At 35.2% G+C, this 104,436-nt stretch overlaps 6 protein-coding genes and 3 long non-coding RNA genes across 9 annotated transcripts; 4 read left to right on the top strand and 5 right to left on the bottom strand.

The window, feature by feature from the left end:
• Positions 1 to 532: 532 nt before the first annotated feature.
• On the top strand, positions 533 to 21,009 carry LOC136799673 (uncharacterized). The gene is made up of 4 exons (XM_067056391.1): positions 533 to 763; positions 1,693 to 1,899; positions 17,173 to 17,360; positions 19,817 to 21,009. The coding sequence occupies exons 1-4, from the start codon at positions 555 to 557 to the stop codon at positions 20,059 to 20,061; spliced, it is 849 nt and encodes a 282-aa protein (XP_066912492.1). The 5' UTR covers positions 533 to 554; the 3' UTR covers positions 20,062 to 21,009.
• Positions 4,578 to 14,111, bottom strand: LOC136799655 (uncharacterized). Its single transcript, XR_010845553.1, has 3 exons — positions 13,889 to 14,111; positions 8,361 to 8,525; positions 4,578 to 4,920 (listed from the first exon to the last, which is right to left on the bottom strand). It is a non-coding gene; the product is annotated as an uncharacterized lncRNA (long non-coding RNA).
• Positions 7,055 to 10,664, top strand: LOC136799649 (uncharacterized). The gene is made up of 5 exons (XR_010845551.1): positions 7,055 to 7,119; positions 7,350 to 7,407; positions 7,705 to 7,773; positions 7,888 to 7,947; positions 9,999 to 10,664. It is a non-coding gene; the product is annotated as an uncharacterized lncRNA (long non-coding RNA).
• Positions 14,925 to 16,539, top strand: LOC136799643 (uncharacterized). Its single transcript, XR_010845550.1, has 2 exons — positions 14,925 to 15,035; positions 15,671 to 16,539. It is a non-coding gene; the product is annotated as an uncharacterized lncRNA (long non-coding RNA).
• Positions 21,010 to 29,237: 8,228 nt separating the features above from the next.
• Positions 29,238 to 64,472, bottom strand: LOC136799634 (tetratricopeptide repeat protein 39B-like). Its single transcript, XM_067056359.1, has 19 exons — positions 64,257 to 64,472; positions 63,918 to 63,993; positions 63,390 to 63,445; positions 62,696 to 62,772; positions 61,893 to 61,960; positions 55,891 to 55,955; positions 54,355 to 54,460; positions 52,812 to 52,877; positions 52,213 to 52,321; positions 51,576 to 51,643; positions 51,138 to 51,197; positions 34,931 to 35,022; positions 34,195 to 34,264; positions 33,542 to 33,660; positions 32,809 to 32,923; positions 32,107 to 32,218; positions 30,840 to 30,957; positions 30,185 to 30,310; positions 29,238 to 29,833 (listed from the first exon to the last, which is right to left on the bottom strand). Exons 1-19 carry the CDS (start codon positions 64,367 to 64,369, stop codon positions 29,308 to 29,310), a joined length of 2,142 nt encoding a protein of 713 aa, XP_066912460.1. The 5' UTR covers positions 64,370 to 64,472; the 3' UTR covers positions 29,238 to 29,307.
• Positions 44,463 to 49,149, top strand: LOC136799624 (metabotropic glutamate receptor 3-like). Its single transcript, XM_067056350.1, has 3 exons — positions 44,463 to 44,555; positions 45,351 to 45,943; positions 46,186 to 49,149. Exons 2-3 carry the CDS (start codon positions 45,448 to 45,450, stop codon positions 49,062 to 49,064), a joined length of 3,375 nt encoding a protein of 1,124 aa, XP_066912451.1. The 5' UTR covers positions 44,463 to 44,555; positions 45,351 to 45,447; the 3' UTR covers positions 49,065 to 49,149.
• Positions 64,473 to 77,630: 13,158 nt separating the features above from the next.
• LOC136799618 (ubiquitin-protein ligase E3C-like) lies at positions 77,631 to 100,096 on the bottom strand. Its single transcript, XM_067056342.1, has 24 exons — positions 99,986 to 100,096; positions 99,632 to 99,685; positions 99,170 to 99,244; positions 98,746 to 98,868; positions 97,727 to 97,845; positions 96,673 to 96,821; positions 95,876 to 96,032; positions 93,658 to 93,854; positions 93,008 to 93,088; positions 92,538 to 92,638; positions 92,052 to 92,146; positions 91,405 to 91,596; positions 90,870 to 91,015; positions 90,392 to 90,552; positions 89,046 to 89,315; positions 87,743 to 87,975; positions 87,037 to 87,193; positions 85,722 to 85,846; positions 85,452 to 85,542; positions 84,499 to 84,597; positions 82,880 to 82,969; positions 81,816 to 81,882; positions 80,701 to 80,831; positions 77,631 to 78,033 (listed from the first exon to the last, which is right to left on the bottom strand). The coding sequence occupies exons 1-24, from the start codon at positions 100,049 to 100,051 to the stop codon at positions 77,866 to 77,868; spliced, it is 3,147 nt and encodes a 1,048-aa protein (XP_066912443.1). The 5' UTR covers positions 100,052 to 100,096; the 3' UTR covers positions 77,631 to 77,865.
• A 615-nt stretch (positions 100,097 to 100,711) lies between these two features.
• LOC136799607 (SET domain-containing protein 9-like) lies at positions 100,712 to 102,973 on the bottom strand. Its single transcript, XM_067056333.1, has 4 exons — positions 102,776 to 102,973; positions 102,383 to 102,636; positions 101,674 to 101,797; positions 100,712 to 101,241 (listed from the first exon to the last, which is right to left on the bottom strand). Exons 1-4 carry the CDS (start codon positions 102,865 to 102,867, stop codon positions 100,875 to 100,877), a joined length of 837 nt encoding a protein of 278 aa, XP_066912434.1. The 5' UTR covers positions 102,868 to 102,973; the 3' UTR covers positions 100,712 to 100,874.
• Positions 102,974 to 103,204: 231 nt separating this feature from the next.
• Positions 103,205 to 104,425, bottom strand: LOC136799601 (RING finger protein 37-like). Its single transcript, XM_067056326.1, has one exon. It carries the CDS (start codon positions 104,403 to 104,405, stop codon positions 103,287 to 103,289), a length of 1,119 nt encoding a protein of 372 aa, XP_066912427.1. The 5' UTR covers positions 104,406 to 104,425; the 3' UTR covers positions 103,205 to 103,286.
• Between the last annotated feature and the right edge of the window lie 11 nt (positions 104,426 to 104,436).

Genomic DNA, 104,436 nt, shown 5'->3' with positions numbered 1-104,436 from the left:
GAGAGTGAGACTTTTCTTTAGTAAATAGATATCGGAGATTTTTATATGACCCTTCGAGGCTTCCCTGTGTATATAGTATTTATATATATCATCAATAATTTTTTGAAATACAGCCCACACTTTCTTTATATTATCAATTAAAAGATAAGGTTTGATAAGAAAAACGAAAGAAGAAGAAATTGAAAGGTAAATGTGGGAAGATTCTGTACTTGTAGTTCTAAGAAAGTTTAGGAAGAGAAAGTTGTAGTTTATTTGATGGTGTCGGGTAGCTTTAGGATTATATTTTTTCCATAAATTTTTCATAAAAGAGAGTAATAGTAGATTTTAGATGAGCCTTATTTGACTGTTCTTATGCTTTCGTTATTTTTCAGGGTTAATTGTTCTTAAGATATTTTTTGAAATACTTGTTTTACTGTATTCATTTGCTGACTTAAAATGGTCTTAAAATCTATATTTTCCTATCCGTTCTTAAAATTGTATGAAAAAATAATATTCTTAAAAAAACTTGTATTCTTTGATCCCTTTGATTATAGAAATAGTAATTCTTCAGAAAAATGATCAATATTGAACAGATTTTTAGCACGTTAGCACACGTTCGCCCCGATTCTTCGCAAGTTCCGATTTCAGTACAACGAGGAAATGATTTTGTACACGATATCAATATCGGGCTATCAAGGTCATTCAGATTTTCTGGCAACGGACAAAATGGTGAACAAACTATAGTCCATGATCCAAATCAATTTCATTTCTTCTCACAAGAAAGGTATGAGTTAATGTTGTTTTAACATTCATCTAACGTTCGATGAACGTTGTGGACATTATATGAATGTTGTTTTGATGTTGACATGTAAGCTTGGAAATAGCTTTTCCTCGTCGAGAGAAATAAGTAACCAGCTGGCACATAACGTTGGTTTAACGTTTATCTAAGGCGAGACCAATTTGATTAGATGTTTTACGGGCCCGACCGACCCTGAAATTCCAAAAAACTAAAATTAAATTTGATTTTGGTACTACTTTTTTATTTTCATTGCTTTATAGACTGCCAAACTTTCAAAATTTTGGTAGTTTTTCCAAGGTTTTGAGAATTTTATGTCCAATTTTTCATTTAATCCATGAATTCGAGTTTTTTGTGTCTTTTTATATTCAATTTAATATTTTTGTCAAGATTTAGGAGTTTTTGCTGCCTTTTAAGGAGATCCTAAGATTCTACTTTTATACGTAAGATTCTACTTTTATTCTTATTTTTCCGCCGACCGACTGACCCTTTTTTTGGGTACCTTGGCCCGTAAAATAACAAATTAAATTGGCCTCGCTTCTAATGCTAAAAAAAACGTCCTTATAACGTTCGATGAACGTTGACATAACTTTGTTTTCCAGCAGGGTAGTCTGTTACTAAAGAGTTGTGTCGACTAAATCTTAGAAATTGAAAAGTGAGTGTGAATGTTAATCAAGTTTTCAAAGGAAAAGAAAACAATGGTATGGACCAATCAAAATGGTTGGTAAATTTCAAGGCTGAAAGTTAAAGTAAGAAGGAATAAATTTACCGTGACTGCGTATTTTCAAAGCAAGACAAATGGATGTGGTGAATTCAAATTCTCTTTTCACTTTCCTAAGGATTGGTCGACATGAACAAAACATTCGATAGCTGTCTTTTTCCCATATAAGATATAACGTCTTGTTTTTTTCCACTAGACAACCAAGAGATCCTTACTCCTGCACAGAGATGTGTTTAGCAGACACTAGAGTTTTCGGTGAAACTCCTTTCGTGGAGAACAGCCAACCTCTTGATCTGAAAGTGGATTGCATTGATGAGCTTAGAAGATTGAAAGAAGAATTCTTAACACGCCCTTTCATGATGGAAGTCTTTTTTAAAGGACATCGAAAAAGTGGAAACACAAGGTAACTAACTATTCTGCTAATCTCATAACAGCACAGCCATAACCTTAAGAGTGAATACGTGTCATGCGCGGAGTAAACAGGATCGATATATGGACGTTATGCTATGGATGTAAGATGGACTTTGTTTCGACGTTTCGTGCAAATAGTTTGTTTTATGGTTTTCTTTGATTTTAGCAGGTAAACGTAGAAGCAAGGTTTTACAAGGAACCAATTTCCATTTTTAACTATTCCAAAAAGTTCCTAGAAGTTGTACATACAGTCGACGCTCTCTAATTCGACATTCTACTATTCGATACGCTCCATTATTCGATAACATCGAAAGTCACCGTCAACAAGAAACTCTCATAAACGACGTTCTACTATTCGATACGCTCCCTAATTTGATGAAAGTCCGATTCCCCTTGAAAGTCGAATTAGAGAGCGTAAACTGTATCTTCCTTTTCTTGGTTGATCAGCCAGCTGGGACACAACGTTGTTTCAACGTCCATATAATGTTCCCAACGTCCATATAACGTTAGATGAACGTTGAAACAACGTTGTGTGCCTGCTGGGCAGCCTGGTTTTTCAGGCAGTGAAATCGTTTTGTATTCTTTCCTCAAATAAAAATCGATTAAATATGATATAGACAGAGATTTGGGAAAAGAGGATAAGAATCGCCGCTGCCGCTCGCTGTTTTCTCATTGTTGACCATTGAATTCGGCGTCGTCTGAAGTCGCTAGGCTAGGGAACAACTTGGCCAAGAAGGTACTGCGAAAAAAATGGCGTTATGTGCAGTATTATAACAGTTCAAGAAAAACTGTCTGAATTTACTCCTTTGGAGGGGTTTCCTACTTATATAAACAACTGAAAAGCAAATAAACCAGCTGCGCTGGAAGGTCAGCCTAAATTGCTTAATATGATTAGAAAGATATGTTGTTAAAAATTGACGAAAATATGCCATGTTACAATCTGTATGACAGAATAATTATTCGTCTCTTAGTTAGGATAGATATTTAGATAATAAAGATTAGATATACAGATGAACAGCAACAAAAGGCTACATCAACAACAGATTCAAGAAAATAAAAATCGTTGCAAGGAAGTTAAATGCAAGGCATCAAAAATCACAAAAAAGTTATACACTTTTCATTTTTTATTAAGCTTAGACTTATAATTATATTCAAGCTCAAGCTGGATAAAAAATCAAAAAAGTTTCAAAAACAAAGAAGCTGTAAATCAGTAAAAGTTAAAATGGTGTCATTCTTATTCATCTTAACTCCAGAGAAATAGTTTAAAATTTCATGTTTTTTATAATAAGCAATGAAAAATTCAAAATAAGGTTTACACCGACACCCAAAATACTATTTAAAATTTATTCAAATTTAAAGTTTTATGTTTAGCATACCTACCTGATGTCGTCCCAGAAAGACTGTTTATTGTACAGTATTTTCCCTAATCTGAGCCTAAATATGCTTAAAAGTGCAATATTTATCTATTAAAAAATAGACCTTTTTTCAAAGAGGACGTCCTGTTGAATAATTATGTAGTCCAGCCATAAAAACAATGATAGAGCCATGCATAATTACTGTATCATGCATATTGTAATAATTATGCATGGTTTTATCATTGTTTTTTTCCTGGACTACATAATTATTCAACAGGGTGGTCTCTTTGAAAAAAGGTCTATTTTTTAATAGATAAATATTGCACTTTTAAGCATATTTAGGCTTATTTAACCCATTTCAGCCCATTTTTATATACATTTATCATTTATCATTATTAGTCCAGAATGTGTAAGTGTCTGCCATCAAATCACCGCCATTTACATAGGAGCTGCACTTTAAATATATATACTTGATTAATTTCCATTTAAGCTTGATCATAATTATCTCCAAGTCAAAAAGAACAAATGCAAGTGTCTGCTTTCAAATCGCAGTGAAAACTTAAGTCTAGAAAATATCATTTTTACGTCAATAATTTGATGAAGAACTTCGGTCTTTTTCAAATTGACATAGGAGCGGTACTTTAATATACTTGTTCAATTTCCATTTACGCTTTATCATCATTATCTCCAAGTCGGTCCAAAAAACAAATAAACTGCCAGTGAAAAACGCAAGTCTAGAAAAAAATCATTTTTTGCGTCAGTAGTTTCATGAAGAACTTCGGTCTTTTTCAAATTCACATAGGAGCAATACTTTAATATATATACTTGATCAATTTCCATTTACGCTTTATCATAATTATCTCCAAGTCGGTCCAAAAAAACAAACGTAACTGCCAGTGAAAAACGCAAGTCTAGAAAAAAATCATTTGTGCGTCAATAATTTGATAAAGAACTTTGTTCTTTCTCAAATTTACATAGGAGCTGTACTTTAATATACTTGATCAATTTCCATTTACGCTTTATCAAATTATCTCCTGTCGGTCCAAAAAAAAACGTAATTGCCAGTAGTGGCAGTGAAAAACGCACAAGTCTAGAAAAAAATCTTTTTTGTGTCAATAATTTGATGAAGAGCCTCGGTCTTTCTCAAATTCACATAGGAGCGGTACTTTAATATACTTGATCAAATTCTATTTACGCTTTGTTATCTCAAATCCAAATCAAAAGGAAAACACCAAGTTCAAGAAAACATTATTTTTGTGAATAATCAGATAATTAAGCTGTGAACTGTAATATATATACACTCCAGTAATTGTTGGTGGTTATTCTATATTCAAGTCCAAAATGAAAAAATATGTTTTCATGCTACAAAATAATGAGGTCTATCAGGTAAAAAAATAACTCACAATACAGGAAAAAACTTGAGCAAATAAGTTAAAATCTTCATACTTTAAAGAAAAGAACATCTTTATAATCTAACTCCAGTGTTGTATCTTCCTTAGTTATAAGTTTAAAAGCCATTTCAACAAAATATAATGATTGTATAAATAAAAGCTGGCAAGAGATAAACACAGAACGAACGAAAAAGCACCGCTTTGGCAGCCATATTGAATTGCTTTTGACACATATCGAGGGCGGTCATGGTAAAATCTCGTATCTATCTAAAAATAGAAAGCATTGCGTAATGGTAGTCAAATGCAGTGATGTGATTGGCCTATCGTACTTACACCACTATCGAGTATTTCTATAAAGGTAAAGAGGCGGGTGTAAGGCGTATCTAGAAGGTTAGAAGGCGTCGTTGAATTGGGTTGGTTGTCAGTTGTGTGCCCTTATAGCTGGTGTGGCTTGGGCATGGACTGATGGATTTATAAAAAGACAAAAAAGAAGTAGATTAGAGCTTAGGCAGAGGGGTTATCGACATAGTAACAGGCTCGCTCCAGACGAGAAATCATCTATTTCAAACAACTCTTTCTTATTGTTCTCTTTACTTTATATTATCCAATGTCAACTTTTTAATATATCATAATCTGAATAATCTGTTATGACTGGGCCAATGAGGTTGTAAAAGTAATTGAGCCACATATTGAACATTGCTCAGAAAAAGGCGTTGAATGTTGAGCCAACTTTCGGAAAGATAGCCCATTTGAAAGTTATTGTTGGATCATTTTATTTCCAAACTGGTCTGGTGTGATGCGGTTTGATTGGGTGTGGTTGGTTGTGTATCAGAGATTAGCTAGTAGAATTTGGGTTAATAACAGTTAGCGTCAGGGTTGGAGCTTGAAACAAGCATATTCCTTTGTGATTTTCTCTTAATATAGTCTGGTCTGTAGTTTGTACAAATATAAAATAGTTTTCAGACAAGGGGTTTCGATATTAGACCAACTTACGGTAACTCTCCCTGGCGTGAATCCGTGGAACAGTGGTTAGAGAGCGTGGGGTTTCATATAGTGGGTTTGAATCTCACTGCACACTTGTGGCGATCTTTCAGAAAATCATTCAAACAGTTGAAAAACATAGAAAATAACTCACAAAGTCCCAAAAGTCAGAAAAACTTTGAACTACATGGTTTAAGAAGGTCTAATAATACTGACATCCCTCATCTAACTCCAACACCCTTCTTTAGAGATAGGAATAATATGGAAGATGGAATTACTGATTGAAAAATAATTTTTCCTCTCTTACCAGAATGCAAAGATAAATAGTTTCGACCTTTCTGGTACTATTTTTAACTTTAAAAAAGGGTGTCTTAGACCAAGTTACGGTAGACGACTGAAAGTACAAGCGAGATAAGTCCAGATGTGTCTTTCACAATTGTGAGGAAGCCAGGACTATTAGGCTTGTAGCTATGGCACTGAGATGTGTTTAGTTGGACAATTGCGGAGGGAGATATTCAAGACATGGAACAGGCTTACTGGCTCTTAGCTAGTCAGAGCAGTATAAGCGCTACTTTCATAAGCAAGGGGTAACAATCAGTATTTCAGCCCTCAAATTTTATGGTTATTTATTCAAAAAGTATTATCTAAATTTAACAAGACCTTACTTTTCACAAAATTATTATAACAGTAATGATTGCTTACCGTAGCTTTGTGTAATGCCAACATATCTTGTTTTATTCCGTCATAGCAACTATCTGGTCTGCAAAGTAGTTAGAGTGATTTTTTATACATGTAATGTAAACTCAGAAGGTTTAATTATAAACAATTCAAAAATCAGATAGTTGCTATGATGGAATTAGACAAGGTATACCAGCATTAGACAAAGTTACTCTACTTTAATTGCTCTGTTAGCCTGCCATCTTCTGTCACCTAATAGCCTAAGATCTTGTAGCTTTTAACTCTTTCAATTCTTTCTCTTTTCACATATGTAATCAGTTTTCACTATGGTTCTTAAACTTATAGGCGGTCAGTCACAATTTTGTTGTACGCAGCACCGTAAGATCTGGAAGTGCACCAGAAATGCTTCCTGCTATTGTATTGATGATTAAGTTTTAAATTGATTTTTCTTAGAAAAGGCTCGTTTGAGCTATCTGGAAGCTATAAATTTATTTAGATCTGAAATATGTGTCCTGTCAGAAAAAGGAAAAATAAAGTTTTTATATATTTAAAAATAACTAGCTCTGCTGTGTAACTATTTTTGAAATATTATATTGTAAAACTCACAAAGTTTTTTCTTTTGTGATTCTCAATGTAGGAATTTGAAGATATTGCTAATTGATAAGGAAACGTTGCAAGGTTGAATTTAAAGCTGTTAAAAAATTAAGAAATAATTTATTTGCTTTTTTCCTCTTACAGATTGGAAAATATACTGAAATATATTATAGAAAACACAAAATCTAATCTAAATCAAAAAAGTTTCCTCAGGTATGTTTGTAAAAATCTTGATCTTTTTAGATCTTTTTAAACATTAAAATTTAAAGTCACAGTTTTTTTCGAAAGACATTTGTGTAATTTTAATTTAAGCAGGGAAATTCTCAAACAAGCTTCGAATGTTCCTAACATCAGATAGGTCATGATGAGACACATCTCTGCTTAAACAGATGTTTTTAAATTTAATGGAATTATTAATAGTTTGTTAAATTTTTAATTAATAGTTTGTTCAAAATCAATACAGCTCTGCAATGTTGGAACCAATCAAATCATTGACATCAGGTAATACTTAATACAACAGGATTCAATCCTGGAATGAAATTTGATTCTTAAGATTCAATCCTCATCCCTATCCTATCTTAGAAAAAGTTGTGCATTAATATCATACTTTGAAGATTTTGTAAATCGTAATCAGTTGCCTTGAATTTATCAGTTCATATAAAAACTTTTCACAACTTTTTGTGTGAATTTAGCATGCTTATATCTAATTATCAGAATTCAGTTGAGTATAATTGACCAGCTGTTGATAGATAAAATGAAAGACGATCCTCCTGCGATGTCAAGTTATATTTTTTTTAGATTCTTCACTATCTAATAATATTGACATGGACATTGCTGATGAAGAACCAATTGTGTCATCTTCGGAAGGTATTTTTCAAATTTTAGTGACAGAGCTGATCTCAGTTGATATAAATAAGGAATCATAATTAACTATTGATTTTTTCTGTTTTTGATCTGGAAATTTCCCATTCATTTATCTAGACCCCTCAACATATACGCCATCAACAACTACACGACACGCAGATGCCATGTTTCGGGAAGGTATTCTAACTGTTCATATTTTGTTCACACTTGTTTCGTTCGCAATTGTTTTTTTCATTATTTTTTTATTTCTCAATTTTAAGAGTTAAAGTTAAAAAGTCATTTTTGCCAGGTAGATACTAATAAGACACAAACTAATTTTAGCAATTTGTAAAGTGTATTTCATCCTTCAATTTTTTTCTTGAAAACATTAATTTCAAGACATTTTTGTGGCAAAGTCAAGGCCAGTAAAGAAGATTTAGAAGTAGCGAAAAAAACACTGATGAGATCAGAAATCCCGGTGGTGCGTTTAGTGACAGAAAAACTCTTTGAGTGTGATATCTCAACTCTCGAAAGAACATCATTGAGTAAATTAATAGTGATATTAACCAAAGATACAAGCTTAATTAATCTAATTCCAAAAAGATACCTACCTCAATTTGAAACTTTGAACACTTTATTGGCGTCGGTGAATGCAATCGAAGAGGACAGTGATCTGTGGCGAGTTGTAGAAAAATTACATCGGTCTTCAAAGTTCTTCTTTCCTGAGCTCGGTGATTGGCTGTTCATCGTAACATCGCTCTCCAAAGGATCTGCACCTAAAACATACGGAGTTGAATTTCTGAGATATCTTTTTCTTCTAAGAAAAGAGATAATGGATGATGACGTCCCCCCACACAGTTATTTTTTGACGTCCCCCCCACAGTTATTTTTATAGCTACATTCCTTGTAAAACAGTTATTTTTGAATCTACTTTAATGTCAAAAATTTTCGCGGCCAGAAAATCTTTGTTATTTCGCGAGAATTTTATTTCGCGCATTTGACTTAATGAAATATTTCGCGGTGTGTGTCATTTTCGAATCATGAAGAAAAAGTTTTTGCCTGGTTTTTCTTATAAAGTGGAAAGTGAAAGTATTTGTTTTTGCTGTTTTTTGTTTTGTTTTTCAAAATAGTATCAACACATGTTCTATACATGCAATCAAATAGTAATTTAGTACTTTAAGAGGGGTGTCAACTGAAAAAAAAAATAAGTTCGTCGCAAATACCTGTTAACAAAAGATAAATCCAGACAAATTCGCGACGATCTTATTTTTCCGGTAGACACCAAACTTTAGTGATCTAAAGACTTTCGCGAGTCAGCAATATTAATTTTTTTCGTGACCAGTTAGTTTCGCGAATCGAAGCAAATTCCTTAAAATCGCAGTAATTTTGACGTCAAAGTAAATCCCATGTAAGACAGTTCCTATTATATACAGTTATTTTTATAGTTACATTACGTTTAAAACAGAAACTATTATAATTCTTTTTAATCTTCAAGTTCTTTAAATGATTTGTACCCCCCCCCCCATCCCTGCTGGGAATGTTTGAATTATTATCTATTGCTTTTTTAAAATCAATTTCATCAGTAAGGTTTGCAATTTGATGGCAGTTTATTGACAGTCATAGTGGGCAGCATCCAACCCCACTTGAAAAAGATCAACCCCACCTACATAGGGTTACCCCCACCAGAAATCTCTTACCAGCCCAACCCCACCTCATTCAACAATCGACATGTATTATATTTTTTGCTATTTGTTTTTTTTTGTTAAAAAGTCTCTAGTGTGTCAAAAAATATATATATGCCAATATTGTAACGTAGAGGGAAAAAACGATGCAGAATTTGATTCTCCCTTGAATTGGTTGAAATTTACATTACAACAACTTTCTTTGGATGGATTTTAATTTGATCTCCTACATTCAAGGGTTCCCAGGATCAAAGGCTTTCTGAGAGTATCTGTGCTGACTTCATAACTTTATCATTGGCTATCAAGCGAATATACCTCCGTTGGATCATTTCGATAATTTACCTCATTTCATTGTCTAAATACTGGCCTACCCCACCTTTTCCCGTCATGAAAATGACTAATTAAACTCCTCGCAAAATGTTTTGTTGTTGCTCACTCCAATTTTGATTATTATAATCCAATCTATGTATCTGAAATCCGGAATCAATGGTTGCCATTTTGTTCAACTGCATCTTTCATAACAACCATTGTCAGTTGACAATAACATGGATATATTTTCTTATACAGATATTTATCAAGTCAAAGAGCCTTTAATGAGGGAATCGATTGGGAAGGCAGCCTTGTGACTTACAAATTAGAGAACTTGAACCAGCATTCCAACGAAACCGAGTCATTGTTTTAAACTAGTGATTATACATTTGAAAACAACATTGTTGCTTGTCTCCGCTTTTGTATAGTATTGTCAATACGATTGTATGCATCATCTAGCTGCATCATAAAATCGATCCACATAATGTTCTATCTCTATGAGGCCCTATGATTAAAGATCCACCATCAAAAAGCGGAAAATGCGTTTTCAGTAAAAAGAAGAGAGCTGTTGTTGATACTTCTTTCATCTGCTCTCATCTTGGGATTGATGTAGAACATTGTATTGAAGTTGGTGGAAAATATCTCGTCAACCGCTACTCATCAAAGTAAAGAAGAAAGATTTATTATCATCTTTTTGGATTCAAATGATCAGGGGGGTCAACATCCAGATACCAGACCCATAGCCGGGTGGTGGTGTCTTTTTTTCCTTTAAAAGTCTGAAAAGTCAAGTTGGTATTGATGGGGGTGGGTCCCCTTTTTTTTAGAAAAAAAGAGTTATCCTCAGTTGGTATTGATACCAAAATAGGGGGTGGGTACCCCTTTTTTTAAATAATATGATTCAGAAAATTGGTATCCATATCAAAATGACAGCAAAACTTTCTAATTTTTGCCCTTATAGCTAGAAAATGCCCCAGGGTACACATCAGTCTAAACAGGTTTCAATTGGATTTGTTTTAGCTTTTGAGTATAATGACTGTAAATGAGTAATAAGTATATAAATGACTTTGAAGTTTGTTTATTTTGGACTTTTTCGATATTTCCAAGTTTTATTTTTGATCAAGCCTGAAACAAAAACATTTTTTCTGTGATAGCATTTGGTAATGAGTGAATCTATTCTGTTCTAAAATTATGTACTAATAATCCTTTTGCTAGCTTCATTGGGTTTGTTTTTATTATATTGTCAGTTTTCAGTCATTTTCTATTTTAGCGTATGACATTTTTTGTGTTGTGTTGAAGAAAGAGTATTTCAAAAATGAGTTTATTTGAAGTTTCTCTTAGTACCCTGTTTGTGTGGGAGGGGTGGGTTCCCTTTAACCCTTTCCGTGCCGATGTCGTATATATCCGACATGCAAATTTCCACTCTACTTGCCAATGTCGGATATATCCGACATCAAATTTTTTTACCTAATTACTGAGGCCTTTAAAAAAGAGGGAGCTCTATTGCCGAGAAATCAGCTTTTAGGAAAATGGTTTTCTTATTTGCCGATGTCATATATATCCGACATAAAAAAATCCAAATAGTAATAGTGACAGTATATATTAAGTGCTCAAAAGATTTATTTCAGGTTTATTTTAGTATATCATAAAATATATATAAAACAAATGTCAAATACAAATGTCAAACATTGGCAAATAGGAATAAAATATCCTTGTCGTATATATCCGACATGCGGCAACACGAGTTAAAATTTGCATGTCGTATATATACGACATCGGCAAATCAGGTTACTAAAAAAAATTACCCCTCGGCAAATGGATTGGGGTACAAAAACAAGGTAACGCCACGCAAAGGGTTAAACAGCTTTAAACTCAAATTTGTCAGATTGATATTGGTACTAAATTAGGGGGTGGGTCCCAAGATATTTTGTCTAATTCAAAAAGTCATGTTGGTATCAATACCATATTAAGGGGGTGGGTCCCCCTTTTTTCTGAAAATTATGATTTTCAAGTTGGTATCGATACCAAAATAAAGGGGAGGGTCCCCCTTTTTCTGAAAATTATGATTTTCAAGTTGGTATCAATACCAATTTTGGGGTGGTGGTGTTAACTTAGCTCAAAAGGTCAAAAGTCAGGTTTTTGGGCTATGAGTTGGTATTATAAATGTTGACCCCCCCCTGAAATGATTATTATATGGAAATGAGACACTTGAAAGGGGGATGAAAAATAATGAAATTGTCTAGGGGCATTTCTATTTCTATTTGGTTGAGTTGCAGGAGGCTTTAGAGGCCTATTCTCGCAACTATAGACGCTTACTAATGAGCGTCCCGTCAGCACCTTGAACTGACAACCCAATTCCCCTCACATGGCATGGGTTGACCCGGGCGAAGGAACGTTCACTTGCCAAGTGAACTGCCGTGAGTGGGAATCAAACCCTGGCCCCAGCACAGAAGCCAAGGTCGACTACCACTATACCACGGCACCTGTGGCATGGGGGTAATTGTCCTGGGGCAATTGTCCTGTCACGTCTCAGATCTGCCGCTGCTCAGAATCCCTTTAATAAATGCTTTTGAAGACCTGTACTGTAACAAAGAAGCACATCCGAATGCGAAAGATAACTGTATAAGTATACCAATAAAGGATCGTTCAGAAGCTAAATTGACTGTCTATTTACATAGTATATATTGCTGATTGTACAGACTACTTGGCTAGTAAGAAGGACTGGAACACTGAAGCTATTATATCTAGGAAAAAACACACCCAGGAACATCATAGCATAATAAAATAACATGCAAGCCCCTAGGATCTGCCTAGTTTGATTGGTTAAAAATAGTACAATATATCTTGTGATCGAAGTCAATTGAAAAATTTGATTGTCGAGTCAATCGAACTCAATCGAACTGATTGATCAAATCAATCGAACCCAATGAGCTATTCCAAAAAAAAAATTGTACAGGGGTATTGACAAACTTTTTTCATTAACCCCCCTGGAAATTTTGGATAACAATTTATCCCCTGGAAATAGGGGTTGACACCCCCTGGAAAGTGAAATTTTGTGAAAAAGGGCCTGGAAAATAACTATTGATGTCAGAATAGGAGGAGAGAACCCCCCGGAAACCTTTAATATCCCCCTTGGAAAATCTGAAAAAAGAACAAAAACCCCTTGGAAAATCAAGGTTCAGACCCCCAGTTCGTCAATACCCCTGTATGGTTTAAAAATGGAATAGCCCAATCAACAAAATGAATCACAACCACATTTAACGAATTAGAGTTTATTTAACGAATATTTGATTGAGTTCAATTGTCCGATCGATCAGCTCGATTGGGTTCGATCGATTCGATCGATCAGTTGGATCGATCAGTTCGATTGAATTTGACTGAGTTCCATTGATTCGACAATCGAATTGTTCAATTGATTCGACAATCGAATTGTTCGATTGACATCCCCTGGCTTATTATTGTATATATATATTTGCTTGGTTCGTCAAAACCATTTCCCTTCCCTGCAGCGGGCTTTGAAGTTCATGCCCGGGGGGGGGGCACTGGGTTTGCGGACTGACGGTATGTGCGGGCAAAAAAATGGCTTTTAAAATTGCACCCTTACAGTGCAGCAAAAATCAGTGAAAATCATACCCTTAGAGTGCATTTTTCCCCAAATTTTCGATCCCTTTCGTGCAAAAAATGGTCAAAATTTTAGCATTTTTGGTCAAAATATCTAGATTTTTCAAGAATTTTCTGAAATTTCTACCCTTACAGTGCATCTCTAGTTGTTCCGACCCTTACAGTGCATTTTAAACATATTGGAAAAGGTACCCTTAGTAGGACCCGCACATACCCGTCGGTCCTTTTGCCCAGCTGCCCCCCCCCCGGGAGTTCATGTTGACCCCCATTTTATTTTGTGTTGTAATCTTGAAAGACCTTTAGTGAGGCATAAACAAATGATTTCATTGGTTAAAAATGTCAAAACATCATGCTGTGTGACGCGATTATTATAATCATGGTCGGAGTGAACGGAAGCTGTGGCCAAGTCAAGAAAGTCTTACAAACAAAAATAATTTTTCCTATTTATACTAATCATCAGACATGAGTCCATAGTTTATATTTAGTTATGAGTAATGACAATGTAAATGATTGTGGTTGTGTTATTTTACCTTCTTCTTATTGAATAATAATGGCCATGTTTGCTTGCATCATAATGTTCATTGTCATCAGTAGATGTAAACACATACAACTTGGCTGATAATATACAACATATTTAACTCTTGACAGCTATGTCCATGTTGTCTATATTCATGGGGGTAGAGCTCAGCGCTGCCTCTCTTGTCTCCCTGGTCTGGTCCGGAACGAGCTAGGTCCTCCTGAGAAATCATTACTTTAATTCCAACACACTACTCTCACTACCATTATAGAACAGCCTCCTATTGAACCAGTTTCAGTGATGTAATGCTATATCAGTTTGCCGGCTTCCGATAGATTCTGTAGATACGAGAATTTACCTTGAACTGACTCTATCGGGAAACCAAACTTAGCCCGATTGGATGAATTGAAAGCGTATCCCAACCGGAACGCTGCCCGAAAAAAGCTGGAGAGCAAATACACAGATCGGAAAGCCAAACTTAACCCGATCGGATGACAATCATCAACAATTCCGCCCACGCCCGACCAAAAAAGGCGAAACGCCTTCACTTTTTGTCGTCTTATGAAAATGAAAAAAGAGATTTAAAGGGTCATCACGGCTGACCAATAACGATCTTTTGGGGTTTCCACTGACAAAAAAATCTGCTGTTGCATGCTTTATTTTTTGAGAAAAAGATGGCGGAAGCAGGCATGCTAAAATTTGATGTGAAATGGGACCTTTTTATTTTTAGCTAGTTTGCCTTACTGGAAAGTCTTTCAGAGTCAAAATAAAGTGGTTTGGGTTGGCAAAAGGTTGTAGGTGACTAGCCGAGCTTTGGTTTTTATTGGCACCTTCTAGATCTTTTTGGCACATCCTTCAAAGATAGCTGAAAAATTGTATTAAAAAGTGTATTTTTTGTTTGTTAAGTTGCATAAAATTAATTTTTTTTTTGTGTTGCAAACATAATTTTTATGGGTAGCAAGTAAGGTTGATTAAATGACAACCTATAGCTTAGTTTTACATGGCAAATCTTCAAACTTTCTTAGCATTTTGATTGAAGATGGGCAGATATAGGCAAAATCGACTAAAAATGTTGTTTTTTTTTCCTAGTTTTGGATGAAAAAATAATGTTATCCTAGCAAAACTTGCTTGATGGCAATGGACAATGGATTTTAGATTTGGTAAGTATCCTGAATTATCCTTGATGCCTTTTTAGCTTCTACTGAGGAAAAAACATTTTTTTGGGGTTGAAATTTCAAGTTTTTGTATGTAACAGAAAATTGCAATCAAAGTTCTAATATTATTACTTATGTAATTTATAAAACTATGACTCTGACCGGTTTGGCTCCGACCGGTTAGTAGATTTGCTCCGACCGGTTAGTAGATTTGCTCTGACCGGTTAGTAGATTGGCTCTGACCGATTAATAGATTGGCTCTGACCGGTTAGTAGATTGGCTCTGACTGGTTAGTAGATTGGCTCTGACCGGTTAATAGATTGGCTCTGAACGGTTAATAGATTGGCTCTGACCGATTAATAGATTGGCTCTGACCGGTTATTAGATTGGCTCTGACCGGTTATTAGATTGGCTCTGACTGGTTTTTAGTAGATTGGCTCTGACCAGTTAGTAGATTGGCTCTGACCGGTTAATAGATTGGCTCTGACCTGTTTAATAGATTGTCCAGTTATATAAGGTTTATTTCACCGGTTTTTGTCAATGGTCGGTGGAATTAAGATTTGTTGTTTGTGTTCTGTATTTGTTCATGATAGCTTGCTGAAAAAATCCTAATTCCCATTTTCATTGTTATATACTTTCAGGTTAGTTACCATCATACTGCCCAGTAACCTAGATCCATGAATTATTTTGTATATCTTCACGTGGTTGGTATACGATGAGAATTGGCTTAAAATTTGTCTGAATTTGTCAAGTACAAGGTTCAATATCTTTGCAAACACCAACAAATTCTGCTAATAAGATGGATGGGTGAAAAGCATAATTTAACTCAAAGGAAACAACAATGGAATCTGATGTCATGGTTTGTTTGCAGTTGGATTGGGGTCTTTTTATCCCTGTTTCACCAGGATTTCTTGCTTGATTACGCAAATAGTCCCAAACAAGACACCAGAATGAGGCTGGACTACAATTACAAGATAGGAACCAACCATATATATATATCAAAAATGCTTTTAATAGAAATTCCAGTTTGGACACTGGACTATTTTCATGCATCACATTATATAATTATTCATCTTATGAAATACTCTTTTCTTGAGCATTGATGAGCAGTCTGGTTATATTCATACTTTTTTTCTCTAAAATTTTATTTGAAAGGGTAAATTGCTTTTTAACTTAGAATCACACCTCTATTAAAATTAGTGAGCCCCCCTAAATCCAAGAGTGACCGATTTTTCATACACTGTTTCACATTATATATGTTTATTTTCCAAGGTGCTTTTAGTGAGGAAGGATCAAGTCAAAGTTTTTTTATTGTAATTAATTTTCTTGCAATTATTTAAGTAACTTTTTGGAAGCAATAAGACAAATAAAACTGACATAACAAGAATCAAATTAGTCCAGAAATTTTTAACCAGTTTATTATTATTATTTTTGCTACTGTTTTGTATTATATTGCTATTATTTTTCGCTTTGTTGTGTAAACTTCAAAAAGTTCTTACAAAAAAATTCATGATATTTTTGATTTCTTGTCATTGATATCATGAATTGCCATTGTTTTAGTCCTGTTTTTTTCTTTCCCTTCTCCTTCATTGTTTTAATATTCAACCAAGATAGCTCTTTTTATATGGTTGTCAAAACACTTTAGCCCGAGAAGTAATGAAAACTTTATTAGTTTTACCAGCTTCGTTTTGTGTTTGAATGCAATAAATTTTAAATTCTTTATTAGTAGTTATTTCTATTTCTACAATATAATCTGTGACATTGGTTCGAGCATTCCTTGAGGAAAGTATTTTGGCTAAAACTGAAACTTTTTGGCTCGACTTATACTGTATCCGCCCTGTCCAAAATGAAAAGTGCTTATAAAAAATACCAAAATCCCCGATAGTAGAAATATTTTTATTTCACTTTCGATATCAACCACGGCTACCATTTTTTGTTTGTACTTCTAGTCTTGTGCACATAGAATAATCAAGCGCTCCGATTGGCTCAGAACTAAAACAATCGATCGGGCGCAGATATTTCAATAGAACAAAAGGTTCCCTAGCCTATATTTCTATAGCTGAATAGCGCAATTCTTATCCTCTTTTCCCAAATCTCTGGATATAGATAAACAAAAAAGAATAATTTTCCTCTATATTTTCAGGTACCTACTACCCCGGGAATGTTACATCGTTACAGTTAACCCAGGGAATCCTGAAGTCCATCAAGTTTTGGAGTCATCTTTTGACAAAGCGATTGAATGTATGGAACGAGGGAAAAATTTCGCCATTGAAATTAGTGTTTATGACGCTGTGAAAGGATGGCTTCAACAAGTCATGTATAAGAGCACAGGTAATACACGTTTTTTTGTTACTTTATACAATACACTTTATAAGAATGTCCATGATGAAAATGGACAAAAATTAAGAATATGCTAAGAATATCACCATCATAGGATTTTGCTACTAAAGCTAAGAATGCTACTCAGTTTCTTTAAGTGCGTGTTGTCACGCCTCAGTAACTTTTTACTTTGCAAGAAGACGTTTCTCGAAATTGTATATTGGAAGTTCTCTTTTTGTTTACTAGAGATGTTTACTACTAAATTTGTTAAACAAGTCTCTTGTATTAAATTCAATTAGTGCTGCATACTGTAAAGAGAAAATCACAAAACGTATTTTCAAACATGGAAAGGGAGATTATATGAAATGACCACTCAAAAAGGTGGTACATTGGCTCTCCGGCAGTCTAATTTTTAGAGTTTCCAAATTTTCTTTATAGATTATGATAGCTAAAAGATTGATCTTTTTGGAACCATCGAGCCATATAAAAAAAAAAAAATTCAAGGAACAATAAATTACATTTGAAGGGAGAAATATCGCACATTTGTGTCCTTTAACCCGTCATATCTTCCTGGAATATAATATTTCTTAATTTGGCTCGATGGATTTAAGATCGGGACCACTTAGAGGTGGTGTGCTCGAAATTTCAATACAACTTGACTATTTTTAGATAGCCGGAAGGAGCTATATAAAGAAAAAGCACCCATTTTCTTGGATTTTTGTCATTAATCATGCCAATTTAATGTGAACCAATGATTTTTTTTTTACATTATTAATAATTTTTATCTTTAATCTTTCTAACCAAAAAAATTTTTCATTGAAATTCTAACTAGAAGGAAATTTATACTCGTTTGAACTAAGATGATAAAACGCCATTCTGAAGAAGATGAAAAAGCACTTAAAGCAACTGAGTATTTTTAGACCACTTTAAATTATAAATTGTCACTTAGGATCCTAACCTAAGAATGCTATAAGAATATTTTAGGATGATTTTCCCAAAAAAGTAAAGAATATCCATGATGAAATGGATTTACACCATTCTTATAAAAAAAGCGTTTATACACAATATAATATACATACAAGAAATAACACCCCCTTCTCTCACAGACCTGATAGGATTTTTTCAGCCAGCGGGGATAAAAATAACGGACTGAGAGTCGTTGGGATATTATTTCTTAACCTTTCCAGCGCGCAACATTTTTATATCTTCAGCCCGTCTGCGCGCAACGTTTTTTGATGAAAATGCAATTTTCACGATAACCGTTATAACGTTTTGAAAAATTAACTTCAGAAAAAAACCCTTATATTTTTGGAAAGCCCTACCTTTCCCCTTTCTAAATATGTTCAACTGAGTACTCCAAACAATTTTGGACAGAAATTATTTTTGGTGCAAAACTTCAAAAAATTATAGAGAACTGAAAAATTGATAAAAACTCTTACTTTTTTCTTTAGAAGGTTTCTTTATAGTTAGGTAATACAATTCCATACTTTTGAAAAGCCAAATAAAACTCTAAAACACTTTTACAAACCCTTACTTTCATAGCTAATTTTCTGCCACCTCAGTTTCACAAAATCACGCAACATAGCTTGGTCTACCATTTCTATTTTTGAAAAATGTTGCATCATACCAAAACAAACCCCGATTGTTTCTTATCGGAAATTTCACGCTGATTCCGATTTTTTGATCGGTTTTACCGTACCTCTGACGGTTGGGGCGTAATCCGACCAAATATAAAGGTCACCTTAAAAACGTATCAGATACGTCTTTCGGAACGTATGGCGAACGTATCAGATACGTCTTTCGGGGCGGAAAGGTTAATACTGGGGATTTCAATTTTTTTATTTTCAAGTCAGAAAATTCAGTGGGAGTGAGAAAAATAGTATAGTATTTTGCAGCGAGGATTGGTTTATTAGGTTATTAGGAGACAAAAATTGGAGGACATTTTTCCATCGTGGACGATATTTTGGCCAATATTTCCAGTGGGAAGGTTCCCAGTGGGTCTGTGAGAGGGGGTTGTGTAATAACTAAAAGCTACCTTAAACTTGGGAACTTTTTTGAGGCATATATTTCGAAACTATCTGTATAAAAAAGACTAAATAAAAAATACAGAAATTGCGCCGATAGTTGGCGCAACGTTACTGTTCCGTTTCGTCCCGGTATGATTTTCGTTACGGATCGAGTGTATTCATATTGGTTTCGGAACGTTTCGGAGCGACAAAACGGAGCAGTTCCGTTCCGATGAAACAAAGTGGAGCGAAACAGTTTCTATCTGTTTTGCTTTGTAACGTCTTATTTTTTTACCTTTCGAATTTTGACGTTCACACTTGTTTCGGAACCGTTTCGGAACGGAACGGAACCGTAACGTCTGAACATGGTCTTAGGTCTTTCATACCTGTCATTTTTCCGGTCAATACTGGATTCTTGGATAAAGAAAATGTTATATCACGTTCTGTTTCCTTTTTTACCAGGTCATTATTGGTCCTTCAATAATTTCGGTATGGGCGAACGATGGCATATCTACAACAACTCTCCCCGTATTATCTGCTGTGGAAACGACAAAACTGGCCTTCGATTGTTTTGTGCGCTTTGTTTTTGTCTTTTGCCGTTTTGGTGTTGTTCATATACAGCATATCGAGCTCATCGCGGAGTCACGTGTAAAACAATGAACCCTAATCTTGACTTGGCTGTCTTTTATAAGGGAATTCTTATGTGAAAAAGAACTCTTTCTGTATGTATATAAAAACATTGCTGACTCATTATACCATCCCAGCTGGCAAACACAACGTTGTTTGAACGTTCAAATAACGTTATTTGGACGTTATGAATGTCACATAGACGTTGTTTTGATGTTGTGTGCCGTGTGGAATACTATCCATGTAAAAACAAAAAGGCTTAGGAATATTTGGACTAGAGCCAAAAAATGTAGATCCTGCCAAATTACACCGTGCCACTTTAACAGTCTATCAAAAAGCTATAAGTGGCCCCTGGGCTAAGGAATATTGTGTTTGTCGAACCAGCATATCAAGCTTGTGTAAAACAACCCAGCTTGCACACAACGTCGTTTCAACGTTTATCTAACGTTAAATGGACGTTGTGAACGTTAGAAAAGCGTTGAAAAAACGTTGTGTGCCAGCTTGGAATGGGCTTTTCCAGAAATAGCCCGTGTCCCCCCCCCTGTTGAGGATATCAGATATCCAGGGAGTTAACGATTTTTGTTCAAAAGGGGGTTATGTATCTACAAGGGAGCGGATATGTAAAGTGTCTTTTCAAGTAAAAAATACGATATCCAGGGGGTAAGCATCTTTATAAGAGTGGATATCTAAGGGGTCTTCACTAATAAAGTAGGATATCCAGGGGGTTCGATACTTAAAAATTAAAAACGAAAAATTAATATTCTCAACAGTGGGGGTAATTTTTTTTCTTTAAAGAAACCTGTCATTCTGTTTACATGAAAGTAATGAAGCTTTTTCAAGCATTGCTGCGATAATTTATCTGATGTAATGATAACGACAAGACTAGCCTTCGATTGTGTTGCTTTTTTTTGTTTTTTATATTTTTCTGTTTTGATGTTTGTCATACACACTTTTTTTATCAGAATGTACTTTATAAGAATATGCATCCAACAAAGTAAGAATATGCTAAGAATATCATCATCATGGAACTAAGCAACAAAACCTAAGAATAGCATTTACAGAGCAATTTTAACTGTAAATTGCCAGTTTTTCCCTAGTAAGGCTCGAAACTTTCACAAAAATGCCATTTTTTGCTCTTGCTTAGTGGCATTCTAGATGGACTGGGTACGGGGGAAAGGGAAATAGTAGAAGTGTCACTTGCCATTTTCTCGATGGTTAATACTTGAATATTTTGCAGACTATTATTTTTTAGCTTTTGTTTTTGCTTTTCATCTAATAGCCGTTTAAACCTCAATATTCTATTTTGACCAGATATTTTTGACAGGCAAAACTGAAAAAAACTATTTTCTTTGAACAAGAGGGAGTTCAATGTGTTGATTTCCTGGACAAAAATATTTTTCAGGGATGGGGGTTCCGTCTGTTAGGGGAGTGCAACAAACGTTACTTAGCTGAATGGGCTGGACGGTATTTTGGGAATTTTCTTTCGTGAACCTTTCTTCGAAATCTTAAGGTTCAGAAACTTTAAGAAAGGGTCTGTTTATGATAATTTTGTGATGGGACCGGGGCGAGGATGTACATATTGAATACAAACCCATTGGATGGAATTTTCACTGATGATTTGAACTTTTTCTGTGACCATTTACTTTATGCACAGGTTTATATTTCCTTCATCAAACTTCATTATTGTTTAAAAGAGCTCACTTAGAAGTTGGCTCTTTCCATTATCGCGAAAAAGCGTTCCCCTTATCCTAGCTGGCCCACAACGTTGTTTCAACATTCATCTTACGTTATATGGACGTTGTGGACATTCGATAGATGTTGAAACAACGTTAGCTAGAATCCCAACGGTTAGATTGGTTGTACAGAGCACTTTGCGTGGTCATTTAAGCGCCTAATGACAACATTTACCGTATGTCGTCTTTATGTGCCAGTAGATTGCTTTCCCTTCCTTGAAATTTTGTTCCCCGCTCATCCCACTCTACTTTTGGGAATCTTTCTAAAGTCAAATTAATGAACCTAAAGCTGCTTATCAAATTCTATTTCGCCAAGTCTTTCTGCATGACCTACATTTTTACCCATTGATTTGATATGACAACTCTTTTACCGTTGTTCAAGAAATTTCAAATTTGGTTTTGAATTTTCTAAAAAATTGATTATTGGACCTTTGGGAGGTCAACAAGATCTGTATGTTAACTATTTTTCATTGCTGTACAACGAACTCCTATTATTCGAATCTCTCTACAATTCGAACAAAGTCTCATTTCCAGTCCAAGGGAAACCGTCATAAAAAACTCTCTATATTTCGAATCTCATTGCAATTCAACTCATCAGTTATTTGTTATTTTTTTAACCTCCTAGTAAAAGCTCATTCCATCGGAATTATGTAGAAAAATATCACTATTTTCGGAGCCCTTTTTGATATATTATGACTTTCCTGTGATTAACGCTCGAAACAAATGCTCTGTGCAACTATAATGAACTCTTGCTAATTCGATAACTTCTATAATTCGAAATAATCCTCAGTTCCCATCATGGAGAAACTTGTTCGTGAAACGCATTCTATAATTCAAATTTCCCTGTAATTCGAACAAATTCGTTTCCTTCGAATTAGCGGAATTTTGGGAAAACAGAAATTCAACAGTATTCAAAAATATAATTCTTTTGAAACAAAAGTTGACTGCTTGAAAATAAAATGACAGCTTTCAAGAACACTTTTAAACGGCAGCAAGTTTTGTGACTGTATTTTGTAAATTGCATCCCACTTTTGTAATTTTTAACCGATTTGCAAGGATAGTCATTCTCATCCTTTTTGTCAAGAATTCGATTATTTCATATCAGCCAAAAACATTTCAAAGGTTTTGAATCCAATTGAAGCAAATCTGTTTATTTTATTTATACTGTTGAATTATTTTGCAAAAAAATGCTTTTGTGTGCCTAAACGTAATAAATTTTACTATCGAGGAATGAGGAAATTTTGAATGTTTATAAATTTTTTCAAACCTTCCCTGAATAAATGTGTCTTTGACAACCAACATGCCTAGTTTGGCAGTCAATAGCAAAAAACTGTTGAAATTTATCCCCCAATTTGGTCCCCGCTGTGGAATGTTATCCCTAAAAGAACGCTTTCTAAGATTTATCAAAATTGCGTAAACTCTCAATTAAGTCGCACCCTACATAATGCACGCAGAGGAAATAGCTTTTTAAACAATTTTGAAGTTGATGAAGGAAATAAATTTCTTTGAAGTTACAGTAAATGGTCACGTGATAGAACTACTGCTTTCTCTTCTGACCTTCCATTGAACTAAAAAAATTTCAAATCTTAGTGAAAATTCCACACAATGGGTTTGTAAGTCAAATAGTGCCGTGTGCCTGGCCCCGCTATCTCTGAGACAAAATCATCAAAAAACGATCCTTTTATCTAAAAGTCTTTGAATCGAGAGATTTCGGAGGTTGAAGATCGAATAATTTCTTGAAATACTTAACCATACTATTCGGCAATTTATGAGATTCATGACGTCATTTTGAAATCAGAAAGAATAATGTTGAAAACCCTCAGATTTTTGAGTCTTTTTTTAGCTGTCAAAATGACGTCATTGATCTCATGAAAAGTAACGTTTCTTGTGCTAATTTGGTCAAAAATGAAATATTGAAAATTAAATGTCTATGATGATGAAAAATAATGACTTGCAATTTTAACATATTCAAGTATTAGCTCATCGAGAAAATGGCGGTGGCATTTCTGCTTTCCCTTTCCTTTGTCTCAGTCTAAGAATGTTCACTAGAGATCGAAAGGCTTCGGTTTTCGGAGAGCTCGAGTAGCCTCTCAGGTGGATAGGATAGAGTGCTTTTATTATTTTTTTGTATATTTTTTTGTTTGTCATAATTCTTTCCGAAAATATAACAACATGCCTTCCAATTTGCTGTATCTTTCTTCTCTTTGTTGCATTCGGGTTTGCTGACTTATTGATGAGATTTCCAGTTAATTTCGATGTCTGCCTGAGAATGCACTTCTTACGTTACCTGGAAATTGATGCTGGAGCAACTACTTCAGTATATAGTTGCCAGCATTAGGTGTTCGTACGACTTATTGATGATGGATCAACTACTGGGGAGCAACTACTTCATTATATAGTTGCTAGCATTTGGTGTGCGTAACATAGGGTCGTACTACACCATTCACCTCGTATTGTTTTTTTATGACTTAGAATTTTCTTCTTGTCAGTTGAAATGATGATCTCGCTCGAGCTATATCTCTTCACACGGTCCATGCCCATCATTGATTGATACTTTTTGACGGAGTTGTTTGATTCCTTGTGTGGGTTCGTACCCACCACCTTAAGATTCGAAGTCTGACCTTCTAACCACTAAGCCACGCTCTCTGTCATATTTGTAAGTAAATATTTAATGTTTTATCACTAGAAAAGGCTCTTTCAAAACCAGTGATAGAAGTACGGTACGTGATTCTTTTACGATACTTTGAAAGATTGTTCACGGCTCACATCTCTTCTCTCTAATCTTTTATTTCATTAGTGTTTGATTCTACACATGGATTCGTACCTACAACCTTGAGATTAGAAGTCTGACCTTTTAACCACTAGGCCACACTCTCTATCGTCTACTTAAGTGCTACTAAAACTGGACTTTTCGAATTTTATCATAGAAGTCAGCACGTTGTTTGTCTCGAGTTGTGAAAAAAGTTTGAAAAGGAGGCTAATACAGCAGACTTATGTCAAAGGAGCGAGGTAACTTTGAAAGACATTTTCCCAAAAATCAATAGCGGGGAGGGGGGGGGAGTGTAATTAGAATGACCTGGGTGGAAAAATTTCGAAAAAATTAATTAGCGCCCCCTCTTATTAGTAACCCGAGATTAGGTAATAATTTTACCAAATCCAATACTTCGGCTACTAAAGGCTACTACAACTGAGACGCTCACAAGAAAAGACTCTTCGAATTTTGTGATAAAGTAAGGCATACTATTATCCCGAGGTACTTTAAGATTTTTTTGCCAAATTGTTCTGGACAGACCACCAAACTAGCTTTATTTCTTCACACGGTTTAGGATGGCTGATGTTTTGACGGTGGTGTTCGATTCCTCGTATGGTTCGAACCCACAACAAACTTGAGATTACCTTAAGTTAACTAATTTGTGCAGACTTAATTTTCGCGGTTGACACCCACTTTTGTCGTAATTCTTTCATTTACCTAGGAATTTTCGATAATTCACAGTAAAAATTGCATTTCGCGAAACTAATTTTCGGGCCAGTCACTAGTCTAGCAAGCTAGACGACTAATTCAGACATATTAGAAATAAAGCAAAAAAAGTAAATTTTAGTCGTCTAGAAACCTTTGTGCACTAACTCCAAACAAAAAAAAAGTGCCAATATCGCAATTAAAATTTTTTCCCGCTCAAAAAAAATTCTTGAAAATAAAATGTGTGTAGATTTGTGTGTTAAAAATGTTTCATTTGAGTTGATTTTATTTTGAGAGTTTGTTGTTGCTTGATAAATTGTTTTCTCGCTACGCAAGTTTCTGCGTAGCTAGGCCCGGTATCTATAAGGCTGGAACACCGGATTCTTCCAGTCGTTTATACAAACTAAATCCCGTATCATTATTTGTGTTTATTATTAGTATTACATGCATTATAAACGACTCCAGTCTAGCCAGTCACCCAAAAACGCGAAAATTAGCTCCCGCGAGAATCAGTTACCGCGAAAACTAACTGACATTTACCGTCGGCATATACCCAGCATCTTTTTTTGACTAAGAACCCTTCACGAAAAGTAAATTTATACAGGTAAGTTATACGTTTAAAAGCACAGAAATTATTTTAATTATAACAATTATTCCATAACAATACAATTACTATGGCGACCAGCCGCCATATTCGATTCAAAAATCAAACGAAAAAAAAACAAACTAGTTAACAAACCAAAAACAACAACAAATACTATAATGAAAAAGGTGCAAAAAAATAAAATAATGAACTATAAACAAGTTTTATGAATATCGATAATAAGGGCCATAGGTCATTTCATTTTATGACCATACAGAGGGGGGGGGGTGGACAAACATTTCCAGAGGGTAAGCCGAGAAAAATTTCCAGAGGTTCTAAAGAAGTGTTCTTTTCTATTTACCAGGGGGTGAACAACTGATTTTAGTTCGACCATCCGACATGAAAATAATTTTTTCGAAGGGTTCTTTTGCAAATTTTGCCATTTTCCAAGTATCTGATGAATTTTTTCAATGATTTCACTCCTGGAAATTTTGCTTTTTCACCCCCTGGACAAGTGTTTTGCAGCGGAGAAGTAACTCCTCTGGAGAGTGGATTGTTATTCAGCAGAAGAGGGTGATAACAGAAACGAGAAAGAGGTCTGGGAAGGAGAACTATATACACTGTGTTCCAAAACAAGTGGAACAAAACTTATAAAAATAGAAGATACTATAGATTATGAGGATTTTCTTCATATAAATTTTGTTCCACTTTTAAACACTCCTCTAAGACGGTTTTATATGAAGTTAGATCGCCGCCAAAATTCGATCCTTCAAGTCGTCCCGACGTACTAGAAGTCGTCCCGTCGCACTAGAAGTCCGCAGGTCGCATTAGAAGTTTGCAAGTCGGAATCTTTTGGAAGTCGAAACATTCCAAATTTTAAGGGCTCTGACCATAGTTGGAAAATTGATTTTAGTATCTGAACATGAAAGTTATGTTTTAGATTCTTTAACACTTTTAACAAAGAATTGCCTTTATAAATTGCTTTTTAATCAAATCCCTTAAGAGTAATTAAGAACGTAATTGCAAAAATGACGTTATGAACTTTAAAAAGACGTTATTAATATGTTGCATCACCTTCTTTTATAAAAAGTGCTAAGTTTTAATGGATAATTAACCTTTTTGTTTCGAAGTTTTTTCAAACTGTCCGCAAAGAATTGAACTATTTTAAATTTTGCGGAAAATTTTTCTAATAAGATGTGTCAAAAGTTATGACTGTTTTTTTAAGCTAAATCCAGATGAAAAATTGATGAAAATCCACTATTTTGAAGATTTTGAGACAAAGAAGCATTTACAAAAATTTTCCGCAAAATTTTTTATTGTTCGGTAAAAGATACACCATCTACTGCGAAAAAAATTTCAAAATGTTTTTTCTTCGCCGAAACTAAGCTCTTCAAAGTTGAAATACTCTTCCTCGCAAAAGTCTTCATTTTCTTCTTCATCAAATTTTTTCAATGCAATTTTTGAATTTTCAGATTCAGGAATAGTTTGTCTAACAGAAAATGTATAACATGCCATAGTTTTGTTGGTTACATCAGTCAGAAAACACATTTTAAACACGGCAATTATGAAAAATTCACTATGGTCAGAGCCCTTAAGTCGAGTCGTTGCTTCAGAAGTTGACTCGTCGCCAATTTCGGCAGTCGACTCATCCCAAAAAGTTGGACTCTAGGCTATTCAGAAAAAAACTTTATTGTTTTGTATATCAAAAATCTAAATATTGTGGAGATAATGTTATGTTCGTGTGGTGTGCAGTTTTTGTGCACGTGCAGAGCTCACCCAGGGAAAACTTCAATGTTCAAAATGGAAGCTAGTGGAAACACACGTGTGGAAATTTAATTATTGATTAGAGCCATGTCAAAAATTTGAAAACAATGTGAATTTATATTTTTATCTCCATAATATACCTGATGGATGACATGAACACTTATGAGAACAGTTAAACGTACATGATTTGAACATGTACCAAATTCCGACGAGTTAACTTCTGATAGGAACGGGACGACTTCTAGTACGACGGGACAACTTGGCGGCGATCTAACTTCATAGTTTTACATTGGTAAAATGACAGGTTAATTGCCCCTTCGACAGGACTTCTACAACCTTACTATCTACACTATCCTCCAGTCGATTGCTCTTTCATTTCAGTAGGGGGGGGGGTCATTTAGGTGCAATTTCCAGGGAGTGGTGGTTGTCTTAGAATCGTTTTCTACAACCCATAAGATATACAATACTATAAAATAAATATGAGGTAAAAACATTAATATAATAATACTGTGACACAACTATAGCAACTCATGAGCTGTGCAAAAAGAGGGTGGGATAGAAGTAGTCAATTTTGTGCCTTAACACTTGCTCGCGACAATTCAATGATTTACACATAAAACAAGAATATATCTATTCCCGGTCTCTCTTTCCACGCCCAAAAAGTTCAGAAGTGTTATGGTACCAAGTTGTATATACTAAAGGGTAAAAATTTGCGATTAGTCGGTCAAATTTGTCGTAATTTCCTCTCCCAAACAACCAACTGGCACATCACGTCATTTCAACGTTCATCTTACATTATATACGGCTGTCAGGAAGTTAGAACGTTATATGAACGTCATTCTGACGTTGAGCCAACTAAGTATCATATCATCTAGTACCCACTCCCCCGATGTGTTGTTATTTCACTGAAACAAACAATGAGCAAATAGACCTTTTCATAAAATTACGTCACGAACATCACTTGCCTCGTATTCAAACAATTTCCATGGTAATGATTCCCTTGAGACATTAAATTATTTTTTTAAGAATAGAAAGTACAGTTTTAACAATATCCCCTGGGAGTTAATCACCATGGCAATAATTTCAAAACGAGGCAAGTGATGTTCGTGACGTAATTTATAGAAAGGTCTATTGTAATCAATAACAATTCAAGGAATTATCATTGTCATTTGTTTACTGGCAAAATAATTCCACAATAGTTGATCGGAAAGGGGTCGGAAAGGTTTATTCTGATAGAAACTAAACCCCGATGTTTAACAAAGACGAAAGCTAGTATACCTATAAGTTGAAATCTACTAATTCCCGAGAAGTTGATTCACACATAAATGGCTTGAAAATGATTAAGTTGCTCTTGTTGCTATAAAAAAGCGTGTACGCTTAATATTGTATGCATCCAAGGCTTAAGTGCATATAATCATTGAGTTTCAAGCCCGAAGGGCTAGGAGGTGAAACTTTAACCTTTCTCAGGCAAGAGAAATTGAAGCCACTTATTTCCTATCCAAAACGCACATAGAACGCGCCGTAATCACGACGACAGTTTGTATCTAGCGGTTCGTTTGTTTTGGAGGACTATTTTTTGGAATCTAGCGATAGATTTTAGTTCAATCCGGCGTTTGTGTAAAAACTACGCGTGGGTGTTCTGGATGGGAAATAAGTAGTTTCATTTCCCTTCGGGCTTGAAACACAATGCATATAATGACAATAATAACTATCAAATCATTGAAAAGCATGTCTTAATGTAGAATTTACCGACCCAGTCGGATATGTATTTGTCTAGTGACTTGATATTTCAAATGGATGTTTCACAACTCAATCGCGGTGAATCTTTAGGTGTTCCAAGAGCGTTGTATGAATGCTTTGGTGATATGCTTGAGGATGCTTCAGAAACAGGTGAACTGGATGGTGGTGTATGAAAAGGTGTGACGTCATTGGATGACGGTGTTGACGTAGAAGTGACGTCACGAGGTGATGACGTCATACTTGATTTTAATGGTATCGAATTCTTTTTCGATGGTTTATTCAAGTCTAGATTTTTTAGATCTGTTAGTTTATTATTTGATAAATTAGCATTTACTGATGACGCGCTTTTCAACGAACTGCTTTCCGACGTGTCGCTGTTACCATAGGGACCAACACCGTTACTCCCATCAAACGGTTCGTCAGAAATGTCGGCGAACTCTTCGTCTTCATCTGATTGGTCTGTTGGTGTCACGTGATTTTTCCGAGGGTTTTTCTTTTTGTCTTTCAAAACTTCAATACCACTGTGTACTTTAAAGTGGAGTCGACTTTCAAGACCATATTTTGAATAATTTTTCCTGAAAATATACATGTGCAAGAGTAGAGTCAAAAACCAAGAAAAGTTACTGAGGTTAAGTTGCGTAATCTTCATCATTAAGCAAAAGTTCTATTCGCGTAAGGGTCGCTTCTACAAAATCGAACGTTTATTTCAATAATGACGGAGATTACGTTATTATGGAAGTTTCATCAGGCCTGTGAGACAGGGGTGTAATATATAGATAATAATATATACCAAATATATAAAGTATACCATAGTTATAAAATTCGAATAACAGGAAAAGCTTTTCATCTCCACTGTACCCCTCCCCAAAAGATGGAATCAACTGGAATCTGATCGGATTGAACATGAGGAAATCGGGGAAACTTACAGTGTATGTTGTAACTGTTTGAGTGCTTTTTCATCTTCTCCCAGTTCTTTGTACATGAACCCGATTTCTGCGGATGCCCATGCTGGGAAATAGGAATCCATTTTGCTTGAATATTGCGATGCAGAGCTAAAAAGATGAAAGTTTTCCACGTTTTAAACGCACGTGGAAATAAGCCCATGCTTGGAAATAGAAATCCATTTTTGAATATTGCGATGCAGAACTAGAAAGATGATAGTTTGAGTCCATATTAGTACATAAAATGGTCTGTTACGAAATTTGGATAATTTTCCACTATTCGGGGAAATATCACTCTATTTCGAGTAAAAAATGACCCGAGGATTACAGTGGAGTCTCCATAAATCGAACGCAAAAAGGAAACAAAATATGGAAATTTCGAGATTTGGAGAATTGTTTACAAGGCATTTCGAGTTGAGGAGACATTCGAGTTATCGAGGTTCGAGTTATGAAGACTCCACTGTATACAAACTACCAACGAAGCCTTATTATCTCAGCTGACACCAAAACATTGTTTCAACATCTATTTAACGTCCATGACGTTACATGAATGTCAAAACAGCATTTTTAACAGAGGGTTGAAATCTCCCAAAGCGTATAAAAAAGAATAAATCTTAAAAATAAAATCACGAAGAATTACCATTTTGCAACGCGCGCTAACGATTCTTCAGCTTCGCGTGACTGCTTTAAGTAACGTAAACAGATGCCTTGTAGCAGGTAACATAATGAAATATTATCGTGGCCATGTTTCGAAGTATCTGTAAACAAAAATATAATTTGACAAAAGTTTCGCGGAAAGCCTGGTACAAAACAGGAAGGCATCGGGCTTTTCCAGAAACTGTCGGTACCCCTTATGCTGAGGAGGTGTGACATCCAGGGTGGTATGGAAAAACAAAATCTAGGGGGTCTAGGTTTTTCGAGTTTAAAAATCCAGGGAGGTTAGTAAAATGAGGAGGAAAATCCAGGGCAGTCAGTGAAACGAGATCGAAAATCCAGGGTAGTCCAAAATCCAGGGAGGTCACCATTCCTAAAAAAGACTTCCTCAATATAGGGGGTACAAATTTTTCTCTGGAATGATTTCGTGTGCTTCCCCGAAAATTCAACCCGACTAAAAAACTTCGATTAATATTTGCCCTCCTTAAATGCTATGATATAAGTATGTAACGCAAAATTCGTAACATGCCGTAAAATGACTTTCAACGAGATTGAAAAGGTTATACTTCCCAGCACTGTAGGAATCATTTCGATATTAGGGGGCTGGTCTCCATTTTCGCGCGACATGAGCGAAAACTGTTTAACGTTTTTGTAAGGTTATTGGTTGGTTGAAGAATGAAGTAATTCCATTGGTCAAAATTGACGTAACGGCTGTTATTCGCGCGAAACTTTTTTATAACGTAATCGCTTCTTTAGGCAAAAAAGATTGAGAATAAAAATGTCGCCCATTTCGCGCGAAAGTGGATACCGGCCTTTAGGAGGCTGAGATTAGGTTTAGTGACACCACTAGGGCTAACTTTGATGGCCGGAAAACACATTCAAAATGAAATTTTACATGGAGAGAATGAAAAATCATAATAATTTATCAGAAAATTTATACTGTAAAAAAGTTTTTCTCAAAAAATTTATACGTGGGTTTTAAATAGCACACCGCAGTGATTCTGAAAATAGACATCAAAATTACTGTTTGTCCGAGTTTTAATCCCATCATCCTTTGCATTAATTGCTTTTGTAAGTCAATTACACTTATTGACAATACAAAAGTAATAACTTGCACGCATTACGAATCAAGATGAAAAGGATTGTGGGATTGAATTTCGGTCAAATGTTAAAAGTAATAATTATGACGTTTGCATAGCGGTGTGCTATTGAAAAGAAGGGCCTAAATGGACGAGAAAAGAATGTTTTTATACCGTTTCGTTTTTCCAGTTTTTGTAGAGCAGCTTTGATTAATTTCATGAAATGATTTAGCGTTTTGGTGTGATTACTAAACATTGTGAAACCGTTCCAAATGTGTATCAACTCCTGAAAAGAGAGAATTTAATCATGAGAACACTTTTTTTATAAGAACAAACTATGTAAGAATGTAAGGTTTTAATGGCCAAAAATATTTACAAGTTATAAGAACACTTTAGGGCTTTGCAGGCTCTAAAACACCCGATTTCTTAGGAAAATGAACAAAAATACTGCCAAAATGGTGAAAATAAGAACATGTTAAGAACATCTGAAGGCTCCCGAGGTTTTGGATATCCTTGTAAAAAACGTATATTTGTATTTGGTTCCTTGTTTGTAAATACAGTGGAATCCCCTCCGTAACTACTGGAGTTTTTTTTAACTTTTAAATTTCCACCAGTGATAGCTATCAAGCATCTAACGGCAATGCAGAATTCGATCATATAAGTGGTCGGTAATTTACAGACCGGTCCGTTTTTTACCCTTACGCTGTACCAGGTTTCAGCATAAAAGTTGATTCGATAAGCTGAAACTTTGACTTGCTTTTTATTACAGTAGCCAATTATCGATGTCTCAGAAAGTTTGGGTTCTCTGAGGAGCTATTCAGTTAGGTTTTCAAACACAATTATTGTCATCAAACAAAATCGTTTAAATTTACTCACCATTGCTGGCAGTATGAGTGTGCCAGTTGCTTTGTATTTTTCAACACGACAACACGCAAACTTCTCGAACGGTAAAGATTTGCCAGCAATTCTTTGTTTGTGTTTCGCAACGTCGCTAAAAAATGATTTATTTATGACTGTATTTATTCATGATATGCACCATTGCAATGTCTTCTGACATTAAATCACGGACCCAACAGCTGATTGGTTTCACGTGACGTGGAATCAGTCAATACGTCACTTTCAACCAATCAGCTATTCGGTCCGTGGAACACATTGCAATGGTGAATATCATGAATAACTCGAACCTCTGCAACTCGAATGTCTCCTTAACTCGAACAAGTTTTCTCGTCCCTTTATTTAACAATACCTTGTAAACCTTACTGCATAACTCGAAATTTTGGTAATTCGAACAAATTTGTGCTCCCCGTGCGAGTTCGAGCTTTGGAGACTCCACTCAACTGTACTAACAGTTGAGGAGTCAAAAATAAAGAGGCAAGTTTTAGTAGTTGGTCAATTTCTGGTGGAATACTTGGATAGAAAGAAACCATGTGAGACTCAGTGGATAACCTCCACAGTCATCTTATATAAAACACAAGAAGGAGATTATCTCCGTCCCTGGCTAAAGCGAAATAATGCACCATCTTTGAAAAGTGGACCACAGTTTGATGCCTGCAATGTGAAATTTCGAAATGCAGTCTTTGGAGACGGTTTCGAAGAAAATATTACTTACTGTAAAATATTTGATATTTTTTCATCGAAATCGGTATCTTTTTGTGCCTTGGGTTCATTCAGTTCGTTCTCAAATTGCTGCATCAGCAGGAATGCAGCTTGCATATATAAGTACGACGACTGAAAAATGAAGGGCGTAAATTTAAAGGATGAGAAAATACTTTGTGGTTTTCAACTCACTAGAATTCTTGAAATTTGAGGAAATAAATCCGAAGGAGACGGAAAACCATTAAAAAGTGGATGAATTAAAACAGATACACGGAGGAGGGTCCAGTTCCGACTTCAATGGGAATTGCGAAATCTCAGGTGGAAATTTTGCTACCCAGTACACGGGTTGCAAAATTATACCAATGCAGTTTTACAATTCACAGTTAATTACTTTATTAGTGTTGATAAATTCCAACCAACCAGAAATGAAGGTCGTGTAACAAACGCATAAAAATTTCGAGTAAAAGCGTGATTTGACTTCAGTCTTTAATTCTGCAGCCCGTGTATTTTGGGTTTAAGAGTTTTGCCAGCAATGTCATTTGTTATGGCTATAAAAAGTTTTGCAATAGCCTAATTCGCGGGCGCCCTATTACAAAGTTTGAAAACCCTATCTACTTTCGAACCAAATCATGTGCAATCACACACCGTGAACGGAAAAGAACTTACTTTAGACCATTTGCTCTCCGTCGACAATTTTTCTGCAAACTCTGCTGCTTTCTTCCAATCAGCTTTGAAACTTAAAAAATAAAAATCACAAAAAATATTAGAGTCTGCTTGTAGAATTTCAGAAATCGGCTCACAAGAATTGACGTGTGTTAAAACATGTAAAAAACACTACTACATTAGACAAAAAAGTGTTTTTTCTTGATCAATATTGCTTTTCTTCATGCATCATTGATGTTGCGATCATCAGTTGAATTCTTAGAAAAAGTCATTAAAATATGCTTCTTAAAAAGTTATTTCACCTTGTTTACTGCAGTGTGCCTGGTAAGCGTGCTTAAAATATTACTAATTAATTACCAACTAATTATACTGTTTTAAAAACTTTCCAACCGCGACGACAAGAACCGGGTTGGGGCTTCAAAGTTTCTCTATACCAAAAAAGAAGTTTCTCGCTTCAAAGGATAAAAACGTTCATTTTTTTCTTCTCTATTTTTATCTGTATTTTCGAAAATTTTCTAAATAATTTTTCACAAAAATCATAGCGCTCTGAACTATCTTTTCAACGGTATATTTTCTGCTAGAGTTGAAGCTTTGGTTAAAAATGGTAAGAAAAACAAAAATTAGCGGACTTTAGTTTCATAATATTTAAGATTTAATATCTAATTATTGCAACGAGATATCTATCGAAACAGGAGAAACAAAATCATATCACAAGTAGAAATGAAAAATTTTCGTGTACCTATAACACCACATCATCTCCCAATAACAAATATGGTGCACTTGTTGCCAATCGATGTTGCCGGAAACCGATTTTCCATATTCGTGTAAAGCCTAAAATGAATCATAAAAAATAACGATGATACAAAATTTATGATACAGTCTTCTATAAGAATTATAGGGGTGTGGGCCCTGTAGTTTTATTTCAAGTGTCCAACTGACACATTTCCGTTAGTAGACGAAAAAGATTGCGCGGAAAAATAATTCATATATAATTTTCACCCTAAAATCACCAAAATGACGAAACACTGACCCTTTTAGGTAACTCTCTTGAAATCTTGCGATTTGTAATTTATTTAGAGCATCAAGAAGCGACAAGTCCCTGTAGGAGGGTTATCCATTGACTTCCAAGCCCGAAGAGCTAGACTCGAGACTCCTGGATAGGAAACAAAGCCACTTGTTTCCCATCCAGAACGCCGGCGCGTGGTTTTTACACAAACGCCGGATTGAAAGTAAAACCTACCGCTGGATTTAAAAAAATGCAGTCTTCAAAAACAAAGGAAGACCTAGATACAATCCGTCGTCGTTGTTGCGGCGCGTATTAAGTGTGTTCTAGAGATGGAAAATAATTGGCTTCACTTTTTCTTGCCTGGGGAAGGTTACAAATTCGGGCATTAAACTCAATGTCTGTACCTCATTTTGCCTGAGTGACCGTCCCCTCCCCTCCCCGGGTATATTTGGTCAAAAACAGCGGTTTTCAGAACGAGTTACCTTTCACCTTTTCGTCCTAATTGCAAATTATAAATTTTATGCTTATTATTTTCTATCTTGCTTAGACAGCAAACTCATGCCGTAGCATGAATGAACACTACCTGGACCCGTCTGTTTCAGCCCTCATAAAAAAGTGGGACTTGCAATTTTTTAGAAAAGGTTTAAAAAACAAGAATCGAAAAAAAGTCAAATGTGTGGAACGGTGCAAAAGAATACGGCTATTATCATCTTATTTTTCCCATGGTTAAATAGAAACTCTTGCTACTTGAAGTGAGAGTAATTTTATCGCTTTCTTTGCTTTCTTCGTAACTATATTTGTGTTAGGAGTCGTGAAAGACGTCACAATTGGATGACGAATAATGAACTGACAAAAACCTAATACAACGACACGTCACAACTATCGGGACAGTGATTTTCTCTCAGAGAAACTTTGTTACTCAGCAAATATTTTTGAAACTTGAGTACACGCTTTTTTTGTAAGAACAAACTAAATAAGAACATATGGCTTCGATGGCCAAAATGTCAAGAACAAGTTAAGAACATTTTAAGGCTTTGCGGACTTTAAAACACCGAATTTCAGAGGGAAATGGACAAAAATACTCAAAAAATGGCGAAAATAAGAACATGTTAAGAACATTTTTAGGCTTTAAACTCAAAAAGTGAAAAACATACGAAGGCTTCAAAATGTTTTTATAAAAAGAACTTGAGTAAATCTTCGATGAAACGTCATTGGAAACATAATAACACCACTAAAGTCTACGAAATGAAATTAATCTTATAAGTATAAAATTTGAATGACCCTCAAGAAGAGCTACCTGTACAGGATGTACAGTTCAGCAGTGTCAAATTCTACTAAGTTGAAAATTGATGACATCATCAAATAAATATTCGTACAACAGTTTCAAGAGGAAATGCGTTGGGATTTTCACACTTCACATGATAAATTACTCCCTGACATACACATGTTTTATAATAACAAAGTATATAAGAGAAAAAGGCTTTGATGACCAAAGTACTTAGTAATATTCTAAGAATTTAAGGCTTTGCGGGCTTTTAAAACATGCAATTTTATAGAAATTTACAGTAGAAATATAGTGGAGTCCTATAACTCGAACACGCACAGGGAACGCAAATTCGTTCGAGTTAAGAAAACCACAAAATGCGTGCACAAAATCCTTATGTTAATTCTGCTTTGTCAGCATAAGAAGCGCGCCACTAAACGCCTTTAAACAGGCTTTTAACGAATAGTTTAAAGAGTTGTCTTAACTTTGGCAGCAGCACATACAATGTGAAAGAAAAGGACTATAATACGGAATAAGGGGCATTCCGCTTAAAGGTTTTGTTTTTAAATAAGAGTGATATCGTTTGCTATTTTAATTCACAAGCTTTTTCACATTAGATTGACACGGATGTGGAGCAAGATTGGTCAGAAAGAGGGAAAAAAAGAATCTTTGTTTATATCAGCATAATATAACAACGGGCAGACACTGTCCTGATATGAAATATGTGTCTGATAGGAAACGGGAATACGAATGTAAAAATAAAACTTATAAGGGTGATAAAATTTACCCTTTTTTACCGTATTAATTAAGTATGATGTATAAAAATGAATGAAAGAGGCACTTCAAAAGAGTTAGAAATGATGGTCTCTAAATAAAGAGTTTGTTTATTTAAGCAAAACCCACGAACAAGGGAAATCATCTCGATGTCATACACTGATATCTATTCAATTCATTGGATCGTACATTCCTAAGACAAAAGTGTGCCTCATTTTATAGACAATTAATCAGGCATTTTATTTTTAGTTCCGAGATTCGAAATGCTTACAAAGACCAACATCAACGGATCTTGCTGCCAGTAGCTGAACAGACAATTTAACAGCGGGTTTTGCAAGGAAAACCGTCTGTAGAAAAAAGTGTATATCTGTGGTGCTACTCTAAGATTTTTGTCTTTCATCGTCATAAATTCTGGGGGTTCAAATTACACTAATATAGCGTTTTTCTGTTTGTATAAACTAGTGATCATAATATTTTGTAGAAACAACCTTTTTGTGGGATGAATACTTGTTTGTATGTATCTTTCGGATGACAATATCGATGACAATTTATTGTTGGCATTCTTAAATTTTATATTGGAAGTTTATCGTGGCTTGGATCACGAGATCTACATTTGGCTACGTTTCGAGAGATTCTTCTCCCATCATCGGGCAATGTGGAGGATGTTTCCCCCCTAATAGACCTTCTGATTACCCATAATTATCAAGTGTAATTTCCTTACATTGCCCGATGATGGGAGAAGAATCTCTGGAAACGTAGCCAAACGTAAATCTCGTGATCCAAGCCACGATTAACTTCCAATATGAATATCACTGTGTCGATAAACGCAAACTTATTCTTAAATTTTTGTCTTTGGTTTCTTAGGGGCGTCTTTTAAAACACACCACCTTTAGATTAAGGCTGAAACAGCACCATAAGGCAGATGTGCTTTCTAAATGGTACATGGTGTATGTCTTTCGGATTATAGTCGATGTTAATTGTATTGATTCTTGAATTTTGTCTGTCTTTTTCTTTTTGGTTCTACAATCAGGGCCGAAATATATTGGCAATTTTGGGTATTTTAACCTTTTTCAGAACTTAAAGCTCGGGCGAGAATTGCAGTTTCAGTACTTCCACTTTGTTCGAGTGGATTTTTCGATTTGGGAGGGGTTAAGTGGCTTCCAGGCTATGTTCTCAGTCATATTGGAACAATTTTGAGCTTTTAGATTCTGATATCCTAAGCTCTCTAATATTAAAACTCAGAGCCAAAACTCTACTTTCTAGATAATTTCCAGTTTTAAACTTAACATGGCGAAAATTCACTTAACTCCAGTTTTAAAGTTTTGAGGGAATTCCCCTTTTGTACCAAATATTTCGGCGCCGATTGTAGATTATTAGATATGTAATTTCTGTAGATTTAAACTGTAGGGGAGCGATATGGTTTCAAACATTCATAGCGTCAATATACCTTTAGATGAAGGTTGGAGAGCACTCTAAAACAGCGAAACAGAATTGCTTCCAAGAAGGTATATGGTGTATGTGTTTCGGATGATAGTCGATGAAATTTTAATGTTGGGATTGTAAAATTTTGTTTATTTGTGTGTAATTTCCTTAGTGTATAAAGAAACAGCGCCGTAAGTCAGCGAAACAGAATTGCTCTCTCTACTTAAAATGATAGCCTAGTGAAAGTTGAAACACCCCATGTGCTACAATTGAACTCTGGCACATCTCAACGAAATTATATAGGGCTTAATAATTTTTTTTGGTTGATGAGAAAGAGGATGAATTATTAAGACAATTTTTATAGGAAATTGAAGAAAAAGTTTGTTTAAAATAAACGCAAGCCCAGAGTATCTTGCCTGGGAAATTTTTGTAATTTTGATTGAATTTTGATGAAAATGTTGATAGGGAGAGCGGGTAATGCGGGGTTTTAGCCAGCTTTACAGTATATAAGCCCTGAAGGCTGTTACCCAACCATGGCCAAGCAAAATCTTTTAATATGACTTTTAAAAATGGTACCACGACTCGATGTGAGTATAAATGCACTGCTAAATCTTCACTACTTTGAATGCTTTTGATATACAGCACTCCAACCACAGTAGGCCTTATAAGAAGCCGCTCAGTTTCTTTTTCATTTTCATTTTTGTGAAAGCGACTTATTATTGAGAATACTCTAAAAATGGCATTCTTAGCTTGAGTAGCAAAATTCCATGATGGTGATATTCTTAGCCTTATTCTTATTTTTTTGGCCATTTTCATCATGGACATTCTTATAAAGTGTATTCTTATAAAAAAAAGCGTGAAGCACGATGAAGCGTCATGAAACGTTAGGCAAGAAATTAAAAAATCTATCGAAATCAAATTTAATTTTCAAAAATCCATTCGCATTTAAAACAAATTTAAAGTTCAAACAAAGTTTTACTCAAATAAAACAAAGAACTAATATCTCTTGACAAAAAGATGAAAAATAATTTTTGACGTCTGTGTAATATAAACAGACCCTTATTTATTAGATTGCTAATTTATTTGAAAGGTGGGTTTTTTCTATAAGAACATTTATGAAAAAATAAATAAATGTAAAAATAAATGCATAAAAATTGAGAGAGCATTTTCGTTTTATAACCCTTTTTCTAAGATTCGATCTTTTGGAAGAATCTTTTTTTCAATTTCAAGAAAATAATATAAAAATGAGATTGTGTAGTCTACCTGTAGTCTTATAAAATAAAATTTCGTTTTAAGCTCTTGTGAATAAAAATTCCTTTAAATTGTTTCTTCAAGGTCGTGTCAACAAACAAAAGTATTTATGCAAGAACCAAATTTATAAGGACATTAACCTGTCAAAAGATATTCAAGAAAAATTGAAACTGATGATCCCCGCCTAGTTAGCAAAACCCTACCTAGATTTCCTATTTTTAATTTTTGATTTCCTCCTGGGTTTTTTGTTCCTATAAAAAATTAACAGGGTCGTATATACTTCGTTATTTTGTTTGAACTTGTTTAAAAAGATTCATGAATATAAAAGTAATTCTAACCTATGTTTAAAAATTTTTTGATGTTTTTATGTTTGCATTTTTGACTTGAAACAAACAAACTAAACCAAACTTTTTAGAAGGATTTTTTTATTAAAACAATGTTATGGGAAAAGGATGTATTGGGATTTCAACATTATAATTTACTTTAGATTTTGGTTTGCCAATTTTTCTATAGAAGTTTTTTTAGATATCTTTCTTTTAACCAAATCACTTTCTACAATCATTTGACATTTTTGAGTATTTCAACGTTTTACCGTCGGGGAAAACTTCGTCAGCTGCCAAAACTTTGTCAAAATGTTGTCAGTTTTCTCTGACTTAGATTTCCCTTTTAGGGTACAATGGAGTCTCTATAACTCGAATCTTGACAGAGAGATGTTGAGGAAATTTCGAGATGTTTACTAAGTTTTATAAGGTATTGTTGACTGAATGAAGGAGACATTTGACAATTACATACAATTACAAAGGTTCGATTTATAGTGAGTCTACTGTATATTCAATTGTAAGGCGAGACCAATTTGATTGGTTGTTTACGGGCCCGACCGACCCTAAAATCTCGAAAATCGAAATAAAAATAAAATTGATTTTTTTAATTTTATTGCTTTTTATTGGCAATTTTTCAAAATGTCGGTAGTTATTTCAAGGTTTTGAGAATTTTATGTTCAATTTTTCATCATATCCTTGAACCTTTAAACCTTTTTGTGCCTTTTTATTTTCTATTTCGCATTTTTGTCAAGATGTAGTAGTTTTTGCTGCCTTTTTATTAGATTTTATAAGTGAAATTCTACTTTTATTCTCATTTTTTTAGCCGACCGACCGACCCTCTTTTCTGGGTAGCTTGGCCCGTAAAACAACAAATTAAATTGGTCAATGAAGAGAAAATTTAGTAAAACTTTGAGAAACTTTTTTAAAGCGATCTAAGTCGAATTATCGAGACACTTGCTAATTGAATCTGTTATTTGATGAAGAAAGATAATCACATAGATATTTTCGTGTGAAATGATTTGACGAGAGAAGATCAAAGCATTCCTGAAGTTCTTATCTGAAGATTTGCTCGATATGTGAGAAAACTTAAGCATGTTTTTCTTACTGAACATTTCTGTGACTGTACGTTATTTGAAATTTAATAACCAGATGTCTTGTCTGATTTGAACTCTAAGTAAACCTCGTGTTTCGATCAACCCCCAAGTTTAATGTTGAATATATTATAAGTTTATGCGCTGTGATATGCCCTTTTTTGGGTAGGTTTAGTCTCTCTACAGGTTGCGTCTGTAGTTGAGAGGGACCCAAAGGCTCCCTTCCCTTTTAGCTGTTTACCCGAAGGTAGGGGAGGGCACAACTCTATTCCATGGTTTTCTCTACTTACCCTTGACCCCTCTCTTTAATTGCTAAACATAAGACAGAAAGCCATCAAGAACCATTTTACAAATTTTGGTAAATATTCTACCCTACCTTTTAAAAAAATCCCTTAAAACTAAAAGATCTTAGCTTGAAAAAGTTTGTCAGTAAAGAAAGACGAAAACTATCATAAATGGGTACTGGCCAAAAAATCCAACCAAATATTAACTCAAATTTCATTTCTCGTGATAAATTTCGGTTAAATAGTTTCAAAATGACGGACACTTTTATTAAAGTAAAAATAAATTAAGGCAAGGAAAACACTCAATTTGCAAAAATTCAAGTAAGATTTTTTAGAAAGTGGGAGCCAGACAAATAGACAGACTTTTGTTGCCATTAACAACAAACAAAAATAGATGGCGCAGAACGAGACACGATATACCAAGAAAGGTTGACCCCTAAATTAACCCCCGATAGTAGCAAACAAATAACAACGGATTTAATTGAACGCGAAAATTTCCGCTCTGACGATTTATGAGAAAGAAAATTCTTTTTCTAAATGTTTGTGATATTCAGGTATTTATGATCATGGTATGAACGGAAAACACGGCGTTTGGTATATGCAGTTGACGCTCTCTAATCCGAACTCGGATTACAGGAGGGGGATTCGAATTATACAAAATATATCAAAATGGATTTTAACTGTAAAAAATGATTTACAATTGAAACTCTCGTGATTTAATTTTGTATAATTCGGTTCCTTTATATAAAATTTATAATGATTCGAATAATAGTTAAGTTTGGAGAATTTATCAGTCAACCCTCTCTAATTCGAACCTCTATTATTCGAATCATTCTGTAATTTGAAATAAAGCATTGGTCCGCTCACCTGGAAAGTCGTATAAAACACTCTCCATAATTCGATTCTTTCTCTAATTCGATGAAAATTCTTAGTCCCATGAAGATCGAATTAAAGAGAGTCAACTAAAATCTCGAAAAGCAAGAAAAAGTAGCCAGTGCTTAAAGAATTGTTATGTAAGAAAATGGCGAGCTTTGAAAAATGAGAAGATCGATTTTTAGTGAACCGGAGAGACAGCCAGGTTGTCTTCGCAAAAAAAAAAAAAATAGACTGTACGGTTTTTTATAAGAACAACCAACTTTTGAAGCCTTCGGATGTTCTTAACTTTTTGAGTATGTTCTTATTTTCTGCATTTTGTGAGTTTTTTTTTCTTCATATTCCTAAAAAATTCGGTGTTTTAGAGTCCACAAAGCTTTAATCTTATTAACTTGTTCTTAAGATTTTGATCGTCGAAGCCATATGTTCTTATATAGTTTGTTCTCATATAAAAAAGACTAGATAGATAGAGACGTTATATAATCACTGTTGTTGAACTTTATTTTTCGGCAAACATTATCACAAACTGAAATGTGAAAATCAAACGAAAAAAGGTCGACAACACACTTCGTTGTTAATCCTACTATATAGTATTTCTGTCGCTGAGCTCAGTTTGGGTCGAGACAAATAAATATAACGTTGTAGAAAGTATACTAGTCAGGGAGAAAAGACACTTTTTTATTCTGCTACTGGCAGTTTCATGCGACTTTGGTGACAATCTTCAGGCAACAAAGTGTCTTTTCTTCCTAGCTGATATCGCTCTACTTATGTATCGAGCACTGTAAAAAACAGAAGAAATATTTATAGAAAGTATACTATATTCTTTCAAAGATAACGTGCAGATTTCGATAGAGGAAGGGTACAGCTGATTTCTATAGTTTGTGACATGAAGTGATTTTATCTACAAGCTTGTTAATAAAACTGCAATCAAGTTCAAAACATATTGAGAATTTTGGGTATTTCAATGTTTTTCAGAATTTAAAGTACGTGGAGAATTGGGAGAGATATTAGGCAGTTTTGAATATTAGTGAGCCTACTTAAAACAAATAGACCAATAATAAAACTTCCTTCGAAAAAAATAACTAATTTTCACTAATTCGTATGGCGTCATAGACTGTGTACTATATTTTCTTGAAATTTGAGAAATTTGAAGGTTTCACGTCTAGATCATTTTTCTTGTCTGTAGTAAAAGGAGTATATGTTTTTCGCACATATGGACAAAAATTTAGTTTATTAAAATCATCAAAACGCTATGAACATGAACAAATTTTTTTTTCTGGATTTCGAGTTGGTGTTCTTTGTGTTTTGGTTCAACATATATTCTAGTTTATCATAAGATTGTAGTTGCAGTTTGGCGGTCCGATTGTTCCATTTTTGATACTAACAATATTTGGGATTTCAAAAATTCCCAAGTTCCCCTTTAAAAGTTTTGTTTTTAAATAAGAGTGATATCGTTTGCTTACTCATCAAGAAACAACTTATGCAAAAATAAAACCTTTAACGAAATGTAAAAGTAATTGGGTCAAATGGGGGAAAAAAAAAGACGTGACTTTTTATCCCCTAAAAATGAATGTTTTGAAAATGAAATTTTCTATTTTTTTTTTTCATATCTGAACGTCAGGTTATCTTTCAACATGTCTGTTTTGAACAAAGATTAAAACTTTTCCGTTCTTTGAAATTAAAGGTTTTATTTTTACATAAGTTTTCTCGTTTCATATCAGGCACATATTTCATTTAAGTGTCTGCCTTTTGTTATATTATGCTGATATAAGCGAAAGAATGTTTCTCTTTTCCTCTTTCTGACCAATCTTGCTCCACATACATATCAATCTAATATGAAAAAGCTTGTGAATTAAAATTGATGAGTAAGCAAACGATATCATTCTTATTTAAAAACAAAACCTTTAAAGTACTCGAAGTCATTTTTTTACTAAATGTGTCAAATCGCACAAAAGATCTATAATTTTTCTTTTACTTTTCACTCACAGAAAATTTATATCCTAAAAAAACAACAACATTGTAGTTGAAATGAAATTGGAAAACATGACCATGGAATTTAAAATCTGATCTGAAAACTTGGTAAGATAATTTATCAAACGTTTTTTTTAAAGAAAATTTTAGCTGAGAGAGCTCGGTCCTTTGCCTTTTCATGATTTTCAGCTATAAAATTTTCTTCTTACGCTTATAATATTGGCTTATTCGTTTAAAAAGGGACTTTACCACCTAACTTTTAACTTTGTTAATTTAAATAATACCCAAAATGCATCATCAAACTAAAAGCGAAATACATTAAGGGTAAAAGCACCACCTATGAAACTTAAAAGAAAAGCCGTTGTCGGAACATCATATAGGTTACGACCGAGAAAAGAGAAAACTCCAAAGATTTCAAAACAGTTTTTGCAACGATAGTACTGTATATCTTTTCACTTGTTTTAAAGTTAAAACCATATGTTTCTTATAAGAAAGTCTTTGAAGCATTTTGGGTTTTAATCAAGAAAATTTTTTAAATATGAACCTACAAAGCCCTGAAATATTCGTAGAATTTTTTTCAATTTTTTTGCCTCGAAGCATTTTGTTCTTGTGTATTTGTTCTTATATAAAAAATCTTTATTTGTTTGCAAAAAAGTAATGATATCATTAAGGGCAGGACCATCGACTTCACAGAAAATATATCACATGATTTAAAAAAGTTCCCCCGCGTTGTTTGATTAATACAAGATTTTCGTAATCTGGGTCTAGGTATATAGTTTTTTAGGTTCTTTTATATAAAAAATGACTGGAGCTTGTTAGGGGTTTTTTCAATTTACTGTAACGTTTCTTGATAAAAATGGACTCGTGGACTCTTTATCTTAACATTATATTTCTGTTTTTCAGATATTTCACTCCGGACAACATTGACTGACAACATTAAAGCCAAAGGAATCACCATCAAAAGCCTTATACCATTATAATCAGGAGGATTCTGTGCAATATGATCAACATTCAATTTCTCGTAACCATCACTGTCATCGTCATTGTGGTGCTTCAAAGCACACCTAGGGCGCATGCCGCCCATCAACGGGCGTTAGAATGGTTCCTCAATAAAGAATGCAAATACAATGAAACAATTCAAGATCTTGATTCCGATTTTCTGATTGGTGCTTTATTCCCTGTTCACACGTTCGTCAAAAACAAAGACAAATACGTTTTGGACACTCAAGGAGTCTCCTGGGTGGAGAGTTTCCTATACGCCGTAAACCAAATAAATACAAATTCGACACTCCTCCCTGGCTTGAAATTAGGATACGATGTACGTGACACGTGTAAAGACGCCCAGATTGCGGTTCAACAAACGCTTGACTTTTTGACCGGTACTGAATATTATAGTGATTCAATGCGGGCAGGTGAACCATCGGAATATACGATGAGGTCTGGGGTGGAGTGTAAATGTGTAGGAGAAAGAGATTCAAGATTGATTGGAATAGTTGGTGAGTAAAATCTTTTTACACTAACTATGGACGTTGGATGGACGTTGTAAAAACCTTCCATACTAGTTTGTACAGTTGAAAGCATATTTTCTATTCCTGTATAAGGCCAGACCGAATTAACTTATTTTTCTAAGGCGCTGACAGACAAATCATTTAATCTTAGTCTAAAAATTGGCGTATTGGTTACTTTTGAACGCATATATACACGTATCGTTATAAACACGATTTCGTTTAAATTTTAGGTGGTGCAAGAAGTACCGTCTCGTCATCAGCCTCCTTCCTTCTTGGTACAGACAGTGTCCCTCAAATCTCATATGCATCCACCAGTCCCTCTCTCTCAGAGAAGGCACGCTACCCTAACTTCTTACGCACCGTACCGTCAGATCTGACACAGACGTTGGCCATCAGTGACTTAATGGTTTACTTTAAGTGGAGTTACGTATCTGTATTAGCGTCCGATGATGAATACGGACGTCTTGCTATTGTCAAGCTACGTGAAAATTTACGTCAAAAGGGGATCTGTTTCGCTGTTGATCGATTGTTTGATCCAAACCTCCCAGGCGACGATTTACAAAAAATCACTGATTCCCTAAAAAAGGTGCATCCGGAATCTAAAGTTGTTATTCTATGGGCTGATTTAAATGACGCGTTCCGCATTATTAGGTCGGCACACGCCCAAGGGATGAACGACACGTTGTGGGTTATAGGTACGGAAACGTGGGGAGCTGAACGGAAGTTAAAGAATGAAATAGACGGTGCACGAGTGATTAAATTAGCCATTTCTGATATCCCAGTCAAACAAATGGAAGACCATTTAAACGCCATTACGTATCGCTCGAAATTAAATAACACATGGATTCCACAGATTTGGCAACAGTTAGGAATTTGTCCTGAATTCGGTCCACAAATTAATTGCTATCCGGCAGTACCGAGCGGTCGTTATTTACCACGTTTCCGACACGAGAACGTCATCGCATCTGTTTACGCGTTAGGGTATGGTTTACATCAGTATTTAAATTGTAACGATACAAAATGTAACATGACCCTTAAAACGCCATTCGATTATGACAGGTTTCTACGGATTCTAAAAGAGCCTGGCAATAGATTTAAAGTTCCGAACAGTACAATGTATATAGAGTTTAACCAAGACGGTGACGTCACAGTAAACGCGTATAACTTTTTGTATATCAGTGGCCGGGAAAATGATTTACTCCAACTTGGTCACTGGTATGGCAATAATAGTATAGAAATCGATGATGAGCTTTGGGAACGATCCAATAGTGTAGACCCGCCAAAGGCCACGTGCGCATTTCCGTGCCAGCCTGGAACATATAAAGTAGCCGGTTCCTCCGCCTGTTGTTGGCAATGTTTACAATGTTACGGGGATGGAATAACGTCAACGATTGATGCGCCAGAGTGTCAAAAATGTAAAAAGATTGAAGTACCAAGTCCGAACCGCGACCGTTGTATACCTTTAACTGATATGAGACTTAGTTTCGATTCCAGCACGGGGCAAACTGTGATCGCAATCTCATTGGTCGGTTTTGTAGCAGCGACCTTTGTTCTTTGTATATTTATATGGTATTGGAATAGCCCCGTGGTCAAATCATCATCACGTGAGATCAGCGTGATTCAACTTTTATGCATGATTCTGTTATTCTGTTACCCAGTCCTTTTCATGTTTCAAGCATCAACATTTACGTGTATTTTACGGAATGTGGTGTTCTGCAGTTTACACACTTTCATATTATCATTCATCTTGTTAAAAACGTATCGTTTATTGCGCGTTTTCCAACCAAAACGATTCTCGAAAATCTCGAAATTCTTGCACAACAAATATCAACTACTAACATCTTTCATATTTGTCATATTTGTACTGTTGGTTCTAACTGGATGGTATTACGGACATATGCCGGACGTTATACTCCATATTTCCAAAGAAGAAATGGGTTTCATATATCATTGTGGTTCACACGAAAACATTGTTTTATACTGTATCGTCGGGTTCATCATATTTCTATCATTAGCTAGCGGTTTTATGGCGTTCCGCGCTAGACGTTTACCGTCAAACTTCAAAGAAGCGCAATATATCTGGTTAGCTATGTTTATATCATGTCTAGCCTGGATAACCATGTTCCCGTTATATATTACACAGACTCAATCCGTCAAGCCTCTAGTCTTAATCGGTGTTAATGGGGCTAGTACGGTTTGTATGTTGTTAGTCTTGTACGGTTACAAGATTCATATCATTTTGTTTCAACCGCATTTGAATAGTACTGAACATTTCTCGAAATTAGCTATAAATGCAACTGTGACGACGTTTATGAAGGACGCAGATCCGTCAAACAACCGTGCTGGCAGTATACCACAGAACCAACAACGACAGTCGTCCGTCATTAGTTTCGATTTTGACGGCATGTTCGACGAATATAAGAATGGGAAAGTTCGGTCACGGTCTGCCGCGCTCAAACAGAGCTTTAAACATTTCCCGCGTTCATTCCGCGCGTCTAAACATCAAAACGCGGGAAAGGTAAACAGCCCGACGAAACACCACTTGACAGAGAAAGAGAGAAAAAGACAACGCTTGAAAGCTAAGAATAAAACATTACAGTTTCCAAAACGAAAACGAGAAGAGGAGTTAAGTAAAACAATGCCTCCGAAAAGCGCCTCCTTTGACGATGGACAAACACTTTCAAGCAAATATCCGTATAAAGCAGAGTTCTTTATTGATTTAGATGATAATAAGCCCCTAGGTTCACGTACTGGTTCAGATGCATCCTTGATCAAGAAAATGAATAATGCAAATGTAGATAGGGCATCAAGTAGTCCGAACCAATCAGAGAACACGATTGATACCACGAACCAATTATATGACAGTATGCGCATAAAGAATTCAGTGCGCCGTAACAAAATCGAGAAGCAGCAAAGTGTAGATAGTCCTTTAAGTGATGATTACCAATCAGAAGAAAGGAATGATTTAATGAACCAATCAGAACGGAAGAAAATGGACCAATTAGACGGCAGTATGGAGAAAAGTAGCCAATCAAATGCCAATGTGAATGGAATAACAAATGGATTTCTTCGCGGGATGAGTTTAGAAGATTATGATACATTTGTTTAGGGTATATTTACATTGTACGATTGATTATCATTTTTTTAAACTTTATTTGGTCGGTTCTTCCTAGATACAGTTGACGCTGTATTATTCGCCGTTCTAAAATTCGATACGCTTCGTTATTAGATAATATTGAAAGAAACTCTCATAAACGATGCTCTACCATTCGATGCGCTCCCTAATCCAATTGCCCTTGAAAATCGAATTAGAGAGTGTCAAGTACTTATATCTCATCAATCTTCAAAATACCTGCATTTTTTACAGTCTAACAAATAAAATTCTCTTGAAGCACTTTGGTGGCTTTGATCAAAAACTTATGAAAAGCGTAACATTAGATGAACGTTGAAACAAGGTTGTGTGCCAGTCAGAATAAAGAAGTCTCAACTAGTGTCACGATCTACTGTGCCGTGCTAGGTACTTCGTCGCATTTAAGTCCGCTTCGTAAACTCTTCAAATATTTTTTGATTTAAATACGTGTATAAGACATAAATGCTGACCGATTCATCGTAAAATTAATCACTTTCAAATTTTGTAGATAAAGATATGTTGAGACCAACCCTAAATTTTTAATGCATATTATGTAGATAACAAACAGAGTTTTAACATCAAAATGGAAAACTTGACGGCTCAATTATTTTGTAATATATGCTTCAAACAGTTAATTTTTTATATATTTTTTAAAACTAATTTTGAATATATTTTTTTCAATCAAGTGACAAAACAGTAAATACAAACCTTCTTGACCCGATTTAAAGGTTTGCCCTTCGAACACCTTTGGCGTGGGGAAGGAGTTTGTAAAGAGCCCTCCTCCAAACGAAAATTGTTGATAAATTTTGAAATATTTTTGAAATATTTATCAAATTGATTTGAAATTATTTTGCAAGTGTGAATTGGCATCTTTGGTGAACATTTTGACATCATTGATGACGTCATTGTCACCTGATGACGTTGTCATTCTTTGGAAATGCGTAAAAATAGGACCCCCTCTACCTTATTTCACTTTAGTATTTTTAGGGCACAGGATCTACTTTCTGCCCCCTGCTGGTGTCGTTAATTTTACAGACCAGCCCAAAACTAATCTTTTTTATCCAATTTAATAGCGTTTTTGTATTGTACAAAGAGTGAAAAATCTTCGTCGCCTTCCCGAAAATTTTAGACCCGTCACTCCAAACGTCTTGCAGGGGCCCATGAGCTATTTGTCTGTACACAGACGCAGTATCTACTGCTAATTTCAAAATTCATTGCCGTAAATAGCAACACTTCTCTCATCGTCTGCCCTCTCTCACCAACACTCCGTCGCAGCGGTCGGTTTGAAAAATCTCAAATGAGAAAAGAAAATGACGCTGCGATTGAGTGTTGGTTAGAGAGGGAAGACGATGAGAGAAGTGTTGCTATTTATAAATTATACTTCATCGAAGAGGTCTCCGTACGGGAATTTTTTTATCAAACAGACAGTGTGCACACAGAGTGTACTACGAAGCGATAAACGTGAGATACACTCTGGTACAGAGTAATGAGTTGCTTTTTTCATTTCGGATCGAGACTGAATTGTATTGTGTGAATAGTTATTAAGTGGAACGCTACGCTTACTCTCAGCTCCAAGATACCTATCACCTAGATCATATTATCCAACTAAACTATTCATTCGCTTAATTAGTGGTAAATAGGAATCAAAGAGCTAGTTATAACAGATAGGCAAAGTCATTATAAACAATTCAAAAAGTAAGCTCTAGTTTAAACAGGCGACTTTCTGCTGCCATGCCTATTCTGATCGTTTAATAGGCAAAAAGTGGGCAGAAAGTAAGCAGTTACAATCTTTGCTTGAAAAATATTGAAAATTACAACGAAGTCAAAAAAGGACCATACATTGACTTTAGACAGCCGACTTTCTGCCCTGTCTATTTTAATTGTTAGCGTGGGCAAAAAGTGGGCAGAAAGTTGGTAGTAAAAAATCTTTGCTTGAAAAAGATCGAAAGAAGTTATTGCAGAATGGAGCAATGCATTGACTTTAGACTGCCAACTTTCTGCAGGGCGAAAAAGGACCATCTAGACCACAGCTAAAGTAAGAAAAATTCATACCTCATCCAGTAAACCTTGAGTTTGTTTCAATCGACCAGAGAAATATAAGAAGATAGAACTCTAAAATGGAATGATAAAAATAATAGAGTCGATATTCTACATGTATAGGTAATTTAAGATTTTTGGTATCTTTCGATCGTTTTCACAAGGTCCACGAGCACCTGGTTTGACCATCTATCAATTGGCCGGGGCATTGGAAGGAGAGAGGAATTGAAAATGGGAATTTCTGGTTGGTGGCTCTGACGCCATGGTCGAACCAGCTAGCGCTTTTTGGAATGCAAGAGGTAATTGTGATGATTTATTTGACCAACTAGAAAAGGATGTACCTATCGGGGAAAACTTCGTCGGGGAAAAGTGACGAAATTAGGCCGAGTGAGGAATATTTTTCCCCGACGAAAATTTTCCCCGACGAAGTTTTCTCCGATAAGGTATCAATACCTCAGGAAATTTCTTTAGATAAACATCGAGGATGACTTGAACGTATGGAATGTCTGTATCTCCGATTCCTGTTTGCGAAAAATTGGATAAAAATTGAAAATAAATTCAATTGGTCAAACAGTTATAGTAAGTAAGAAAGACCAAAGATGAATTATGTTACATCAATATGTGTGATGATAGCAGTTTGCGACCGCAGTCGAGGGCGACCCAAAGATTCCCTTTCTGTAGCTGTCTACCTGAAGGTAGGAAAGGGGGCCACTTCTTTCTCCGGATTTCCCCACTTACCATTTACTCGCCTCTTTAGTTGTTGAGCATCAAACAGAGAGGCATCTAGTACCACTTTGTATGACCGGGCTGTGGGTCAAACCCATCCTTGCGCGTCGTAGCTCGATGCTCTACCCTCACATACTACAGTTGCTATCACGAGGTTGTGGTATTTCGATAGGACGTTGCGTTTTGGTGAGAAGAAAGACCCTTTTTAGTAAAATTAAATTTTTGTCGATTTTTACCAACTGTTGCTTGATAGACTTTACTTGGATTTTTAGGAAGGGCAAAAAAACTGGTGTGTAAAGAAAGAAACCTCATAGTCGTAGACATCGACTTTATCAAAACAAAGAAAATGAATGAGACAGGTTACCTAGCAACGGCGATGCGACAATATGGTAGCCAAGTAGTGATACCGTGCACATAGGTGACCGAAGACCGTCCAAGTGATATCCTTTGTCTAACCATTGTAAACCTTGTAACTGAGAGAAAAAGGTTTTTTGTTTAGGAGCGATTTTTATAGCTAAATATCATGGTAATGAACCCGCTACACACGATTACATTAAAAGAATAATTTTATGAAAAAAGAGGCTCAATTTTGGTCAAGCCTTACAAATAACAATCCGGTCCTCAGGTTTCAGAAACCTTCAAGCCCAATGTAAGCGTATTAAGAGCGAAGCTACAGCGGAGTCTCTATAACTCGAACCCGCACGGGGAACACAAATTTGTTCGGATTAAGGAAATTTCGAGAAATTGGGTTAAAAGGCACTGTTAACTCAAGGGGCAAGATAACTTATTCGAGTTAAAGAGACTCTACTGTACCAGAAAATAAGTTTGAGTTTTTTTCAACCGTTACGTCAGATCGCGCCAATGGAATTGCTTTATTTTTCTTTTGACCAATAGCGTATAAGCGTTGCTCAAAAAAGTGCGATCAGAGCGCGCGTAAGTGGAGATCAGCCTTAATAAACAAACCTTATCGCCAGAAAATCCAACCCATTCCAATAGCCGGAGGACACGTGTAGGTAATAGTGATAAGAGCTGAAATAAAAAGAAAGATTTTAACGTTGCAAGTCTACTATTTTTAAAACAGTAATATTTGAAGACATTTGAAGGTATTTTATCACCTTATTTGGGAATGGTTTCAACATGAGGCACTCAAAAAATTTATGAAAAAGCATATTAAGTCCAGGGTGATACTCAAACTAAGTGTAATCTATCGCAGGTGCAGTTATTGTTCTTTATGCATCTCATGTGCACTTTAAGGTTCGATTAGAGAAACGGTGATCTATAGTCAATGAACTTTATATACCCTAGAGTAAGTTATCCACCATCTTTTAGTCGAGATTGTTGGAAAAGTGGTACTTGCTATGGGTCAATTTGTAATTCAGTGAAGTTTTCTGTTTGAGTTTTTTCACCAATATTGAACCCTGCTGCCATTAGGTTACCACTTTCAAAATCCTCTCAGAGATTTTGCTTGACCGGGATTGAAATGTGTCCAGGGTATATAAAGGCTACTGTCTACAATGGAACATAAGGATCGATTTTTGCTCAAATGTTTGGAAAACCTAATTTCTGTCCGCATATACCTTATTGGATTTTCGCGGGAATTTTTCTCGGAAGTTTTTCGTCAAAATCGCGAAAATTTGAGCCCGCAAAAAATTTTGAGAGTTAAAAACCGCGAAAATTAATTCCCACAAAATACAATTTTTTTCAATTTTATCGAAAAAATTGAAAAATCTCTAGGAAAATGAAAGAAATTTGTCCAAAAAAAGGCAAACCCACGAAAATTCCGGAATGAAAAAAACCGCGAAGATTAAAAACCGCGAAATTCTACCGCGAAAATTTATAGTTTCCGCAAAAATTAGTTCCAATAAGGTAGTCCGAGATATAGTAGGGCTGGAATGTAATTTTAAATGAACGGAACAGATTTCGTCAATTTTGTTGAAAATGTCTCTGCGTTTTTAGTTATAGTAGATATTTTACGTGGATAGCTCAGTAATATAGGACATTTAGATAGTTTTACGATTATCTTCACATGGTCCACAGCTAGCCGGCTCGGTCATCTATGAAATGTACAGAACATTGGAAGAAGGGGGATTCCAACCACCAACCCCTGCTTTGTAACACTGACGCCTTAGACTATTTGGCCATCGCTCCCTTTCAATCGGTTGGACTGTTGCTAAAAAAACTGGAACTCAGGGCGTTCAAATTAATGAAAACTTCCGATAGAAGAAAAATAACTCCCCCAACCCCAACAAACGCAGAGAAAATGATGGGTCCCGTCAACGGCCCTCCGGTGCCCCCCCCCCACTGCCCCCCCCCCACTTTTTTGCAGACCCATGCCATACTTTTTTTAAAACTACTATTTTAAGCAATAAAAATTATTATTCTCCCCAATAAGATGACGTTTTAAGGTGTTTTGAGGGTGTAAAAAGTGAAAAATTTTCAAAACAGACAATTTCACAGAAAAAAATAATCAGATTGGTGAAATAAATAAAAAGTTTTGCAGACTCACCAAATTAAAGGTACCGATACCCATATAAACACCACTTTCAAAATCACTCCGAGTATGTGATAATTGTAAAGTCTTCGATTTCTCCTCTAATGCAGTCATACAGTTTCTACAAATGATAAAAAGCATGTAGTCAAAGAAAAGTTTTTCTTGGGAGACGGAAAATTGGATTTTACACAAATCCTTGACCTTTGGTGAATTATGCACAATTTTAGGATCGGAAAGCCTTTTTTTATACACTTCACTGAGACGGAAATCCGTTTGAAACGGAAGAACTTTTAACTCTGAAGAAGAGATCACTTGCCCAGTCGGCACTCGACGTCGTATCAACGTCCATTTGACATTCTTAACGTCCAAATAACGTTATTTGAACGTTAAAACAACGTCTTGTGCTTGCTGGGTGTTAAGTTTAAAGGCTGCGTGCATCCCAATAATTGATTTCGATATAGGGAATGCGTATCGTTTATAAAATTCGCGTTCGAGAGTTACCCCAATTTTGGGGTAACCTGTTTCAATTTTCTTAAAAAGCTTCAGAAATCCAATGATTGTATTGACCTCTAGCTATTCAAACTTTTCATTAAAACTTAATAAAATTTGAAAATCCCTCATATAGCACGAAAACTCAAAAACACAAACACAGGACGGGAATTTTATACATGATACCCAACCCCTATATTAAAAAATATTAGAAGAGATGCGTGCAACCTGATGAGTTTATAGTTTACGTCACATCTCCTTGGAAAAACCTGGAATTCTATCGTGTAGTTAAAGGTCTTGTTTTTAAATCAGAGTAATACGGTTTGCTTACTCATCAGTTTTAATTAAAAGCTTTTTCACATTGAATTGACACGGATGTGGAGCAAGATTGGTCAGAAAGAGGAACAGAAAAGCATTTATGTGTTTATATCAGCACATATATCAATTTGGAGACACTGTCCTAATATGAAATATGTGTTTGATATGAAATGGGACATTTATGTAAAAATAAAACCTTTAAGTCGACGCGCTCCAATTCGATTTTTCGAAGGGAATTTTGATTTTTATCGAATAAGAACGAATAATAGAGCGTCGTTTAAGAGAGTTTCTTGTTGACGGTGACCTTCAGTAATATCGAATAATGGAATGTATCAAATAACGTCGAATTAGAGAGCGTCAACTGCAAAAACTAGAACATAGGTTATAATATAAATAGATATCCTCATTATTAAACCTGGAATTTATTGGGACCTTATTTCTATTTAAAAATACTTCACTAAAAAATGGGCTATTCCAATAGAAATTGTACCCCCTATATTAAGGAGATATTTTCTTAAAAAGGTGACCCCCTGGATTTTATTCTCCCATTTCTTTGGACTACCCTGGATTTTCAACCCGATTTTATTGACTTTATCATTCAAAACCAGACTATCCTGGATTTTTTATTTTCCAGACCACCCTAACGTCACACCTCCTCAACATAAGCGGTACAGACTATTTCTGGAATAGCTCTATCTCTTCCGCTTTCAATTCCGGAATACACTTTCTTATAAAAATAAATACCTGTATATTCCATAGGCATTTTTGATTTTCAACCCTCCTTTAATGAAACTCATAAGATTTTCATCCTAAAAAGAAAAATTTATCGAACGTTATTTTTTTAAACCTTTCCAGCCCACAACATTCTTTCAAAAAATGTGAAAGTTTTCAACTTGTTTTATTTATAATTCAAAACTTTAAAATTGCATATTACAACTTAAGAGTGAGACAATGTTTTTTTAGCACCATTAGAAATGTATTTTTATAGCCTTTTAAATCAAGTAGTCAGAAGTTATAGCCTCAATTCTGGGACTCGACAAATTGGCTAATTTTTTAAACTTATATACGCGTCATTCAGGTTTGATAAACCTGCTAACTTTGGTTCGCCCTCCACTGTTCTAATTTTTTGGTCGATAACGTCACACTGAAAATTTGTTATATCTTTCAAAATTAGGTGCCTTTAGAATGGACTTAAAATCTTTACTTTTCTTCATTTTTTTGCTAAAGAAAAAGCAATTTTTTTTCAATTTCCCCTTCAATTGAGGCAAAAAATGAGAAAGTGTCTGAAAAACTGAGATTTATTTTTTCGTTAATAATTTTGAGACCGCCCTTTGTAACAGTAAGATCCTAAATTTTGCCTCAATGTCAGCAATTTGTAAAATCAATAGTAAAAGATATCCCAACTGGCACACAACGTTGTTTCAACGTTCATTTAACATTATATGGACGTTGTGAACATTAGATATTTTTCAATGGAAATAAAAATTTATGTTTAGTTTTATTGTTTTAAGAAATTTCTTTTTTGGTATGAAAATTGTGCCCTGATACCTTTCTGTGATTGGGGGGGGGGTTGTAATAGTAATTCTGCTCAGTACGAGAGAAACCGCAGATCCAGACAATTGGCATTTGCACTTGCTTAAAAAGACAATGGTACGAAGCTACCATCTGTTGGATTATGACTGAACGCCTCTAAGTCAGAATCCACAAAGCAACGATGAATACCTTCGTTTTGGCGTTAGGCGAACACGAATAGGCCTTCGGGTCGTGAGTCTCAACGCATCGCACGAGGAGAAAAACCCTGAGTACTCGGCATATTTTGACCCAGGGTGGTAATGGATGGAAAATTTTAGACCTGCAGACCCTATAGATCACTGCTTATTTTGTTTTTAGGGTTTTGCCTAAATTTCTAAATTCATGCTGAAAAACAGCATAGGTTGAACGTTCATTAAACGCTACATGCATGGACGTTCGAATGACGTTTTTTGGACGTGTTGTGCTAGCTGTATTCTTCATATGCGTGAGTCATTTTTCTAACGGAAACACCCGTTTGTTACACAGTCAGTTATTAAAAATCAAAATATCGTGATCAAAATCCGGCTTTTTTTATATGACTTCATCTTGAGTGACGCATTTTTCAAAAAATTGAAATAAACAACTTGAGAAAACTTGAGAAAAGACTATTGTTTTCAATTTAATTCAATGCCGAATGAGATTCGAGTATTGCTAAAAATTCACTATTTTGATAAATAATTGAATAATTGTCGATTTAACTAACATTAATGAGTTTCTTAGGCGTAGTTTATATACCACACTTTCTAGAAAAGTGATCTCTAACGATCATGGCTGCTTCTAGACGCTCGTAGCCGTTCGCTAGACCGGTCCAGGCCGCTAGTTAGTGATTTTAGGAGCGATTACATCAAATAATTCTTGTAAAAGGATGTCGACCGGGTGATCGGGGCCGGTTTGGGACCGGACGCTTCGCAGCGGCAGCTAAAACTAGACTCGTAGCGGCCTTTGGTAAATTTTTACCGGTCATTATACCGGCCCTTAAAAGATTGTCTAAAGACCGGTCCCATTTCCAGGTACTTTTAATCGCTTAGGGGGTCACATATGACCCTTCTTTTATCGTGTCTAATTCAAATACCAGAAACTACAGGAGACGTTGGAAGTCAAAAGGTTTTGCTTTTAAATAAGAGCGATATCGTTTACTTACTCATCAATTTTAAGTCACAAGCTTTTTCACATTGGATTGACACGGATGTGGAGCAAGATTGTTCAGAAAAAAATTCTTTGTTTATTCAGCACGAAATTTAACACAATATAACAATAGGAGACATCGACCTGATATAACACATGTGTCTGATATGAAACGGGAACACTTAGGCAAAACTAAAACCTTTAAGAATATTCATGATGAAATGAAAAAACATATCTACTAGATATTTTTAATCAGAAATACACCTTTCCCGAATTGTTATTTAGGCTTTTTGACTTTTTTGTTTTAGTGTTTGGATGTTTCCATTTAGTTTCATAAAATCGTAGCAAAACTAAACAAATGAAAAAAGAATTATGAAAAAAGCAATTCCAGTTCTTGAGTTATTTTGATTTTAGATTTCTTTATAAACAATAGAATTACTTGGAAACGAGGCCGGGCTTTATGTTTCAATTTTTTCAAGTAATTTCACCGTGAACAAAAACAGTCATAAAAATTGACAGAAAAAAGCTTTTTCAATATGGTTTGAAGACCTTCGAAAAATACCAAACAATTCGGGAAAGGTGTATAGCGATTCACTTTCGATATGAAACGTATAAAGCATATTTAGGTTTTTTGACCACTACGATTTTCAATTACTTATTGTTTATTGTTTTTTCTAATGTCTGAATTGGTTGTTTCGCATGCTAGACTACAATGCATACAACTTGTTTTTTAAATTTCGCAACAACATTTATGTCCCTTTAAAAGATCAATTCATATTAGTAGAAGCTAAAATTTGTTAAATAGTGTTTGGTTTAAAAAATTTATGTAGATGAATTATGGATTTTGATATACAAGTTTCTTTTTATAAAAGAACAAACTATATAAGAACATAAGGCTTCGATGGCCAAAATTTTAAGAGCAAGTTAAGAACATTTTCAGGCTTTGTGGACTCTAAAACACCCTATTTCTTAGGGAAAATGGTCAAAAATATTCACAAAATAATAATATTTAAAACATTTTTTAAGAACATTTTTAGTCTTAAAACTGAAAAAGTTAAGAACATCCAAAGGCTTCAAAAATGTTGGTTGATCTAATAAAAAAAACATGTATTACCATGTCACCTAAATACTTTTTTTAAAACAAAAAACACATTCACTCATCGTTTTTTATAATGAATGTGGTTTAGTTTTTCAGAAAAAGATTTAAAGTGAAAATAAATCGAACGATACTGTAAAGTAAAACAGAGAAGAATTAAAAAGAAAAAACAAAAATGGAGAAGATTTTGATCATTCGAATGTTACTGTTAATAAACTTTTTCATAATGGATTGTTTTGGACAGCAAAACCCACATTTACCATTCCTAAAGTTTAAACATCTTTACAACCACGCTGCTATTGATGGTCCTCAACCTTGGTTTGATGACCAAGTACCATCAAAAGATCATTGCTTTGGCAAATGCCTTAAAAACTTCACACACTGTGAGTATCTCCAATATAAAGAGATATCCGATACAACATGGTGGTGTAAGCTGTATGGAGTTTTAACCAATGTATCAGATTACTTGGTATCTACAGTTGGAGAAATATTGGCATCAGCAGTTCATCAGAATATTGATTGTCAACACTGGAGAGACCTTGGATATGAAAGTGGTGTCTATTATATTTATCACAATCGTGTCAAAATACAAGTTAAATGCAAGATGGATGGTAGCAAAGGGTGGATAGTTATTCAGCGAAGAGGTGATGGTTCTGTCAGTTTTGATAAAACATGGGATGAATATAAAAATGGTTTTGGTGACTTATCTTCAAGTTTTTGGCTTGGCAATGAAAATATCCATTTATTGACGAGAAATCGTAATATAGAATTACGCATAGCCGCAAATTCTTTTTCTAACGGGTGGAGGATACTGACGTACAATGGGTTTTATATTGAAAACGAAAATAAAAAGTATAAACTACACACTGGCAATTTTTCAGAAGGTACAATACTAGATATAAAAAACGATTGGTTAAATCATGACACCATGTTTTTTACCACAAAAGATTCGGATAATGATGGAAGTCCATCTGAAAATTGTGCCGAAAAATATGAAGGTGGATTTTGGTTTAAGAACTGTTATACAATAAATCCGAATGGGCTTTACTCGGAGACGGAAACACTTGCTATAAGAAGGAAGGGTATTGTGTGGAAAGGATGGCTTGGTGATGAAAAAGGTTTGAAAACTATCTTAATGTTTATCCGAAACAACCCGTAATAGCCACTGACCTTTACATATCCCTGGCCCACCATCTTTGATCGAAGTTTTTTTGAAAGTTGGTACCCGCAAAGAAGCCATTGTAGTGTTTGAAACTTTGCCTAACGACAAACGGCGCAACATCTTTAGCGAAACTAGATCTAGCGCTCTCTCCGTAGGTGCCAATTTCAAAAAAACTTTATCATAATATTTTGCTTGGCCGGCATTAAGTAACTTGGCCCAGGGATATATAAAGGTCGGCGGTAATAGCCAGTATCAACCTGACAGTAGCGTGGTGACTAAAATTCGGGCAAACTGGGGAGGCAATTTTAGAAGATTTTGATTTCGCAGCCCCCTACGAAAAGTATATATCTTTGTAAAAATTACGCGAGCGAAGCAACAAAAAATTTCAGAAAGAGAGGGGTGAGAGAGAGGGGTCTTTTGTGGAAAGGGGGAAGTTTTCAGAAGGGGGGTGGGTTAGCAAAGTTCTTTGAACCCATCTTTCTAAATTTCTAGTTTTGCAGTCTCGGACTGGGTTAAAATCCTAAAAACTTTACCACTTTTCACAAGGAATACTACAAATAGACTCAAAAGCAGCTCTTTTCAAGAGAGAATATGCGATTATTTTAGTTGATATGAGTGGTGCATAATGTCTTCAAAGTGGGAAAATATCACGATGACACCGACTTTGAAGGGCGTTCCATCAAATTTTGAAAAGGGGTAGAACCTAGATTAGGGGGGGGGTTGCTCTATACAACCGAACTATGAGCGAGCACGAATATTTTGGGGCATTTTCTCTCTTTTTGGCCGAAAACTGGCTTATCTGAGGTGTAAAAGAGCAAAGAGGCGCCAAAATTAGTAATCAGAGGCGTTTTTTTTGCGCCCTTTGTATTTCGGCGCCCCAAAAAAAATCATACACTGGGAGAGACACTGGGTTGGAATGTACCGTCAAGGGATTGAACCAAAGAGATATAGCCACAGACTAAATAGGAATCTTCAATATTTTTTAGGCAAGCAAAAACGTTGCCTTAAAATAAGCACCATATTTTAGATGACTATGGTTGAATCTAACACTTTCTTTGTTTTGCCGTTTTACATTTCTAAATGTTACCTCCAAGCCAGTGTTCATATAGACCTTGCAGACCGCGCAACAGTTATGTGGGATCTAAATGGGTTCAAATCATACATAGAAAAGTCAACGCTAGCCATATAGCCTTCGCTTATATCTTACTGGATTGAGCCCACGACGACTTTGGGTATCGTAGCCGAATCACAGATATCTTATATAAAACACTAGATAGAGCTATTTCAATCTTTTCCAAGCCATGGCAGGTGAAGCAAAATAGTGCGCCATCTTTGCTGAATATAGACCACAGAATTTTTCTGACACTGCAATGACTTCAAAATTTCAAGGGTCGCGCAAGCTAAATCGTCACTTCAATCAAAGATGGCGCATTATTTTTCTTCAAATAGGGAATGTCTCTCAATCTAGTGGGTATTATATAAAATATCTGTGAGCTGTATGCACTACCTTTACGACCGTAGCATGAAGATAGAGCATCCAGCTACGGTGCACAAGGTTGTGGGTTCGATCCCCAGCCGGGTCATACCAGTTCCCAAAATGGTACTTGATGCCTCTCTGCTTGATGCTCAGTAACTAAAGAGACGGATCAAGGGTAAGTGGAGAAATCCAGGGAAAGGAGTGGCGCCCTCCCCTACCTACGGGTAGACAGCTATACGAAAAGGGAGCCTTCGGACCGCCCTCAAGCGGTCGCAGACTTACTTTACTTTACTATATCGCTTACAAGCATATACCTGAATAAAAGTCAACAAGGCCCATTCCAATAGACATTCTGCATAACACAATTCTGCATGAAGCTCCTCTATAAACAAAAAATATGTAAGTGAAGAAGAGTAAAAAATAATAGTGAAATACGTGGTATGCGAAAATCTACTAATAGTGAATTTTCTTTAGTTCCTTGGGAATCTACTCTTAAAAGGAAAGGTAAATTCAAATGTTGCTAAAGGTTACACCGATCGGCTTCAAGACCAGGCTATCATATTATAATGAACTTTAATTTAGGAAAAAAAACAATTTATAATTTGATAACCTGATAACAGATGGTCTTAATTTTTTTAGGCACACTTATGAACCCATGAAGGCGCTTAAAAATTAACTATCTGAGGAAAATAGCCACTTTTATAACAATAATCGGTTTCCGTGCCTCAATGTCAAAAATTGAACTTTTCCTCTGATACCTGGTGATACGGCGCCCTATTTTCGAGTATATTCATCATGCAACTTTGTTGTCATTCCCAGTCCTATTAGACGAGTGCTGTCCTTACAAATTTAAGATTTCACACATGTTTTTTGTTATAAACAAGTGTCTGTCCCAATTCCAGGCTGGCATTATGCATAGCATTCTATTGTTCTCAAACAATAGAGCCATTGCTAAGGTACCAAAAACTAAGCCTGCATATGCTTATAAACGTTATGCTTATAAAAGAAAAAACATGTATTCGTGAAATCGGTTGTTTTCACACGTCCTTTTCAGAACTTCACAGTGATGAGCAGAAAATAATCACAATCTGATTTCAGGATTTATAAATTTAATTACCCTCTGTAAAATCGTTGTATGACTGTTTTGATACAAAACTCTGAATCGTCTCTCCCCAAGAATATTTCTTGCGATACCTAAAAGAAAAAAAACAACAAAAAAATACATTTTTTGATATCACGTCTTATTATTTTAAAATTTATAAACAAAGTATGTATAATAAACTTCACTTTTTTATTATTATTAAATTATAATGTAAGAGTTTTTTTTTCTCACTTTTTCACTGAGCACAGCATCATTGTATTTGACATTTAATATTTATATATTTATTTAATATTTACGTTTAGGAGAGAACAATTTGATTAGTTGTTTTACAGGTCCGCATGACCCTGAGATTCCCAAAATCGAAATTTATTTTGGTAGTACATTTTTATTATCATTTCTTTTTATAGACTCCAAAATATTCAATATTTTGCTAGTTTTTCAAAGAATTTTATGTTCCATTTTTCATTTTATCCATGAATTCGACCTTTTTGTGTCTTTTTGTTTTCTATTTCACAAGATGTAATATTTTTGCTGGCCTTTCAGGAGATTTTATAGATGAAATTCTACTTTTGTTTTTATTTTTTGCCGACCGACCGACCCTCTTTTTTGGGTAGCTTGGCCCGTAAAACAACGTATCAAATTAGCCTTGCCTTATATGAAATAATATTGTAATAACGGACATTATTATTATGTATACATAATATCATACTTATCACACAAAATTGAAGCATCTTTGACTTTCTCATATGCTAAAGCAATCAATTCCTGAAAAATGAAATACCATTAACTTTTCTACAATTTGTCAACTGATTGGACTCTTCCAGACAATGTTCGTACATGGGGGGGTGGAGGATATAGTGTTCTGGGGGGTAGTGTAAAATCTACAAAATTTGCCTTGTCCAGGGGGTAAACTTTTGCTCTGTTTGAGGGTATTTTTTAATGTCCGGGGGGTCAACTGATGCTTGTCCGGGGGGTTAGACTTGCTGTCCGGGGAGTCAAAAATCACAATGTCCGGGGGGGGGGGGGTAAATTTCCAAAAAATGTTATATCCTCCATCCCCATATTCAATCTTTGAGCCATTGGAGAAAAAAAACAAATAAAATTATCTTTTCAAAATTAAGAGCTAATAATTGAAGTAGCAAAAATGGAAAATACAAAATTCGTATTACATTTTATGTCCCTTTATAACTAAACACTTTAGAAGACATGAAAAATGGTCTGTAAAATATACACTTACAGGCTCATAAGTCAATACAGCTTGAAGATATGATATAGTCCCTTTTGAGATAGCATGATACATCAGATCTCCATTTCTAGAAAAAGAAAATTGAATTTGAATTGGATTTTCACCACCATGAGCTTATGTGATTGCAAAAATAAGAAATTCGATTTAAGAACAAAATAGAGCAACCACAATTTGTAATGAATGAAGATTTATTATGAAAGTGAATACAATTTGGCCAGGGAATGGGGCACTCATATAGTCTGACCCACGGCATGTGCCACCTTTAAGGGTAAGTCTTTTAAAAGATAGACTTTAAGGTTGTGTTTTGGGGACAATGAAAGTTTTACTTACTTGGGTTCGATAAAGTCTTTGGCTTGGTTGAATTTGTTGGATAAACATAATGAAAGTGCCTCATTAGCGTTATGTATGCTTTCACCCAGAGGTGAATTTGTTGACATTGACATTGGATGTGGATATGCTTGTGTTTTTGTTAATTGCACAAAATATCATATATATTTTAATTCAATTATAAATTTTATCAAGTAATTGTGAATAGTATGTAGCACTAAATGTATAAAAAAAGTGATTTTTAAAAATCTAGAAAAATGTGAAGATCTTGTTGTCAGAATTACCAAATCAGCCTTTCTTTCCCTGCCTTTCTATGTAGTATAAACTGGCGAAAACAAAATAAATAAAGTTCTTTTTTGTATCATCTGGTATCATACCTCTCTCTCTCTGAACCTATAATCAAGTGAGAATACCTTTGAATTGAATCTGATATTGCTGCTGTTATCATAACATGTAATAATAATTTATTTTCATTAAATTATCGATTTGTAGCTAGTTAAATGTAAAGAGGTGTTTTGAAAATGTTTATTATGTGTAATAAGTGCTATTCTTTACCTTTGGAGGATTTGCAAATATACTGCGGCGAAATATAAAGGTATATGTGCTCAGAAGTAATCTTCCTTTTACTCCAGAAGCCCAAGCGTCTTGCTCAATGATTGGGAAAGTTAGCTTTCACTGATGCAGTGAGTAGGGGCACTGGGCTATATTAAAGAGACCTGGAAACTGTCATCGGCGACTGATGGGTAGGATTCACCATCTTTACCTCGACCGTAAGATGATGATATAGTTGATTTTTTAAGGTCGTTAACTCCTGTTCAAACTGACGAAGCTTTTCATTGCAATGAATTCTGAAGAAGAAAACTATATGTAAGTGCAACCAAGGTTTGCGTCACTAATAGCAGCGGTCTTTACTGGAAAATAAAGAACGCTTGAGTGTTGAGAACCAATCAGAACAACATATTTCACCTGTATTAGACCAGGTACGTCACAACCAGTTAATAAATCTTTACATTGCAAACATGAAATAGTCTACAGCATCTTTATTACATCTTATTCGAAAAACAGTGAGGAATGCCCCAAAACTTATTCTTATTCTTTTAAAGGTAAAGTATCCTTCTACTACAGGCTGCTCTCAAAGAATATTTTACCTGTTCCTTAATTTCTTAGTGACACTTATTAGAAGACCTTTTCTCACAGACCCATTGGGAAACAATCTGATAAGGAAATTCCTCACCACAAACTATTGTGCTATTTTTTCCATCCCCACTAAAATTTCTGGATATAAAACAATGGATGTCAAATCCTCGAGATGAGCTGGAGTTTTTATAAGATACTTCACTAATTGGTCATTTGAAGTAATAGAGATGACGCGTTCTTTAAAAAAAGTAATGAAATCAACTTAACGACCAACCAAATCACATAAGAGCTTGTAAAAACTCCAGCTTGTCCCAAATCCTCAGCCATAATAGTTCGAGAGCTGTCGGCCTTTTTATTAGGTCATAAGCCTCAGAATTTTAACCATCCTCGACGTGTTTGCCGTATCGAAAACTGTCAAAAAAGTTTTGTCAGATCGAATACTAGCGGTCTCTTTGATCTCCACGAGCCCAAAAAAGAGGTCAAAAAAGGGCTTAAATTTAGGTCATGAGTCTCATGGCTAAAATTTTACAGGTGATTAGTACAAACCTTAAGGACAATGAAAATCGAAAATCTAACCAAAAAATCCGGTTTCTTGACCTGGTCAGATGCCCAAAAAAGAGGTCAAAAAAGGACCTAAATTTAGGTCATGGCTGAAATTTTACAGGTGATAAGTGCAACCCTTAGGGACAATGAAAATCGAAAATCTAACCAAAAAATTCGGTTCCTTGACCTGGTCAGACGCCCCTGAAGTTGAAGAATTTGAGAATTTTTAGGGGGTCGAAAATAACCCCCCCCCCTATTAGACGAAACTTTCTATAGCGCTTGATCTACTCAATATTTAGAGATGAAATTTGGACAGTGTGTCCATAACATCCAATTACACTTTGTGGGAAATTTATATCATTATTTGATGACGTCATTGTGTTGTTTTAATTCAATTTTTTTATATATCAGATGCTCCCTTTTTCTTTCTCCAGCAGTGTGTCCATAACATCAAATTACACTTTGGGGAAAATTTAGGTCATTTTCGATGCCGTCATTGTGCCATAATGACGTGATCAGTTGCTCATCAGTAGCTCATCAGTTGCTCAAAATGGCCAAAAAGGGACTCATTTTTAAGCTTTTTTTTACCTTTTACTCATTTTATTTGGCAGATACCCCTTTTTCATTCTCCTGTTATCTCTTTGGGCTTGTAAAAAATAGCCTGTTTGAAAGACGTGGCGCCCTGGGTTTCCTCTTACACACCAGATGAGTTTTGAATCAGTGATTCAGTATTTTGTTTTCTCTTACCTGTTTCTTTTCTTTGATATTGAAATCTTCCCTTATGCAGAACTTCTACTTAAGTGAAGAAATTTTTGCAGAATTTAATTTCGCGGTTTTTTGACAAATCCACGTTATTAAATTCCGCCGAATACTAATATTCTCAAGATTTGAAAATCACCTCTATCCACTTAAGGTAAATAATGGGAGCATCTTTCAATTTATAAAGATTCCTCATTACGAGTCGTTTTGAAAAAGAGACTAGGATTGGTGTAATACATCTCTGGGTTACAGCATTTTCAAGTCGTCGTGGAGTGACTCTAAATTTATGGATCCCACAACATTTTACCCAATACCTAACTAGAGTATATAGCTTTTTAATTATAGATGTACGCCATTCTATGGTTTGATATCATTGCGCGTAAATGACGCCCAAATTTGTGAATATCGACAGCTCTCGAACTATAAAAAACATGGGTATATCAATCCCCATCGAGTTTTGGTCCGTTATTTTTCCCCCACTGGCTGATAAAATCCCACCGGACATCCATTATTTTGGATACTACAACCATAGCGTCCTGGAATTTTTTTTCAGAAAATAGGAAAAGGGGGGGGCAAAATGGTTTTCAAAAATCTAGGGGGGGGGTAATCAAAAGGGGGGGGAGAAAAAATGGCCCCAAAAAGTCTAGGGGGGAGAAAAAATCTGGGGACATTATTTTTTTCTAATGTGGAAATCTTTCTGGTGTGGCCTATCGCTTTGTGAATAAATTGATTGGAAGTTATCTTTCACTAGCAGTTCATTTTTAACTTTTCATTTCACTCTGTGGAAACTTTTTTTCAATTTTTCATTGTATATATAACAGAGATAACGTGAATAGAAGCATCAAGAGCAAATTGAAAAAAAAAATTTCTAGGGGGGGGGGGGGAATTTTTTTTCAAATCTCAGGGGGGGGGGATTTAAAAGGGGGGAGAGGGATTTTTTTCCATTTTCTAGGGGGGGGACCAACCTACTAGGACACTATGACAACTTCTTAGTATACTATATTAACACCCCCTTCTCACAGACCCACTGGGATCCTTTCCCACTGGAAAGAATTGCCAAAATATTGTCCCCAGTGAAAAATTATACTCCAATTTTTGTCCCCACTGAAAATAATCTAATAAATAAATCCACGCTGCAAACAATCATCATGCTATTTTCCCATCCTCACTGAATTTTCTGACTTGAAAACAATGGAATTTAAATCCCCATCCATAAAAATATGGAAATATCAATCCCCATTGATATTGAGTCTGTCATTTTTACCCCCAGTTGCTGACAAAATCCTACTGGGTCTGTGAGAAGGGGGTGTCAGATAAAATAATAAGACATCAGATTTTACAATATGGTCTTAGGGTACAGCACTTAAATCATATATACTGTGTTATTTGGTAATTCTATATTTGATTGCTTTCAATATTTTTGTAACTGGTCTTGCGTTTGAAACACATGTCACAGGTCAATGTTGACAGGTCAGCTTTAATTACTGTAAACACATAAAAGAAACACTCACTGATTTCAAAATCTTATTTTAAAGGTATTCGATCAACTTTTTGAAGGTCAAAATCTAACCTTGTGTTTTTGTAAAGCATATCTTAAACAAATATGTTTTACCTCAAATAGATTTTCAATTGCTCTGCAGGATTTGGCTAAGGGTTTTCATCTTTAAATCCCTCCCCTTTGTCATGTCCTGTCAGAAAGTAGATTTGAATACTATGGTCTATAAAGAATGCGTGTATAAGATGGTTTTTTATCGTTATGCTAACCATTCCCATCTCACTGAGAATCTTCTTTGTATACAGTGTATGGTGATAAAACCCTTGATTTATAAGAGATATAGATAGATAAAAAGTTGATTTATTTATATTTACCTTTTGTTACTTTATTTTCCCACTTAACAGGATGTAGAAAGAGGATTTCAGATAATTTTGGAATCAATTCTTTTCCTGATTTTCATGTCTGAACACCAGGAAGTTGAAAATATATATTGTGTAATTAATTGAAAATCTCCTTGTTTTGTTGTTTGAAATATGATATCTAGTACTTCCTTGGTACAGCCCTGTTTTTTCATCCACCCAAAATTATTTCACAAGAAGTATGTTCCTTTCCATTCATTTTTGAAGTTTCATTTTTGAACATTTTGCCTGTTTTTCCTTCCTCTAAAAATTTCACTTTTCTCAATCACGGCAGATCACAGTGGCTTTTAGAGGACTACATTATTATTTGTCTGGTCTGTAATTTTGATGATTCCTTTGAGCATTCCTTTAGCAGAGTAGTTGGTTCCACTGCATCTCCAAATACAGCATTTGTATTACCTTATCAAAGTGCTTTACATGGAAACCAGATAAATAGACCTTTTGCTAGACGTGATGTCATGTTTTTAAATAATTAAAAACTCCAGCATCAGAACATAATAACACTAGAAAGCATAATTACTATTTTTGTCTTTGTTTATCATTGTTTTGATAGGTACTGTAACATATGTGTTGTAAAAATAAAACATCTGTTATTTGATGTCATCATTAACAAAATTTATGCTGTCCCTCTTCTAATTCTGACACCCACCTTTAGAGCTGGAGGTTAATAGGAAGGTCGGAATTTTGAATTGATTTCTTTTTTTCTTTATTTCTTTGGTTAGTGATGGTCAGAGGAGAAAACATATTTTTCAATCAGTGATTCTGATTGATGAAGGATGACTACATTAGACCAACTTGTAGGGTAGCGGTTTTAACAATTTCAACTAGAAGCTTGCTCTAAAATTGAGATAAAAGGTTAAATTTTTGTTTTGATTTAACTTTGTATTTTAATGACCAGACAGGTCATTCATTTGAGGGCTATGCATATTTGCCTCCACTGATGCAAGTTACCCGACTTAGGTTTAGGTTTAAGTTTTTTTTTGCTTTTGCATTACTATTTACAGTAAATAAAAGCCTGGGAGTGAAAAGAGCTCATAAAAGGGAGCTTTCTACGCCACTCACCAGTATAAAAACCTTTTAAAATATTACGGGAACATTTTTGTATAAAGTCATAAACTAAAGGAAGATCTGTCTCAGGGGCATGATAACGTTAATATACACACACAAATAAAAATCTAAAGCAGCAATAAAAGAAGTTTGAAATAAAATAAAGTAAAATAAAATAGCTCAAGTTATATAACAAACCAAATGAAAAATAGTATAATCGATAATCATTCTATTGTGTTTTATATAACCTATCTTTTAGGTGACTACAGAGGGAATGTGAAGATAATTCAGCAATGTTGTAGAAATCAAGTTGATGCCACGCTAAAGGGGCATGGAACATGACAGGGCAATCAGCTTTATTAGAATGAATAACAAAGACGCTGTTTTTGTCATTACGGTTGGTTGGGTTATCGATATCATGGGGGCGAGGATGGCGAGTGAATAGATCAATTAATGATTTGCTTAGATCTTTTTTTTTAATTTATGTACAACTTTACAAGCTTCAAGTTTAAATAAACTGTTTATGTTTAGTGCTTTGAATTCTAAATTGAGTATGAGATTGTTTTCATCCTTGTTGTTAATGAATGTATGAGATTTAGTAATAATTTTGTTAATTTGGTTCAGTCCAGGGGTTTCAGAGCTTCCCCATGAACAGGCTTCGGCATAAGAAAAAAGAAGGCGTGTGATCATCGCACGCCTACATAGTAATTTTTAGTAATTTAGGCGTGCGAATCATGGCACGCCTTATTTTCTTTAGCCGTGCGATCGCGTGCGATCTTTTTTTTCTTTTATTTTATAAACATCATTACAATGATGAGGCACAAACTTTTGAACAATTCCTAAGAATGATCTTTCTTTTATCTACATAAAAACTAGACAACAGGAAAGAAGAAAGTGTATATTAATCTTCATATTTGAAAAACAAAAACAGAAACCAAAAGAGCACTGAATAATCAAGAAGGAGAATACTTTACTTTAGGAAAACAAATGAGAAGAAGAATCATGCAGCAAAAGTAACTTTTAAGAAGAGCTAGTTTATTGTCATAAACCAACGACCTCATTAACATAGCATGCGAGAGGGTAGGAAAAAGATTTGAGAGAGGAAAAATCATACAGCAAAAGTGATTTTTTTTTAAAGGTTTTAAGCCTTGTGTCCACTCCGGATAATTTTCAATGGATCGGTTTTGATCGGAATATTTTGGTGAACCGATCCGGACAGTTTTGCAATATCCACTTCAAATTTTCTGAACCAGATTCTTTCTGTTTACAATATTTATACAAAGAAAATTTAATTAGTTTAATCTTCTACAGATGTTCTATTGTTTGAAATCAATAGAACCGTTTCGATCCGGCACGGATCGCAAAAAAAGTTGAAAAAATCCAACTTTTTTTCTATCCGTTTGGACCAAAAACACGTGAACATTCGAACCGTTCACGTGAAACAAATATGAAGCAAATGGGTTGAAGATAATCCCCAGAACAATAGAAACCGTTCCGAACCGTACCGATCCGTTGAAAATTATCCGGAGTGGACATATGGCTTTAGAGAGACGAAAAATCGTGCAGCAAAAGTTATTTTTGAGAAAGGCTTGTTTATTGAAGACCAAAGCATAGTATGAGAGAAAGAGGAGAGAGAAGATGTGTATCCATTAGAGTAACTTTTTTATAAGAAATTTTGTATACATATAGCAGTTTGAAAGAGTAAAGGAAAGTTTCTCTTTCATCTATTTGGTTCTTATGATTAAAGTAGAAAATGATATTTGATCTTCTTTCAACAAGCAGAAAAAATATTTCTAGAATAAATTTTTGCATGTGCGATTGATCGCACGCCTCGCTAGGTTTTCATGATTTATGGCGTGTGATAAATTGCACGCCTAAAAGGCTTTTAGGCGTGTGTGGAGGCGTGCGCGTGCGAGCGCACGTCTAATATGCCGAAGCCTGCATGAAGTTACACAGTATGTCCAGACGATCTCAATCGAACGGAATCGACAATTGAACCAGTCTAACCAAATCAAACGCAATTGACCGATTGAAATTCGATTGTCGAACGCAATCGAATCTCAATCGACCGTCAAAATTCTGGGTAATTTTCGATTGGTTCGACTGTTGTTCGGCTGCATTCGATTGTCATTTGACTGCGTTCAATTGTCGTTTGATCGTCTTTCGACTGCATTTGATTGCTCTATGCTTTAAAGAAGGCCGATTTTCCCATCGTAAATCAAAGAAGAGTGTTTGACGCCCTCTGATGTCCCGAAAACATACAATCCACCACTTTCGTCATACTTTTTCAACCGTATGGAGAACCGCCTACCGCCCAATGGGATTAACAAATAGCGAGTTTGTAACTTGCCGCGCGAGTGACGTCAAACGCTCCATTGTTTTGCCACTAATTTGGTCTTCTTCGTTCCGGACACTCGCATGTGTTCCACTACAGATTTTTTTCATATTTCGATTTAAAAGCCTACTCTGTGCGAACGAGAAATTGTGTATTTTTTAATATGCGGGTCATTAAACTCAAATCAAATGACTTTGGAGGTTCGGTGAAATGGTGGTTGAATGGCCGTCCCATGTTGCGTAAGATTTGGAGCAGGTTGACGGTATTAGCTTCTTTTCAAAGCCAAATTCGGAATGTAAATTGGGAAATTACTTCCGATAACAGATTACACACTTTTCCTGTATCCTTTTACTAGCGCCAGAGGCGGTTTGTTGGGGTGTACTATTCCGCCACTCGGCCGCGCACAAAATTGCAACAGATGGGCTTCGGCCTTCATTTCGGATAGACAATCTGGGTACAATAAACGTTAAGCTGTTAAGCAGTTAGTCACACTAGGAAATCTAGCTTTCAGAAAAAACAACATCAGTCATCTACAGGATGTATTTGCACAACAAGGATGAGAGTGACCTGAATCAAGTTCGCAAGACAATTAATTAAAACTTGAAAGTTTGAAACAAAATAAAACGTGCAGCATCCAAAATCAACCAACCAAAATTTGTCATTCAATTCCCCAGACAGCGCTTCGATTTTTAAGGCCTTGTTTATACGTTAAAGTAAAAATAATTCCGCACATGTAAATGGGTCATTGTTTGAGGTCCGGCAAAATTTCCGGGAAACAGCCTATCCGGTGGTGCGCAGATCTAGGTGGGTTCCGCCTCCCCCGTAGATCTTTTTCTTGGGAAGTTGATCTTCAAATTAGTTTTCAAGGTTGGCTTGGCTCAAATTTTTTCATCTAAGGCTCAAATTTTAGGCAATTTCTCAAAGTTTTTGAAAATGTAAATTTCATTAAAAAGCGCCGGGTTATTTTTTCATGAATCCCTTTAGAAGTTTTGCGGCGCATTTTTTTGCTCGAGAGTCAAGTAAATGATATAGCGCTTTCGCAGCATTAATCTTTGATTTGCATTTTGGCGGGACGTTAGTGTGACTAACTGTTAAGTCCGTGATATATTGATGTTTGTAAGTGCACTTTATAGTTTTGATTCCCATTGAAGAATCATATTCTGGTTTTCATGTTATTAGATGCTGTTTTAGCTTTAGAGCTACAGTACAGTCAGTTCGCCAGTGCACGAACGGCCCCCAGTGCACAAACGAGCGTCTTTGAACTTTGAAAAAAAAACAACCAAAAAACAAACTTCTATAGAACTTCCTTTGTGCAGCAGAATCCTCAAACTATTCCTTGCAATCTCTCCAAAAATTAAAATAAACGGAGCACTAGAACAACACCAAACCGATTTTGAACGAGGCCAAGTACAAGTAGATAAATCACGAAATTTGGGATGTTTGTAAATATAGCTGATCGCGAGAGAATATGTTTTAATAATTTTTATAATTTATAAATAATTACTATAAGGTAAAAAAGAATTTATGTAAAAACAAAAAGTAAGTGAGAAAAGTGAAAAATAAGTCTGTATGGCGTTCGTGCACTGCACTGGGCACCCCCGTCTACACTGACTTACGTACATGATCTGCCAGCTAGATGCAAAACTCAAAAACCATGCAAGCTAAGAGCTTCTATGTTCTATACTTTCACAAAATTTGTGTTAATTTCAACACACAATTTCAACAAATCATTGAATAATTTACATACATCTACCCCCAAGCCAAAAGCAAAAGAATGATGAGAAAACTGTAGTTTTGTTAAATCTATAACAAATGAAAATGCTTTGTCTGCTTGCAGTCAAAATAAAAATTAGCAGACACTTTGTTTACATAAAAAAGCTAATTAAAATCTCTATTGAAATTACCTCTTGTTTAATTAAATCGTTTAGATATGGTGGTCAAAAGTCAAAAAACCTTTTCCATCCAGAGCCATGTTTTTTTTCGAATCGAACGGCTAGTTCGAAACGCAGGTCACAGGTCACAGGTCAACAAAGTGCAGACCGGAAAAAAGATAATAAGATCATAACATATACATAACATAACATCAATACATAACGCATTAAATTACAAAAAAGTAATACATGTTATTTAGATATTATAAAATGACGATTGAATAAAATAACAACCTAGTGACACTTACTTACAAAAATAATGACAAAATCATAAAATATGATGCCTAACAAGACAAAAGCACGAAAAATATTTATTATACAGAATGTGATGTTGATAGTGTGAATGGATATAAAACGGCACCAATCAGAAGCTTGTGAGGTCCCTAAGAGAGTGGTTTTAGAAGGATGAAACTATTTAATCATTCAATTGTTTTTAATGACTTAATGACAATTTTTGACAAAAATGTTGACAGAATCACAAAATATCATGTCTTACAAGAGAAAAACACCAAAAATATTTAGCATACCGAATGTGATGATAACAATATGGCTGGATATAAAATTACACCAATCAGAAGCTCGTGAGTTCTCTGAGAAGGTAGTTTTAGAGCGATGAGTTTTATTATATGTAACCATCATATAACATTACAAACATTACAATATGTAATATACCTGTTATACGTATAATATGGTTTTAAATTTTCTGGTCTGCGTTATACACGGCGCAAACTGCGAAAGATCGATAAAAGCACATGGTTAAATTTTGATGTTTGAAATGGGTTTATATGGATGAAATTGCTTGAGAATTATGTTTTTGATAATTCTTTGTGTTTTCCAAACATTTTCCTCTGCAATGACATTGATTAGAGTCAACCTGTCATCACTGACCTGTGACCTGTGACCTGCGACCTGTGACCTGTGACCTGCGTTTCGAACTAGCCGCGAATCGAAGCTTTGTTTTGGTTGTAAAATAAAGCCCTCTGTACACTAAAATGTAAACACCATTTTTTCAAGTAAGAGCCGGACTACACAGCGCGAAAAAGGAAAAAATCCGGAAAACGGAAATGAGTTCCGCCGTGCAAAAACTGCGAAAAAATATCAAATTCCAAATTTTATTGAAAATTGACACTCCTTTCATAAGTCCTTTTATTGAGTGTCATGATGTTTACTATAACGTCGAACAATAAAGATTATAGTATTATTTGACTCTCACACAACAACAAGAACAACATCTGTAGAATGCGTTTTCGTCTGTGACACTACACTAGCCAATATACTAGACGACCTAGACGTAGAGTAGGAGTTTTACACTCGAAACGAAGGAATATGACGTAGCCGACGCACTTTGCGACTTTTTCGAATGTTTGGAGCCGGGTTTTCGGGGTCTAAACACTCAATTTTTTGACGTTACTACTTTAAGTTTTTTGAAGCTTCTGTAGTAGTAGCAAAATATCGAAGCTGCGTCAAAACACTTGAAAGGCTTTCTATTTTTCGAAAATCATCACGAGATGAAAAATCCCGGTTTTTAGTGAGGTGCTCGCTACTGTGGTGGTGCACGCCACACTGGTTGAAATAAGAGTTCTAAACCTTGAAATATCTTGAAAATATGATATTTCCATATATTTTCAAAGTTTAGACTTAGGACGGCCCAAACGTCTTACCCATAACAATCCAAAAATTCTCTTATCAAATCACTTTTCTGAGCACTGAGTGGTTGATTTGGCACAGTTACATCATAACTTTGAGATTCAACCAATTGAGTAGCTTTGATTAATGAGGGGACTTTTGGGTTGACAGAATATTCCCATGCACAGTTTCCCCCTATTATCGCGAAGGGACTAAAAAGAAAATTTTTCTGGTAGTGGTAACTAATATATTTTTAAAATTCTTTCAATAAAATAAGAAAAATTGCAATTTACAAAATATAATTTAAAAATATTAACGTTTCTTATTAACTACAATACAGTAGGTATCCCTAAACAATGGACATGGACAATGAACATTCGGGTGCTAAAGGCTATAAAGGTTTTGGCCATTGAGTTTAAAGCCCGAAGGGCTAGAGTAGAATCTCTCCAGGCAAGAAAAAGTGAAGCTACTTATTTATTTCTCATCCAGAACGCCCCGTAATCATGACAACGGATTGTATCTAGCGATAGATTTTAGTTTCAAACCGACGTTTGTGTAAAAATCACGCGCGGACGTTCTGGATGGGAAGTAAGTGGCTTCATTTTCCATCCAAGAGTTTCAAATCTAGCTCCTTTGGGGTTTTCAAATCAACGGTTTTGACCAGAGGAATGTAAAGAGATGGAAAAACAGCTTTTCTGATTACTCAAAGTTCAACGATCACTTCTATTGAAAATTCTATTGTAAAAACGTTATTAGGTCATTAAATGAAGGTCCAGAAAAGACGGCTCGCCATACAAATCGGACGGTTTCTACATGTTTTTCCTTTTTTGCCGATTACTAGTTCAATTTATAAGAATAAGGAGTAATATTTTTACCAATGTATAGCAAAAGAAATTCTTAACGCAATGATATTAAATTGGTTCTTGTAAAACTGTCAGAAGTCGAGTAAAATCAAGATGAAGTTATAATTTTCTCGAGCTCTAGCTTTCCATATTATGGTGCGGTCATGATGCGGTTATATCAGTAGAATCGCTAGAAAATTCTGAGCAAGAAGATATAGGTACCTTTTCGTATAGGAGAGGTGTATCCAAATAATAAGCCCTAAAAGTTTGCGCATAATCAGGCTTGAAAAAAAAGAAGCTTGTCACGACACGCTAATTGTGCAGATTTTTTATAGCGACAACAAAAGAAACCTATTTACTCGATATAAACTCCCTTTGGGCAATAGACCCGGTATATGACGAGCCGTTTTTCCATTGTTTTCAAGAAGCTGTTTTTCTATCTCTTTACATTCCTCTGTTTTGACCAAAATATATTCTAAAGAGCTGTTATGACCATTTGTCAGGGAATCAAACAAAGATGAGAATTGGTTACAAAATCAACGGTAGGAACCTCTCTACTGAAAAAATATTGACCAGGAGATTGTTCTCGCTGAGAAAACTACCCTGAAATTTAACCCCCATACAAAATTTATCCCACCGGGAAGTCAATGCATAGTTAACTTTCACTAATTCAATGGTGAAGGGAAAGTCGAATTATAGAAAGATTCGAGTGATGGAAAGCATTCTAAGAGAATTTCACGGGGACTGAAAATTAGTTCGAATTATAGAAAGCTTGAATTAACGAAATTCTCTGTAAGTTACGGCACCCTTTTGGAATTCAAAATCCCTACTCATATTAACAGGTGATTAACCATCATTCTATTGGCATTGTGTGAAATCAAGTGCGTATTACTTATAGGTAATGAATCAACGGATCCTGCACTAATGTACTTCCCAGTTTTCTCAAAGGTAACGAATCGAGTGGGAATTGAACCTACGACCTCTCGCTTGCCGGGAGATTGCTCTCCCAACTGTGCTATCGGTTCGTTGCTATTACACTAGTTCGTAGAGTGCAGGATCCGTTGATTCATTACCTATTGGCATTATAGTTTCTTCATTTTATCCCCAGTGAGAGAGGGTTGAAAAACAAGAAACCAATCATAATAAGTTGGTAATCGTTTGATGGATAATTTTTTGCCGGTAACAGTAAAGGGCCATTAAACGGCGTATAATTAGTGCAACTGAACGACTTTGATTGGGTTTCCTTTAGCTCATTCCCAGGCTTTTTATTGACTTAAATCCAACTTTTGTTACGATAAGCGTTAAGCGTTATCATATCAACGTCTCTCTCGTTAAAGTTCAACGAGATTTTTATAATTTGAGTAGCTTCAGGCTTGATCGAGTAAGTTCGTGCATCATTTTAGACTCCTTTTGCCGGTTCAGTTGCGTTAATCCTCTCAAACCACACTTGAACTCTATTTAATATTCAACGTAAGACATCAACTAAGTTCAAAACCAGCTTCCGCTTCGATAGCATATATTAAGCGTTTTCGTAAAAGTCCGATTGAGTTATAGATGGGAAGTTTGAGTAAGTTCATGCACGTACTGGCTGTTGGCAAACGATCGACTTCACCACCGCTGTGAATACAGAATTTCGGGTTCAGCTCCTGATAAAAGAATAGTAGTAGTAAGTAAGTCGGCGACCACAGTCAGAGGCGATCCGAAGGCTCCCTTTTCTCTAGCTGTCTACCCGAAGGTAGGGGAGGGTGCCACTCCTTTCCCTGGATTTCTCCACTTGACAAATGGTTGCTGAGCATCAAGCAGAGAGGCATCAAGTACCATTTTGGGAATCTTTGGTATGACCCGGCTCCTCCTAATGTCCCTTTCAGTTCATAGCTACCCGAGTCAGTTTGCTGAGTCCTAGACTACTGGGTTACCCTATTCCATCTATTTTTAACACGTTTAATACGAACTTATAAAACTTAATGAGCGAAAACGCTTTACGATTCTGATGATTATCATCACTATTTCAGGGATGCAGCATACAAGATCGTGGGTTCAACCACTAGCCAGGTTTTGCCAAATGATTGAGAAACATACTTGATACCCGTTGAGTTTAAAGCACCGAAGGGGCTAGAGTAGAAACTTTTGGATGAGAAATGAAGCTACTTCATCTCCCATCCAGAACGCCCGCGCGTGGCTTTTAGACAAACGCCGGATTGAAAGTAAAATCCATCGCTAGATTTCAAAAAATGCCGTACTTAAAAACAAAGGACTGCTAGATATAATCCGTCGTCATGATTGCGGCCCGTTATGGATGGGAAATAAGTGGCTTCACTGTTTCGTGCCTGGGAAAGGTTAGAGATTCTACTCTAGCCCTTCGGGCTTTAAACTCAACGTTGATACCCCCTCTGCTTAGTATTCAGCTTCTAAGGAGAAGAATAAAGGGTGATAAATTTCTAGGATAAGTCTGGCTTCCAAGCTATCCGCTAACCAAATTATCCGTTAAAAAGCGAGGGAAACTTTTTTCTAAGATGTAACATGAGCCTAGATGATATGTTGCGGTTTTCATAAATCTTCATGAAAAAAGATTCAGGAACAATTGAGAAGAGGAAAAAAATGTTATAAAGTCACTTTACTTTGTTAAAACAAAATTGAAAACATCTGTTTTTGAAGACGTCTTTAGAATAAGGATCTTGAAAAAGAATCATGTTTCAAAGCAAATATCATTTTCTTTTCGCAAAAAAGAGAAATAAATTCATTACTGCAGTTGACTGTAGCAACAAATACCATAGACAGGAGAACCGTCCTGTATTTTTTTATAATCTGATGTATACAGGACGGGTCTGACCTGTGAGGCAGATTTCTGCCTCAAAAATTTACAGTGAGAAATTCGAATTTACCGCTGTCCTTACTTTTACTAAAATAAAAACCAAATTTCGGAACTTGCGCTTTCTTTAAAAAAGTATGACCAGTAAAAGAATAACAAAATTTGATTGGCTGTGTTTTCAACCGTTATTAGGATCTGGGAAATTCAAACTCTCAGCCCAAACCATGCTATATATTTTGCCATCAGTATATAAAATAAGAAATCATAGCATGGATCTCCAGGCTACAAATACCAAGAAGGACTATAATAAAAAACCCTTTAATCGTGTTCAATCAACTTCCTTAAGCGAAGAAATTTTGACGAACGGGCAAATTCACCAATTTTCGTGCAACTTTTTTGCGAGAATCTGCCAATCAATTTTGCAAGTTACCCGTTAATTTATGAAAATTTTAGCTGAAAAAAAAGGAATTTCTTAAGAAAAATCTGAACCAAATCAAAAATGATTAAACTAGGCCTAGGTATTAATTTTGGATAACTAAATTTTGGCGAAAAGGAATTTTTAGTATAAGGAAAAATCTGGACCAAATTACAATATCATTAAAATTAGTCGAGAATTAACCTTGGCGAATTAAAATTGGCGAAAAGTAATTTAGGCGAATTTCTCCTCGCAAAAATTTATTTTCTTATTTTCTCCTTTATTTCTCTTCTTATTTATTTTTCTGTGCCTTCAAACAGAAATATGAATCCATTATGAGAAATGGATTGTAGTCGAGAATAAAGTGAAAGGATTGGCGGTGCCGTAAGAAAAACCAATTATAAATTATATCTAAAAAATGGGCAATTTCAGTTGCCATGAAACAATCAACGGTTTTCATTGTTAATTGCGCTTATCTTGTCTTCAATAGCATTACCGGGAGGGTCAGGGGGAGGGAAACAAAATCTGCTTTCTCTCTTGACTACGCTAAATGCCACGATATTTTTTTTTCTACGCATAACATCTATTCCACTTTTTCGAAACAGTAGCAAAGACAATAAAATTCGCCTCAAAACACTTGAAAAAGGATGATTTTGTTGGGTAAATAGCGCTTCGTTATGCAAACGTCGTGATTGTTACTTCTATCATTTGACCGAAATTTAATCCCACAATCCTTTTCGTCTTAAATCAAAAGTCGTGAATGTTATTACTTTTTCTTTGTAATCGAGTGTAATTTGCGTGTAAGCGTAATAAACGCAAAGTGTGATGGGATAGAATTTTTGTCAAACGGAAAAATCGATGTCTATTTTTAGATTCACCACGGTATGCTATTGCACCAAAATAAAAACTGCATTATAGCACTGATAAGGTTTTTCTTCAGTGGACAATAAAGTTGAACCGTTGAGAAACGGCATAGTTTTGCTCTTATGTAGTTATTTGAATTTCTACAAAGCTATCTGTCTGATAATCAAATTACGTTTCAATGCCATTTATTAGTAAAAATAAAAGAAATTCCAATGATTTACTCACCGAAAAACCGAGTAGAGGAGGTCTGGAACAACTGGTGACGAATTTCAAGAACTGCTGTTTTTGTTTATCCGTTAATGTTTCAATGATGGCCCAAAAGTCTTTGATGTATGAATCCTCTTCTTTGAAAGAGCCTGGAAATCAAATAGAAAATTTTCATCGGATGATGCGGAAAATACAGCTTTCTTATTGGATTAATTACACGTTTTTTTATGAGAAGAACAAAACGCTTTGATGGCCAAAATATTAAAAACAAGATATAGGAACAAACTCTATAGGAACATAAGACTTCGATAGCCGAAACTTATAAGAGCAATATAAGAACATTTTAAAGCTTTGTGGACTCTAAAGCATTCAATTCTAAGGAAATTACAAAAATATACTCACAAAATAGTTAAAAAATAAAGATATTTTAGAACATTATTAGGCTTATAACTTAAAGTTCTTATAAATAAACGTGTATTTTTTTTCAAAAACACTCAGTAACGAGGTCAAGTATAACGTTATTCACACCTGTTTGTTTTTACGACCTAATAGATTTAACGCAAATCAACTTAGTGAAGGGTTTCTTTTTTTTCAAAAATCTAAGATTCTAAGACGTGATCTTTGAAGAGAATGAAAAAAAGGAAAAATCGAATGCAACGATTTGGTTGTCATTATCTTTTTTTTCGGTAAACAATCATTTTAGAATGATTTTCATAATTCGAATCTTTTTACAAATCTTTTCATGAAATTTAATTTACCAGCCCTTTAGAGAGAGACTTAAGAGGGGGACCCTTAAGCCATTGAGTTTCAAGCCCGAAGGGCTAGAGGCGAAACTTTGACCCTGCTCAGGCAATAGAAATTGAAGCCACTCATTTCCCATCCAAAACGCGCCTAGAACGCGCCGTAATCGTGACGACGGATTGTATCTAGCAGTTCCTTTGTTTTGGAGGATTACAATTTTTGTTCAGCATCCGGCGTTTGTGTAAAAACTACGCGCGGGCGTTCTGGATGGGAAATAAGTGGTTTCATTTCCCATCCAGGAGTCTCACCTCTAGCACTTCGGGCTTGAGACTCAATGCCTGAAACATGTCGCATGATTCTGAAACTTTTTGAATTAATTATCAATCACTTACCAGAATAATTGGTATTTTGCTTCAAATCTTCGAAATCAACCGCTACACGTGCACCTGATATCAAAATCTGAAAGGGAAGAAGTTTAGAAACAGTAAATATTGATTGTTGATCGAATGCCAAAGCCTAATTTAATTTTAGACCAGCGGCCTAGGTAGTGAATCGTGTCACTTCATAGGGCGCCCCTTAGATCAGGGCAAGTTTTTAATTTTATGCACTTAGCAGCAAACAACTTTCCAACAGAAAATTTTTTCAAATTATAAACATTTTCTGATTTTTTTCAGAAAAGTCATCCAAAAAATTAAAAGAATTACAAAAATAGCTAAAATTTGCTAATTTTACCAGTTTTAACTACCCAGGTAGTAAAATCTTTTCAACATTTAACACATATATACCACCCATTTTAGTATTTAACTACCCTGGGTAGTAACGATTTTTCGTCACACCGCCACCGTAGCAAACGTCATTATGTCTGAGATTTTACTCCCCCCCTGCTACACAAGAGCGTAAAATAGATGTTTGCTAATAGACGATATCGCGTTTAGATAAATGCAATGCATTCTTGTTTCTCGGGGACCCTCAAGGGAATTATAATCTATTCCAGATCATTATATAATCGACATTATAATTCCTTTGAGAGTCCCCGAGATACCAGAATGCATTGCATTTATCTAAACGCGATATCGTCTATTGTGGTCGAATTCGATTCCACAAGTACCTAGGATGTCCAAGCCTTTAACATAACAATTATGCCACTTTGTGATTTTAAGCAACATATTTGTGATCGTCCCACACTAATAATAATCCATTGGCTGAACAGTAGCTTTGAAGGTTTTGTTTTTAAATAAGAGTGATATTGTTTGCTTACTCGTCAATTTTAATTCACAAGCTTTTTTATATTGAATTGACACGGATGTGTAGCAAGATTGATCAAAAAGAGGAAAAAACAACATCTTTTTGCTTACATTAGCATAATATAACAATAGGCAGACACTGTCCTGATATGAAATATGTGTCCGATATGAAACGGGAACACGTATGTAAAAATATAACCTTGAACACCTACCTGGAGTTCATTATGACTAAACATCCGTAACCATTTCAAGTCGATGACGTCAGATAATCCAGCTCTGAATGCATTGCACTGATTTCTCAACTAGAAAAAAATTGTTATAGGAAGAGCTAATCAGGTAGCAATATACACAGGAAAAATCATCAAATCACACGCGTGTGAAATTCAATAATCACAAAATGTGAAATTGGTACTTCCCACGCGAATCACACGCATGTGAAATCGGAAATCCCACGCGTGAAATCGAATCAAAGTCTGACAAATATTTCGCTAAATGCCAAGGAACGTATTTCAAATCTTTATTTGTCGTCGACGTTATAATTTAATATCATAAAGTTATTTTCAAATTTGTAAATATTATATTGTGGAATTTATAGTGGTATATATTCGAGGTGAAATGAGTTTGACTTAGTCGTCGCGTGATTTTGGAAAACCACGCTGTGTTAATTTGCTTGTTACTTGCAGAAAAGATATTCGTTATTTTTTGAAAACACACGCGTGGTCTTCATCTCGAGGTGAAATGAGTTTGACTTAGTCGTCGCGTGATTTTGGAAAACCACGCTGTGTTAATTTGCTTGTTACTTGGAGAAAAAAAACATTCGTTATTTTGAAAACTCACACGTGTTCTTAATTTCGAGGTTAAACGAGTTTGACTTAGTCGTAGTGTGATTTTTTCCTATGATAGCAAACATATGGATCGCACTGTATTCCCCTATTTAGCACCGCCCTTTCAATGGCGGTTAAAAAAAACTTAACCAAAAAAAGACTCTAGTTTAAAACGAGATTTCAAAAATATCATGGTTAAACACCATAGAAACACTGTTGAATGTAGTCATCTCAATGGATAATCATTGCACTTTAATGGTTTTAAAAAACACTCAGTAACGAGTTCAAGTATCATGTTATTTACAACGTGTTTAAACTGTTTGCTTTTACGACCTAATACATTTAAACAAATCAACTCAGGAAAGGGTTGCTTTTTCAACAGTCGAATTCTAAGACGTGACTTTTGGCAATTTCATGCCTTTTATAGAGTTTCCTTTCATAGAGTTTGTCAATGTACTCTCAGGTGAAAAACAACAATTGACAGCTGAAAATATTTTCGAAAATTAATAAAAGGGTGGGTCCTAATAAGGTCCGTGGGGGTTAGAATAATATAGAAAAATTACCAAAAGGTGGGGCCCGTTTAAAGGCTACATTGAGAGAATCATCATAAACCTGGGGGAAAAGAGGTGCAAGCGAGGAAGTTTTCCCCGAAAAAGAATTGTTCTGGTCCAGGGGGGGGGGTACTAGGGTTTGTAGATGAGGGGTATGTGCGAACTAGACCTCTTAAAACAGAACCTTAGAGAGACTGATTTTTGCGGAAAAGGTAACCCTTAGAGAGACTTTCTTGAAAAATTTTCTTCCATTTTTGAAAAAAGTCCTACCCTTAGAGAGACTTTATAACAATTCTTTCTCTCGAAATCAAAAAAATTTCCTAAAAATCATGAATTTTCCGACCCTTAGAGAGACCAACCCTTACCGCCGACCGCACATATCCAGCACCCATTTTTGCCTAGGTTTGCCTCTGGTCAACTAGTGGTCATGTTTGACCTAAAAAAAAAAACACAAACCTGCTTGTTAAGTTTGTAGTCAGCCATAAGATGAATGTATTCTATTTTATTTGAATTATCCACGCATATATCTTTTCCGCCTGGTTTCAGCTCTACCACCTACAAACAAATATCAAATACGTAAATAAAGCCTAAACAGTTAACTTCGGCGTAATTTATGTCCTATGATGGAAAAATACCTAAAGTAAGACATTAGCGTTAAAAAACTGGCTAGCCAGTAATAAAAGGACCGGCATAGGAATGAGCTGTTGCCAGTTTTTCGATTTAAAGAAAAATCATCCACTGTGAAACAACATAACAACCAGTGCTTGGTACCTTTTTCTCTAAAGGCCAAAATCAAACGCCATGCATAAACATTAGAACCCAGTTTCGCTTTGAAGCAAAAAGCAACGTCACGTGTTTCAACCAAGTCAGATTCACCACACCCCTTTTAGTTTAGTCTGTTCAACCAAAATATCATAACAATACTTCAGTTTGTGAAAAAAGCATGACACTTTGCACAGACATGCACAATTGTATTCTGAACAAAAAAATTGACAGAAGCGCTGACGTCATGAAAATTTTTTGAAGGTGTCCAAACTATCAAGTATTATTTACTGTTGAAAATTCAATTCTGAACAATATTTAGAGCAGAGCATAGTGTTTGCAATATGATAATATTTGACTCGTACCAGTTGAACCCAGTGAAGACGTCTTAAAGACGATTCAAACTGGTTCAAAGACGTCCTGCCGAATTGGAAACGAGAAAACACGTGGTAAAGACGTCTTCGTGTTTACCGGGATGGGATTGGGTCTAACATACTGTAGTTGAGACAAAATGAGTTTCTACCTTTTGATAATAACCCAGCTCACACACAACGTTGTTTCAACGTTCATCTAACGTTATATGGACGTTGTGAACGTTAGATGAACGTTGAAACAACGTTGTGTGCCAGCTGGGAAGAATGGTATACCTCTGTTTCACCATATTGATTTTTGATGATAGCGAAATTTAAACTGAGGTCGTCCGCATCTCCACTATAATTCTTCAACTCGAATAAATTCCTAGCAAGAAAAAAAAAGGTTAGTGGATGTCAGCAGCCTACACTCTTATCGGTTCAGCTTTTTCCCAAAAGACGATACACTGTTTTGAAGTTCGTCTTACGGACGCTATAAACGTTACGTCTTACGGACACTATAAACGTTTAAAAACTTGCGTTGACTTTTTGTGCCGGCTTTGTTACCTGTGAAGATCTGGGTCAAGTGATTCTAAATGATGAATGTCAATATCGGCGCCATATTTGTTGAGAAGTTTACAAAGGAAAAAATCGGCTAACGGCAATTCGACCATCATTGATTCATAAATGACCTGACAAAATGGATAAAAGATAAAACGAATTTAAGAAGAAAATTGACACCAACATTTACGAAAGCTCGGTAAATGATAACCTTGGACACATTAAATAGACAATATATTTTCACTTTTCATAACTAAAGCCTCTATGCAGTATGTTTCTTTGGTTCTAGGACAATTGCCCCCCGGACAATTGCCCCCCGGATAATTGCCCCCGGGACAATTGCCCCCCAGATGTCAAAAGTAAAAAAAGATTTTAGCCTTAATGTTCTTATAAAAAACCTCATCTTTGAAATATCCTGAATTTTTTTGAAAACGTTTTTTTAAGTTTCATGAATGAATAAATGAATAAATAAATCGCACCTGGGTTTTCTCGGAGCCAAGAATATTAAAGCGACAAAATGAAAGAGCGTCCCAGCATCGTCCCACCTGAGCGTTCCACCATCGTCCCACTTGAGCGTCCCACCTGAGCGTCCCAGCATCGCCCCACCTGAACGTCCCAGCATCGTTCCACTTAAGCGTCCCACCTGAGCCACCGTCCCACGTCCCACTTTTCCAGTAAGCCTTTTATTTTCATTTTGTTTTTCAATAACAGCCCATGTGCATGGGAATTCAGTAAACACTTTTTTATAAGAAAATTTGCCAGAAAAATTATCGCTTATTTTTGAGTTAGCTCTTTATTTGTTTTTGGTCACCCATGATTGTTTTACGGTGGGTATATTATGCAGACTATTTTCTCTGTAATCGTCAAAAAGTCTCTCTTGGAAAAATCATACAGCATAGCATTCTTGAATGCACTTTTCAAGTCTAACAAGAAAAATAGTCAAAAAGACTAACGATCACCCGATCAAGAATTGTCTCAACGGTGATTATCTGAATTTTTTTTTTGGGGGGGGGGCAATTGTCCTGGGGGGAATTGTCTGGGGGGGGCAATTGTCTGGGGGCAATTATCCCAGGGGCAATTGTCACGGGGGGCATTTGTCCTGTCACGGTTTCTTTTCCAACTTCCAAGTATACAGGTTTGTCGAGAAATTTGTGAGCTTCAAGATTTAAATTTTTTGTTCATTCTTTTTTTATCGTATAGGGAATGCTCTAACTTGAATTTTGAGCTATAATACATTAAATTTGAAAGAGTAGTTCGAAAGTTATTTTAAAAAAACTGTATCGGGATAATCCGATCCAGGAATCGGGATTCTTTAACTTACCTTTCCCAACATCCGACCAAGAAAATGGTAGTGTTTCATATAATCGGGATGAATGAGTGAAATATCGGGATTAGGATAAAGCAGTTGTTGCGATGTGGTGTTGAAAAAGCCATAACTGGGATCGTAAGCTTCTTTGATGAATTGCGACATAAACTCCCTGTTGAGGTAAAAGAGAACCCCAAATTCTGAGTTAACGCAAGTATTGCGTGCAGCGCTCATATAGAGCGAGCGGGCACGCACGGGTGGCGCACCGTTATTTTCAGCAGCTCGGTAGCCTAGTGGTTTGCAAGTCGGGTTTCGAATCACTGATAAGACTACTTTGGTGGTTCGAGCCGGGGTTAGGACAAGATTATTAGAAAAAAGTCTTAGTTCTTGCGTCAACTCAATAATTAGCTGCACCTAGGTAAAAGAGGGAAAGGGATAAGAGACCATTTTAATCAATTCTCGCCAAAATCAACTCTCCGCTCAATTTCGCCCACAAAAATCATGAAAAAATCCTTATTCCTACTTTTTCAAGTTTTCTTTTCGGGCAAAAATTTGTTCCATTTTAAGGTAATCTTTAAAAGGGGAATGGTTCTAAGGGATATGCTTTATTGATGAGTCATAGCAATAAAGAACAATAAAGAACAAAATGCTATTTCGGATTGGAACCAAGCATAGAATTTAATTATTTTTGTAAATCGATGATGAAATGAAAGCAACTAACCTGAATACACCACCTCCATCTATCCCAGCTTCATCTAAGCCTTGCGCGTTGATCATTTGCACGCGAACTACTTGCTTGATGTCCGCACGGCGTTCCTTTGATAATTGATCAAAAGCGTCTTGGTACAGGTATTTTCGGTTAATTGTAAGACTTTCGACTCCACCACCCGAAATAAATGCTTGTTCAGGTGTTTGGTTGTTTTTCTTATCCTCTTGTATGATACGTTGGAATATCTGTTGTTAAAACAGGAAAACATTAGAGACATTATGTTTTCCGAGGTCTGAATCGCTGCTTCAAAAACGCGGAGCTTGCATAAAGATTGCAGTTATTCAACCAATCATCAAAACAAAAGATAGCGCACGACGGCGAACGAAAATTTAACAGGCTAGTGAGTTTCAACCAATCAAATTTCGTATTTTCACTAGCCTATTACCTTTTTCGTCCGTCGTCGTGATTATCCTGGAATCCTTAACCTCAGTAGTTTCTTCACTTTAATATAACATTTTAATGACCAGAGAGTTTACAATGTTTTGACTGGACAGTGTCGAATAAGAATTGAAATGAGTTGTCGTTTTTAATGGAGTTGTGGAATGTTTTTGCAGAATAAGTAAACAGACTCATGAATAGATATACTTTAAGACGATAATATAAAATTCTTCAACGGTTTTCTCTTGAAGAGAACCGAGAATCAGTTCAAATGGGCTATTCCAGAAAATGATTTTACCCTTATGTTGAGGAGGTCTTTTTTGGGAAAGGTGACCCCTGGGTTTTTTTATCAATTTTTCAAGACCTCCTTCCCTAGTATTTTTTTCGTATTTTTTGGACCAACCTGGATTTTGACCCCGTTTTACTGACCCGTTTCCACTTCATTTTAACTATACAACCTGGATTTTTACACTCGAGAAACCAGATCGCCCTGGATTTTTTATTTTCAAATCCACACTGGACGTCACACCTCCTCAATATAGGGGGTACAGACTATTTTTGGAATAGCCCAATTATAGAAATACAGGTTTTAAGAGATTTCTGAGAAAATATTTTCTTTGTAAATTTATTACCAGTCCCCTCAAAAGCTGATCACGCCGTTAAAGGTTGAAAGGCGTATAGAAATTTCTCAAGACAATTGTGGAGCCGTTGTAGAGCAAACAACCAACTCTCTCTGAACATCTACAACTCAAATCTTTAGTAATTTGAACTTTATTTTCAGCCTACTTCGTGTAACACTCGAAGAAAATTTCTTAATCACTAGAATATCGAATAAGAGAAGAAGGGGGGAGCGAATTAAAATAATAACACTACTTACAAGAACGCGTTGTAGAAACGGTACTGCAAATGGGACGTATTCCAAAATAGCGACGTTACGTGCATTTAACGTTGAAAGGCCAGGTTTGAAAAGATGGTCTTTCGAGAAATCACTTTCAACATCCATTTCATCGTCATCATTGTCCACAAAGAAATTGATTTTCATTGTTTCGTGACTAATTGCCGCTCGGTTAGATAGCCAATGGTGTTCGGGACAAAAGCGACGCCGAGAATCACGCGCGTACAGTTGTTTCACGAGTAAAGTAACACTCTAAAAAAGAGAGTTAATAAATTTTTTTCGAGATTGACAGTCATGGATTGGCCGTAACTCAAGTATTGTATCGGTCCAGATTGGCTTGTCCCGTAACAAGGACCGCGAAAATAACACGATAAAATATGCTTACTCAAAAATTTGAAATACATTAAAGGAGAAAACTTAGCCATCTTGTCTGGCTTTTCTCGTAAAAAAAATAAACCAAAAGAGACTTCGTTCTCGTTCTTCGCAGCCTTGAAAGTTCAAAGAGCGCTTATTCACGAAAATACGCTCTCAAATTCGGTTTTCAGCGGGCATTGGATTTTTATCAAAAATGAGTCGAATGGAAGAGCGCGTCGCTTGAGAGAGTTTCTTGTTGACGGCGACTTTCAATATTATCGAATAATGGAGCTTATCGAATATTAAAGTCTATTAAAAAGACAAACAGGAGTGGGATATTGCCATAAAGAATAAACTCAAAAAAATTGGAAAATGATATGAAGATTGAAAATGAAGAAGAAAAAAATCAACTTCTTTAATAATTGTGCTATAATTATTATTTTCACACGAGTGATTCTTTGATCTTAGAACATCATTAATGTGAAAAAAATTCTCAAAAAAATTTATTCCATCGAAAGATATAGTCCAAAGTTTATCAATGATTGATATCAAAAATCATCAAAAAACAACAAAAAAGAGTCCTTTTTAAGTCAACCAGGGCAACGTTTGAGGATGTATTTTTTGATTGAATGAATATTTTTTCAATATTTTTTCGCATTCATGATGTTCTAAGATTGAAGAATTTCTGATACAAAAATAAAGATCGTAGCATTATTCTACAAGAAGTTGATTTTCTTCTTTTTCATTTTTCATCTTCGTTTTTCCATTTTTTGAATTTTTTTCTTTTTTGATAATATTCCACTCCAGATTATCTTTTCAACAAGCACAAACCGCTACTTAATTCAAATTCTATCAAAAGTTATTGAGGTTCGAAAAAAACACTGCCAGCTAATTTGAAATAGGATTTAGAACGGCGAATTAGAGAGTGCCAACTGCGATGAATAATTAGGAAAAAACAAGTATTAATTTCTTACCCTGCACAGCGTATGCCATTGTTTTTGTTGAGCCGATGTGGTGATCATTTTGATGTCCGGATACATGAAGACAATCAAGCCTAGCACCACGTCACGTAAGATACGGGACATTTCAATGACTTCCGTAATGCGGAACGGCATCAGTGTTGATTTCGTATTGTCTAACAATTAAATTGGAAAAATGGATAAATATATTTCAATTTTGAATTAAAATGCGGTAAAGAGTCATTTTTAAATAAGCTGTCAATAAAATTACAATCGATAAAGAAACTTTTATGAAGATTGAACTAGTATTTTGTGTTTGGTGGTAAGAAGATGTCAATCCAGGTAAAAACAACAATCAGCTCGAAAGTCAGTCCAAAATTTGGAGAGTGACAGACAAGGAAATAACTCAAAGTAAAATAATACCGCTGAAGATCATTAATTCGATTTTAAAGATAATCTTTTAATAAAGAAAGCGTAAACACAATTATCCTACCACTGTAGAAATCGGTATCATAGATGGAAAACATTGCGTAACGAAGGAGCGTTGTGTAGACACTCAACATCGGTATGACGCGTTGCTCATCTTGTGACGTCATCGCATTCCCGTGAGCTAATTGGTGCAAGAGTTGGACCGTTTTCCTGTTGTCGTAAAATAAAAAAATAAAAAATTTACTAAAAGTTTGGACTCGATGGACACAGTTTCCCGATTCCGGCCAAGAAAAGAACCACTTTTTGAAACTGGTGCCCGAACGGTAGCACTACTCAGTGAGGATAAAAGACTTTTAAACGAACAATTTCATTGAATTATAAATTGACCCACACCGAGTAGTGCTATCATTAGGGTACTACTTTTATAAAAAAATTCGATCATAGATGGCGAAAATATCTTTGTCCAAGGTATATAAAAATCAGTGGTAAAACGTGAGAGACCGACAAACCTAAAAAGCGCTTTAGTGGGATAGGGACAGTGGGATAGGGACAGGTAGTATTGTTCAATATAAGACCTTTACAAAATACACCTCACTTACCCAGTATTCGTATAGGTTTCCAATGCAAGCAATTCATACCACGTCAATCGCAGAAAGTATTTAGAGAAAGCCAGCGAGTAAAGGAACTCAGACTTCTGTACTGGCGTATTCAGTGTGTATAGCATGTGATGAGAGATATGGCATATATCGATAAGTAGTTGTGAGCGAAGTGACTTGTTTTTTTGCAATCCCCTAGAAGATAAAAGAAGATTTTTTAAGTAAATTTCTCCTTTAATTCGAAAGCCTTGGAGTATTTTATTTCTGGGAGTTGATTCCATAAATTCCTTTTTGGCTTACTTTGATTTGGTTAAAAACCTCATTATCCTTGCCCGACTGCAGGCGAGACAAACTAAACTGCCACTAGGAGTCGCGGTCAGGTATATCAGTATCCGGTTCATTAAGTTTAGGGTAGGTTCAGGTTACTAATAGTGTAGAGAAGAGGGCGCGAAATTTGTGTAGGAGAGCAGATTTTTATGGCACACAATTACTGTGTCATAAAGAGCTGTTCTCCTAATAAAGTTTTACGCCATTCTTATCTACGCTACTGGCACTAAGGTTCGGCTCCATCTCCCTGTATGTAGTTTACGAGAAACCTACAGCTAGAACCTCCTCTAGAATTCAAATTTGAAAATGTTACGTGCACTTACTTTGACAGTAGAGTGAGACAGGGTGATATCAAAAACTTCTCACTCATCAGCTCCACACATTTGTGAGAAACATATCTTTGACAATGACTTTCAGGCTAAAAGATCAAAATATTGTGAGGATAAATATGCAGTTATTCGAGGTATATTTGCTATATTTTTGACTGGATACTATCAATAACGCCTATCATTTAATAGCAGTCAAAGAGTCGGTACAATCTCCAATCGTGGTTTACGTTTTTCCGGAATAACGCTATGATTTTAGAAAGGCATCAAACAAAACGAAAATAACTTTTACAATTTAGACATTAGATGATGTAATGCTGAAAATATATTCTTCGGGTCGAGGCGTGTACTGCAATAATTATGGTCTGCCGGCCAATTTAAATTGTCGGTCAAAAATAATTGTCGACGAAGAAAATTCGTCGGTAAAAAATGTCGTCACTTTTTTCCGATGATTTTATACCGATAAGTTATACGAAAACATACGATAGGTTCGGTTTCACCGAGCTCCATTAGTTCAGATTCATCTTCGTCGCTACTTTCGTCCGAAGAGTCCGATGTCTCTACTTGTCCGGTACGTTCTTTGTCTGAGGGGAAAAACAAGGACAACTTGAAAAGATCAACATTTAAAAAACAACAAAAACCTAAGATTTGAATAATAAATTTAGAATGGAAACACAGATTTAATAATTATTCTATTTTGACAAAAAATATCTGCATCCTTAAAGTGGATTTTTTATGATCGAAAGCAAAAGAAAATAGACAAGATGGCGTTTTTCATCAAATTCACTTAACAGTGTCATCCACATACCACCTGCAAGGACCTAGGATCACCGCGACCCATGTAATATTTGATAGCACACATAGAGGCGATTCAATCGATGGTTGACAATTTCTTGGAATGGCCTTTTTTACTCATCGTAAACAAGGATGCGTGCGCGAATCTAAGAAAATACCTTTTCTGGGTCTTAATTGGTCAATCATGATCCGAAGAGCTTTAGTGCAGTTCAGTGTCGTTTCAAAATCCATAGCATTATCTGTCACAGTAAAGAGAGAAAAAATAGAATTTGGATAGAAAAAAAATACAGTAGTACAGGCCAGTACAGGTATAGTTAAAGGTTTAGTCTACACAATAGACAGTTACAGTTTTTTAGGCCTTACTCTTGTCTATAGGCACTGCTATGGGCGGCCACTAGTGACCTCCACAGAGAATTCACCTATTAATAGGATTAAACATAACTACAGAAGTTTTAAACAAAAGAAGTTTATCAATAGAGATTTAAAATAAAAGAATGTTTCAAACACAGCTGATTGGCTTAGGTTTCGAAACTCTCTTTTGTTTCATCAAAACCTCAGTGTGCATGCGATGTATCTGGAGAAATTCAATATTCAAAACAAGAGCAGTGCTCATATCCCGAAGAGTAGGAGTTTTACGAGAAACGAAGGAAGATATAGCGTAGCCTAATATAGGTTTATCTCTAGCCTTGAAATAATGGTATCATTACTACCGTTCGGATACCACTTTCAAAAAAATCAGATCAAAGATTTTGCTTAGGCGGCTTGGAAACTTTGACCGGAGTCAACTGTTTAAGGTTAGTGGACATACCTTGATTCTGTTCAATAATGGATAACAGAGAATATAACATCCAAACACTTTGAATCTTCTCTTCATCCATTGTCACCAAGACTTTCGACAACGTCTGCAAAGAAAGCTTCGGTGAGATTGCAGGAACAAGGAAAAAACAAACTTGCTCTGTCATCGGGTGTGCTAATATACTTTCGATGAATGATGAATAAATCATGCTGAAACGAGAGCATGAAAAATTTACCATTTTTTTTTTTTTTTTTTTTTCTTTATTGAAACAAAGACACGTGTACACTACGAACATATATTACAAAACATTACTTAAACATAAAATATAGTCCCTCCCCCCGCTAGGAACTAACGTTATATCGCCAGAGGTACTAGACTATGTAAAAATAAATAAATAAGTAAATAAAGAAAATAAAAAGAAAAAATCTTGGAGAAGGAAGCTACAGTTGTTAGGTAAAAGCCTAAAATAAAGCACCGCTAAACCTTCCAGTTTCGTTAAGAAATTCAACAACAGAACAAAGAATAGATTTATTTAGATTTGAAGTCAAACTTTCATCCCCATATAATAAAAGCCGACAGAAAAAAGGAGGGTTAAGTGGCGGATGAAAAAAAATGCCTAGGGTCTGAAGTTTGTCGAACAAAGATTGTCTTGCATGGGAATATATAGAGCAGTGCAGAAGAAAGTGTTGAGTGTTTTCAACAGAGTTAGTTCGGCAACCACAGAAAAGGGTCTAAAGTGTCGCGGAAGCCATGTCTAAATTTATGCTCGTTGAGATGGCTGAAACCGACCCGAAGTCGATTAAGAAAGATCACTCCTTGAATGTCAGGAACATCAAAAACATGGGATTGCTTGGGTCTCAAAAATTCATAGATTGCTTTTTTGAAAGTTTTAATTGAAGGTAGATCTCGTATATTACCTCCCAGAACATTCCACTGAGATATGCAGTACGGAAAAAAAGTGTTACGGAAACGTTCAGTTCGTATATTAAGAGGATAAATAGGATTTCTTGTTCTAAGGCCACCTGGTGCTGTAAGTCTTACTGGCAGGTAGTTACGTAAATACGAAGGGGCTAAATTGTTAATAATTCCATAGAAGAATGTCATTCTTCTAGCAAAGCGCCTGTCAGCAAGACTTTCAAGACCAAGTTCTGAATATAGTTTTTCTTGAGACGTTCCACGAAAACAGCCTGTTATAGCAAGGCAGGCATTATATTGAATAGATTCAAGCTTCTGCACAAAGGTAGCATTTCCTGGGCGGTCATATACGATATCACCATAATCAAGATGAGGCCTAATGAAAGATTTATAAATGGTTAGTAGAGATCTCCTAGGCACATGCTTTTCAAATTTACCATTGGCTTTCAAGAGACCAAATGTTTTCTTCGAATAAGAGAAATATTCAAATTGTGGAGAGTAATTTATACTACTCTCCAGCCTGTTCTTCTCTGAATCGATCTTCAAGAGACTAAACATTTTCTTCGAATTAGAGAAAATTTCATATTGCGGAGAGTAATTTATACTACTCTCCAGCCTGAGTGGACTCTAATTTTAATTCGAATTACAGAAAGATTCGAATAGAGGTTCGATTTAGAGAGGGTTGGCTGTATCTGTACTCAGCCTAGTTAAAGATTAATTGCCGTAAAGGGTCTGAAACCTCATATAAAATCTCTTCTATTTCGAGCGGCAGCCTAACTAGTAAGGAGTAGGTTCAGACTCTGAGTAGCGCACCGCACTGAATCTAAAAATAGATTTTATTTCTCATGAATTAACATGCAAAAGGGATTAAAGGATTGGAATTCGTTAATCCCTTTTGCACGTTAATTGCATTATCTGACAAAAGATATTAACAACTTGCACGTATCTTTAATTGAACCGCATTGAATTGTGGGATTGCAACTCGTACAAAATGTCATTAAAAAAGTGAATAAGTAATAATTATGACGTATGCGTTGCGGTGCGCTATTGAAAGTCGAAGAAAAAATCATAAGATAATCTTGAACCAGTAATCGCTATAATCCGAGAAACTATTTCATTAATTATTAAGGCTCTCTTAAAATGAACTACAATCGACCCTCTCTCTAATTCGATTCAAGGGATCAATATTTTTCTCCGAACTTGAGAAAGATTCGGTTTACAGAGCGGGGAACAACATCGTAACAACATTCGAATGAAAGAAAGACTCGAATAATAGAGGTTCGAATTAGAGAGAGTTGACTGAAAACATACTTACTTGGTCACCGATAATGGGCTGTCTCCCATTACTAATTCCAATGGTTTCATAATGAGGTCTTTGATAGCACCGGCTAGTGGTGTTGGTGGATGAGATGACGGCTCCAGGCTATCTGGTACTCGTGTGATCAAAAGTTGCCTCATTTGACTGAAATAACCTGAAAAAGTAAAAATTGCATCTTGTTTAATTGCATAATCAATTGCATCAATTGTTTAGTGAGGTGGTGGCATACCCAAAATATTTAAAATCCTTTTAGTACAACTTGAAAATTTGAGAAAGTTTTTGGAATATTATGGTAGTAAAATCAGTGATTTTCATCATTTTTTGAATACTTTTCAGAACTTTTTGTAATTTTTCAACAACGACAAATTTAAAATGTTCTCAAAACTGGGTGTATTGGGTTGAATACAACTATTTAACCCTTAGCGACCCGGTCAGCTTTTGAGGAGACTGGTAATGAAGTTACATGGAAAATTTCATTCGAAGACGGTATTGAAAACACAAGTATACAATCGCTCTTGTGAAAAATGTAAGATACCTTTATGAATTGAAGTGATAAAGTAACACTATTGAGTAGAAATATTCGAATACAAAAAAAAAACTACTATAAAAGCTAAAAAGGTTTGCACTCCACCACAGAGGCATGGGAAAGTGTCTTCAAAGTTTTGACGTGAATTAGTTTGGTTTGTTTAAAAGGCAGCCTAAAAATACTGTTCGCCAGGAACAAATGTTCCTTATAAATTCATTACCAGTTCCCCAAAAAATTGACCGGGTTGACAGGTTATGCTGGTTTATACCTTTGGTTGTAAGATGAGATGTGATGGAGAAGACAGTTTTCATTTGGTTTTCTTCTGAAGGTAGCCATTCATATGTTTTTAAGCTGGTGAACACTTCCAACATTCTCAAAGGTATGGAGACGTTCCTATCACCTGATGATGATAAAGTCCTAAACAGATAAACATAAATGATTAAAGATATGGTGTCGCAAGGCGAAGAAATTGATTTTAGGAAATAACGATGAAAAGATCTTTAAAAAAATATTAATTCCCTCAAAATATATTAAACAAAGTGTTCAACTGATTGACCCCTAAAATAAGTGTTTTTTGCTGTTTTTTGTGGTCGAGCAGAGACAAACTTTCTTTTATATCATTTGATTGGATTGAAATTTTTGAAAATATTTTTCACACTATTGCTGATCTAAGATTGAAGTTTCATTCTTGTAAAAATAGTAAATACAGCGCTTTTCTACAAGAAGTTCATTTTTGTCTTCTTCATTTTCTTCACTTTCTTGAACGAATTTTAAAAAAAAAATATCTTTCCAACGATACCAACTTTTTTATAACTTGAAAAATGTTTGAAAGTTTCGGCCAAAAATAAAAACACTGCACACCTTTTTGACACAGAATTTGGCTACCAGAGTTTTTATCATTTGTTTTTAAAATTATAAAGATGGGTGTCCACTGGGAAAAAATAAGTTCGTCGCGAATTTGTTCGTCGAATTAAAAACCTTTTTATCAACAGGTATTTGCGACGAACTTATTATTTTTCAGTGGACACCCAGCTTCAGTTGCTTGGAGGATAACCACTGATCTTTTTATACATTGGACAAGGTTTCTCGATCCTACCAAATTAAAGTCTTTGATCAGAATCTTTTGAAAGTTGTACCCTAATGGAAGCACTACTCATCAATGGATGAAAAAAAAATCAAACAGAAAATTTCATGGAATTATAAGTTGACCCATATCGAGTAGTGCTACCATTAGCATGAGATGATGCATAAAGCTTGGTCCAAGATATATAAAAGCATAGTACACTATAAGAAAGATCACTGGTGATGACAACCATATCTACCTTGAGCAGACAACTAGAACACGTTTCAAACGGTGAAACCATTCGTCAGAATTGCTTGATAACAACGTTTGAATCTGTTTACTTGAAGCCAATTTCAACAGCTTTTGTGATAAAAGTACCTGAAAGAGAAAAAAATGAGTCACTAAAACAACGATGGATAACAGTTGCCTTTGATTATAACAAGCAAATACGGGTCTGTTCAAGATCTAGAGAGGATTTCAGGGGATTTCCCCTTGCATAACCACACTAAATAAACAAAGGAGAGCGTTGAGAATACAAACAGACCACACTTTATGAGTTAAGAAAGGACTGCTTCATACCAGAATAAAGCTTTTTTGGCATCTACAAAGGTAGTAAAGGCAAACGTAAAAGAACACCTTGGAGAAGCCTTCAAAAAAGACCTTGGTCGTGCAGCAAAACATACAGCCACTGACTTTCATATACCCTGGCCCAAGCTATATCGGCTATCAGAGTTTTTATAAAGTTGTAGTGGTACTCAAAGTAGGTTAATTTGCATTTCATTGAGTTTGGACACTTAGTAGTGCTACCATTAAGGTACTAATTATGATACTACTTAGGTCTAAAAAAAATTGCAATCAAAGAATTTTGCTTGACCGGGATCAAGAAACTGTGTCCAGGGTATATAAAGGTCAGTGCATACAGCTGACAAACGACACTTGAGAACGATTCCATCAAAATGTCATTCCTGAATGTTGGATGCCTTAGCTCTAGTTTAGACGGCCCACTTTTTGCCCTGCCTATTCTAATTGTGAATTAAAGAGGGCAGTTAGTTCGCTGTCTAAAGTCGATGCATAGCCCTTGTTTGACGTCAATGCAATGTCTTCTTTCAAACCTTTCCAAGCAAAGATTTTAAAAACCAACTTTGTTCCCTCTTTTTGCCTACTCTAACAATTAGAATAGGCAGTGCAGAAAGTCAGCCGTCTAAACTAGAGCTTAATGATAAGGTCCACAACTGGAGAAAAAAATGAAAGTGAAAACAATAATTAAAGTCATTATACCAGTCTTTGATAATCCAATTCAGTGTTATAGAAGAAATAAATCAGCTTTGATGCAATGGTGATACCAGTGAGATCAGCATTATTTTCTAACGCTTTATCGAAACTGTCACGAAAATTGTTACTCTGAAGTAAACAAAAATTTTAAACAATTCTAAATAATCAATTCAAATACCATCTAAATAATCCATAGAAATTTTAAAGTTGAGGACAAAAAGGTTTTAACATAACTTGTCACTCTTAGAAATCAAAAAATCTTGCTCCAACATCCTAATTCACTGCCATTTTTTTCATTCCCTATAAAATAGCCTAAACATCTAATACGAACTTAAAGAGTGCTATTGACAAGAGATATTGACAAAATACAATATAAAATAAACTTATGATATAATATTTATTTATAAGAGAAGAAAAATATTCCACATACCAAACTCTTTTGAACGAAACAGCTTCTAGTCCACCCTTGAATCTTGATCGCTGCTTCATTTTGCTTCCTGGATAGCTTTAGGGGGATAAACAGAGGCACATTTTTAAAATAAGGCTTCAAGAAATCCCTAATTGACAAACTTGGTGGAATCGTAAATTTTAACATACAATAATTATCAAACCTTTTAATGCCTCAAATACTTTAAGGAGTTTTGGGTGACATGAGCAAGCTTAGGAGGAATAGGATGGGAATGAGAGTTGAAGGGTCTTGAACAATGTGACCCAGCGAACAATTTAAACAAAAGTGTGTACCCCTGTGTACTCATGTTACTGATGACATTGCAAGGATAGATTAGATATTATAGATATAGAGTAAATACAAAGTCATGTGGTTGTATCAAAAACAGTCCAAAATTATAAAATGTATACTTTCCAAAAAAATATAAAGTGGTGTCTCTCATACCTCTCTTTTCAATCTTTCTTCTCTTGCAGATTCGATAAGAGCTTTTTTTCCAACCTAAAAATAACATAGAAAAAAGAAAAAAGACGATTAAGTTTCTAATCTTGATTGACTTTTTCTTACTGCGAGACAGCTGGGGAAATTTCCAATTTCCCTTATTGATAAGATGTTAAAGGTTATTGCAAAAAAAGTTCATTTTTACCACCAGACTAAGCGTTTGAGGAGGCTTCTGATATGATGGTAAAATTATTGGGTATCTGGTATTTCAAAGAAAATATTCTGATATTTTTTCAAATCACTATGTTGTTTCATTCATTTTGATTCGAAATTAAATAGAATGAAGCAAAACCCTTATACCTGTTTAGATGCGCCACCAAGAGAGACTTTTGTTCTTGATTTATGTTTGCCATCAAAACTATACATATTGTTTATACTTTTATTTTCACTACTTTGTATTTGTTTAATTTCAATTCTAAAATACACAAGTGATACAGTTAAAGTAAAAAGACAGATAAGTAAATAAAAAATGTCAAGTAAGAAAACCAACACACTCAAGATAATGAATAAAATTTAATTTTAAATACAATTTATTTACATTACAAAACTAAGAGTTTTAGAAAAAAGTATTGCTAATTCATACATAAAAAATATAATAGGGTAGATCGTCAATTAATGGCAAAGTCAAAAAATTCATTGTGTCTAATAAATATTGTGTCTTGTACTAATATTCAACATGAAAAGACAAAATAACCCAAGCCAGATCGCTCATTGTTTCAATTTCAGGCTAAAAAGCCACAAATGGTTTCAAATGGGGTCCTGAAATATTTTAGTGTTGAAAGTATTCTGGAAATACTCTGGGAAAACTAAAATGGTTTGGGTAAAAAATTTGCTCAAATCCGCCATTATGGAAAAACAGCGATCTCGCTCGATCTCTTTTCATGTTGAATATTAGTACAAGACACAATTTAGAAACCATTTTGACCTTTTCATGGCCTTTCATGGACTTAAATTAGGCAAAAAATGCCATTTTTACTCATTTTTTGCTTTAGTGCGAGTCAAAAAGAACCCCCCTGGGGAATGATGGATTTTTTATTTAGGAGGTTAAAAATTGCGCAAAATGTCTTATAATAGATAAAATTTTGACAAAAAAATACTACACTTTGAATTTTTTGACATCATGCTAAAAATAGTAGTTGGCGATCTACCCTAACGTAAATACAGCTAATCTTTATCAACATTATCCTTTCTAATCATATTCAACCTCTGTGAAATATGATGAAAATAATTCTTCTCCAGCATGAATATCTCTCAAAGCAACCAAAACAATCACTCTGATGTATGGAAGACTTTCAAGCTCTTTTTCATCTGCATATTGAAGATACTCAATATCCATAGGTTTGAATCGAACATTGGGTAAATATTGACGAAGATTTGTTGGAAATGTGTATGGAATATCTAGTTCCTGGTAAACAACGTTGGCTCTATTCTTTATTGGTGCATTATTGACTATTTGACCGATTGCAAGTGGATTAATGGTTTGTTTTTCTCTTGCATTAAGCCATGAAGTGTCACATGATGGATACACTCCTAAATGATCCCTCAGCGAGCATGACCTATATTAAACCAGAGGAAAGGGATTGGAATTTCATTCAGAAGCAGCTTATTCCTACTCACAAAAAATTATTAAAAAACCATTTTGTTGTTGTACGTCATTTGAGACTGTGCAGTAAATTTACTTCAAAATTTCAAAGTAAAAAGTAGCACATTATTACTTCAACTTTTATACCTAATGCCTATCATCAAACCTGCGTCTATGATCGTTTTTGTACGTCTTATAATTGCTGTTAGGTATGAAACTTTAAATCAATATACTACTTTTAGCTTTTTGAAATTTTGAAATGAATTTAGAAAATACAAAAATATTATTGACAATAGAACCAATGAATTCAACAAATCCTTGGTCAATAAAAATACTCACTTTTTCGCAAAGGTAATTGCTATTATATTTTTCTATAAACATTGAAGAGAAGAATATTACCATTTACCTGAAAACCTTTTTGCTTATTCCCTGATGGTTTCCATCAACCATTATGCCATCAACACATTTCAATATGTAAGGATTTTTGATGGATTGAAAGAAAATTGGCTCCATTGGGTAATAGATTGTCCCTTCAAAATAAAATATAGCCTAACAGTGACTATATCTATCATGTCATTGAGAAACAATGCCTCTATAATTTAGGCCGAACTTAAAACTATATTGGTTAGCTGTCACCTGACTCTAGATTTTGGAGGAACATTGGTCAAATCTGTTTATATTTTGGGTAATTTTGAAATGACAACGAAGATCTAAAAGGGAATTCATGATTATTAGGTTTATCATAGAAAGAGACAGACATAATAGAAGTTTTGATTTGAAGAAAAAAATTCTTCTTTAAAATAACAATAAAGTTTTTGGCACGGCTGGTTTCGAGATTGTTCGGCCAGGTGACAGCCAATATTTTCGAGACGAGATGGAGTTTTTACAAGCTCTTATTTGATTTGGTTGGTCGTTTACCAGTAATAAAACTATTTTGTTACTTTTTCTAAAGAACGCGTCATCTTTATTACTTCAAATGACCAATTAAAAGTATGTTATAAAAACTCCATCTCATCTGATATTTTATAAGGTCCAGCATTTAAAATTGTGATGACTTTAAGATTGCAATAAGATGTGTAAGTGATAAGTAAGTATTATCCAAGTATGGTTTATACCTGGGTACATAGATGCGATTCCATACTTTGGTACTGTACCCGATTTCACATAAACACCTAATCCAGCGTTTGGCAATGTGCTTTGATGTATCTCTATTGAAAATCCATAGCTTTGCTCCATAACTTGACTTGGAGTAAGCTTTCCATTTTTGTTTTGTTGAAGCTTGAGGAAAAGTTCTTGGAGTTGTGATAAGAACAAGGGTTCTTTTTCAGTAAAAGAAGAGTTTTCGCTTTTCGATACTTGTTTTATACTTCTAAAATATTGAGAAATAAATTGATTTTGAACCATAATAGTCTAATTTTAAGGATCTCATAACATCTTAGATTAACGCTAAAAAGTATAATAATCTTGAATTATTGCAATATTGGGTTGAAATAATATTATTGACCAACCTCTTCTTCCAAGTAAGTAAGAGCCAAGGTGTTGATCGATAGCTGTAGCTTTTAATACTTGCAAGCCATTTCTTGAAAATTCTTATTTTCATTCCTATTTATTGTGGTATAAAAATTAGTACAACAATGTATACAAAAACACAATACAAAGACCATGTTCAGATGTTACGGTTTGTTACAGAGGATTGGAAGTATTCATACTGATTTCGGAACATTTTCGAGCAAGGAAATGGAGCAGTTCCATTCCAATGAAATTAGTTCTAATTTTGATGTTCAAACAGTGTTTCGAAACCATTTTGTTTCGGAGCGATACAAAACTGTAACATCTAAACATGGTTGAAAACTCAAGCTTTCAAAAACAATGCAAATTTTTCACAGGTCAATCAAGATAAACAATAAAATTCAGGAATCTATAATCGTAACCTGACAAAGATGACAACCCAAAAATGATTTAAAAAAACAAGAAAATTCTATTTTTATCACAAAATAATTGGTTAAAAAATAATCCATACTAAGATCCAAATCTTTTGACTTCGTTGTGCTTGAAAAACATTGAACAGTTGCTACATTTCTTAGATTGTTTTGTTGTGCTTTGTAAACATTTTCTGCATAATAAATGCTTACATGGGAGAACATATAGATCTAATTTATCAGTCTTATCGCATTCCAAACATTTGATGACAGGTTCTGTTTTACGTTCAAAACAACTTGGCAATGTAAATAATGTTTGTGACAACGCATCATTGAGCGAGTCTTTTAATTCTGTCTGATGGTTTGGTTCCATTTTCTGACGTTTTGTTGATGGTTCAGAATCTGTACTACTGTTGCAAGGAGTATTGGGTTTCTTTGAAAGTACTGTTGGGATTTTCCCTGATACAGTAGATCCAAGCAAATATGTCTTTGGTACATCTTTCTTATTAGTTTTCAATATAAAATCATCTATCCTTAATTTCAAAGTAGTGTTTGGAATAGGTTTTTGAGCACCATGAAAAACCAAACCAGTGAAAGGATCAGATGGTAATCTTCCATGTGTTTTTTCAGTAGAAACAAACTTATCATAAGTTGTTTGGTCAATGTTGTTACCAGAAGGTAGCAGAAGTGGTATTGTCATCATAGCACATGTTATTGGATCAATAAATTCTGAAGGTGTCTCTTCCAAAGTTAAGTTATTTATGTAAGTATATTTATTCAAATCACCATTATTAGGGGCTGGTTCTGGTTTGGCATTTATTTCGGTTTTCAGTGGCTCATCATTCTCAAAAGATCTGATACTTGCTAACAAGATGTCTATTGATGTTTTTGAGAAAATTGGGTTCCTTTGAGATGGTGTCCCCATAACTTCTAGTGAGCTTATGACAGGTATTGTTGCCCATGTTATATTGAAGGCCAAATGACTACATGATGAAATGCACGCAAGTGGTTTCAGAGGTATCCTGATTGACCCATGCTGCTGTTGTTGTTGTTGTTGTATGGAATGATGTTCATTAAAAAAGATGATCTTGCGGACAAAGTTTGGATTCTCATAGTTTTTCTGATTGTACTTAGCCACCAAATGTAAAGGTTTGTTATGACAATATGAAGATAAATCTGTTCCATATGAACAAATCTGGTTGGTTTCTTTTGGTTTCATTGGACGTTGAAAAGCTGCTTGTACTTCAATA

The sequence above is a fragment of the Clytia hemisphaerica genome, unplaced genomic scaffold (assembly GCF_902728285.1).
Source record: "Clytia hemisphaerica strain Z4C2 unplaced genomic scaffold, Clytia hemisphaerica genome assembly, whole genome shotgun sequence".
Lineage (NCBI taxonomy): Eukaryota > Metazoa > Cnidaria > Hydrozoa > Leptothecata > Clytiidae > Clytia > Clytia hemisphaerica.
Note: the sequence above shows the minus strand (reverse complement) of the source record. Positions and strands in the feature narration are given on the sequence as shown.

Bases quoted from the DNA above. Each gene is read 5' to 3' on its own strand.
- LOC136799673 (XM_067056391.1), top strand. From the start codon at position 555: ATGATCAATATTGAACAGATTTTTAGCACGTTAGCACACGTTCGCCCC. The intron at 764-1,692 runs GTATGAGTTAAT...TTTTTCCACTAG, and splicing joins CATTTCTTCTCACAAGAAAG to ACAACCAAGAGATCCTTACT. The intron at 17,361-19,816 runs GTAATACACGTT...CTTTTTTACCAG, and splicing joins AGTCATGTATAAGAGCACAG to GTCATTATTGGTCCTTCAAT.
- LOC136799624 (XM_067056350.1), top strand. From the start codon at position 45,448: ATGATCAACATTCAATTTCTCGTAACCATCACTGTCATCGTCATTGTG. The intron at 45,944-46,185 runs GTGAGTAAAATC...TTTAAATTTTAG, and splicing joins AAGATTGATTGGAATAGTTG to GTGGTGCAAGAAGTACCGTC.
- LOC136799634 (XM_067056359.1), bottom strand. From the start codon at position 64,369: ATGTCAATGTCAACAAATTCACCTCTGGGTGAAAGCATACATAACGCT. The intron at 52,322-52,811 runs GTTTGTTTATTA...TTTTTCTCTCAG, and splicing joins TTGGATTTTCTGGCGATAAG to TTACAAGGTTTACAATGGTT. The intron at 51,198-51,575 runs GTATTGATACCT...ATTCCATTTTAG, and splicing joins ATCTAAAGAAATTTCCTGAG to AGTTCTATCTTCTTATATTT.
- LOC136799618 (XM_067056342.1), bottom strand. From the start codon at position 100,051: ATGTATAGTTTTGATGGCAAACATAAATCAAGAACAAAAGTCTCTCTT. The intron at 96,822-97,726 runs GTAGATATGGTT...TTATCTGTTTAG, and splicing joins GTTCTAGTTGTCTGCTCAAG to GACTTTATCATCATCAGGTG. The intron at 85,847-87,036 runs GTAAGTTAAAGA...CCATTTTGTCAG, and splicing joins TTGGTCGGATGTTGGGAAAG to GTCATTTATGAATCAATGAT.
- LOC136799607 (XM_067056333.1), bottom strand. From the start codon at position 102,867: ATGAAAATAAGAATTTTCAAGAAATGGCTTGCAAGTATTAAAAGCTAC. The intron at 102,637-102,775 runs GTTGGTCAATAA...TCAATATTTTAG, and splicing joins TTACTTACTTGGAAGAAGAG to AAGTATAAAACAAGTATCGA. The intron at 101,242-101,673 runs GTAAATGGTAAT...GGTTTAATATAG, and splicing joins ATAAGCAAAAAGGTTTTCAG to GTCATGCTCGCTGAGGGATC.
- LOC136799601 (XM_067056326.1), bottom strand. From the start codon at position 104,405: ATGAAACCAAAAGAAACCAACCAGATTTGTTCATATGGAACAGATTTA.